Here is a 144,179-nt window from a genome sequence, read left to right as displayed (position 1 = left end):
GTTGTTGTCCCCGTATTCTGTTTCTTGTTGGCTGGGTTGTGCTTGCCTTTCTTAAATTTGAAACCCTGCCTTTTTCCATGCCATTCAGTTGTTGGTGTTTCAGATTGTTTCACTGCTGCAATGTTTGACTCGGCCATCAATGCCCGGTCGAGAACACCCACAAAAGTTGGTAGTTTCAAAACATTTATCCGGTCAAGTATTGCCACATTAAGGCCACCTTCAAATTTTCTGGCCTTCTTATATTCAGTATCCACCATGTGCGGTGCATAACGGGCAAGTTCAGTAAATTTCGTCTCGTATTCTGCAACGGACATTGTGCCCTGCTTCAGTTGTTCAAACTCAGTTACTTTCCTATCCCTAACACACTGAGGGAAGTACTTTTCAAAGAAGGACTCCTTGAACTGAGCCCAAGTCATAACAATGTTTGTTTCGCGGATTAACATCCACCACCTTCTAGCCTCTTCTTGTAGGGTGAAGGTAGCTAACAGTACTTTGTTCGCTTCTGAGCACGGAAACACTTCAAATAATTTCTCTGTTTCCAGAACCCAAGCTTCAGCTTTTAGCGGTTCAAGGCCTCCCTGAAAGGATGGCGGTTTCATTTTGCTGAACTTCTGGGTAAGAGCAATAATATCCCCATCATCCGCATTCGCATTAAGTTCCGGCTGTACCGGAGGAGGAGGAGGTTGTTGGTTCTGTTGTTGTTCAAGTCTAGCAGTTATCAGTTCTATCATTCTTTCCATTCTTTCCATTCTTGCCTCAGTAGATGAGGACTCAGGTTCATTTGCATTGTCCATTTCACTATACGCAGTTATAACAGTTTTAAACATAAGCAGTCATTTGTTTAACAGACATAAACAGTCATTTGTTTAACAGTTTACCACATTAGCATGCATTCAGTCATAACATAACCACACACTTATCATGCTCATGAGATGCCCTAATCACTTTTCTAGGACACCCTATAGCTCATTTGGACACGTGTGTGCGGTATAACTCGTGGTAAGTATCGCTCTGATACCACTCTGTCACGACCCAAACCCGGCCCTATGGGTTTAGCACCGTAACCGGCCAGTAATCCGAGATTACCGAAGGCCTGCTGAACAGTAATACAGTAAAACAGAGTACAGGGCCTGGCGGAAGCCAATACAGTAATTAAATAGTGTCCATTGAGCTGTGACAGTCTGTATGCAAAAAGGCTTTTCATACATTCACACATAAACAGTACAGAACAGTATGTACAATATCGTCATTCATTCAATCTAGGGACTCAACCCTAGATAGCGGTACAGGAAACATTCCGTCTGTACAAAACAGTACGGTCTATACAAAGTTTACAGTCACACAGTACAGGGACCTAATCCCTTGGTAACAGTACGGTAAACAGTCAGGCTATACAGAACAGTTAGACAGTACAGAAGACAGGCGGGGGAAAACCAACAAAACACCCCCAAGCCATAGCATGGCAACTCGGAACCTCGCAGTGAGGCACAAAGGCTGGCTTGACAAAACTGGAGTAACCCTGACGCCTCTAGCTGCGGTCTGGTGCCTGTACACCTACATATATATATGAGCAGTGAGCTAAAGCCCAGTGAATAACATAAAGCGTAAAGGGGTTTAGAATGAATGTCCTTACAGTAATAAAAACAGTTCAAATCAATCAGTATTTCGGTCATTCAGTACAGTAAACAGTCATATGTGGTACATCCATCAGCATAACAGTAACAGTGGGTCTTGAAAGACCGAACAGTAATGATGGCCATCAGTCAGTAAACAGTAGTGGTTCCACGAGGGAACCGACAGAGATCTCTGTAACAGTAACAGTAACAGTAAACAGTAGGTGCTAAGGATGCCACAGTACAGTTCAGAAATAAAGGACATACATTCATTCAGTTAACAGTAATCAGTTCAGAAAACAGTACAGTTCAGTTGTTCAGAAAATAATCATTTGTGAACATATCTTTACACAATCGTTACTCACAGAGTTCTGGGCTACAGTATGCTAGAGCGTGTCTCCCCAGTTGCCAACCCTACACAGTTCACAGGTTGAACACACTAAGCTACACAGTTGGGAAATTTCATAACTTAATCCCTAATTTGCCTTGGTGTGTTCTACAATGATATCCTCATCAAGATGCCTTAAACTAGGCCTAAGAATGCCTAGGATGGGATGAGGATGCAGAAATACACTTAGAAAATATTTTGCAGGGTTTGCTGAAAATAAGAGCCTCGCTCGAGCGAGACTTTCTACGCTCGAGCGTATGTCCAAAATCAAAGGCTTCGCTCGAGCGAGGAATCCTTCGCTCGAGCGGTCTGCAAAACAGTAAAAGTACTGGATGCTGAAATTTTACGCGCGATCGTCGCTCGATGGTCGCTCGAGCGGAGCCCTGGACAAAGGTGCTCGCTCGAGCGGGGAATCCTTCGCTCGAGCGAGGAAGCCAAATCTGGAATTTCCAGATTTGCCTCCCAAGCTCAAACCAAGCATTCAACCACTCCAAACTCGACCTCTTGGGCCCAAATTCTGGAAAACATCATTGAATTCAATGTATAACAAGTTTCAAAGCTCAATTTGTGAATTCAAGCCCCAAATGTGAGTCAATTAAAACCACATTCAAACCCATTTTCAAAAATATGAAGAACATGCAAACATGCATGGATTTAGACCAAATCAAAACTTCAAAGCTTGTTCAAATGAGCTCAATTCTTTTCAAATCAGTTGGAAACATGGTCTATAACAACAATATGAGCATGCATGTACCAATGTCCATGTAATCAACCTCAAAACGCGACAATACCAACATGCATGCAAGAAATGATCTTCAATCCATCATTTATGGACCAAATCATGACTTAGCTCTACAAATTAACATGAATCATGCAAGAATGAACTCAAGAACAGCAACAAGAAGATAGATGTCCTACCTTAGTCTTGTAGAATTAGGAGTGAGGGAGCTCAAATGTGCAAATACACTTCAATTCTCAAACAATTTCAAGCAATTTTCAAGGTAGAACTCAATTTCTCTCCCTCTCCCTCTCTTAGTCGGTTAAGGACAAGAAAATGGCTGAGCAAATGTGTTTTGATTCAAGTATAAGGCTCAAGTGTGTGTATATGAGATAGTGGCAAAATGGTAAATATGGCAAACTCTTTAATTGGCTTGTTTTAATCTAATTTAATCATACCTAATCAGTTTTGAGATAAATATACCATAAAATCACATTAATTATGAGGGTCACGGAACATCAATCGGTTTCTAATTCGGCCGCCGATAAGGCCTTCAATTAGCAGTTTAAACATGTAAACATGAACAGATAATCAGACAATCAAACAGATAGAATGCAATTAACTAACATATACTCAGTTAATTCAGATTCCAATTTCAAATTTTCAGTCAGTCGTTTCAGTACTTTAGTCAGTTCATTTATCAGTCAGTTATCAGTCATTATCAGTTCCGTTTAACAGTAATCGGTGATTAACGGTAATCAATCAGTAAACAGTATGAGGGTTGTTACAGTCTCCCCTCCTTATAAAGAGTTTAGTCCTCTAAACTCGAGTTACCTTCATTCTGGAAGAAAACAGGATTCAGTGGAAACAGTTCAGGATATCGTTTAGCCATGTCATCTTCCCTTTCCCAAGTGGCATACACGCCACCGTGGTTCTGCCAGTCAACTTTCACTAGCGGGATCTCTTTGTTCCTCAGTTTCTTGATCCGTCGGTTTACAATCTGTATAGGCCGTTCCTCGTAAGTGTAGTCATCACTCAACACCACGTGGGTAGGCTCTATTACATGGAAGGGATCCCGGAGATAATCTCTTAACATAGAAATGTGGAAAACATTATGCATGTGTTCCATTTCAGGAGGGAGCGCAACTTGATACGCCACCGGATTGATTTTCTCAATAATCTCATATGGTCCGACGTATCTTGGCGCTAACTTGCCTTTGACTCCAAAACGAGTCTGGCCTTTCATTGGTGTCACTTTCACAAAAACGTGATCACCCACTTCATACTCTCTGTCCCGTCTTCTGACATCTGCATAACTTTTCTGTCTACTCTGTGCAGTTTTCAGTCTTTGCTGTATCAGTTTCACTTTCTCAGTTGTTTCATACACAATCTCGGGCCCAAGCAAAGGCCCATCTCCAACTTCTGCCCAGCAAATTGGAGACCTACATTTCCTGCCATACAATGCCTCGAAAGGCGCCATACCTATACTCGAATGGTAGCTGTTGTTGTAGGCGAATTCAGCTAATGGCAGATGACTTTCCCAGTCTCCCTGAAAATCGAGGACACACATTCTCAGTAAATCCTCCAGAGTTTGGATGGTCCTTTCTGATTGGCCATCTGTCTGAGGATGATAGGCACTACTCAGTCTCAGTTCAGTACCCAGTGCAGTTTGTAGGCTTTGCCAAAACCTCGATGTAAACTTCGAATCCCTGTCAGAAACAATAGACACAGGCACTCCATGCAGTCTAACAATTTCATCAATATAGATGACAGCCAATTTGTCCGCATTATAGATTGTCTTGACAGGTAAGAAGTGAGCAGATTTGGTTAGTCTATCAACAATAACCCAAATTGAATCCATACCTTTTCTGGAGCGAGGTAAACCAACGACAAAATCCATCGTGATATGCTCCCATTTCCACTCTGGTATGGGTAAGGGTTGCAATAGTCCGGCAGGTCGTTGATGTTCAGCTTTGACCTGTTGGCAATGAAGACATTTGGATACAAAATCAGCAATCTCTTTCTTCATTCCCGGCCACCAGAAATTCTGTTTCAGATCTTGGTACATTTTCGCATTCCCCGGATGGATAGACAATTTCGAATTGTGGCCTTCTTGCAGAACTCTTCTTTTCAGTTCAGTATCATTTGGTACACACAGTCTTTCTTGAAATTTCAGTACATTATTCTCAAATTTGAATCCCGGTCTCGGTTTAGATTCTCTTTCTTCGATGATCTTCTTCAAGAAGTCATCCAGTTGCTGCTTCTCTTTAATTTCCTCAATCAGTGCCGGTTGAGCAGAAATAGCAGCTAAGGTTCCACCTTGTTCCCGTAAAACAATTTCAATTTCAGATTTTTCAAGGTCACAAAGCAACTCTTTCTGTCCTGTAAGCAAACATGCTAAGTTTCCAATCGATTTCCGGCTCAATGCATCGGCAACGGTATTGGCTTTTCCTGGGTGGTACAAGATCTGTAGGTCGTAATCCTTTATCAGTTCCAGCCATCTCCGCTGTCTCATATTCAGTTCTTTCTGTGTGAAGAAATACTTCAAGCTCTTGTGGTCGGTATATACTTCACATGTTACCCCGTACAGGTAGTGACGCCAAATTTTCAGTGCAAATACTACTGCAGCAAGTTCCAGATCATGGGTCGGGTAATTCTTTTCATGTGGTCTCAGTTGTCGGGAAGCATAAGCTATAACCTTCCCATTCTGCATTAAAACACATCCCAAACCCTTATGAGAAGCATCACTAAATACAGTATAACCATCCGTACCTGAAGGTAAAGTCAAAACTGGTGCAGTCACAAGTCGAGTTTTCAACTCCTGGAAAGCGGATTCTCTTTGGTCGGTCCAGTCAAATGATGTCCCCTTTTGAGTTAACTGAGTCAATGGTAGGGCAATTTTGGAGAAATCTTTGACAAATCTTCTGTAATATCCAGCCAGTCCCAAAAAGCTTCGGACTTCAGTCACATTTGTTGGTCTAGGCCAGTTCACTACAGCTTCAATTTTCTGCGGATCAACAGAAATTCCATTTTTGCTAACAACATGCCCCAAAACATAACATGGTCAAGCCAAAATTCACATTTAGACAGTTTAGCATACAGTTTCTGTTCTCTTAAGGTTTGTAGGGCAAGTCTCAGATGATGTTCATGCTGTTCTATGCTTTTGGAGTAAATCAATATGTCATCGATAAATACAACAATAAAGTCATCAAGGTATGGTTTAAAAATTCTGTTCATGAGGTCCATAAAAGCAGCTGGTGCGTTCGTGACCCCAAAAGGCATAACTAGAAATTCATAATGTCCATACCTTGTTCTAAAAGCAGTTTTATCGATGTCTTCCGGTTTAACCTTCAGTTGATGATACCCCGATCTGAGATCGATTTTGGAAAATACTTGTGCACCCTGTAACTGGTCAAATAAATCATCAATACGCGGTAATGGGTATTTATTCTTTACAGTTACCTTGTTCAGCTCACGGTAGTCTATACACAGTCTCAGTGAGCCATCTTTCTTCTTGACGAACAAAACAGGAGCACCCCATGGCGAAGTGCTAGGTCTGATAAACTTCTTATCCAGCAGTTCCTGCAGTTGTACTTTCAATTCTTTCAGTTCAGTTGGGGCCATTCTGTAAGGAGCTTTCGAAACTGGCTGTGTTCCGGGGATCACATCCACGGTGAATTCGATCTCCCTGTCAATCAAATCCCCTGGCAAATTTTCCGGAAAAACGTCTGGGAATTCTCTGACTATAGGAATACAATCCACATTAGTATTATCATCAATAGGCACAGTCAGTACAGAACACAGATATCCTTTACACCCCTTTCTAATTAATTTAACAGCTTTCACTGACGAAATCAAATACGGAGGAGGTACTACTCCACTCCCATTAAACACAAATTCAGGCAAATCAGGTGGACGGAAAACAACTTGCTTGGTCACACAATCAATAATGGCATGATATTTTTGTAACCAATCCATCCCCAATATTACGTCAAAATGATCAATGTTCAATGGCAGTAAATCAATAAACAGATGCATATCCCCAACAATAATTTCACATGCGGGGTACATATAGGCACATGTCATGGATCCCCCTATGGGTGATGATACGGCTAGCAGATAGTTCATGGGTTCTAAGGGTCTATCCAATTTTCGTGAAAAGGCATGCGATACATATGAATGCGTAGACCCCGAATCAATCAGTACATATGCATTTTGAGTACAGATAGAGAGAATACCTGACACAACGGTCTCGGTATTCTGCACATCTCCCGGTACTAGTGCGAACACTCGGCCTTGCCTCACAGGCTCTTTCCCCGTAACTCTGGGGTTCGGCTTTGGTGGAGCATTTGATGCTGCTGCGCTTGGTGCAGCTTTACCACTGGCTTGTGGAGCAGAGGGGCAGTCTTTAACCATGTGGCCCACCTTGCCACACCTGTAACAGGCTCCAGATATTCTGTAGCAGACTCCCTTGTGCTTCTTGCCACACTCAGGACAGGGTGGTATGAATCCACTCCCTTGACTGAGGCTAGTTGTTGTCCCCGTATTCTGTTTCTTGTTGGCTGGGTTGTGCTTGCCTTTCTTAAATTTGAAACCCTGCCTTTTTCCATGCCATTCAGTTGTTGGTGTTTCAGATTGTTTCACTGCTGCAATGTTTGACTCGGCCATCAATGCCCGGTCGAGAACACCCACAAAAGTTGGTAGTTTCAAAACATTTATCCGGTCAAGTATTGCCACATTAAGGCCACCTTCAAATTTTCTGGCCTTCTTATATTCAGTATCCACCATGTGCGGTGCATAACGGGCAAGTTCAGTAAATTTCGTCTCGTATTCTGCAACGGACATTGTGCCCTGCTTCAGTTGTTCAAACTCAGTTACTTTCCTATCCCTAACACACTGAGGGAAGTACTTTTCAAAGAAGGACTCCTTGAACTGAGCCCAAGTCATAACAATGTTTGTTTCGCGGATTAACATCCACCACCTTCTAGCCTCTTCTTGTAGGGTGAAGGTAGCTAACAGTACTTTGTTCGCTTCTGAGCACGGAAACACTTCAAATAATTTCTCTGTTTCCAGAACCCAAGCTTCAGCTTTTAGCGGTTCAAGGCCTCCCTGAAAGGATGGCGGTTTCATTTTGCTGAACTTCTGGGTAAGAGCAATAATATCCCCATCATCCGCATTCGCATTAAGTTCCGGCTGTACCGGAGGAGGAGGAGGTTGTTGGTTCTGTTGTTGTTCAAGTCTAGCAGTTATCAGTTCTATCATTCTTTCCATTCTTTCCATTCTTGCCTCAGTAGATGAGGACTCAGGTTCATTTGCATTGTCCATTTCACTATACGCAGTTATAACAGTTTTAAACATAAGCAGTCATTTGTTTAACAGACATAAACAGTCATTTGTTTAACAGTTTACCACATTAGCATGCATTCAGTCATAACATAACCACACACTTATCATGCTCATGAGATGCCCTAATCACTTTTCTAGGACACCCTATAGCTCATTTGGACACGTGTGTGCGGTATAACTCGTGGTAAGTATCGCTCTGATACCACTCTGTCACGACCCAAACCCGGCCCTATGGGTTTAGCACCGTAACCGGCCAGTAATCCGAGATTACCGAAGGCCTGCTGAACAGTAATACAGTAAAACAGAGTACAGGGCCTGGCGGAAGCCAATACAGTAATTAAATAGTGTCCATTGAGCTGTGACAGTCTGTATGCAAAAAGGCTTTTCATACATTCACACATAAACAGTACAGAACAGTATGTACAATATCGTCATTCATTCAATCTAGGGACTCAACCCTAGATAGCGGTACAGGAAACATTCCGTCTGTACAAAACAGTACGGTCTATACAAAGTTTACAGTCACACAGTACAGGGACCTAATCCCTTGGTAACAGTACGGTAAACAGTCAGGCTATACAGAACAGTTAGACAGTACAGAAGACAGGCGGGGGAAAACCAACAAAACACCCCCAAGCCATAGCATGGCAACTCGGAACCTCGCAGTGAGGCACAAAGGCTGGCTTGACAAAACTGGAGTAACCCTGACGCCTCTAGCTGCGGTCTGGTGCCTGTACACCTACATATATATATGAGCAGTGAGCTAAAGCCCAGTGAATAACATAAAGCGTAAAGGGGTTTAGAATGAATGTCCTTACAGTAATAAAAACAGTTCAAATCAATCAGTATTTCGGTCATTCAGTACAGTAAACAGTCATATGTGGTACATCCATCAGCATAACAGTAACAGTGGGTCTTGAAAGACCGAACAGTAATGATGGCCATCAGTCAGTAAACAGTAGTGGTTCCACGAGGGAACCGACAGAGATCTCTGTAACAGTAACAGTAACAGTAAACAGTAGGTGCTAAGGATGCCACAGTACAGTTCAGAAATAAAGGACATACATTCATTCAGTTAACAGTAATCAGTTCAGAAAACAGTACAGTTCAGTTGTTCAGAAAATAATCATTTGTGAACATATCTTTACACAATCGTTACTCACAGAGTTCTGGGCTACAGTATGCTAGAGCGTGTCTCCCCAGTTGCCAACCCTACACAGTTCACAGGTTGAACACACTAAGCTACACAGTTGGGAAATTTCATAACTTAATCCCTAATTTGCCTTGGTGTGTTCTACAATGATATCCTCATCAAGATGCCTTAAACTAGGCCTAAGAATGCCTAGGATGGGATGAGGATGCAGAAATACACTTAGAAAATATTTTGCAGGGTTTGCTGAAAATAAGAGCCTCGCTCGAGCGAGACTTTCTACGCTCGAGCGTATGTCCAAAATCAAAGGCTTCGCTCGAGCGAGGAATCCTTCGCTCGAGCGGTCTGCAAAACAGTAAAAGTACTGGATGCTGAAATTTTACGCGCGATCGTCGCTCGATGGTCGCTCGAGCGGAGCCCTGGACAAAGGTGCTCGCTCGAGCGGGGAATCCTTCGCTCGAGCGAGGAAGCCAAATCTGGAATTTCCAGATTTGCCTCCCAAGCTCAAACCAAGCATTCAACCACTCCAAACTCGACCTCTTGGGCCCAAATTCTGGAAAACATCATTGAATTCAATGTATAACAAGTTTCAAAGCTCAATTTGTGAATTCAAGCCCCAAATGTGAGTCAATTAAAACCACATTCAAACCCATTTTCAAAAATATGAAGAACATGCAAACATGCATGGATTTAGACCAAATCAAAACTTCAAAGCTTGTTCAAATGAGCTCAATTCTTTTCAAATCAGTTGGAAACATGGTCTATAACAACAATATGAGCATGCATGTACCAATGTCCATGTAATCAACCTCAAAACGCGACAATACCAACATGCATGCAAGAAATGATCTTCAATCCATCATTTATGGACCAAATCATGACTTAGCTCTACAAATTAACATGAATCATGCAAGAATGAACTCAAGAACAGCAACAAGAAGATAGATGTCCTACCTTAGTCTTGTAGAATTAGGAGTGAGGGAGCTCAAATGTGCAAATACACTTCAATTCTCAAACAATTTCAAGCAATTTTCAAGGTAGAACTCAATTTCTCTCCCTCTCCCTCTCTTAGTCGGTTAAGGACAAGAAAATGGCTGAGCAAATGTGTTTTGATTCAAGTATAAGGCTCAAGTGTGTGTATATGAGATAGTGGCAAAATGGTAAATATGGCAAACTCTTTAATTGGCTTGTTTTAATCTAATTTAATCATACCTAATCAGTTTTGAGATAAATATACCATAAAATCACATTAATTATGAGGGTCACGGAACATCAATCGGTTTCTAATTCGGCCGCCGATAAGGCCTTCAATTAGCAGTTTAAACATGTAAACATGAACAGATAATCAGACAATCAAACAGATAGAATGCAATTAACTAACATATACTCAGTTAATTCAGATTCCAATTTCAAATTTTCAGTCAGTCGTTTCAGTACTTTAGTCAGTTCATTTATCAGTCAGTTATCAGTCATTATCAGTTCCGTTTAACAGTAATCGGTGATTAACGGTAATCAATCAGTAAACAGTATGAGGGTTGTTACAACTAGTAACAATAAAAGATCTCATGATGCTATTACTAGTTAAGATCAAGAACATGATCAAGAACAAGAGCAAGAGTTAGACTAAAATGAGGAAGAAAAACCTAGGCGTAGTAAACGTGCTAGAACCTCAAAATCTTTTGGTCCAGATTTTCTAGCATATTTGTTAGAAAATGAGCCTTTAACTTTTAAAGAGGCTATGTCCAGTCCTGAAGCTTCTTTATGGAAAGAAGCTGTCAACAGTGAAGTTGAATCCATCTTGCAAAATCACACTTGGGAATTAGTGGACTTGCCACCAGGTTGTAAACCTCTTGGTTACAAGTGGATTTTCAAAAAGAAAATGAAAGCAATGGATCAATTGACAAATACAATGAAAAACTTGTAGTTAACGGATTTAGACAAAGAGAAGGTCTTGATTACTTTGACACATACTCACCGGTTACTAGAGTAACATCTATTAGAATGCTAATTGCCATTGCATCTCTATACGATCTAGAAATTCATCAAAAGGATGTGAAAATCGCTTTCTTAAATGGTGAGTTAAATGAAAAAATTTACATGGAACAACCAGAAGGGTTTTCTGTTCCAGGGAAAGAAAAGAAAGTATGTAAATTGGTTAAATCATTATATGGTTTAAAACAAGCGCCAAAGCAATGGCATGAGAAATTTAACAAAGCAATGATGTCAAATGGATTTAAAATTAATGAGTGTGACAAATGTGTTTATATTAAAAACATAGACAAAGGTTATGTCATTGTATGTCTTTATGTAGATGATATGCTCATCATAGGTAGTAATAATGATATAATTAAAACTACCAAGAAAATGTTGAATAAACATTTTGACATGAAGGACATGGGCATTGCTGATGTAATTCTTTGTATGAAAATTATCAAAACATCAGAAGGTTATGCTTTGTCACAATCTCATTACATTGAGAAAATACTTGACAAATTCTGCAAAGATGATGATCATCTTGCTAAAACACCTGTAGATATTAATTTGTATATTTCTAAGAATGTACAGGAAAATATTTCTCAATTAGAGTATGCCCAAATTATTGGAAGCTTAATGTACTTGATGAACTGCACTCGCCCGGATATAGCTTGTGCAGTAAGTAAATTAAGTAGATTTACGAGTAACCCGGGAGTAGAACACTAGAAAGCAATTATAAGGGTTCTAAGATATCTCTGATTTACTCGTAACATTGAGCTTAATTATACTAGATATCCAGCAGTACTTGAAGGATACTGTGATGCAAATTGCATATCGGATACTAAAGACTCGAAGTCCACCAGTGGGAATGTCTTTACTCTTGGTGGGTCGGTTGTATCTTGGAAATCTTCCAAATAGACTTGCATTGCTAGGTCTACTATGGAATCAGAATTCATAGCATTAGACAAAGCTGGGGAAGAAGTAGAATGGCTTCGCCACTTCCTTGAAGATATTCCAATATGGCCAAAACTGGTGTCTGCTATATGCATACATTGTGATAGTCAATCTGCAATAGGTAGAGCATAGAGTCATATGTATAACGGTAAGTCTCGACATATTCGTCGTCGACATAACACCGTAAGACAACTACTCTCTAATGGAATTATTTCCATAGAATATGTTAAGTCTAAAGACAACATAGCGGATCCACTAACCAAAGGGTTAGCAAGAGAGTTAGTTGAGAATTCATCGAGGGGAATGAGACTTAAGCCTATTTAATAAGAGTTACCACAACGGCAACCCAACCTAGTTGATTGGAAATCTCAAGATCTAGGTTCAAAGGGACAACTGAGTTGTGAATGACTCAAAAGGATCGCTGGGGAGTTAAACTCCTACCCATTTCTATGATGAAATAGTGATGACTGCAGAGTTTTTAGGTTAAGTAATACTTTTAATGATTCTTATATCTAGGTACACCTAGTGGAGTATGGCAGGATACTCTTCATAAGAATCACCTATGTGAGTGTGAACTGGGCCGGTTCTATAAGTTTGTGAAGGGCTACAAGTCTTTAGAGCACTCATGAATGACCAGGTTGTTCAGGGCCAAAATGAACACAATAGTGAGAACTAAACTGTGTCTGGGGATATACTGTGTGAGTTCTATTGTCTGGGTTACTCAAACGGCTGAACAGTTCAAGACATCATGTTCACTAGTTAACTAGTAAATTCGATAGTGTCTCACAAGGAAAGGTTCAAAGCCAAAAACTACCTATCCTTTGCACAATATTTTCAATTTCTGTACTCTCTGTAATTAGATCATGTTGTTGCATTTTCTCTCTGCCAAATTCCATTCATGTGGGGGATTGTTGGAAAAATGGTTAATATAGGCATATTTTGGGCCGACTCTGAGCCCAAAATTGAGTAGGCCCCGTTCGTTTTTTGGGGTAGGTTTGAAGAGGTGAAGTGTTCCTTGCCGCGTGGCAAGTCACACGGTGAAGACGAAACGTCAAAACCATTTATGAGTGAATGGAAAGTTGACGTCGTTTTCGGGTCTAACATTAATTTTTTAGATAAAATTCATTTGAATTTTTTCAATAAAAATTATTGTGGGAATTTAATTTAATTCTAAATTCTAATTTTGAGTTCCTAAGTGGTTTCCTAAAGTTTGTAATTGTAGGAATTTAATTTAATTCTAAATTCTAATTTTGGGTTCCTAAGTGGTTTTCTAAAGTTTGTACCCCTTCCTTTATTTATTAAACTATTCAAATAGTTATATATATATATATATTCCAAATAGTTTAATTAATAAAGTTCCAACAGGTTTGAAAAACTGCACCAACCAACCAACGGATCTTTTTGTTTGAAAATTTGTTCAATGCAACGAACAGATTCAATTTTCAAACAGAACCTATTCAAAACAATGTCACATCTGTTCAGCAGTTTATGCACCTGTTGGGACAGATTTTTGGTCACTTTTTGTGCCTATATATAGATTCATTTCCTGCAGTCCAAAGTATCCGAAAAATCAGTCTGCATCTTATATATTGCTGTCCAAAATTTTTCTCTTAGGCATTATTCTTCATTTTAGTTTTAGAATAAATATTCAGAGAGTTAGAACACATGTTTGGTTTGCTGAACAATTTGTTTTGGAGTGCTACTACAAATTGGTTAAGATCATTGTATCCTGAGAGATAGACGCCACTCAACCGTAAGCACCGTAGTGGGGCGAATCTATCTTAAGGACAGAGTGTCACACACTCGACTTGATCTTTGAATTTTCTTCTAATTCGGTTCAATAAATAAATTTGGTACGTTATTCATTTATTTTATTTACATAGAAGATTGTTCCAACAGTTCTCAAGTAGTTGTTGTTGTAAATCTTTTCAAGACTGGGTCATTTCATTGTAAGTTCTTATTCATTCAATGAAATTCAATTTCTATATTGTTTTGTACTTGTTATTTCTTATAAATTTTTCCTAAAACAAACCACCAGTAAAAGTCATCTTCATCGAGGCTGAAATAATTTCGACACAATCGTCTAATAATTGGTTGGCAATTATAAATTCTGTAAAGACTCATTGATCCTTACTGGCACGCTTAAAATTACACAATTAACTTTCGAAAGCCAAAAAGAGTCAACACTTAGCAAATAATGAAGGTTGAATCAAACTATTCAAGAATCAGTAATGTTTTGCTTTTCAATGATTATTTAATCATACCAACACTTATTATGATTTTTCGGCACATCTCATGAGCAATGTTATTACCTCAGATGCAGAACTTGCATATGGTTCTGCTCTTACAAATCTCACTGGAGTTGTTGGATCCTGGCTTGCCATATGATGCTGGAGAGGCTGGTTATGCGAGACTGCTCTGTGCTGAAGGCTATGACAATAGAACTTTATAGATTGCAATTGGCGACACCAGAGCTTGTAGTACTGATTAGAGCCATCTTATGTTGGCATTTATTGATTTTCATGTGGTTTTCTATTTATGCTTGATGTATGTCCCCGCCCTTAGACATGTTATATATAAATATCCAAGTTCTTTATATGTATTTTATTTTATCAATCGCTCCAAAGTCAGAAATTTCAACGAATCAAAGTGAAATATAAGTTGAATTAATTAACCTATTCATACCAATGGACATTTCAAATTCTTAACACGCACACAAACAATTATATTTATAGTTTATATAATATTATTGAATAATAAGTTCACCACTGAAGTGGACGTGCCGGAGTGGTTATCGGGCATGACTAGAAATCATGTGGGCTCTGCCCGCGCAGGTTCGAATCCTGCCGTCCACGTCTTTTTTGGTTTTCAAAATAATATTCATTTTAATACTGTGTATTTTTTGGTTTTCAAAATAATATTCATTTTAATACTGTGTTTGGTTTTTTTTAATATTTGTTTTAATACTGTATTTGGTTGAACGGATTTGAAGATGAATTTAAAAAAGAAAATGAAAAAAATAAGATTATTTCAGATTTTGATTTTTTATATTTGTTTTAATACTGTATTTGATTGACGGATTCAAGATGAATTTAAAAAGGAAAATGAAAAAAATAGGATTATTTCATATTTTTATGTTAACTTAAATGACTAACATAAATAACTTTTTCATTTTAATACCGTGTTTAGTTGAGAGATTTGAAAATAGATTTAAAAAAGAAAATGAAAAAAATAGGATTATTTCAGATTTTGATGTTGACTTAAATAACTAACATAGATAACTTTTTCATTTTAATACTGTGTTTGGTTGAGGAATTTGAAAATGGATTTAAAAAAGAAAATGAAAAAAATAGGATTATTTCAGATTTTGATGTTGACTTAAATAACTAACATAGATAACTTTTTCATTTTAACACTGTGTTTGGTTGAGGAATTTGAGGATAGATTTGGAAATGAAAAGAGAAAATATGTGTGAAATTAAGTCACATTTTACCTATTTTTTTCATTTTTCTTTCCAAATCTATCATCAAATTCGTCAACCAAAATATTATATTTTTATCTACTTTTATTTCTGATTCTGATTTTGACTTAAATAACTAACATAAATCACTTTTTCATTTTAAATAGTAGTAGAATTATGCCTACTTAGGCTAATTTAATTAAAAATAAAAAAATTTACTAAAAAAAAAGTCAGAAAATTATACAAAAAGGTCAAAAAAAAATTGTTGTTATCCTCTCTAATTTTTGTAATTTTTTTTTCCGTGAAACATCAAAAAATTATTATTTTTAGTTAAAAAAACTAAGAAGTCATTCCCCCTTTTTATTTTAGTTAAAAAACTAAAATATTATTTCTCAAATAAACTCTAAGAACCGCATTCTCATTCTCTCCTACGATTTTTACAATCCAAATCGAACCATATAATAGAATTTTTTCCCCCTTATCTATGAAGCATAGAATTTTAGAAAAGTGTTTTATCTATCAATCTATGGATTCGTTTAAGATGTGAGTTGGCTTTTTTACTATTTTAGCTTGAGGTTAAACAATTTCATTTGTGATAGATTTTTTTGACTTTTGTAAGAGAAAAATAAAATAATTATAGTTTGAATGTGATATTTTTAGCCTGGGCTAAAAAACCTATTTTATCTAACTATTTTAACCTCAACCCAACCCAAACTAACTTCCCAAACGAGTGCTACATCTATTTTTTGTTTTGGTCATATATTGTTTATGAAGTGTCCAATAACAAGAGATTTTGTATTTATATGATAAAAAAAAAATAAAAATAAATAAATAATAAAATATTGTTGATTAGGTATACAACCATGTATCATTTATAATTTTTTTATCATGCAATGGAGATTCTCGAACTCAGATATTAAATTAAGTAAGAAAGTGCCTCATCTTTAGTCACTAAAAAATAAAAATATATTTACACAGATTATATATTTTTTTTGTAGAATCCTTTTCAACTGTCAATAAAGCATAACAAGAATTTTATTTTAGATAAACTTGAAGGTGAATCTTATTAAAATGTTGGAGCAAAGAACCACAAGGAAGCATACATTAAATTAATTTAAAAGAGAAACAAGATTAGGAAGAATATATATTATCTATATATGGGAAGGATATAATTCAAACAAGAAGATAAGAAGGGGAATATGTATATTCCAATTTGTATACTGGTTTGTGACATTGACTATTCCATCTCTCTATAATATATTAGGTCGGTATGCGGGTATCTTAATAGTATCTATTTTATTTTCATATTCAGAATCGAAAAAGTGAGAGTGAGCATATCCGAATAAAGGTTTGAGTGAAGTACTTGAGTTGAGTGGGCCAATAATCTTATCTACTTCGTCTTCTTGTCGGATCAAAATAAATTTTTTTTTTTTTAATTTTTTTTTTAAAAAAATTTAAGATAGGGTTGGACAAACACTTTCGAAGTATATGGCCCTAAAGGGAGAAATTATTTGGTAGTGGTATCCAATGCTTCTTGAATTGAAGCCACGTGATTATTTGGGGGTTTGTTTATTTTTTAATTTATTTTTTTTAGGATATTTTTTTTTTTTTTTGGGTGAGTAGGACATTCGGTTCATAAATTCAAATTTAAATTTAAATTTTGTTTGGTAAATAGTTCAGGAGTTGAAATTGTTTATCCAAAGAAACAAATTCAAGTAAAATGACCAAAATATCCTTACTTATATATATTTCCCAACCTAATAGTCTCACACCAATACACACTATTTCTCTCTCTCTCTCCTTTGCCCGTGACGATGCCGATGCCGTCGCCTCCTCCTCCGCCACCGTGACCACCACTATCACCTCTTCTCTCTCTCTCTCTCTCTCTCTCTCTCTCTCTTCACAGACCGATTGAGGCGACATCGTGACCCTTTGATGACGATGCTACGACTTCGACCTTCCCGTCGACAACTCTTTATCCACCGCAGTCACACCTCATCTGCCGCCATCAACGACGATGCACCGCCGCCTATTAACCACATAAACGACTTTAATGCTGCAACCATAGATCACAACCTATATTAGTTTGAAGAATACATACTTATGTTTTGTATGTATTCTTCGTTTTCAACGACTATCACTTTAAGTTTTTGTTAATCGAAGACTCTTTTGTCTGAAAATCATGCCTTCTTCTCCAATTTGTTGTAAGTTGACTTTATAATCTCACATTTTTTCTATTTCTATGTCTATTTCTTTGTTTAAATGTTTCAATTTCAGTGTTTTCACTAAAACAATGTATTGCTGTTATTGTTAATTTTCCATTTTTGTCAATTTCAGGACGATTCGTATGTAGATACTTACATTAGCACTATTTCTCTAGTTGTGTGTACGTGTCTAGCTCCAAATTTCCACTATCTATTTCTTTCTCTTTCTCTTTATCTGATTTTTTGTCGCAATAAACAAATAGTGGCTCTGTCCTTTTTATCTAAAATTGAACATATAATTTTTAGTTATAGCTATGTGTGGGGATATATTTTCTGTATACCAACACGTGGCATGGTGACGCCGACGTGTCAGCCGAGGTGCCACGTGCCCTGGTAGTTAAGCCAAGGTAATCTCGGAGAAGCCGAGGTCATCTCCGAAGATATCGGAATCCGAGATATGGGGCAAGAGTCCTAAGGCACAAAGGGGACTGAATTAAGATAAGGATAAAACTTTCAAGGAGTTTATCTGTATCACTTAAAAGAGTCCAGAGTAAACAGTGAACTAGAATTCATAGAAGTCATACTTCTAGTGGGACTTGGATTGAGTATATTATAAAAGAGAGGCACCCCCATGGGTCTAAGGTATGTAACTTATACTTTGAGTATTCAATTTAGTACTTGATTATCTTTGAGAGATATACTGACTTGATCGTCGGAGTGCCCCCGGATGGAAGAACCACCGCCGGAGCTTTTTCTTTCTGTTTCAGGTTACTTTAGCCATCTATTCCGCTTGTGCTCTCCAGCTGATCACTAAACGGGCAGTGTGGTCAGATTTTCACCCACACAATTTGGCGCCGTCTGTGGGAACGAAGGAAGAATAGATGGCCAGTAACGGACAGCAAAATATTGGGGATGACGCTCCCACTGGGAGTGACAGCCCAATTGATCTTGATATCGAAGGAGATAGCCGCAATGCAGAAACCCGTGACCAGGGTCACAGAGAGAACGACGTCATCCCAGAAGGCGACACGTCAAAAAGAGCTAACCAAGGAAAATACTACAATGAAGATAACCTCCAGGTATGGAGGGACAGGTGCCTACGGAGGGATGAGGAAGTAAAAGAACTAGCAAACAAGTTGGCGGACCTCCAGTCAGTCGTCAACTTCATGATGCAGAATAATGTTATGCAGCCACCATACCCGCTGCAAGATACGCCGATGCCGGCGAACAACACCCAGAAGGACGGAAGAAAAACAATCCCCGAGGTCCCTCAGCATACCAGAAGCGGAAGGCATTCTCACCGGCCTTCCAGGGAAGTCGGACGGGAAAACCCGAGGCAAGAAGAGTCCCGAAGGACACACCACATGAAGAATCCAGACCCCAAAGAACATCGACATGTTCAGGGGCAAGTACTCCATTTTGACACAACCCATGAAGAAAGATCCAAACGACCCCACCACGAGGCCGAAAGCAGTGTACCAAAAAGACTAAAATCCAAAGACAGCCGAGCTCCAGGGAGGAGCAAAGAAGACTTAAGGAACTACCTCAAGAGGAGGAAGCAGAATGCAGAAGCCGAGGTAAATTCCCCAGTGAAACCGAGGACAGCCTTCTCGGTGGAACTGGACAAATTCGTCCACCCAGAGGGTAAGACATTTACAGCATATCTACCAAGTCGGGGAAAAGAGACATCGGCCAGAAGAATGCCAAAGGCCAATGATAGCCTTTACTGAAGCCGACCTAGACCTGGTCCAACATCCGCATAATGATGCCTTGGTAGTATCCCTCCAGGTTGGGGAGTGCCAAGTAAAACGCATCCTAATAGACCAAGGCAGCTCCTGTGACATCATGTACGTCAGATGTTACAAAGAGCTAGGCCTTCACCCCGATGACCTAGAACAATCCAGCGGCTCGATGGTCGGCTTTAATGGAACGCCGACATGGCCACTGGGCGCAACAAGCTTGGAGGTACAAGCCGGCACTAAGAAGATCAGGACGGAATTCCTGGTAATTGACACACCCTCACCATACAACATCATCCTGGGAAGACCGTGGTTGCATGCAATGGGGGCAGTTCCCTCGACATTACATCAACTACTCCGGTTCCCAACAGAGCATGGGATTGAAGAAGTCAGAGGGGATCAACTACAAGCCAAAAATTGCTCCATGGCAGCAATAAAGTCCACCTGTAGTATACGAGAGCCAAAGAAAGCAGAAGTTGAAGATGAGGACATGGAAGTCCTAGAAGACGTCGGGAAAGAACCAGCCGAGAAAAGCGAAGAGGCGCTAAAGAAAATCCTCGTCCAGGAGGGCGACGAAGAACGATTTTTTCTTCTCGGCTCAGGCTTAGCTAGAGAAGAAGAAAAAGAACTAGAAGATTTTTTAAGGGCAAACATAGAGGCGTTCGCCTGGACACCTTATGAAATGCCTGGCATTGACCCCGAGGTCACTTGCCACAGTCTGAATGTCAACAGATCGGCAAAACCTGTGATTCAACGAGCCAGAAGGCCGACGTTAATGCACGTCGAAGCAGTCGAGGAAGAGGTAGACAGACTCCTTGAAGCCAGGGCCATCCGAGAAGTCCAGTACCCAACGTGGCTGTCCAACACAGTAGTAGTAAAAAAGAAGAATGGCAAGTGGAGAGTGTGTGTAGACTTCACCAGCCTCAACAAAGCTTGCCCGAAAGACAGCTTTCCTCTGCCCAAAATCGACCAACTGGTAGACGCCACCTCGGGACATGAAAGGATGAGTTTTTTAGATGCATACAGAGGGTACCACCAGATTGCTATGTACCCTCCAGATGAGGAGAAGACCGCGTTCATCACCCCGAAAGGCCTGTACTGTTACAGGGTAATGCCTTTTGGGCTGAAAAACGCAGGAGCAACCTATCAGAGGTTAGTGACAAAGATGTTTAGACACCTGATTGGCAAAACGGTAGAAGTTTACATCGATGATATGGTCGTAAAGACCAAGGAATCAAAAGGTCATCTTGCCGACCTAAAAGAGGTCTTTGACATACTCAAAACATATCGGCTCCGACTCAACGCCTCAAAGTGCGCATTCGGAGTTGGGTCAGGTAAATTCCTAGGATATCTGGTAACAAGAAAGGGCATTGAAGCCAGCCCAGACCAAATCAAGGCCATCCTGGAACTACAGAGTCCAACATCGGCAAAGCAAGTTCAAGTGCTCACTGGAAGGGCCGCAGCCCTAAACCGATTCATCAGCAGAAGCTCAGACAAGTGCAGACCCTTCTTTAACCTGGTGAAAAAAGCCACAGACTTCCTATGGACGGAAGAATGCGAAGCTGCCTTAGCCGACCTAAAAAAGTACTTGACCACGACCCCGGTCCTTTCTAACCCAATCCCAGGGGAGGAATTGTTTTTGTACTTAGCAGTCTCTGAACACGCAGTCAGTGCAGTGCTAATCCGAGAGGAAAAAGGGGAGCAAAAGGCTGTCTATTACGTAAGCAAAACTCTGACTAACGCGGAAACAAGGTACCTACCACTGGAAAAATTGATGCTAGCCTTGGTAATGTCCTCAAAGAAATTGAGCCATTACTTTCAGGCACACAAGATTGTAGTTCTAACAGAGCACCCACTGAAATCCTTATTACATCAAGGAGACTTAACAGGAAGAATAGCAAAATGGGCAGTAATACTAGGCCAGTTTGACCTAGAATTTAGACCAAGAGCAGCAATAAAGGGCCAAGTGTTGGCCGACTTCGTCGCAGAACTCACACCGGAAGCCATCACACCTCAGGCTCCGTCGAGCCAAGATAAGCATCGGCCCGACAAGGAAAAAGAATTCCAGTCAAAGACAAAAAAGCAAGAGAAAGAAAAGCTCAGACCATGCAGCATCTACATCGGCGATTCATTCAGACTATTCGTCGATGGAAGTTCAAACCGCCAGGGAGCAGGAGCAGGAGTACTGCTGATATCTCCAGATGGAGAAATTGTAGAACAGTCCATCCGTCTGGGGTTCAAAGCCTCCAATAACGAAGCAGAATATGAAGCATTAATTGCAGGGCTAAAACTAGCAGCGGCAGCAGAGGCAGACGAGGTAATTGTTTTTTGTGATTCACAATTAATTGTTAACTAGTCAACAGGAGAATTTGCAGCCAGAGACGAAAGAATGTCGGCATATGCAAAGGAAGTCATCCGACTGGCAGCCCTATTCCAGAACTGCAGATTACTCCAAGTAAGCCGAGACGACAACGCCCACGCCGACGCGTTAGCAAACTTGGCCAGCTTAATTCAAACTGGAAAAACAAGGACAATTATGATCGACTACATGTCGGCCCCGAGCATAGATAAACAGAGCATTGAGCAAGAAGCAATGTGCGTGGGCCTTGGACCAAGTTGGATGGATGCAATCATTGCATTCCTAAAAGAGGGGAAGCTGCTAGAAGACCATAAAGAAGCACATAAAATTAGGCTGAAACCGGCCAGATTCAGTCTAACAGCGGAAGGCCATCTCTACAGGAGGTCCTTCACTGGACCACTTTTAAGGTGCGTACATCCTTTGCAGGTTGAAGATTTCCTTTACGAGATTCATGAAGGAATTTGTGGAAGCCACGCAGGGGGCAGATCGTTAGCCCACAGGGCCATTACCCAGGGGTATTGGTGGCCCTACATGCAAAAGGATGCCGAAGCTTATGTAAAGAAGTGTGAACAATGTCAAAAGTTTGCACCTTTGATACATCAGCCAGCTGCCGACCTAAACCCAGTATCCAGCCCCTGGCCGTTTGCCCAATGGGGCATGGATCTGGTTGGACAACTTTCCCAGGCAACTGGGCAGAGAAAATACTTGCTGGTAGCAACAGACTACTTCACAAAATGGATAGAGGCAGAACCTCTTGCCAAAATCCGAGATATGGATGTCAAGAATTTTATTTGGAGAAACATAATCACCAGATTTGGGATTCCAAGAGCTATAGTTGCCGACAACGGAACACAATTCGACAGCAAACTTATCAAAAACTTTTGTGCAAAATTCAAGATCAAGAATTATTTCTCAACACCAAGTTTTCCTCAAAGCAATGGGCAAGCAGAGGCATCCAACAAAGTAATTCTGGATGGAATAAAGAAGAGGCTCCAGGTAGCAAAAGGAAAGTGGGTGGACGAATTGCCCAACGTACTTTGGGCATATCGGACTACGCCGAGAAGATCAACAGGAGAATCCCCATTCGCCATGGCATATGGCACAGAAGCAGTCATCCCATTGGAGATCGGCATCCCAGGGATCAGAACCCAGGGAGTAGAGAATGGCACCAATGACATACTCTTAGCCCGAGACCTGGATTTATTGGAAGAACGAAGAGAGAAGGCTGCAATTCAGCTCGCAGTATACCAACAACAGCTTGCCAGAGCTTACAACAAGAGAGTTAATCCAAGAGATTTTCAAGTTGGCGACTTAGTCCTAAGAAAAGTCGTCGGGAACAAGAAGGATCCCAGGGAGGGCAAGCTTGGCCCAAACTGGGAAGGACCCTACAGAGTTACTTCAGTACTTGGGAATGGAGCATATCGGCTTGAGGACAATGAGGGCAAAGCATTGCCCAGACCTTGGAATACTTGTAATTTGAAATTTTTCTATCATTAGATAAACATCATTGTTTGGCCGATATTTTCAATAAAGTCTTTTCAAGAATCCTTTCAACATAATCGATTGATAAAGTTATGCATGGATGTTTTTGAAGACATATCAAACTCAAAGCTAAGCCGATGTTATTCCTTAATCCACTTGTTGAAATTTGTAGCAATTTACAAGTTGGAATTAAGCTGATTCCTTATCTTCACTTGTTGAAATTTGTAGCAATTTACAAGTTGAAGTTAAGCCGATGTTATTCCTTAATCCACTTGTTGAAATTTGTAGCAATTTACAAGTTGGAATTAAGCTGATTCCTTATCTTCACTTATTGAAATTTGTAGCAATTTACAAGTTGAAGTTAAGCCGATGTTATTCCTTAATCCACTTGTTGAAATTTGTAGCAATTTACAAGTTGGAATTAAGCTGATTCCTTATCTTCACTTGTTGAAATTTGTAGCAATTTACAAGTTGAAGTTAAGCCGATGTTATTCCTTAATCCACTTGTTGAAATTTGTAGCAATTTACAAGTTGGAATTAAGCTGATTCCTTATCTTCACTTGTTGAAATTTGTAGCAATTTACAAGCTGAAGATAGGCCGAGGTTATTGCTTAAAGTTCTCATAGCAATATGTGGGTTGTTTAAACCCAAGGGAAGATGCTTAGCACTTGTTGAAATTTGTAGCAATTTACAAGTTTATGTTAAGCCGACATATGATCACCCGCCGAGGTATACAGTAAGTTACAGGTTAAAATAAAGGCTAAGTATATTGTTCATTACTTGTTAAAATTTGTAGCAATTTACAAGTAGGTAGGACTAAGATTACCATTTAATACTTGTTGAAATCTATGAAAAGATTGCAGGACAGTATCTTGCCGAAGTAAAAGTCTCATGGTTATACCCGAGGTATATAACCCCGAGAAGATTGCACAAAGGAAGCAACATGCAAAAGATTAAGCAGTCAACAGAATATCACAAGATCAAAACATCCAAAAGAAAGAACTGTTGCAGTTACATGTTGAAGAAACCACGTCGGCCAAAAGAAAGAGTTTTGCATTACCCAGAAAGTACAAAGTGCAAAGTACAGAAAAAAGAAGGAAAAAAGTACAAAAAACATTTTCAAGATTCTTCAGTATCAGCCACTGCAGGAACGGGGACCTCGGACGATTCAGGTGGAATCTCCTCGGCCACCTTCTCCGCTTGTATTTCGGCATCTATCTCTGCCAATGTTGTGTCAAGACTTCTTTCAGTCAGAAGGAGGTCAGATGATAGATACCCTAGAACAGACTCCCTGGGCACTTCCTCAGCATCATCACCCCCCTCATCTTGAGTTAAGTCCATAACCTGCTCAGCAGGAGGAGGGGACTTGACTTCAGCAGCATTCTTGGGTTTTCTCACCAAGGCCTCACCATCATCTTTTTCTTCATCTTCCTCCACGGCCTCGGCCTCAGACTCTGATTCACCTTCAGGAGGAGGTGGAGGAAATGGTAACGGAATAACGTCGGCCTGACGCAATGGCGAGTCAGCAGGAAGGTCAAGCTTCTTTATCAAGGACATCCAACCAAGGGAAAATCCCCTGTTGCATGCCTGCCTGACCTGAAGCTTGTAGTCTTCTGCGACGTCGGCCATACCTTGAGCATAGGCCTTTTCATCGGCCTCTTTGATTTCGGCCTCTTTGGTGGCCAAAGCTTGCTGTAGTTCTTTCTCCGCTTGGGCCTTCTGAACCTCGGCCTCTCTTTTCTCGGCCTCAGCAACCTTTTTAACGGCCTCAGCAGCTTCGGCCTTCTCAAGAGCTAAGGTTTGAACCTTAGTTGCAGCCTCGGCTTGATCCTCCAATTTTTTCATTTTTGCTTCAAGAGACCTGATCTCTCTCTTCATAGAAGATGCTTCCCTCTTCATATCAACCAACCTTTGACGATTTTCAAAGGCTTGCATGGAAAATGAGTGGGCATGCTGAATGGCCTGCAAAAAGAACAGAAATGTGAGACAGTACTCTCAGTGAAGAACGGAAGAAAGAATCACAAGTACAGACAGAAATACTTACTTGAGCAGAGTGTTGGAGCATCAGAGCGTAATTTTCATACTCACTAAACTTGGCATTTCGCTCCAAATCATTTGGTAGAAGAAGAGCAGTGCTAAGGGCGACAGCAACGTTGATATCATCAGCACTTTCACTAGCCATGATGGGCCTATCCTCCAGGGATAGATCAGGGGCCCAGGGGACGTCGGGCTTCTTCGAAGCCGAGGTCGTCGCAGACGATGACCTTGGCCGCTTTGACTGTGTAGACCCTGAGGGTTGGCCCTCAGCAGATCTCTTTGTTGAAGTAGAAGCTGATTTTTTGCTTTCAGCTAGCTTCGAAATCGGCATAGCATCCTCAGCCTCGGCATCTGTAGCCTTGGCCTTAGGCTGAACCTTTTTAATTCTCTTTGGTTTGGGTGGAAGCATTGATTGCGTTGGTGCGGCTTCGGCGTCAGTTGGGAGATCGGCAAGAAGGTCTTGGACAACAGGCCTTTGACGAACCATTTCGGCAGTCTTTACGAGCTTTCGTCGGCGTTTACGTTCAGGAATTGGTATTAAGTAGGGGGCCGAAGTTGATGGAAGATTGGCTGGGTCAGATGTGGACTCTTGATCTGTTCGGGATGTAGAATCAGTTAAGGTTGTGGCTGTGGGTGGAGAAAGACTCTTCTTCCTTTTTCTAGGGATGTCGGGTAAGGTGGATTTGTATGTAGGGATGAAGTTTAGTAATACTGGGGCTTTTCGTTTATGGATTGGAAGGCCAAGAAGTGTTTTCAGATCTGTTCCTGGGAAGAAGGATTGGCGAAAATTTTTCGGTGGCTGATGAAGATCTGCAGAGAGACAGACGTCAGAAACAAAAAATATTAAAATCTTAAATAAAAACAACTAAGTGTTGACTCAGGGCTCTTACTCTTGCCCTCTGTAAGTGTTCGAGGAAGAGGGTAGAGGTGGACATCTTCATCTGGGCCAAATTCCCAATTTCCAGAAGCAATGAGAAAATCATCTCCAGCCCCCTTGTTGGAGTCTGGGAGGTCGGCTATAATTTTGTACTGAGTAGATTCGGCTTAAGGTAATAGACAAAACCCCTATCCTTCAGATCAAGAGGGCACATGGTATAACAATATTGAAGGTCGGCTAGGGTGATTCTAAGGTTTTCTTGCCTAGCTAAGGCAATAATACCGTTAATTACCCTATAGGAATTGATAGTAAGTTGCATAGGGTTCAGCTTATAGAAATGGAGAACTTGACGAAAAAGGGGATCAAGTGGAAGCCGAAGTCCACATTCGGTAAAAGCAACTATTGGAAAAGGCATTGTGTGGTCTGTGGGCACGATGGTATCATTATCCCCAGCCAGCTTAAGATGAACATCGGCTGGGATAGAGAATTCTTGCCTAAAGTATTCAAGTTTTGTCGGGGTATTCACCCTATGCCTCCACATACCCATTATGTTGGCTTAAATTAAGAGGAATATGTTTCAGAAGGTGGGCGTTTTTCAGGTTTCCCTAAAGATTAAGGGTTCTACAAACAAATCCCAAATCTATAAGGTATGAAGATAAAAATCGAGGGCACAGATCTGGGGCAGATACAAAAAAGAGAAAACAAAGATGAAGTTTCAGATTCAAGAACAGAGGTATAGTTCTCAGAAACAATAGAAATACAGAAAAAATCAAGGACAACGGCAAAGAGAATGATGAAAAAGCATAGAAGTTCAAGGTAAAAGCCACAAATTCAAGATACAAATAAATCCAAGACCTCGAACAAGATCAGTAATGGCAACAGACAGACAAAAGCACATAAAGAGAATGGAAAAATTAAAGAAGAAGATCTTACCAGGACAAATGAAGCCAAGGCAGTGCTCGCCGAACTCCGAAATTGATTGCAACAGCAAAGAGGGCTTTTGCAAGAATGAGGGATTAAGAGCAGTTCCAGAAGAAAGAATGAGGCAATGGCAGATTCGAAGAAGAATGAGCTTTTCAGAGAGAGAAAACAAGAAGACGGAATGAAAAAGTGAAGAAAAGATAGAGGCAAAAGAAAGTTTTGTCAAAAATATGAAACGGCGGCAAAATTAGGGCAATCATTACGCCTAGGGTAACGCACGCGTCAGACGGCGCAGACGAAATGAACAGACAGCTTCAGGCGCGTCACTGACACGCTCCAATAAAGACGAAACACGTAAAAGAAATAGTTAGATATGCATGACAGCTCATGCGCATGGGAGAATACGATCGAAGCCTTGTTCTCCGAAGAGAACACGTCGGCTGAAAGTAGATAAACTTGGCTAAATAATTTTTGAGCCATTACTCAGGAAAGAGGCGACAAAATTTCGGAATAGGTTCCATCACCTCAGAATGCCGAGGTAATAGAACCTAGGGGGCAGTTGTGGGGATATATTTTCTGTATACCAACACGTGGCATGGTGACGCCGACGTGTCAGCCGAGGTGCCACGTGCCCTGGTAGTTAAGCCAAGGTAATCTCGGAGAAGCCGAGGTCATCTCCGAAGATATCGGAATCCGAGATATGGGGCAAGAGTCCTAAGGCACAAAGGGGACTGAATTAAGATAAGGATAAAACTTTCAAGGAGTTTATCTGTATCACTTAAAAGAGTCCAGAGTAAACAGTGAACTAGAATTCATAGAAGTCATACTTCTAGTGGGACTTGGATTGAGTATATTATAAAAGAGAGGCACCCCCATGGGTCTAAGGTATGTAACTTATACTTTGAGTATTCAATTTAGTACTTGATTATCTTTGAGAGATATACTGACTTGATCGTCGGAGTGCCCCCGGGTGGAAGAACCACCGCCGGAGCTTTTTCTTTCTGTTTCAGGTTACTTTAGCCATCTATTCCGCTTGTGCTCTCCAGCTGATCACTAAACGGGCAGTGTGGTCAGATTTTCACCCACACACTATGATATTTATATATATATATATATATATTTGTTGTGTTTTGGACAGAAAAGGTTGTGTTTGATCTAAAACAGAACATTGAACAGGTAAAAAAAACTAAATAGATAAAATATTTGAATAGATAGATTCAAATAGATAAGTTGAAATTTAAGCAGATAAAAAATTTGAAATTTGAATAGTTGATAAAAAATTTGAACACATAAGAATTTGAACATATAAAAAATTTGAACAGATAAAAAAAACTTGAACATATAGAAATTTTAACAGATAAAAATAATTTCAACAGATAGTCAACGAAAAGTAAAACAGATAAAAAAAAGTTGAGGGATATAATTGAAAACAAAATGTTCTCTAAGACTTCTTACCAAACTATTTTACAAAACATAGACCTCTAATCAACAAAAAAATTTCTCTTAGACCTAATGTCTTCTACCTTTATATTGAATTTATGACCAATTAACCTTTTTTTAAAAATTTATTTTCAGCTTTAAACTTTTTTTAAAAAAATTCAAAATCGATAAGACGAACCGGTAATTATAATTTTTTAAAAAATTCAAAAAAGACAAAAATAAGAAGAATTTTTTTTTTTTTCAAAAAAAAAATATACTTTTTAGATTTATCTCGGAAAGATAGATCAAAAAAATAAAAAAATGTTGACATAATTTTAAAAGAAATCACCAAAGATAAAAAAATCCAAAAAATAGATGACTTTTTTTTTTAAAGTTGCCAAAAGATGCCAAGCTGCCTTGAATGTAGTAATTCATGAATTGAAAAATGCTTCGGACCCCACTGGGGGTCGACCCCCAGTGAGGTGGCGCGCTGTGGTTGGGTCAAAAAAAAACTGTTTTTTTTTTTTTTTTTTTTAAGTTTCAGCCAATGGGAGCTCGCCACCTCACTAAGGGTGCGACCCCCACTGGGGGTATGCAGCAAGATTGTTCATGAATTTATGTGAAGTAATTATCGTTTATTCTCTCAATCTATCTATTTATATATTATGTAAAAAAAATGAGTTTTTTAACTCCCAAATTTTGTGAGAGCTGTAATATTTCAATCTTAATTTTTTAAGTTTTTGATTTAAAAAAAAAATCTCAGTATTTATTGACTTTTCCTAACCCACAAGCCTTTTGACTTTTTTCATAATTATTGCAGCACATTTTTCAACTTCTTCTATACACTATGATTAGTGATAGAATTATTAAATTATTTTAATAAAAAAAATTTAAAAAAATAATTTGTATATTAAAAAATGATTTTTAACCCACAAGCCTGGTGGAAATTCCAATATCCCAATCTTAGTTTTCTAATTTTTTTATTTAAAAAAAAATACTCATCATTTATTTACTTCTCCCAACTCACAAGCCTTTTTGACTTCTCTTATAGTTACTGCAATACCTTTTTCAACTTCTCTCATACACTATGATTAGTGGTGAGATTGTTAAATTATTTTTATAAAAAAATCTTTAAAAAATAATTTGTATATTAAAAAAATATCTAAAACAAATATAATATCTATATCTAGATATTATATAAGGAAAATAGGGTTTCTAATGAGAAGTCTCCTAAAAGCTCCAAACACTTATTCTAAAATTATTGATTTTTCAATTTATAAAATAGATTAAAAAAACCTATTGGCTGATTTATTTATTTAATTATTTTAGAAATAATAATTATTCCTTAATTTATGGATTTCAAATGGGAAGATAACAAAAATATTTTATAATCTCTTCATCATAATTTCTCTCACAAATTTTCAAAAAAAATAAATAAATAATTAAAACTTGTGTTCATTTTCTCTCATCCAAAAAATCAGATAATATTTTTCATGAAAGTTGTGAGTATCTATCTATATTTTATATAGATAACAAAAAAAAAGTAATAAATTTAAAAATATTGTAACATACCCAAAAAATAAATAAAATTAAATCAGATACATAAACAGATAAAATTAATAAATTTAATTTTTATTTATAGTTAAAAATTTCTTTTGTCTCTCAATATCCAATTTTTAATTTTAAAAATCTATAAAGTCTATCTAAACAAATCTGATTTGAAAATATCTTCTACTTTCATACTGTAAATCAATAAAACTCACATATCTATCACATATTTAACTTGCATCATAACTTACCTAAATAATAATAAATAAAAACAAATAGAAACCATAAATAAATTAAATTTAAAAAAAATAGAAGCCCACAACTCCATCTAAAATAAATTATAAATAAATAAATAAATAGAAACCACACAAAAATAAAGAAGATAATAATTTAGATATGGATCTCAAAAAGATATAATAATATCCAAATTTGAATTATGGTTTAGTAATATAATTATCTATTTTTTTTTGATGTATATATATTAAAATTTTAAATCACTTAATGGGACAAATTAATTAATTTTTTAAAATTATTGATTTTTCAATTTATAAAATAGATTAAAAAAAACTATTGACTGATTTATTTATTCAATTATTTCAGAAATAATAATTATTCTTAATTTATGGCTTTCAAATGGGAAAATAACAAAATATTTCATAATCTCTCCATCCTAATTTCTCTCACCGATTTCCAAAAAAAAATTAAAATTTGCCTTCCTTCTCTCTTCCGCAAAAAATCAGTAATATTTTTCATGAAAGTTGTGAATATCCATCTATATCTTATATATTATATTATAACATAACAAAAAATAAAATAAAATTAAAATCAGATATACAAACAGATAAAATCAATAAATTTAATTTTATTTATTCAGTTAAAATCTTTCTTTTTTATATCAATATCCAATTTTAAATTTTATAAATCTTTAAAGTTTATCTAAACCAATCTAATTTAAAAATATCTCTCACCATCATATTTTAAATTAATAAAACTTACACGTCTGTCACATATCTAACTCACATCATAACTTACCTAAATAATAATAATAATAAAACAAATAGATACCACAAATAAATCAAATTAAAAAAATAGAAACCCACAATTCCATCTTAAATAAATTGAAAAAAAAATAAAAACCACACAAAAAAAAAAGATAAGAATTTAGATATGAATCTCACAAAAATATGACAATATTTAAATTTGAATTATGATTTAGTAATATAATTATCTATTTTTCTGATGTATATCAATCAAAATTTTAAATCACTTAATTGGACAAATTAATCAATTTTATAGTCTTATTTAAAGAATAATCTGATTAGTTATCTTAACTCCTAGACTTCGCGGGCATTGGCAGAGGAGCTAACGGATTAGGTTAGGTGAGATCTGAGTTGTTTGAGGTAACATTCTCTCACTCCATAAATTTATTTTTTTTTTAATTTTATTTTTTTGTCTGTGTGATTCTCTTTCTTTACTGTTGGTTTGGTTTGATTTGGTTTTGGTTTTGGTTTTGGTTTCGGTTTCGGTTTTAGTGAGGTTTATGTGTTTATGTTACAGGTTTGCATGGTAAAGAAGAATTATTGGTGATTATGGTTGCAATCGAAGTATCCATGTTCGTTCTGTGCCAAGGTTTTGATCGGATTTTGTTTTCTTCAATGAAGACCATAAAATTGAAGTAAAGAAAAATGAGTATCACATTGTTTATTTTTTTACTGTCATTTTATTTTATAGAAAATATGAAAATTTATTGAGAATTCAAGGCTCCGTTTGGTGGAGTTTTCAAAATCTAGTTCCACACTCACTTTTGAGTGTGGTGTTTATTTAGGGTTTTCAAATCATAATTCTACACTCATTTCTCAAAACTCAATTCAAAACATAATCATTACTTTTTAAAACTCATAACCAAACACATAATTCAAAACTCTTTTCAAAACTCCATTCAAATCAATATTTTAAAAATATTTTAATTTTGTTAAGATTTTAAATATTTTAATATTTAAATATATTACGATTTTTTTTAATTTTTTAATTTTTTATATTTTTTGAATATTTTTAAATATTACGATTTTAATTTTTTAAATTTTAAAATATTTTATAAAAATAAATTCAAACTCTATTTTATAAAAATATTTTTAAATATTTTAATTTTTTTGTTATGTATTTGGTTACGATTTGAGTGTAGAGTTGTGAAAGTAGTATGAAGTTTCGAGTTATGTGTTTGGTTATGAGTTTTAAAAATAATTTTTTAATTGAGTTTTGTTTTATATGTTTGGTTACGATTTGAGTGTAGAGTTGTTTTTAAATTTAAAATATTAAATTATTAAATTATTTTAATTTTTACGATTTAAAATTTTTGAATATTTATTTTAATTTTTTACTTACTAAATTTTTTAGATTATTTAAATTATTTAAATATTTATGATTTAATTTTCTTGAATATTTATTTTGAAAAAAATTATTTCCTTTGTAGTATTTTCAATTAAAAAATTGATTAATGTTATTTTTTGTTAATAATAAATTTTTTTAATTGAATTTTAAAAAGAGTTTGGTTATGAGTGTTGATCAAAATTTTCAATAATGTGAAAGTAATGTATTTTGTTATAAGTTATAACAATTTGAATTGAGTTTTGAAAAATTTTCAAAACTCATAACCAAACAAATTTTCTTACTTCACATGTCAAATCAAACTTTCAAAACTCAATTCTACACTCAATTCAACACTTTATTCAAAAATCATAACCAAACAAATTTTCTACACTCAAATCATAATTCTAAAACACACAAACTTAAAATACAACTCATATTCTCAAATCATAGTTACAAAGCTCTACCAAACAGAGCCCAAAATTTTACTATAACATTAGATTTTTGTATAACTAGGTAAATTTAAAACTTTTGAATGTCATTTTGTTCTTTATTTTTATCTTCTTTCTATCCGATTATTCCATTATTACTATTTGTTAATTTGTTAATTATAATTCAATTAATTGAAAATGAAAGGTTAATATAACTTATAATGATATATTATAGTTGTTATAGCTATAGTTGTATATAATAGCATAATATATAGGGATAATCTCTAAATATAATTTATATTTTTTTTATGTGATAAAAATAATTCATCTTAAATAGTATATAGAAGAGTTTGTTGGCTTCTTTTATCTCTAAAAAACCCAATTTATTTATTTTTTTACTTTTTAATTTTTTACATAAAATATCAATTATTTATGTCTATAAAACAAAATTAATAAACACATATCTAAAAATTATATTTTTTTATTTTCTTTTTTTAATATGTAAAATATTTATAAATGAAAATTGTTTGACACTGCAAAATTTTTTTCCATAACCCCACTTATAATGATGTAGTCAGGGGCGGAGGGATGTGGGGGACGGGGTCATGTGCCCCTGACTTTTGAATTTTTTTTAAGATTTGTCTGTGCCGATATACACTTACATAGCAGCCCAGTACATAGCAGCCCAGCCCACTTTGACTGAAAAAAACTGACACGCACACAAGGTCACAATTTCTTGACAACACACCCAAACACACTGACACAACCTTAATCTGATTATTTATTTATTTATTTTTAATCATGAAAAACGGCAGCAAGGTTTTTTTTTCTCCCTTTATCTCTTTTTGTTGTTTTTGTAATTAAGTAATGCTAGAGACCCCAAATATTCTACAAAAAGTTTTATCAAATATCTCACATGGGTGTGGGACCTACACAATGTGGGTCCCATACCTATGTGAGACATTTGGTAAAACTTTTGGTAGAATTTTTGGAGCCTCTATCATTTTTGTTTGTAATTTATCAACTCATGATTTATCATATTAGAATCACATAACATAAATTTGGGATCACACTATAATTTTAGTATCTTCTTTTTATTATTTATAAGTAACTTTATTTATAATTTTTTTTAAATAAAAATTATGAGTATCAATTTATAGTTATTTGCTAAGTTTTGATTTGGAAAGTTTTTTTATTTGTTATTATTTACGTTAAAATAAGAGATTTTGATATGCTAAAATTATTAGTCTTAATTGGTGGTGATTTATATTAAAAGTAGACATTTTGGTTTGTTGTTATTTGTGCTGAAATTAGGGATTTAATTTGTGCTACAACTAAAAATATTAATTTATAGTATTTGTTATTTAAATTAGGGATTTTCATTTGTTATAATATAGGTATATTAGAAATTTTATTTGTTGTGATTTGTACTAAATTTAAATTTTTTGATTTGTATTAAAATTGAAAATTTTGATTTGTGGGGATTTGTGATTTTGATTATGAATTTTTATTTCGATTTTTATTTTTTAAAACAGTCATTGAGAAATATTTCAAAAGAAAATTAAAATTAGAATCATCTCTTCATCAAGAAGAAGATAATAATTATTGTTCTGCAAAACAAATTGATACATATATTATCGACATGCTCTCCAGTAGTGACTTATCAAGGTTGAATGGGATTGCCGATTTTGCTAAGAAAATGATGGAGACTGGAAGAGACAAATTATATCCATTGGTGTATTTGCTCTTGACTTTAGCATTAGACCTCGTTTGGGAATAGACTAATTTAGTAACTTTTTGGCTATTTAGCTAAAATATGAGCTAAAAAAAACTAGTATGTTTGGGATGACTTTTTGACTTTTTACGAAAAGATGTGTAAAAAGTAGAGATAAAAGAAAATCTTTGACTTTTTTGTATGGGTTGTTGGCTTTTTGGCTAGTAACTTTTTGGCTAAAAATAAGGGTTCCCAAACGAGGCCTTAATCTTGCCTATTGCAACTGCTACTATTGACAGGGTATTTTTAGCTATGAATATTGTGAAGAATCGGTTGCGGAACCGAATGGATGATGAATGGATGAATGATAGCTTGGTTGTCTACATTGAGAGAGATTTTTTATGGCATTGACAATGATACTATTATGGAAAGATTTCAAAAGATGAAAACTCGTCGGGCTCAATTGTAAAAGTTTAAAATTAAAATTTTTTTTAATGAATATTAATTTTTAATATTTATTATTAGCTTGAAAAATTATTATTATATTATTGTTATTGATTGGGAAGAAAAAATTTGAGATTATAATTAATAAGTGTCCCCCCTACATTAAATTCCTGGCTCCGCCACTGGATGTAGTCATAAATGTCAATTTTTATACAAATATGAGAAGAGAATTAATTAAATTATACATTTCAAAGAACTACATACTCAAAAATTGAATGAAAAAGTTAAAATAATTCATATCAAATCAAAAAAATTATTCAAATTTAAAATCAAATTAGATAAAAAAAAATTAAAAGAAAATGATGAAAGTTTAAAAATATTTTGAAACCTTCTTATACTTAAATACTAGAAATCCGTGTGTATTATATTCATATTGTATTTTTAATCATGAAATTGAGATCAAAAGAAATGTAATTTAAATTATTGGATTAATAATAGAAACATCATATTAATTATTGTTAAATATCATTTCACTTCACATTTAATAATAAAATTTATATATTTGTCTTAATTATAACTTTTAAATTTGTATATTTCCATAACACGAAGAGATATGCCATAACTCATTTAATCTCATTTAATCAGGTTTAACTTTTTTTAGGGGTGGTTTGGGGTGATCTAAATAAGTATACTTTTTGACTTTTTATGAAATATGGATTGGGTATGGGTTGAGTTTGAAATGACGTGGTAGAGAGGTGATGTGACTTAATTACCCGTTTGTTTTGGGAGATAGAATAGAGGGGATTGATAGTGAGGGGATTAATAGTGAGGGGATTATTAATGAGGGGATTGATAGTGAGGGGATTAGTAGTGAGGGGATTGATAGTGAGGGGATTAGTAGTGAGGAATTGTTAAATTATTTTTATATAAAATAATAAAACAAATAAAAAATATAAAAAATTAAAAATTATATTTTAAAAAAAATTTCCCATATATAAAAAATAAAAAAAATAAAAAAATTTCTAATCCCCTCACTATTTTTCTAATACCATCTCTACCTCCTCCTTACCAATCCCCTCTCCAAGGGTATTAGCAATACCAAGGGACTAATAGTCCCAAGGCCTTCTCCCAAAACAAACAAGGCTATTACTAATACCTTGGTATTAGCAATCCCAATACCCTCTCTTTCACCCAAAACAAACGATGATGTGACTTAAATAAGATAGCGACTCTTTGATTTTTTTAGGTTATGACAAACAATGATTTAATACAAATTATCAAAATTACACTAAAAATATATATATTTTAATTTTTTTAAACTAATAATTTATAAAGTTATAAACATAAAAATTAAATTATAAATTTCATATGTACCACAAGATAAAATATTAAATTACTTTAAGATAATTATAATAATTTTTTTTTAATTTATAAAGTGCCGTGCATAACACAAGTTACCACTACAAAAAGTAATAAAAAATAATTAAATATTTTTAATTAGACACAATCACATAATGTTGCATACACTCATGTGATAATTTTTGTTTGTCTCAGGCATAAGAAATTGGTCAAACAATAATTCTAAGTATTTAAAATTTATTTTAAAAAATAATATGAAATGTGGAGATACCGAATAAAAATTAAATCTAAATTATATATGTTGAGTTGAATTTGAATCATTATTATTTTACTAAAATTATTCTTATTTTTTTTTTGTTAATATATACTTTTAAAGAAACATGTTAAGCAAAAATTAAAGAAACATGTTAAATTTTTTTTAAAAATATACAGGTCAAGGAATTAAAAACAGTTGGAACACTTGGCATGAAAGTATTTACAATCAGAATGTAAATACCCAAAATCTAGAGCAGGTTTGAAAAGATTTTACATTTTTGAGTGCATTCACTTTCATACATAATCTATAAATTTAAATAAATACATTAATGATTTTTTTAATATATATCTTAAATGCACACATTAAATAACATTAAAATTTTACGGAAATGCTGGAGACCCCAACCTCCAAAGCACCCCGGCACCTCTTCCCTCCTCTCACCTTCACGTGGGAGACTGTCAATGACTGAAAATAACAAAAAAAATAAAAAAAATAAATAATTTTTTGAACCAATCACAAAGGAACTCGACACCTCGGCACCTCACTTGCGTCTCAAGCTTTATTCAAAATTTTAATGTACCAAATATTTTTTTTCCCTAAAAAGGGTGCACCAAGTCAGACTGAGCCCACGGGTCACATACAACGAAGTTTCGTAGAATAAGATGATATGATTCTCTCTCTCTCTCTATGCAGAGAATAGAACGTGCAAGAGAGAGAAAATAAGATTTAGGGGAGAGAGAGAGAGAGAGAATTTGGAAACCCAAATCCATGACAAAAGTGGAAAAGAAATCTAATCCTACAAATATGGGTAAGGAAAAAACACAGTAAAGAAGTACACTTTTTTTTTTGACCAAGTAGGCGCACTTGGGCGGCACGGCATGTGAAAGTGGTTATTAAGGGGTTCTGCATTCCTTAAATTGAGAGGCTGGTTTTGATTTCTCATCATCTTTGATCTTCGAATTGCTCTGTTTTCTGATTTTTTTTATCCGTGTTTGTTAAGTGTTTTTTTGTTGTTTTGTTTTGGGTTTGTGACTGATTGTGTCCACTTTGAGACAGTTCTGTAACTGTTTGTTGAATTGACCAAGAAAGGAAAAAACCAAAAAAAAAAAAGCAAAGCCGAAGTAATGGAAAACAAGAAGCAAGTGGGTTCTTCTTCTTCTTCTCCTTCTTCATCATTCACTGCTGATGTTTTTGGTTCCAAGGAATCGACACCGCCGTCAGCATCCACCGGATTTTTTGCGTCAGTGTTTCCTCCACCATCACCGGTATGATTTATGATTTATTTTTTATTTTTTTTGTGTGGTTAATTTTGTTGTTCTGTTCATTAGGATTTCATTTAATTTCTTCAATGCCATTGTTTTGGTTAATTTGAATAGTTAATTGTATGGGGATTGCTATGCAAGTCCAAAATTACATTCAATTTTCAAGCCCGAATCAATTAGGATATCAGGCAATGCTTTTTTGTATATTCTCTAATTATCAACCAATCATATCACTCACGCTTTCGTCATTTGGTCTAAAAAATGGAATTAAACTTTTATATCATTTTCAAAATTGTATAATTTTCGTGAGTTTCTGCAATGACTTTTTCAGTATTCAATGAAAAGGAAAATTGAATTCTAATATACACACCCTTTTCAAGGTACCATATGCACCCGAGTTATACTATTTTTTTTATAAAAATTACGGTAGTATCACATGCATGCATCAATTAGTGTATATCATTAGTTATGATATTATTATTAACTCCACTCATTATATAAATTATAAATATAAAGACCTTTTGCATTATGTCACATCATCAATTGGTATACTAGTTAGTACATTAATTAGTGCATATAGCATTATTCTAAAAATTATGACCAGATTTCTTTTATAATATTATTTTAGCTATGACTAGTGAGATTTTAATTATATCTCATATTATATTTAGTTATGAATTCATTTTTTTTTTGACCAAAAAATTATGAAATTATAGTATTTTTTTCTTTAATTATAACCGTACACATGTTTCTCCAATGAAAAAGGTTTTTGTTTTGGACTTGGATTCTTTCTCTACAATTATTTTGCTATGATTTTTATTACCAAGAATGCTTTGACCATGACATATCTATCCAGATTTTTTTGGTTGGTAGAGTGATGTAGGGCGAAGATTGAATTAATGTAGTGGGGGGTCTCCATCTAAAATGAATTTGGCTATTGATGTGAAATTTTGGACTTTTATGTATGGATCTGTAGCATTATTGTTTTTATTACAGCTAGAGATAGGGATGATCACGTCAGCAAAATTGAATTTAATTGTTCAATTTAAAAATTATAATTCTTCAAAAAAATTAAAATTAAAGTAGTAACTTTTATTTTAAACAACATTCACAAAATGATGTCGTTTTGCTTCAACTTTAAACTTAGACTGTTGAATTAACATCATTACAGAGAAAAAAATGACAGAGGATCTGCTCACGTTTTGGTTATGTCTAAACTTTTGGAAGTTATTGTGAAGACTGCATGTTGTGGTTTTGTGTAATAAGAAAATCAAAATTAGAATCCTTAAATTGAAGCTTATGAGTCCATTATTATAATGAGTTTTGCTTAAGTGTGTGCTTGGTTTTAGGTTTTTTAGAAACAAAACACTAAAGCTTTATAAATAAATCAATCCAGTTTTGCTAATGTAATCCCAAACATTGCTCAAACATTAAGACGTCAAATCCAAACCAAATCATACACTTAACTTCAGCAGAGATAGATCATAGATGGCAATGGTATATTGTACCTCTCTGCAATCATTACAGTGTCCTAGTTGTGCTCTTTGACTGATTTCATCGTACAACCCTGTCCGGAAGAGTGGAAAATGTATCATAGATACTTCGGTAGCAATTGCCAACCATATTTTTAACTAGGATGCTTCATTAGATTGTCTGTAACACCCCCACCCACACGTGCACATGCACATGCACGAAAAGAAAGGCAAAAGAGGAAAGAGAAGAGCGAAAAGAGAAGAAAGAATTGAATCAAATACAGGTATTCTATAGCCAACTATAGATAATTGGGATAGGATAAAGTGGCCAAATTGGTGTCATCATTCATTTAGATGAAAATATGACGTACTTTATCATAGGTTTTAGTTCCAAGTTTGGTCACATATGCATTCTTCTATTTTTGATTTCAGGCTGCAGGTGGGGACTCATCATGCTCAGAGCTAATGGGATACATGCAAAAACAGTTGTCGGGGAATCATGTGTGGAGGAGCACCAATCAAGGAACTGCAGGTCTGCACTTCAACTCTCTCTTTTTTCTTCTACTCCGTCTTTTACCTCAGTTTCTAATTCTAAGAAACATTAAAAGTGAATATATTTCTGAAGGTATTAGATCATATTCAATCATTTATTTGTATTTCTAAAGGAAAAACTTTAAATGTCCAAATAATAAATCAAACTCTGATTAGAAGAAATGAATTCACACTATATTATGCTAAATTAAACTCTTTTGCAAATTTGTTTGCTTTAGCTTCAAATTTTATTTTATTTTTATATGAATATTACTACTTTTTTCAGCTTTTCCCCACTATATGAGATCATTATGCTGAATTTTTATTCCTATTTTCTCTAGTTATGCGGAATTGCTAAACCCTTTTTGGTACCTCTATTACCATAGATAGGATTATACTTTATATTTGTTCGACAGGCAAAAATAAATGTCCCAAGACTACTTCTGTGGAGATCTTAAGCTAGATTTATTTTTACTATTCTCCGAAACATCATGTCATGTAATTTCTCAATATCTCTTAATTGTACAAAAGAAATCATCGGGATAGTAATGCTTCATTTAGGAGAAGCGTGTTGAAGGTAATGTTTTCTCTGCATTCTTTTGCAGACTTTATAGCCAAGAAAAGTGAAGGTGCAGGCAATAGCATAGCCAACAAGGAAAGGACTTCAGTTGTCCAGGAAAGTGTAGAACATTGTCCTCTAAGTTCATCTCTCTATTATGGTGGGCAAGAAGACATGTATATCCGTTCTTCGAGTACTCAGACCTCCAGCTCCTACCCCATTGTGAGTCTTGATTGAAGAAACATTTGTGCACATGAGGTGACTTTGTTATCATGATTATTTGATAAAATGGAACTCATAGTTTCAATGATTTTGTGAATGTGTTAGTTCAAGAAAAATGCAGTGGAAGATGATCCCAATGGAAACAATTCACAGGGCGCTTCTAGAGGGAACTGGTGGCAAGGTAAAGTTGCTGCAAACATAGATACAAGAATTTGAATTTTATTGAAGTAACAGTTTTAGACGTATTAACATCTCTGAATTCCTGCAGGGTCACTTTATTATTAAGACTTTGTCCAGCCGAGGATGTGTATTATGGATCTATTTACCAAGGTAAGGTAATAAGATCTATGCCATGAAAGGTTGATGGAACTCATCTTTTTGTTCGATCCCTCTGCTTTTTCAGTATGTGCAACCAAAAGTCTGAATTTTATTTTATTTGATTTTGATTTTTAATTTGCTCCTTTTTGCATATACTCCCATATAATAATCTAGTGTTAAGTTTTAAAAGTTTGAACTTTAGGTTCTTTCAAGGGCATTGATTGCTTTTGAAATCGCAAGTGTTTTGGTTTTACCAGAAAGCTTTTGAAATCATGAAGTTAATTGCTTTAAGTTTTCATTTTTGCCTTCTATTTTGGTGGTGGTGTTTATTATGGTGTCTGGTGGTTGGGGGTGAAGAGAAGCTAGGGTTAAAATGTGGCAAGTCATGGAAAACATGGAAGGTTAATCTTAATTAGTTTGACTGAAGTGATAAACACGTCTTCTGCGTTTATGCAATCCCATGAAAACGCTCTTGTTTGTTACTTAAGTATCCATTCTTGACAAGGGAGTTCTGAGGTGAATTATCCAAAGTACCTCATTTTGGGCACTTGATGATATCTTTTTACGTGTGATATGCTTATTTTCCTTCGCTTCGTTGTGCTAATCGATAATATCTTCGAATCATTTGTTCAATATGATGTTTCTTTCTTGTATCAAATTTTGCAGGAATTCACAAAACCTCCGCAAGAGTTTGATTTGGCTTTTATTATATGGAAGATATGCGGTATTTTAACAAAGCTTTATTGGACAGAACTTACAAGGAGATTCATATGGAGCTCCCAAGGTTATATAGTGGGAAACCCTTGTCAATTTTTTTTCTTTTTAGAACAAGATTTTCCCAGAAATTCTACTAGGATTACCCTGTATAGTTGAACAATATTGCTTTGGTTTTCATATAGCAGTAATGAATGAGGACAGTATGATAATTCCGATTTGCTCTTTTATGTATCAAAAAAGATGTTCAAAGGTTTATTTCAGATTGTGTGCTAGCTAAAACAGCTTACTGTTTACTATGAAATGCAATGTAATTGAACAATTAGCATTGGAAAGTCCATAGTTTTGCAGCAAAAGTGACTCGATATCTTAACAAAATACAATTTCACGAGTTCAGATGTCTGAATTTGACACTGAAGATATCAGCATTTGTTAAAATCCACCTACTCTCCACCTACTTCACTCACTTAAACCTACTCCACTAAACCTAACCCACTACACCACTACCACCTCACCTACTCCACTAAACCTAACCCACTACACCACTACCACCTCCACTTCACCTACTCCTTACCTACTACACACTCACCCTCTTCTATATATAGGAATCATGAATCATTGTAATATATATCAACATTAAATCAATCAATAATACAATTCTCTATTTCTCTTTATATATTAAATTTTACATGGTATCAGAGCAAGGTTAAGAAGCTAGTAATTTTGCTTCACCGGCGGGCGGCAGTCTAGCCTTGGCCGCCCGCCGGACCTCAACACATACCTCCTCTCCAATCACCGCCAATAACCACTGCAGCAACTCAAACCACTGCTAGCTCGAATTGACGCCAACTCTTCCAGTAACTCCAAGAACCGAGTAGAGGCCCCTCCAATCTGCATCTTCTCCATAATTATGTTGCGAGTTGCGGATAACAGATTTTCCCTTCTCATCCTTTCACTTGCAGAGACCCCAGTTGTAATGAGATCCATACCAATGGTTCCAGTGGAGTGATCTGTTGCAGACTGTTGCAATGCAACTTCCAGAAGACGAAAAGCCTCCATCACATCTTTCTTCTCCACCAATTCTGAGAAGCGAATCCGAGCCAATGCTTCACTGAGACGTATCAGACTCTCAATTTGCCTAGGTGTTGCTGTTATCACCTTTTTGCTGCTGCCTGGGAAGTTTCCTCTTCTTCTCATCTCAACATAACCTCGTGTCAACTGTTCTGCAGCTTCATCAGATAACTGTGGGTGTATATGATTTCTGGCATAGCTCACATATGCAGTTAATGTCGGAAGGTCTAAGGCATCCTCTTGTGAGGTCTCAGGATTCTCAAAGTGTAATGCAACAATATGTTTTGCAAGGCGCCTGTCTGTCTGTTCATCAGCCTTGTCGAGAATTAAGTAAATCAAATCAAACCTGGACAACAATGTAGGAGGAAGGTGTATATTGTCAATTACTGACAAGCGGGGATTGTATCGTGAGCCACTTGGATTTGCACAAGCCAATACTGATGTTCTAGCATCAAGTGAAGCAATTATACCTGCTTTTGCTATTGAAACAGTTTGTTGTTCCATCACCTCATGTAACATGCTCCTTGCACTGTCAGACATTTTGCAAATTCGTCAATACAGCAAATGCCTCTATCACTCAGAACCAGGGCTCCACTCTCCAAAACAGTCTCTCCACTCTCGGGATCTTTAGTAACATCAGCAGTCAACCCAACAGCAGAGCTTCCTCTCTCATCTTTCCACTTTCAAACCCACAATCCTTTTTTTAATCAACCCACTCAACTTTCTTTTATTTTAATATATATCTATATATATCTATGTTTATTCTAATAGATTGCACCGACTCTGTCTACTTTTGCACAAACCCATTTTCTTTTCTTCTTTTCTTTCTTTTTTATTTCTTTCTTTTCATTCCTTTATTACATCTATACCCATATCCATCATCACACTCTTTCTTTATTTATTTCTTTTAATCACCTTTTGCACCTCCCTCACCGACTCCCTCACCACAAAATAGAATTTTTATTTATTTCTCTTATCTTTTTTGTGTTCCCTTTTTCACAATACAAAAAAAAAAAAAACAAAAAAAACAAAATCAACAAAAGCAAAAATATAAAAAATATATATAGCTTTGCACACCAAACCATATTTTATTCATTTCAGGGATCAACCCCGATCACCATTTTACACAACAAAAAAAAAAAAAAAAAACCAAAACACAACACCCACAGATTTGTTTCCTTTTCTGCAAACGGCCACCCACAGACCTCACTTCCACTTCTTCGCCTATTCCGCCGGTCTTTTCTTCTTGCCTCCGTCCTGGGCGGCCCTTGACAGTGTTGCCTCCGTGTTTCCCACTCCACTGGGCACGATCACTATTCCCTGCTCCTCCACTGCAGCATATGGCGGACCTCCAAATCGGAACATCACGGTGGCCTTCCGCTTCAGCTCCTTGTTTTCTGCCTTTAGCACACTTATCTCTGCTCGCGCATCCTTATACATGCGTTGGAGCAGAGCCAGCTGGGAGTTTAACTGTTGCACCTCATTTGTCTTGCTCTGCAGCCGGTGCGACAAGTTTGTGACCGCAGTCATGGTTTCCACACATGACTTCAGAGTATACTGATTGGCCTCAATATCAGTTTGCACCGCCAATTTTTGCTCCACCGACCGCATCGGAAAGTTCAACGGAGCAAACACAGAGGTGTTAGGTTGAGGTTCACTGGCCACCGCACCAGTTCTCTCTCTTGTTGACTCATTGAGGTCGGGAAAGAGAGTGAGCAGCCCACGGGAAGACGAAGCCATTTTATGGGCAACAGAGTGTTACAGCGTATTACAGAGTTTCTCTCTCAGCAAAGGAAGAATTTTTCAGAGGTTTCTCTCAGTTTTTCTGTCTCAGCTTCTGCCTCAGCCTCAGCCTCCGTCTTGGTTAAATAGCCGAGGCAGCCACGCGTATCGTGCGCCACTTGACGCCAGACGACAAACGGGCGCGCCAGCCAAGGCACTCACGTGCCTCGCCATCATATCTGGCACGCCTTTTTATGGATTGGGCACGCCTTTTGATGGCACGCCTTTTGAAAGATTGGGCACACCTTTTGAGGGTGCGACTTTTTAAGGGTCCGACAAGACTCTGTAAACTGTCCCGACATTGATTCCGGTTAGCTCCTTCATGGGTCCGACAAGACTCTGTAAACTGTCCCGACATTGATTCCGGTTAGTTTCTACAAGGGTCCAGCAAGACTCTGTAAACTGTCACAACAACTGTCACAACATTGTCTGCTACAACGGTCCGACATGACCCCATAAACTGTCTTCTACATCGGTCTGACACCGCCATCCAGTGTCCTCTACACCGTTATGACACCACCATACAGTGTCCTCTACATGGTTATGACACCCCCATACAGTGTCCTCTACATGGTTATGACACCCCCATACAGTGTCCTCTACAACGTTATGACACCACCATCCAGTGTCTTCACCAATGGTCTGACACGATCATACAGTGTCTCTTATCCTCTTTTATTTTTATGTCTTTTCTTGTTTTGTTACTCTCTCCAAACTCAAGTTGGTTAGTTCCTATTCCCCTTGAGTTTGCGGGGGGCTGTTAAAATCCACCTACTCTCAACCTACTTCACTCACTTAAACCTACTCCACTAAACCTAACCCACTACACCACTACCACCTCACCTACTCCACTAAACCTAACCCACTACACTACTACCACCTCCACTTCACCTACTCCTTACCTACTACACACTCACCCTCTTCTATATATAGGAATCATGAATCATTGTAATATATATCAACATTAAATCAATCAATAATACAATTCTCTATTTCTCTTTATATATTAAATTTTACAGCATTCAATCAATACCTTTATCTAGATGAAACACAATGTTCAGTAAAAGAACCTAATTGTCATAAAAATTGATGTTATTACATTTTATTCAGATGCCAACAAAAGAGATTACATGTAAATCAGCTTGTGTTGGCTACTAATGTAAGTACCATCTTGGTTTAGCTTGTGTTGGCTACTAATGTAAGTACCATCTTGGTTTAGGATTTAGGGTTTAGGGTTTTAGGTGCGAATACATGTGTTGGCTTGACTAGGTTATAATGTAAGTACCGTCTCAGTGGTTATGGCTGAGAATATGTTCATATATCACGGAGGCATGTAAGAGCTGAGAAATCTGGAAATGGAAAAAGGATAATTCAAGAGACCTACAAAAAAATTTAAGTGAGATCCCACCTCCAGACAGGTACACCAAGTGTGATCATGAAGGCTACAGCACATACAGATCATCAAAACATTGGCAATTTGAGTTCTTTTTCCCAGTTTCTTTAACTAAATGCTTGGGTTACAGCAACTTCATTTTTTTCTCACCTGCAGGTGATGGTTAAGCATAAGCCACTCCCACTCTGGAACAGGTTCTCTCCAAGCCCCACCATCAACCCAGTCAAGGATTGTAACCTCACAACCAGAAAAAGCAGATGCATTGTTTATAAGCTATATTGAAGTCTTTCTATTTTGCCACCAGGATTCATGACTTGCCGGGTTGCCTCTGCTCCTTGCTCATACCAAAGGTTAATATTGAAAATAGAGCTCAAAATATGCTTTCCAACTGACTCCATAAAACCCTAATGCGAGTTCAGACCAAGGATGACCCATGAGGCTTACCCCCATTTCTAAAGGAGCTATTACCGTGATCCAAACGCTGTGCCACCCTAATCTGGCCATTTTAGGCATTTGGAGGGTGGTATGTACAATAGTCATAGCTGCTTTCCCCATTATATGAAATGCAAAGGAACAACCTTTCATAGGCAGTTGCCATCTTGGTGGCAGCGAACAACTTCAAGCCTCTCTCCCTAGATGCCTGACCTTTCATCTCAAGATTTCCTCTTCCATCTTCCCAAACCTGATAAAGGACCTTTTTCAGTGAATCTATTGTGGGTGAAAATGTATAACCCATCTCAGGGCCGGCAATAACGGACCCTGTAATGCTGGCAAGCCTCGTTGCCATTACTGGCTTACCAGTAAGTATTGCTTCTAACAAAGTATGATCCAATCCCTGAGCTCTGAGTGTTGGGTTCACAAAAACATCTATTGCATTGTAAAACCCTGCCAGTTGAGCCTGCTCCAATGGCCCCAAAACCAGTAAATTGGCCCCGAGATCTTTGTATCTTGTGCTCCATGGACCATCCCCTGCAACCAAGACCACGACACTCTCGCGAAATCTAGAATTTTCCGTGAAAATCTGCTTCAGAGCTTCAAACATTAATGGGTGTCCTTTATCTTTAACCAACCTTCCAGCCATTCCAAAGATCAATGACTTAGATTGTGGAATCCCAAATTTCTGCTTGAAATCCTTACCCTTGGTTACATCTGGCTTGAAAATCTCCTCATCTACACCATTGAGAATGATGTGAACTCGTTCTTCTGGGATCATGTAAATCCTTTTCAGGACATCCCCAGCATGATTGCTGGTAGCAACATGGTGAGCGTAATTTTGAAAAAATTTCACCTCGTCAACGACCTTCGTTGCTCTCTCGGTCAATGCATATGCCCGATGCTCTTCAGGAGTTCGCAGAAGTTCCTGAATGATGTCAGTGTGCATCGCTTCATACGCAATCCCATGCCAGGTAACAGCTAGATTAGGCAGACCCCGTGACCTGGTATGCAAAAGTCCTACACTTTCAGTGTGGATCACATCAAAAGGTTTGCCGGTTGAGTTCTGGGCTTGGAATTGCCTCCAGGCTATAGCTTGGTCCAAATAACCAGCATTTGTTGGTTTTGACTGGTGAAAATGTAAATTGCTAATTGGGTATTTGGGAAAGGTGGTGTTTGGGGAAGAGGCGGTGAAGATGTGGAGCTCATGGCCTCGTTTGGCTAGCGTGAGGTGGAGAGTCAAGGCGTGGCGCTCAAGCCCGCCTGCTTGAAATCTGTGAGGCCATTTCTTGACAAAGAGAGCAATCTTGAGGAGATTGGAAGGTGGTTCTAAAGGGAAGGAAAGACGGTTCCAAGCAGAAGGAAAGGAAAGGAGGTTAATGGGTTGATTTTGTTTCTGCTCTGCTGTTTGGACACTGGAATAGCAGCGTCCAGAGCAGTGAGACCAGTAGAGGAATGAGATGGATGAGAAGGCAGAAAGAACAAGAAGGATGTAGCAGGAATAGCGGAATGCGAAGACCTTGACTTGTTGATCCTTTGCCATGAAAGTGCAGAAAGCAATAGATGAAGATTACAATATGTCAAGAACAAACAGATGCTAAGTGAAGATGTCACTCAATCAAGATTGAAGAACTTGTTGGGAATTTGAACAAGAGGCAACTTTTCAAGTTCTAACAGTGATTTTTTTTTCTTCCCCTGTTTTGGATCTAAAACATGACTATTTTAAGTGATTTGCTTACAAATTAATACTAGTTTGCTTGGGCAATGACAAAATCATTTGACTTTGAAGATTAAAATAAGCTGCTCACAGTCTAACCTTCCCTTATTATAAAGGGACAATAGATAAGTTTTAGGTCATCATCACAGGCCAATGCCAAAATAATACTAAACAATAGAAGAGGGTGAGTAAGCAAAGCCAACCATTCCCAATTTCCCATTATCAGTCAAATTTAATATATGGGACTGCACAGCCTCCCACTTTAATGTATTTAACCCAAACATTAATTTTCTCAAATTGTCAAATTTAAGAAACGAGAAAGTGAATTCAGATGAGAGAACTACTTGAATTTCCAAACAACCAAGAAGAAAAATATTAATCTCCACCCAACCCAAATCAACACAATCCACTGTCAGAAGTAATCAAAATAATTTACCTCTAACCATAATCAACCTAGCTGATGCCAAAAATAAATAAATAAATAAAATTGCATATGATCAAGATTAGATTACCTTCAATCACTACAAAGGTGATTAGTTTTTTTATTTTATTTTTATTTTATATATATTAAAAAAAAAAAAAACATATAAACATGAATGGATCTAGCAGTTTGGTCGCAAGAGGCCCAAAGTATGAAAAAAACTCATATTGTAGAATTTTATATAGAAAGACATGTTTGTTCATGGTTCATTCATTTAAAGTTGAAGAACCCATTATTGTTGTTAACATATATTATATTATACATTATAGTGCCTTTTGTATATATTATACTATGCATTGTAGTGCCTTTGTAGGCTGTAATTGTAGTGCCTTTGTAGGCTGTAAAGAGTTCACCCACTACCACCTTCAGACGCCTTTGCATTATCTTAATGTATATTTGTATGCTTTCGGTGAGCCAGTATTCCAACTGTCTCCTTCTCCTCTCTATAAAGAGAGCGAACTTATTCTCTTGTAAAAATACAATATAACATCAATCAATATATACACAATTTATTCTTTCTCTATCTCTATCAATTTATCTTACATGGTATCAGAGCTAAGTTAAGAACTTAATATTTTTCGCTTCACCGGCGGGCGGCAACCTCGCCTTGACCGCCCGCCGGACCTCAACCTAATCCGCTGCCATCTCTAACAATACATATAGCTTTCCGTTAGCCGCCACCCGAGGCAACTTCTCTCCATACCAAGATCAAAGCAGCGGGTGATTGGTTCCAAAAGCTCAGTTTCCAAAAAAAAAAAAAAAAAAAAAAAAAAAAAAAAAAAAAACGCTTAAATCTCAGATGCGCTGTGATCTCGTCCGAATGATCAGACGGCTGTGAAGGACCCATCCATCACGTTGGGCGCAGAAGTATCATCTCCTGTGAAGGACCCATCCACCATTCCACTGGCGCTACCCAGAATTGGACGACAGAGACTTACAAATCCGAGGCCGTACCCTCTTCTCCATCGTGGTCCTCGTTGCCTTCATCCTCCTCATCACACTCCTCTTCATCTACGCCCGATGGGTCTGCCGCCTCCGCCTCCTCCGACCTCCTCACGCGCCGCTGGTGGCCTTGGGAGAAACAATGCATCGCGTCCTGTCGCCGGCAGAAGCCTCAGAACGCCGCCGTGGAGCGGCCGATTTGGGCGAAATCTTGTCGCCGGAGAGATGCGACGAGGCACAGGACAGCCTCTGAGACGGCGTCGCACGGAGGTTTGCTCTCTCGCCGGCGAGGCTGGCAGTGCTATGCGGCACCTTCAATGCTCCGATCGCCGCCATTGTCCTCCGCACACCCCACTCTCGAGCTCCCTCTCTCTGCCAACCCATGAAGTGCAACATGAAATGAACACAACCAAAAAAAAAAAAAAAAAAAAAAAAAAAAAAAAAAAAAAAAAAAAAAAAAAAAAACCACACAGAGACACAGCGATATCTCTTCTCTCTCTCTCTCTAGCCGAGACCATCAACTCACATACCCAGCATCAACAACTCACGGCAGTCCAGCAACCTGGCCAATCATGGCCATCTCTCTCTCTCTCTAGAGACCCATGCACACAGCACACCCACACACTCCACACAGACACACGACTGCTACACAGGTTAACACACCCACACACCTACACACACCATTAACACTGATCTCTCTCTCTATCTGTGTTCCACCAAACACACCACAATTCTAAAATATTATCCCCACTCATCCATGTCTGTGTTCCACCAAACACACCACAATTCTAAAATATTATCCCCACTTAAAATATTATTTCCACTCATCCACACCCCACTTTCGTTTGCTTTATTTTATTTTATTTTTCGTCATCAACCACCCCACACCAGCACTCACTTCCCTCTTTTATTTATCTCTTTTATTTATTTGTTTTCCACCATTTTCCACGGAACGTGAGCCAGCTCTTTTCACTTACTTTTCCCTTACATTTTTTATTTTCCACCCATTTAAAAAAAAAAAAAAAAAAAAAAAAAAAACATTTCAAATTTGCACAACAACCCATATTTTATTCATATCAGGATCGCCTCGAGCATAATTTTACAAAAAAAAAAAAAAAAAAAAAAAAAAAAACAACCATCAACCAACCAAAACAGTAGCATTTTTTTCTTCTCTACTCTGCTGCCGGTCTTTTCTTCTTGCCTTCGTCCTGGACGGCCCTTGACCGTGCTGCCTCTGTGCTTTCTCCTCCACTGGGCATGATCACTACTCCCTGCTCCTCCACTGCAGCATATGGCGGCCCTCCAAATCGGAACATCACGGTGGCCTTCCGCTTCAGCTCCTTGTTTTCTGCCCTTAGCACGCTTATTTCTGCTCGCGCATCCTTATACATGCGTTGGAGCAGAGCCAGCTGGGAGTTTAACTGGTGCACCTCATTTGTCCTACTCTGTAGCCGGTGCGACAGATTTGTGACCGCCGTCATGGACTCCACACATGCCTTCAACGTATACTGATTGGCCTCCACATCCGACTGCACCGCCATTTTTTGCTCCACAGACCGCATCGGAAAGTTCAGCGGAGCAAACCCAGCAGTGTTTGGTTGAGGTTCACTGGCCACCGCACCAGTTCTCTCTCCTGTAGATTCGTTGAGGTCGGGAAAGAGGGTAAGCAGCCCGCGGGAAGACGAAGCCATTTTTTCTGGGCAACAGAGTGTTATAGAGAGTGTTACAGAGTATCTTCTCAGCAAAACCTTCTCAGCAAAACGAAGAGTTTTTCAGAGGATTTTCGCCAATTGTTTGTCTTCGCCTCTGCCTCAGCTCTGTCTTGGTTAAATAGCCGAGGCAGCCACGCGCATCGCGCGCCTCTTCTCGCCGACAAACTGGCACGCCTTTTCATGGCACGCCTTTTGATGCATTCGGGCACGCCTTTTGATGACACGCCTTTTGAGGGTGCGGGCACACCTTTTGAGGGCACGTCTTTTGAGGGCTCGATATCTACATCCATGTATATCTTTTGGGCAGCCTATATACACACTCATACAGTGTCTTCTACACCGGTCAGCTTTCTCAATCCCTTTGTTTCAACCTCAAATAGGTTTCTCTCTTCACACCTATTTGAGTTTGAGGGGGGGTTATACACAGTATCATGTATAAGTTGCTCATGGCGCACTCCCTAAGTCGCCCCCTTGGTGCACCACAATTTTCTACAACGGTCCGACATGACCCCATAAACTGTTATCTACAACGGTCTGACATGACCACACAGTGTCTGCTTCAACGGTCCGACATGACCCCGTAAACTGTCTGCTACATCGGTCCGACATGACCCCGTAAACTGTCCTGCTACATCGGTCCGACATGACCCCGTAAACTGTCTTCTACAACGGTCCGACATGACCCCGTAAACTGTCTGCTACATCGGTCCGACATGACCCCATAAACTGTCTGCTACAACGGTCCGACATGACCCCGTAAACTGTCTTCTACATCGGTCTGACACGACCACACAGTGTCTGCTACAACGGTCCGACATGACCCCATAAACTGTCTGCTACATCGGTCTGACACGACCATACCGTGTCTCCTATCCTGTTTTATTTATCAGTTTATTTTTCTGTTTTGTTACTCTCTCCAAACTCAAGTTGGTTAGTTCCTACCCTCCTTGAGTTTGCGGGGGGCTGTTAACATATATTATATTATACATTATAGTGCCTTTTGTATATATTATACTATGCATTGTAGTGCCTTTGTAGGCTGTAATTGTAGTGCCTTTGTAGGCTGTAAAGAGTTCACCCACTACCACCTTCAGACGCCTTTGCATTATCTTAATGTATATTTGTATGCTTTCGGTGAGCCAGTATTCCAACTGTCTCCTTCTCCTCTCTATAAAGAGAGCGAACTTATTCTCTTGTAAAAATACAATATAACATCAATCAATATATACACAATTTATTCTTTCTCTATCTCTATCAATTTATCTTACAATTGTAACACATAATTACAAAGAAAATATAGAGACCCTGAATTTCTGCTCAAAAATTCATTCCTGAATAGATTTTATGGTCCAAATTCAACTCTTGTTTGATGGATTTCACATGTAAAATCAATTTTAACCACACATTAACTTTTCTAAGCAATTTTCTGGACAAAATTCCAAGACCATAGCATAGCTGTGGCAAGAATGTCATTATGACATCATTCTAAATATGTTTTGGGAGAGGCTTTTCTCCAGTTCACATCGTAGACTGAAGCGCACTGTTGAGTTCGTGAAACTTGCCACGGATCCTTTTTCGATGATCTGATCCGTTCAATGTGTAAAATTCGTCAAGTACTTTATGCATGTAAAATATCAAGTTGATCAAATATCGGTATCTCCTTGATCGGAACACATTTTTGTCAATATATAGTAAATATGATTTTAAAAATATATTGTTAACAAAAATGTATTCCGATCAAGGGTCTACCATTATCCGATCAACTTGATTTTTTGTAAGCATAAAGTATTCGACGAGCCCTACGCATTAAACAGTTCGGATCATCGAAATGAGACTTTTATGGTCCCCACAGGCCTAACAGTACGCTTTAGTTCACTATGAGCTCGTTTGGGATATGGGTTGACTTTTTGATTATTTTAGCCTAAAGCTAAAAAGTCTAGTTTGGGATACGTTTTTTTGACTTTTTTTACTTTTGTAAGAAAAAAAATAAAATAATTATAAGTTGAATGTGACATTTTGTCCTAATTGGCTAAAATAACATATTTTATCTTATAGGGCTACTTTTTCCCCCAACCGTGCTGGAGACCCCTAGTCTCCAAGCACCCCCACCACCCCACACACACGTGGGGGTTGGTCATTGATTAAAAATATAATAATAATAATAATAGACCAATCACACTCCACTAGGGGCTGGGGGTCACCCCCATTTTGGATCTGGGCCAATTTCCTTTTCCCCCAATCGAGCATCCCAAACAAGCTCTATGTAAATTGGAGAGAAACCATCTTCATATATCTGGGATATAAAAAAATTTGTTTGTAAATCATGTTCCTGTTCAAAATATATTAATTGAACCCTAAGTATTATCTTGAAAATTTAATTTCATATTCTTAATTCACATTTACATTTCAAAATCTTCAACCTCTATTCGTTCCCCTCCCAAAACTACCTATTCAATGTAACAACAACATCATAGAATTTTTTTTTTGAGTATAACTCGTACAAATTGTTATCAACATCATAGACATTCAATCTTAACACACAAAGGCATGTAAAACTATACATATATATATGATAAGTGCAAAAGGTACTAATATCACCAGTGGAGCAATGGCAGCCAAGCTATACCAGCTCCAACAAGCCAAACTCCCAAGCTTTATCTGAACCAAATCAACCAGCGCCAGCGTCAAAAACACGCAGCCGGAAGCTGACCCAGCCGCCGACGCCAGAATCCCGGCTCGCAGCATCTTTAAATTAACGTGGTGCGCCATCTCAACGCCGCCGCCGCCCACCACCACCACATCGCCGCCGTCGTCGTCGTCCTTGGCGGTCCTGATGGCCTGTTTGAGGGCGGAGGCGATGAGGCTGGAGAAGAGGAAGGAGCTGAAGGAGTAGACGTGGAAGGCCACGAGGTGTTCGCCGACGGCGGAGGAGGCGGCGCAGGCGGTGGTGGGGATGAGGGTGTAGTTTGGGTCGGAGGGGTTGAGGGCGAGGCCAAGGAAGACGGCTAGGGTGAAGAGAGAGTTGACGTTGACTATGCTGTCTAAGGCCATTATGTGGATGCTCGTGGTGGTTAGGCTCCGGCGTGGGGTGTTGTTCATTGATTTGTGTGGTGGTGGTGGGGACTGAGAATGTGGTGGACTCAGCACCAACTTTTCCATTTTCTTTCTGATTTTCTTTTCTTTTCTTTTCAGGCAATCAGGAGTGGCGTTAAAGTGAGAAAATGGGATGGAATCGCGTGATAACGTCCTGTCTCTTCTCCGGCAAGCCAAGAGTCTGTTGGAAAGAGGAAGAGGGGGACAAAATTAAAAAAAATGTAACGCCGTTGCCGGGGATCGAACCCGGGTCACCCGCGTGACAGGCGGGAATACTCACCACTATACTACAACGACTTGACGTCTAAGTCTGCACAAATTATTTAATTTATATCTATATATTTTAAATTTTTATTTTTATTATTTTTGAGGAAACACATTGATAGGTTTTTATTGGTCTCAAATAGTTAACTGTTTAAGTTTGGTCTGTTAAATTTTTTAAATGATTTCAAATGAATTTTTTTGTTGAGCCGAGCTTAAGTAATTTGATATTTTTGTATTATTTTAGATTTATCGAACCGAGCTGAACAAGAAATCAATTGTTCAAGTTTTATTTAAAAATTTTAATGTGCTCTAAAATGTGTTGAAACTTGACTTGTTTACTTAACGAATTTAGCTTGAACGAGCCAAACACAATTTAAACTTGAACTGTTTGGTTTATTTATCATAGCCACAAAGGTACAAAATGACTGTTAAGGAAAGAAATTTTGTGATTCTTTCAAATAAATATAAAAAATCAAAGTAACTTTTCAATTAAAGAATTACTAGCTTGCATTTTGATTTATCAGTCTTGTTTGGAAAATTTTATTCTTAAAATATTTTTTATGCAAAATTGTTGATCAGAGAACAATGTGATAGTAAAGTTGGGAGGTTTGCCAATGCCTATATATTGATTGTTGTGCTCTAAGCCCTGGGAGCTGAGTGCTCTGTTCCTGAAAAATTGCGATTTCTTAATCAAAGTTTTAAAAAGTTATGGAAGTCATAGGACACTCGTGTAATCTTCTGAAAATCACGAGTTAAGTAGCACCATGGAAATGAAAAGTCAGTCATTAATTTGCTTTTACTTTTCGTGAGACTATCACCAAGTGGCAATCGTTTCAACTGAACAATCTTTTAAAGTTGGATACATTGGGGCGTTTGGGAACCTAAGTGTAAGGTTCAAATACTAAAAAATTCAAAATAGTTTCAAATTTTTTCTTAAACCAATGATTTATATTTAAAAAAAGAAAAAGAAAAAGAAAAATCAGCTGACAGTGAGGTAATCTACACTTAAAAAGAAAAAGCAGCCGAGAGTGAGGTAGCGTACACCTTCACGTTGGCAGTGTAAGCACAGTATAGTGACAGTCTAGTTTCACAAGCTAAAATGACAAAATATCTAAAAAGCCTAAAAAATAACAATTTTCCAAACATTCACATTATATGATCTATCAGGTAGTATTTCGTAATTTCCTATTGCATACTTTTTCTTCATATTTTTTTTGAAAAAAAAAAAAAAAATTGGATAGAAATTTGTGGATTAAAAAAAAATCAAGGAAATGCATATGAAATATAAGAACTTTTGTACAATTTTTTTTTGGGCTTGGCTTCTGTCCAGTCCTTAATCGGACTGGACCGTGCTGTTGAGCCCGTGGAAGTCCATCACGGGTCCCGTTTTGATAATCTGAACCGTTCAATGTGTAGAACTCGTCGAGTATTATAAGCCTGTAAAAAATCAAGTTAATCGGATATCGGTAGCTATGTGATCAAATCAGTTTTGTATTAAAAAAAATGGACGGTGAATAAATTAACGGTTGACAAAAATCTGATTTGATTACATAGCTACCGATATCCGAATAATGTGATTTTTTACAGACTTATAGTACTCGACGAGTTCTACGTATTGAACGGTTCAGATTATCAAAACGGGACCCGTGGTGGGCCCCCACGGCCCAATAGCACGGTCCAATCCGATTAAGGAGTGGACAGAAGCCAACGCCTTTTTTTTTCTCCCCTATAAATCTATTCTTAAATTTGAGATCTACTAGCATTTCACCCGTGCTATGCACGAGACAAAATAATATATTATTTAAATAATTATTTTAAGTTTTTATATTTTATCTCTCGTAAATGAAATTTTATATATAACTTTAAGAGTTTTGTTTTAAATATTCTTTTTCTATAATATATAGTATAGATAAATTAAAATTGTTGTATTGACAATTAACAATAAAAATTATGCTTTGTTATAAAAAAAAAAATGACATAGTTCTAATATTTCACTAGTTTAGAATAAAAATAAATGAATTTTAAAAAATTGTTATATTAGTTTTTGAAAGGGAAATAATTAAAGAAGTTTTAAAAATTTAATGAGTAAGAAAGAATTATCATAACATGTAACTTAAAATATCAACAAAAAAAAGTTAAAAATTGAATAAAGACTTTAAAAAGATGCGATTACAATTAAAACTAATGTCACATTTGTTAATAAGTATAATTTTATTTGGATATTTATTTATACTTTAACATGCTTATTTAAAACAAAAATAAAAATAAATAAAAATATTAATAATTTTGAGTTTTAAAATATGATTTTGTAGACTTGCCATCATTGAACAAATCTTATAAGATTTAAAATAAAATTTATAATAGAAAGAAATTAATGATATTGCAACATATGCATTTTAACAATTTTAAATTTTCAACAAAAATAGATTAGGAATTTGAATTTCAATTATCGTACAACATTTTTATTTATATAATAATATAAATAAGGATAGGTAATAGATTGATTAAAATTAATTATAAATATAGCTATATTTAAAAGGATATGATTTTGTATAACTATATTTTAAATTCTAAAATTTATTTCGTAATTATATGATCTATTAGGTGTAGTATTTCGTAATTTCCTATTGCATACTTTTTTTTCATTTTTTTTTTTTTGGAAAAAAAAAAGGATAGAAATTTGTGGATTAAAAAAAATCAAGGAAATGTGTATGAAATATAAAAACTTTTATACAACTTTTTTTTTTTCTCCCCTACCCATCTATTTTTAAATTTGAGATCTATACGCAACATAGCCATGAAAGATTGGCTTGAATTTACTATTCAGTGGTAATATGACAAAAGTTATCCACTTACATGGTTAAGTTTAGATGTTAAACTTCTTGAGGAGGGAAAAAATTGCAACTTTTATGTGTGTGTGTGTGTGTGTGTGTGAGAATTTTCGATTACATTGTCAACTCAGTATTCAGTTGGAGAGCACTGGCAGAATAGATGACGCCTGATTGACCTGCAGAAAGAAAAGATTCCGGCGGTGGTTCATCCACCCGGGGGCACTCCGACGATCAAGTCAGTTATCTTTCAACGATAAATCAAGTGCTTAACTCACAATTCAGAATATAAATTGCGTAAAACCCATGGGAGTGCCTTTCTTTTATAATTAACTCAATCCTAGTCCCAATAGAAGCCTTGCCTCAATGGACTTCTAGCTTAGTGCTTATCATGGACTCTTCAATAAATAAAGATAAATTTCCTAAGAGTTTTATCCTTATCCAGACTGAAATCCTTTCTCATTCTAGGACTTTTGTCCCTTATCCGCTTATTCCGGATTCTGATATCTTCGGAGATAACCTCGGCCTAGCCGAGATCACCTCGGCGTCGTGACCATGATACGTGGCACTTCGGTTGACACGTCGGCGTCACAATAGCCACGTGTTGGTACTTAGAAAATATATCCCCACAACTACCCCTAGGTTCTATTACCTCGACAATCTGAGGTAATAGAACCTATATCAGAACTTCCTTCCAGTACGTCGATTTAAAATTTCTTTAGCCGAGATCATCATACAGGCCGACATGTTTTTTTAAGGAACAAGAATTCTAAGAGCTCCTTTACGCGTAGGAGCTATCATGCATAATAACTTAACCATTTTAGCCACGCGTCTTCCTTTTACTGGATCGTACTTGATACACGCCTGTAAGTTGTTTCGCGCCTGCATGCGCCGTCTGACGCATACGTCGCTTTAGGCGCATTAATTGTCTTTTTGCCGCCGTTTCAGATTTTTGACAAAACTTCCTTCTTCTTTCGTCTTTTCACTTTACATCGTTTGTTTTTCTCAAGCTCTCAACTCTCTCTCCCTCTAGCTTCCTTCTTCAAAATACACCATTGTTGCTCCCGCGAAACTTTCTGCAACTACTTCTGTTCACTCCCTTCTGGCGAGGGTTTTTGCTAATCTTTTCCGTTGCTGCTGTTAGTCTGACTTCGGCGATCTCAACACCGGCTTCACTTTTTCTGGTAAGCCACTGTTCTTCCTGGTTTTATCTCTTGTTGCTCTTCAAGAAGTTCCGCTTTATTACTTGTTGCCATTGTTGTTTTGCTCAAGTATTCAATTATGAATCATGTATCTAAGTGTGTTTATTGCATGACTTTGCTTTTGTCCATGTCTTGAATACACACACTGCTCACAATTTTCTTAAACTTTTGCAATTGTTCTTGGCCTTATGCCCTTGCACTAACTCTGGCACAATGTTCTTTGATAGTTCATCACTGTTCTTAATTTTGAAACACATTTTTACTTTTCTGTTTTCTGTGATTTTTCCAGATTCGTGCCTTCAATCTTCGTTTCCATAGATCTAGGTTTGAGATTTGTTTGTAAAACCCACGAATCTTAGGAAAAACTGAAACGATTCCCCATAGATTCTGTATATTTTTGGGTTTTAGCCGAGGTCCGTTAAACCCTCCAAAACACTCTCATCTGAAATCCAACTCCTCTAGCTAAGCCTATCATGGGTATGTGGAAGAATATGGTAGACACCCCAGCCAAATTAGAGCACTTTAGGCGAGAGTTTGACATCCCGGCCGACGTTCATCTAAGGTTGGCTGGGGTGGATAATTCTATCATGCCCACAGCTGATTCTATGCCTTTTCCTATTGTGGCCTTTATTGAGTGTGGTCTTAGGCTCCCACTCAACATCCTTTTTCGAGAAGTCCTCCACTACTATAAGTTGAATCCGATGCAGCTCGCCATCAATTCCTACCGAGTCATCAATGGCATAATAGCCTTAGCCCAACAAGAGAATGCTAGGGTTACCTTAGTCGACATCCAGTACTGTTATACTATGTGCGACCTTTCACTGAAAGAAAAAGGTTATATCTATTACCTCAAGCTGAGGTCCACAGAGTATAAAATCATGGCCGACCTCCCAAACTCCAACAAAGGAGCTGGGGATGATTACTTCATTAACTCGGAGAACTAGGAGTTCGCTCCAGACGAAGACCTCCACCTCTATCCTCTTCCTCGAACAGTTTTGGTAGAGGGTAATGGTAAGAGCCCAGTGTTTACACTTACTTGTTTTTTAAAGTCTCAAACACTTTGATCTAATGTCTGCGCTATTGTTTTTTTGTAGTTCTTCCTCAGCCGCTGAAGGGCTTCCGCCAGTCTTTCTTTTCCAGCAAAGACTTGAAGAAACTATTGGATCTACCAGTCCACAAGAGAAGAGCCCCTTTGGTACTCAATTTTATTCCTACGTACAAGTCTGTTTTTTTCGACGTTCCAAAGAAGAAGAAGAAGAAGAGTCTGTCTCCTCCTTTCGCCATAACTCCTTAAGTTGCCTCCACATCTTGGCCAGATCAAGGATCGACTTTTGATCCAGCGGAGCAGCCGTCAACTTCGGCTCCATATCTGATCCCAATATCCCAGCGCCAACGCCGGCGACGAACTGTTTTTGCTACCGAGATGGGCCGCCAGAAAGCAATTGCTAGAGATCTTTTAGCCAATATTCCATCCACTATAGATGCTCAACCTGCGCCTTCTCAGCCAAAATCGAAAAAAATGATCAAGAAGGCTCAGCCAAAGGCAACGGTAACTCAGATTGACACTGAGGATACCTTGCCAATTTCGAAATTGGCTTCGAGCGAGAAAACCGCTTCCGTCCCCGAGAAGAGGTCTACCGAGGCCCAACCTTCTGAGTCTACCAGATCAAAGAAGCCGAGGTCATCCTCTGCAGCCACCTCGGGGTCTCTAAAGCATGATTCCCCCTAGGCCCCCCAAATAACACTAGAAGACAAGCCAGTGATGGCTGGCGATAGTGCCGACGATGTTAACATCGGCGTCGCTTTTAGTACCGCACTGCTGCTTCCTGGCGATCTCGACCGAAACGTCAAGATGAGCGAGTATGAAAATTTTGCTCTAATGCTCTAACGCTCTGTTCAAGTAAGTCTCCACACTTGGTGTCTTTTTTTCTTTTTTTTTTTATACTTAGAAAATTTTTCTAACAACTTTTGTTTTGTCTATTTTCTTCAGGCAATCCAGCACGCCCACTCCTTCTCAATGCAATCTTTTAAGACAAGGAAGGCGCTTGCCGACAAGACTAGGGAGGCCGCTGGTCCGCAAAAGACCAACAAAAACTTGCAATAAAAAATGAAAAGTCTAGCAGATCAGGCTGAGGCTGCCGTCAAAGCCAAAGACGTGGCCGAGGAAAAGGCAGAGGCTGTTGATGCCATAAAGAAGGTTCTTGAGGCCCAGAGAAAAGAGGCCGAGGAAAAGACGGTCGAGGCCCAGAAAAAGCTGCAAGATGCCTTGGCCACGAAGGACGCTGAGCTTAAGGCCACCGATCAAAAAGGATACAATGAGGGGGTGGCCGATGTCACGGCGGATTATGAGAAACAGGAAAAGCAGGCATGCAACAAGGGTTTCACCCTTGGTTGGATGACCTTGCTAAAAAAGCTTGAAATCCTCGATGACTCCCCCCTCAGGAACACCGACATCTTTCCTCTGCCATTCTCCCCAACTCCAAGCCAATCTGAAGACGATTCTGAGTTTAAGGAGGAGGCTTTGGTGAGGAAGTCAAAGGAAGCTGCTGGGGCCAAGTCCCCTACTCCAATTGAGCAAGTCCTGGACTTGACTCAAGATGAAGAGGGTGAGGAGGTTCCCAAGGAGGTTACTCCTGAGATGGCATCATCCGACGTGCCTCTTGCCGACAAGAGCCTCGATCAAACCCTTAATGAAATAGATGCTGAGCTCGCAGCTGAGAAGGTTGCCGAGATGTCTTCCCAGCAGTCTTCTGAACTTCAAACCCAACCTCCTCAAGACGCAGAAGAGTCTTAGTTTGGATGTTTTTCTTTTGCTTCTGTACTTTGCACTTTGGTTTGCTTTTGAAACAATGTAAGCTCTTCACATGGCCGATGTGCCTTCTTATAAATGCAACTTCTTTGTTTTGTTTGCATATTTGTCTTCCCTTTAATGCTCTTGTATGATTCCATACTTAGAATATTTTGCATATCTTCAATACACACTTTATCTGTGTAATTTTCTCGGGGTGAAACACTTCGGCCATACCCAATAACGGTTTACTTCGACAAATACATAAGTACTCAGTTCACCATAACCTTGGCCGTAATTTGTAAATTTTTCACAAATTTCAACAAATGTTGGACATAACCTCAGTTTAACTTTAACTTATAAATTTTTCACAAATTTCAACAAGTGTTAAACATGATCTCGACCTAACTTCAACTTATAAATTTTTAACAAATTTCAACAAGTGTTAGACATAACCTCAGTTTAACTTCAACTTGTAAATTTTTTACAAATTTCAACAAGTGTTAAACATGATCTCGGCCTAACTTTAACTTGTAAATTTTTTACAAATTTCAATAAGTGTTAGACATAACCTCAGTTTAATTTCAACTTATAAATTTTTCACAAATTTCAACAAATGTTAAACATGATCTTGGCCTAATTTCAACTTGTAAATTTTTCACAAATTTCAACAAATGTTAGATATAACCTTAGTTTAACTTCAACTTATAAATTTTTTACAAATTTCAACAAGTGTTAAACATGATCTCGGCCTAACTTCAACTTGTAAATTTTTCACAAATTTCAACAAGTGTTAGACATAACCTCAGTTTAATTTCAACTTGTAAATTTTTCACAAATTTCAACAAGTGTTAGACATAACCTCAGTTTAACTTCAACTTGTAAATTTTTCACAAATTTCAACAAGTGTTAAACATAATCTTAGCCTAACTTCAACTTGTAAATTTTTCACAAATTTTAACAAGTGTCAGACTAATTTTAGCTTGTATATTCTATCTTTCCAGGAACCATTTTCCAACTCTTTGCCCTCTAATGTGAACTTAAGTTCCACTTGGGTTCTCATTATTCATGCATTCCAGGAACATCGGCAAGTATAGTATAATTGTAAGAAGTCAAGCTAAAACTTTATTTATTTACTTTGGCAAATAACAAAGAACAAAAAGGTCTAATGATAGAAAAATTTCAAATTGCAAGTATTTCAAGGTCTTGGCAACTCTTTGCCTTCATTATCTTCAAGCCGATATGTCCCATTGCCCAATACTGAAGTGATTCTATAGGGTCCCTCCCAATTTGGGCCAAGCTTATCCTCTCTGGGATTCTTTTTGTTGACGACGACTTTTCTCAAGACCAGGTCGCCGACTTGGAACTCCATTGGGTTAACCTTTTTATTATAAGCCCTGGCAAGCTGCTGCTGGTATGCTGCCAGCTGAATTACAGCTCTCTCCATTCTTTCTTCTACTAGATCCAGATCACTGGCTAATAATACATCATTGGTCTCATTCTCTACTCCTTGGGTTCTGATCCCTGGGATGCCGACTTCCAGAGGAATGACTGCTTCTGTGCCATAAGCCATGGCAAATGGGGATTCCCTAGTTGATCTTCTAGGCGTAGTTCGATATGCCCAGAGTACACTTGGCAGTTCATCCACCCACTTTCCTTTTGCTGCCTGCAGCCTCTTCTTTATCCCATCTAGGATAACTTTGTTGGATGCTTTTGCTTGTCCATTGCTTTGAGGAAAGCTTGGGATTGAAAAATAATTCTTGATCTTAAATTTTGCACAGAAGCTCTTGATTAGCTTAATGTCAAATTGTGTTCCATTGTTGGCAACTATTGCTCTTGTGATCCCAAATCTTGTGATTATGTTCTTCCATAGGAAGCTTTTTACATCTACATCTTGGATCTTGGCTAGGGACTCAACTTCTATCCATTCGGTGAAGTAATCTGTTACTACCAACAGGTACTTCCTTTGCCTAGTTGCTTAGGGTAGTTTTCCAACAAGGTCCATGCCCCATTGGGCAAACGGCCAAGGACTGGGTTCAGGTTTGCTGCTGGTTGGTGTATCAGTGACGCAAACCTTTGGTACTTTTCACACTTCTTAACATAGGCCTCTGCATCCTTCTGCATGTAGGGCCACCAATACCTCTGGGTGATGGCCCCATGAGCTAGTGATCTGCCCCCAGCATGGCTTCCACAAATTCCTTCATGTATTTCATATAAAAAATCTTCAACTTGTGAAGAATGTACACACCTCAAAAGGGGTCCAGTGAAGGATCTTCTGTAGAGATGTCCTTCCGCTGTCAGACTGAATCTTGCCGACTTCAATCTGATCCTGTGTACCTCTTTGTGATTATCTGGCAGTTTTCCTTCTTTCAGGAATGCTACTATTGCATTCATTCAACTTGGTCCCATGTCTACACACATTGCTTCATGCTCTGTGGTCAGTGGTTCGATGCTTGGGCCCGACAAGTAGTCAACCATTATTGTCCTTGCTTTTTCAGGTTGTATTACACTACCCAGGTTGGCCAGTGCATCGGCGTGACTGTTATCATCTCGACTAACCTAATGTAGTCGGCAATTCTGAAAACAAGGCCACCAACCTGTTGACCTCTTTTGCGTAGGCCGACATTCTCTCGTCTCTGGCTGCAAACTCGCTTGTCGTCTGGTTGACTATGAGCTGGGAGTCGCAGAAGACTATTACCTCATCTGCTTCTGACGCTACTGTCAACTTCAATCCTGCAATCAATGCTTTATGCTCTGTTTCATTGTTTGAGGCCTTGAACCCCAGATGAATGGACTATTCCAATATCTGTCCATCTGGAGATACTAGTACTACTCCTGCCCCCGCTCCTTGTTGGTTCGAACTTCCATCGACAAACAGTCAGAAGGATTCGCCGATGTAGATGCTGCAGGGTCTGAGTTTTTCTTCTTTCCTTTGTTCTGTTGCCTTCGGCTGGGCTTCTCCTTGCTTGCTATGACATCGTTCACCTTGGCTCAGCGGAGCTCGATGTATGATGGATTCTAGTGTGAACTTAGCCACGAAGTTGGCCAAAACTTGGCCTTTGATTGCTGTTCTGAGTCTGAACTCCAGGTCATACTGGCCGAAGGTCACTGCCCATCTGGCTATTCTCCCTGTCAGGTCTCTTTACTGCAGCAGGGACTTTAATGGATGTTCAGTGAGCACCACAATTTTATGGGCTTGAAAGTAATGGTTCAGCTTCTTTGAAGCCATTACTAAGGCCAGCGCCAACTTCTCTAGGGATAAATACCTAGTCTCTACATCAGCCAGGGTTTTGCTTACATAGTAAACGGCCCTTTGTTCTCATTTTTCTTCTCGGATTACCACTGCACTTACCGCATGTTCTGAAACTGCCAAGTACAGGAACAACCCCTCTCCGAGCTCTGGATTTGAAAGAACTAAAACTGTGGTCAGATACTTCTTTAAGTCGGCCAAGGCGGCTTCGCACTCCTCGGTTCATAAGAAGTCTGTGGCTTTCTTTACTAAGTTGAAGAAAGGTTTGCACTTATCTGAGCTTCTGCTTATGAACTTATTTAGGGCTGCGGCCCCTTCCAGTCAGTATTTGTACATGTTTTGCCGACGTCAGGCTCTTTAACTCTAGGATGGCCTTGATTTGATCTGGGCTGGTCACCAGGTATCCCAAGAACTTACCAGATCCAACTCCAAATGCACACTTCGATGCATTGAGTCAGAGCCGATATGTTTTAAGGATTTCAAATACTGCTTTTAGGTCGGCCAGATGACCTTCAGGTTCCTTGGTCTTCACGACCATGTCGTCGATGTAAACTTCCACCGTTCGGCCAATCAGGTGTCTGAACATCTTGGTTACCAATCTTTGGTAAGTTGCTCCTGCGTTTTTCAACCCAAAAGGCATCACTTTGTAGCAATACAGCCCTTTTGGGGTGATAAACGCAGTCTTCTCTTCATCTGGGGGGTACATAGCTATCTGGTGGTACCCCCTGTAGGCATCTAGGAAGCTCATCATTCCATGCCCTGATGTGGTATCCACCAGCTGGTCAATCTTGGGTAGAAGAAAACTGTCTTTGGAACAGGCCTTGTTTAGGCTGGTAAAGTCCACGCAGACCCTCCATTTTCCATTCTTTTTTTTCACCACTACTGTGTTTGATAGCCATGTCGAGTAGTTTATCTCTCAAATGGCCCTGGCCTCCAGAAGTCTGTCTACTTCTTCCTCCACTACTTCAACGTGTATCAACGTTGGTCTTCTTGCTCATTGGATTACAGGTTTGGCCGACCTGTCAACGTTCAATTTATGGCAAGTGACCTCGGGGTCAATACCAGGCATTTCGTAAGGTGTGCAGGAAAAACACTTCAATGTTTGCTCTCAAGAAAGCCTCCAACTCTTTTTCATCTTCTTTGGCTAAGCCCGAGCTGAGAAGGAAGTAGCGTTCTTCATCCCCCTTCTGGATGAGGATTTTTTTCAGTGTTTCTTCACTTTTCTCGGCTGGCTCCTTGCTGACATCCTCTAGGACTTCCACATCTTCGTCTTCGATTTCTGCCCTCTCTGGTTCTCGTATGCTGCAGGTGGATTTCATTGCTGCCATGGAGCAATTCTTTGCCTGCAGGTGATCTCTTTTGACTTCTTCTATCCCATGTTCTGTTGGGAACCGCAATAGTTGATGCAATGTTGAGGGAACAGCCCTCATTGCATGTAACCATGGCCTTCCCAGGATAGCATTGTAAGGGGAGGGCGTGTCGATTACGGTGAACTCTGTCTTTATCTTCCTGGTGCCAGCCTGCGCCTCCTAGCTCGTTGTTCCCAGTGGCCACGTCGGTATTCTATTGAACCCGACCATTAGGTCATTGGATTGCTCCATATCGTCTGGGTGAGCCAAGCTCCTTGTAACACCTGACGTACATGATGTCACAAGAGCTGCCTTGGTCGATTAAGATGTGCTTCACTTGGCACTCCTCGACCTGGAGGGATACTACCAAGGCATCATTGTGGGGATGTTGGACCATCTCAAGGTCGACTTCAGTAAAGGACACTGCTGGTCCTTGGTACACCTCGGCCCGATGTCATTTTTTTCCGACCTGGTACACGTGCTGTAAGTGTTTTACTCTCTGGGTCTCCCCCCTTATTTCATTTTCGTTGACCTTCGAGTGAATTACATTAATTACCCAAGGTCCTCCTGCTTGTGGTTGCTGTGTTGGGGGAGGTGGAGCTGCTGGTGCCTGAGGCAGTCTTGCTTGTTCTTCCCTTGTCCTAGCCTCATCTACAAGACCCCTCAAATGGCCTTGCCTTACCAGGTCTTCTAGGTGTGCTTTTGTCACGACCTAAACCCGCCCTTATGGGTTTAGCACCGTAACCGGCCAGTAATCCAAGATTACCGAAGGCCTGCTTAACAGTAATACAGTAATACAGAGTACAGGGGCTGGCGGAAGCCAATACGGTAAATAAACAATGTCCAATGAGCTGTGACAATCTGTATGCAAAAAGACTTTCATTCAAATATATACAGTCAGACAAAACAGTATGTACATATATACAATCGTTTAGTTCAGGGACCTAATCCCTATTAAACAGTACCGTAAAAGTCTATACAGTCGTACAAAATAAATACAGAGACAGACGGGGAAATTAAAAACACCCCTAGGCCGTAGCTTGACAGGCTTGGAACCTCGCATTGAGGCACATAGGTTGGCTCGACAAAACTGGAGTTTACCCCGACGCTTCTAGCTGCGGTCTGGTGCCTGTACACCTATATATATATATGAGCAGTGTGCTAAAGCCCAGTGAATAACACAATGCGTAAAGGGGTTGAGAATGAATGTCCTTACAGTAATGAAAATAGTTTATTAATTCAGTATATCAGTCATTCAGTCATATGTGGTACATCCATTAGCAAAACAGTACAGTAAACAGTAGGTCTTAAAAGACCGAACAGTAAATGATGGCTATTAGTCAGTAACAGTAGGGGTTCCAACGAGGGAACCGACAGAGATCTCTGTAAGAGTAACAGTAAACAGTAGTTGCAAAGGATGCCACAATACAGTTCAGAATATAGGACATACATTCATTCAATTAACAGTATTAGTTCAGAAAGCAGTACAGTTCAATTGTTCAGAAAATAATCATTTTGAACATATCTTTACACAGTTGTTACTCATAGAGTTCTGGGCTACAGTAAAGCTAGAGCGCGTCCCTAGTCGCCAACCCTACACAGTTTACAGATTGAACACACACTAAGCTACACAGTTGGAAAAATAATAACTTAATCCCTAATTTGCCTCGGTGTGATTCTACATCTATATCCTCATTAAGATGCCTTAAACTAGGCCTAATAATGCCTAGGATGAGATGAGGATGTAAAAATCCACTTTAGAAGCATTTTCAGAATTTTCAGAAAACAGGGGTCACGCTCGAGCGTAGGTTACTCCGCTCGAGCGGACATGAAGACAAAGGTTTTCCGCTCGAGTGTAGACTTACCCGCTGGAGCGTTCTGCAAAACAGTCAAAAGTGCTGGATAGGTGAAAATCACGCTCGATTGGGCACTCGACACCCGCTCGAGCATGAGACATAATGTCCCGCTCGAGCGTCAATTCTTCCGCTCGAGCGGACTTCAAAACAGAACAAAAATGCTGGGAGCACGATTTCCACGCTCGAGCGCCAGTCACCCCGCTCGAGCGTGAGTCCAAATTTTGGAAATTCCAGATTTGAACCTCAAGCTCAAAACCAAGGTTTAAACCATAAATTTCGATCCCCTTGGGCCAATTTTCCAGAAAACACATCAAAACTCATACTTTAACATGATTCAAAACTCAATTTGTAAAATCAAGGCCCAAGAGTGTTTCAAACAACTCAATTTGAAACCAATTTTCATGAATATGAAGAACATGCAAACATGCATGAATTTAAACCATTTCAAAGCTTTAAATACAAGCTCAAATGAGCTAACTCTTACAAAAACAAGATGAAAACATGGACTTAACATAACCATGAGCATGCATGTGACAATTCTCCATGGAGTCAACTCAAAATTCAACAATTCAAACATGCATGCATGAATTAAGCTATAATTCAACAATTAAGAGCCATAACTTGGCTCTAGACTTCAACTTGCTCAAAACCATGCAAGAATTAATTCAAAACATACACAAGAAGCAATGAATCTACCTTAAGTCTTGTAGTTCAAGATGTATAAGCTCAATTTTGCAAAGAACTCTTCAATTTACTTCAATTACCAAGCAAAACTCAAGATGAAATCAAGCTTCTCCTTACTCTCCCTCTCTCTCGGTTATGTTTTGAGGAAGTGGGTGAAATGATCTCACAATTAAGTCCAAATAACAATGTAGGAAATGGCCACTCAATGGCATTTTGGCAAATAACCCAAGTTGATACATTTTAACTCATATTAATCCAATTTAATCATACCAAATCAATTTTCAGATAAATATGCTCTAAATTCACATTAATTCTAATGATCATAGAACATCAATCAATTTTAGATTCGGCCGCCGATAAGGCCTTCAATTCACAATTTAAACACAAAGGCATGAACAGATAATCACACAGTCAACAGATAGACATACAATTAAACAGATATACTTAATCAATTCAGTTCCAGATTTCAGTCAGTCAGCTCAGTACTTCAATCAATTTAGTTACCAATCTCAGTTTAGCAGTAATCGGTAGTTTAACGGTAAACAGTGGTGAGGATTGTTACAGCTTTCAGGGCTCTACAACCCTGAGTCATATGCTCATCTTCATTATGGTAAGCACAATGCTTACCAAGGCTTCTTCCCATAAATTCTCCTGGCACCCTAGCTGGTGCTCTAAAATAGGGTTAGGATCGAATTTTGTCCAAGACTTTGTGGATTGGGATTCGGAACACAGTTGTGACTGCCTGTGCAGCCCTCAGTCTTACCTCTTACTTGGTGGACCCGTTGTTACCTCGGTCTCGCTTCGGTGAGCGATTACCTTTTTCTTGCTTTGTTTCCTTAGCTCCTGACGTGTCTTCCTCGGCTCTGGCATACTTCTCGATTCTAGCCATGAGCTCTTCCATGCTTTTTGGCATTGTCTTTGCCAAAGACTTTCGTAGTGGACAGTCGTCTTTTAGGCCGTTCTTGAAAGATACAACTGCCACCTCTTGGTTGCACTCGGGTATTCTGTTAAACACGTCATGGTACCTTTTTGCATAGGCCCTAAGGCGTTCATTCTTACTGATTCTCAAAGTCATCAATGCGTCCACCCTTAATGGCTGTAGCTTGTTTGTCACGAATCTGGCCAGAAACATTTCAGCTAGGCCTTCCCAAGTCTTCACAGTTCCCTTTGGCAGTTTGTGAAACTAATCTGATGCAATCTCCCCGAAGGATAAGGGGAACACCTTGCAGAGCAGCGTCTCGTTCCCACTATGTAATGCCATCGAGTTCAGGTATAATCCAACGTGAAAGTTGGGGTCTGACTTATCATTGTATATTTGGAACCTCGGCATACTGAATCTCTTTAGAGCCTCAAACTTGTCCAATTCCACCGAGAATGGTGTTCTCGGTTTAATAGGAGAAGTTACCTCGGTATCGGCATTCTGTTGTTTCCTATTGAGGTAATCTCTCAAGTCTTCTTTGCTCCGTCCAAGAGCTCGGCTATCTCCCGACTTCAATCTTTTTGGCATACTACTCTCAGCTTCGTTGTGGGCCCTTTTCGACCTTTCTTCATGAGTTGTGTCGAAGCACAGCTCTTGCCTTTGAACATACCGATGTTCTTTAGGGTCTACCTCCTTGGTGTGATGTGTCCTTCGAGACTCTTCCCTCATCGACTCTCCTCGCCCGACCTCTCTTGAAGGCCGGTGAGAGTGTCTTTCACTCCTGGTATGCTGGGGGGCTATAGGGAGTGTTTTCTACCCTCCCTTCTGGGCATTAGCCGCTGGAATCGGTGTGTCCTGCAATGGGAACGATGGCTGCATGACGTTGTTTTGCATCATAAAATTGACGATCGATTGCAGGTCTGCCAATTTGTTTGCCATCTCTTTCACCTCTTCGTCCCTCCACAGGCATCTATCCTTCAATACCTGGAGGTCGTCCTCGTTGTAGTACCCGCTTCGATCTGATTTCTTTGGCACATCGCCATCCTGACCGACGTCTTTCTTGCCGTGATTCTAGTTCTGAGTCTCCTCGTTGCGACCATCTTCCTCTATATTAGGATCAATGTGCTTACCGTTCCCAGCAGGGGTTTCGTTCCCAACCTTATCCTTCTGTCGGTCGTTGGCCATCTATTCTCATTTCTTTCCCACAGACGGCGCCAAATTGTATGTGTCAATTTCCGACCATACTGCCAACTCAATATTCAACTAGAGAGCAGTGGTAGAATAGATGGCGCCTGATTGACCTGCAACGGAAAGAGAAGATTCCGGCGGTGGTTCGTCCACCTGGGGGCACTCCGACGATCAATTCAATTATCTCTCAACAATAAATCAAGTACTTAACTCACTATTCAGAATACAAATTGTGTACCTTAGACCCATGGGGGTGCCTTTATTTTATAGTTAACTCAATCCTAATCCTAATAGAAGTCTTGCTTCAATGGACTTCTAGCTTAGTGCTTATCATGGACTCTTCCCTAAGAGTTTTATCTTTATCCAGACTAAAGTCCTTTCTCATTCTAGGACTCTTGTCCCTTATTCGCTTATCCCGGATTCCGATATATTCGGAGATAATCTCGACCTAGCCGAGATCACCTCGGCGTCGTGACCAGAACACGTGGCACCTCGGTTGACACGTCGGCGTCACAATGGCCACGTGTTGATACTCAGAAAATATATCCCCACATTATGTATTCAAAATAAACTTTGAATACATACAATCACGTATCAACTAAGAATTCTTGACAATTAGATTACTCGTAATATAATTCCATTCCTAAAGGCAAGTGCTGCCTACAACAAAGTGGTGTGAGTTCACTCCCCCAAGTAACTAAACCCTTTTGTTCAATTAAAATAAGAAAGAGAAAATATTAGACTTTTTGTTGTATGATATGATTATTGTTTTTTTTGGTTACACGAATGATATGATTTTTAATTTCTTGCTACCATTCAAATTCAAAGGCATTTGTCCTATTAAATCAAAACCAATCTCATCCTTACTCAAATTTTAATTGGTCTGGAAGTTGTGTTGAAAACTACTGTGCTTAAACAGTATAAATGAAAAACACAAACATTGTTTTAACATATAACAAATCGAATCAAATCAAACCGAAGTCTTACACGGACAGCCCACAGGAAATTATTACACATTAAAAATTGCAAACTACCAAAGTTGTACAAGTATATGAGAGGCCATGTACCAAAGTAGTCTCGGATCCCAGAACTCAGAAGCCACGACTGTTCTCATCCTTGACCACGGTCACCGGACAATTTGCGTTCACTAAGACATGGCCGGTCACGCTCCCCAGCAGAACCCTTTAAATGATCCGTCAGTTCAAGAAAAAAAAAAAAAAACACAATCAGGTTGTTGCAAATCCAATGATTTGAGTTTTTGATTTTCTTTCCTGAGAAACAAGCAAATATTGAATAAAATGATAACAGCGGATCTACTTGCATAGAATCCGAAAAGATAACAGAGCAGACCCATCTCCATCTCTGTTCTGTGATCCTTTTTGTGAACGGATTCTGTAAGTAGATTTTCGATAAATACCTTTGGATAGTACCAAGTCCTCTGCTTCCCATGATCAAACAATCCAGCTTCAGCCCTGCAACAGCCTCACATAGTTTATCTCTAGCATCTCCCCAGTAAATCTTTCCAACAACAGTGATCTGTACTCAGAATTCAATTAACATGTAAATAACATACATAAGAGTATGTATGTAAATAACATATATAGATTAGATATAGAATCAGGATAAACCTCTTTTTGCCTGCAAGTAGTGCCAAGAATCCCAAGAACCTCAGGATCAAACTTGACACCATACGTCTGTGATACCTCCTGATCACCGAGCTCCGCCAATGGAATCAGAGCTGCAACAAACATCTACTTATCAGATCAAATCAAATTTAAAAAAAAAAAAAAAAAAAAAAAAATTCATGACGAACAAAGAAAAATTAGTAGATTATTGAGATTAGTACAGACGTGAACCCGTGGTGGACCAGAGGAGATTGCGAGATTCATCCCCTTCATAGGGCATGACATGGATTATGAAAAGGGTGTCTTGTTTGTCAAGCAGATTATCAACAGCCCATTTTAGAGCTAACTTACTTCCCTTTGAGAAGTCCATGGCCACACCTATCTTTCTGTCTTTGGTCATTTCCCTTTTTGGGGATCTTCTTCGGTGTTCAATTCCAGAAACAAGAACAATAATAACACTGCAAGACCAAAGACTTGCAGTTTGAAGCTAAAATTTCACTCAGATGGGAAGTTATAGATGATGATAGTGTGGTGGTGGTTTGAAATTCTGGTTTTAAGGTAAAGTTTGACTATCCTAAATAAGTACACATTTTTTATCTTTTTATCTTTTTTTCATCACATCATCTCTTTACTTTTCTGCACATCTTTTCGTAAAAAAACAAAAAGTGCACTTATTTAGGTCATCCCAAACAACCTCTTAATTTAGGCTTTTTTTTAGTAGTTTTTAAATTTTATTGGCTAAAATATGATGTAAAAAAAAGAATAATGCTATGGATCATGAAAAAAATATTATGAAATGTATCATGAAAATTTTTCATCATTTGATTAGTTTATGGTGTTTTATAAGATGTATACTCCAAAGGTGAAAAATCTTTCATAATTATCTCCATGATATTTTTTTCATAATTCCTAACATTATTAAAAAAAACCTAATATGTTTGAAATGATTTTTTAATTTTTTACGAAAAGATGTGCAAAAAATAGAGAGAATAAAATCTTTGACTTCTTGGTATTGTTGACTTTTTATTTTTTTTAAGTGACTTTATGACTTTTAGGCTAAAAAGTGATATTGTTAAATGAGACCTTAGTGAAGTTCTTAAAGTGAGGGAGTCAAATGTCACATGTCGGTGTAAGATTTTTGTGCCAAATTTTATGTATCTTGTCTCAATTTACTCTAAATATTAGATTATGTCTTGAAATTCTCGTATCTTAAAATTTTCATATGATCTTATAATAAAAAATGCATTAGGACAAGAGACAAAAAAAATTCTGATCAATCATATGTCATTTTGCTAGAGTACAATAATTATTTTTCAAGTGTGATGGCTCAATTTTTTTTTCAAACAATGCCTCTTAAAATGATTGTAAATCAGGGAGTCGTGAGCGTTAACTTGAATGAAAAGTCACTCTAGTTTTATTTGGAAAATTTTCAATTTAAGTCTTAATATTTTACTTCACCCGATATGTGAGACTAACAAGTAGTCGTGTGCATCCTGAGTTGTATTCCTTAATAGTGTGTTTGGTTAGGGGATTTGGAGAGAGATTTGGAAAGGGAAAGAAAAAAGGTGTGTGAAATTATGTGAAATATAGGCATGATTTATTCACATTTCACCTACCTTTTCCATTTCCCTTTCCAAATCCCTCTCCAAACCCCCCAACCAAACACAACATAAATGACTCCAAAAATTCCCATCCAAGATTGATTTTTGGTTTTAAAAGAAGGGTTGTAATCAGAAGCTTAATTATCAAACAAAGAAAAATTTTATTTATTTATTATCAAAGAAATCATCTAAAAGTGGGAGTGGGATGGGACCTGTGAATGGTGGGATTTGAGGTAGTATTGACAAAAACAGAGGTAGAAAAATGGAGGAGAGAAAGCCCAGTATGTGTGCGTGATCAATGCTGGTATTATTTGGATGAAGAAGCTGAACAACAGGTTCCACCTAACAACCAGTCTACTCAACCACCAATCATAGACATCATTGAGTTTGTTTGTTGGATGTGAGTAACAAACCTTTGAATCCAGTGACTCTGCAAAGTCAACCATTTACTAATTTTTTTAGTTACATCAACAATTTTGTTAGGTTACAATAAAAAAATCGATTTTTTTTTTTTTAAAAAAAATTCGAGGTTAAATGTAGGTGGTAGGCATCCCGTGAGCGAGGCTTGCACTATCTAATTATGTGTTTGTTCAAACTCGGCCCAACTTGAACATTGGGCCTATACAGCCAGCCCAAGCTCAACCTTAGAGTGAATACAAACAAACTAGTTTATATGAAAAATCCTTTAAAAACCAATCAATCCAACATTCCAAAATACATTAAAAATATTATTTCAAGAATTTAAAAAGATCCATAGACATAGACCAAAGTTCAAATACTCCATCAAGCAGTTACTGAAATAAAAAAAAACAGTCACTAAAGAATTGAAACTAAGTTAAATCTTAAAAAATATATGTATTTCTTTAATATATTACACAAATAATAAAACACAAAAACAACTGGGTCGGGTGGAGCTACAAACTTGAATCCCAAGCCCATCTAAAAAATAAATGAGCTTAAAATATTAATCCAGCCCAACTATGGCCCATGGGTATCCAAGTTGGGTTGGGTTGGGTTGGATGGGCCAGGGGCTCATGTAGTTACCTAATTAATTAAGGGTGTATTTGTTTGGACGGACTAGATAATGGGGGATTATAATCCATCGGACTATTAATCCTGGGATACATTGTCCCTGGGCTATTTGGTTAGACTGGATTTATATCTTATGTTTGTTTAGTCATGGGATTAGATGTCTAGATTGGACTATTTTTAGTTATCCAATGTTTGTTTGGGATATTATGGAGAAGGATAAATGCTCAAATGATTATTTTATCCTTTTCAATTATTTACGAAGTAATAGCAATATTAAACATAGCTTTAATATTTTAATTATTTTTAGCTAGATTAAATAAAAATTTATTTTATTTTATTTTTTGCACAATTAAATAAATTTATTTTAAAAAAATTAAATATCAATAAAAATATATGTTATTTTTTTAATTAAAATTTTAAATAAATTTATTTTAAATTATAATAATAATTACATAATGAAATAAAATAAAAACATCTATTAAAATTTAAATAATGAAATTAAATAAAAAATAAACAAAATTTTAAAATAAAACATCAATAAAATATCTATAAAAAATTAAATAAATAAAATAAAAATAAAAATTAAATAAAATTATTGTATTTTTAAATTGAAACATTTAAATTTTATTGAATTTTACTAAATATAATACATAATTAAATGTCAGAAGGCAAAAATGTAATTTTAGTAGCTAATCCCATGGGATGAGTTATCCCATGGTTTCTATTCCACCCCCCATGAGATAGCATAGTCCCACAAATATGGGACTAATAGTCTGGGAGATTATTAGTCCGAACTAAAAAATTCATACCAAACAACGAACTATTAGTCCATCCGGACTAATAGTCCAATCACATGGTGTTATCCTTCAAAACAAGCATGCTCTAAGGGTGTGTTTGATTGGACGGACTGAATAAGGGGGGATTAGAATCCATCGGACTTGAGTCTTGGGACTGTGAATCCCCCAGACTATTTGATTGGATTGGATATGTATCCTGTGTTTGTTTTTTCATGGGATTAGATGTCTGAAAATGACTATTTTTAGTGAATCCAACGTTTGATTGGACGGACTAAATAAGATAAATGAACAAAAAACTATTTTACCATTTTTTAATTATTTATTAAGTAATAGCAATATAAAACATATCTTTAATATTTTAATTATTTTTAGCTAGATTAAATAAAAATTTATTTTATTTTATTTTTTACACAATTAAATAAATTTATTTTTTAAAATAAAATAAAATAAATAAATAAATCAATAAAAATATATGTTATTTTTTAATTAAAATTTTAAATAAATTTGTTTTTAAAAATAATAATAATTAAACAATGAAATTAAATAAAACATCTATTAACATTTAAATATTAAAATTAAATAAAATATAAAAAAAAATTAAAATAAAACATCAATAAAAAATTATTTTAAAAAATTAAATAAATAAAACATCTATAAAAATTTAAATAAAATTATTTTATTTTTAAATTGAGACATTTAAATTTTATTAAATTTTAGTAAATATAATACATAATTAAATAGTACTGGGTCAAAACGGTCATTTTACCTCCTAATCCCAACAGTAAACAATTCCCCCAAAACTACCTCTGGGATAGTATAATCTCCCATATGGGGGATAAGGAGTCCGGCCGGACTCCATATCCGGCGAACTAAAAAAAAAAAAAAACAATGGATTATTCACTCCTTCGGATAAACAATCCGAATAGTGAATAGTCTCCCCCTAATCCTCCAATCAAACACTAGTCTTATGTGATGTACACTTTTTTAATGCACCAATAAATTCTAAAATATTTATTTTATTCCAATACTTTTTAGGAATATTGGCAGACGAAAAAAAGAACTGGATTTATGAGTAACAACAATGATTCATCCCCCCTTTTCCTCCCACCCCCTTTGACCCCCTCTCTCTCTCATTGGTTACATTTTCTTTTTCTTTTTCTTTTTTTTCTTGCTCCTCCAATCACCACCAGCCACATGGCAAAGGGGGTGAGGGGTGACCCCCAAAGGGGGTCCCAAGCATTATTCAATAAATAAGACAGACCCTAAAGTACCTCATTAAGGCTCTGCTTGGGATACACATTTGGGCTAAAATAATCATATAGAACGAAATTGACTATTTTAGGCAAATAGGACAGAATATCACATCCGATCCATAATTATTTCATTTTTTCTTTCACAAAAATCAAAATAGTTAAAAAACCTATTTCACATGAGACTTTTTAATCCAAGACTAAAATAACTAAAAAGTCAAAAAACTAAAAAATCAATTCGCATCCCAAATAGACTCTAATTAATTTACCATCTAACTAATGTTTTTGGTGTAATGGTAATATAAGAACTATTGTGAAGCAGAGTAATGATTTGAATCTCCTCGCCGATTGAAAAAATACTTAATTAAGTGACCATCCAAAAAATTAAAGACAAATGAAAGCAGTCAATTCCGCGTAAAATCTTCAAATTTGACAAAATAAAAGTCGGTTCTGGATCGTTTAGATGAAGGCCCATCCTTCCCAAACTTAGGCCATGTCTGCTTCAATATCTTTCTTCTCCTTTCTTTCTACTTTTTCTTTCCATTTGTTTGTTGTACAAAAAAATTAATTTCTCCAAACAACAATCAAGAAAGTCAATGTCAAGTGTTTCATTTGAATACGTATCTAATTGATATACCCATCAAAACTGAGCCTATACATTTCTTCAATTAGAAGAGACTTAGATGTACCTCAAGGCCCACATTTACTGACTTTAGACTGGGCCTGGTTTTCTTAGGCCTACATTTAGTGTGGGGTTGGTATTGAGAAATTGTTATCTATACCAACCAGCCCACAAACCGAGTGCAAAAATTGATTTCCAACTCTTAATAGGGGTGAGCAGCGGATATATTGATATGTCAAAACTGACCGAATCGAACCGATCCGCCGCATTTTGGACGGATGCGTGATGACAGCAGACGGTTACGGATTGATTTTCTCCAATCCGCCAATCTGGCGGACGGATGGCGGATTTGAGATTCCTATAGCCGCAACCGAACCGCCAAACCGCGAACACCTCTATTAATTTATAAGACTTTGTGTTTTCAGTTTGTTTAAATATTCTGTTTACATTTTCAATTAAAAAAGAGTTTAAATATTCTGTTAAAAAAAAAATTTCAACTTGAATATCTTTTTTGAATTGAAAAAAATAAACGTATTATTTATCGATATTTTTTGGTTTTTAAATCTATCTCTAAAAATAATAAATAAAAAATAAGATATATGCTGGTTGGTTTTTGTTTTCAAAAACAGATATAGATATAACAATATAGAGAAATACAGTCTTTACTACTGCTCTGTTCGTGGTTTTTGTGGTTTGAATTATTTTTATATTTTAAGAACCACAGATTGTAATACTTTATGTGGATGAGGCATGCTGTGATTGTAGTATGTGAATGAGGCATGCAGTGATTGTGATATTCTAAAGTTTCATACTTTCTTACTTTGGATAAGGCATGCAGTGATTGTAATTATTTTTTTAAGTCATTAACTGTAATACTTTCTTTTTTTTCTTTTTTTTTTTTGAGGAAATGCACAAGTTGAATTATGTTGAAAATTTATAAAATTTTAAACCGCCAAACCGATTCGCATTCAGCCGCCAAACCGCCAATCTGCTCAATCCACATCCGCCGAATTGGCGGACGGATGCGGATTGATTTTCTCCAATCCGTCAATATAACAGACGGATGGCGAATTGGAGGTTCCGTGGCTGCAACCGACCCGCGCCCACCCCTAACTCTTAAGACAGCCGAAACAAAATTAATAATCGAAAAGCAAAAATTAGAGGCAATTTTTCTCCTGCTCCTTAATAATTAATGTTTTTCCCTGTCATTTCTATTTTATAAGTTGTAAATAGAAATTACATCAAACACTAACACGTACTTTCAAAACAAAAATCTTAAGAATCATGAATCATTATTCGAAAATTTACCAGAAAGTAAAAGTTTTTCCCTGTCATTTCGATTTTATAAGTTGTAAATAGAAATTACATCAAACACTGACATGTACTTTCAAAACAAAAATCCTAAGAATCATGAATCATTATCCGAAAATTTACCAGAAAGTAAAAGTAAAGCGTATGGTGTAGATTTGAAGTTAGTCAAATGTGGGTCATTCCTACATGAATGTAATCCATTGATTTCTAGGTAAATTTTTTAGGTATATAATGCTGTTTTTAAAATAAAGGGTAAAGAATCATGAATCATTATCCGAAAATTTACTAGAAAGTAAAGTGTATGGTGTAGATTTGAAGTTAGTCAAATGTGGGTCATTCCTACGTGAATGTAATCCATTGATTTCTAGGTAAATTTTCTAGGTATATAATGTTGTTTTTAAATAAAGGGTAAAGAATCATGAATCATTATTCAAAAATGAATAATGATTTGTAGCTCGAAAGTTTTTCCCCCCTAATCCCCCGAATGCTCAAAACGACGTCGTTTTGGGCATTCTATTTTTTTTTTAATTTTTTTTTCTGTAACAGAAGGAGAGAGAGGGAGAATCAGAGGGAGCGGGAGAGAAGAGAGGAGGGGAAGAGGGAATGGAGGGGGAACGGAGAGAGAGAGAGAGGCCCCTCGATCGTCGTCCCGCCGATCGTCGCAGCTCACTCCGGTCGTCACAGCTCAACTCCGATTGTCGTAGGCCCCTCGATCGTCGTCTCGCCGATCGTCGTAGCTCACTCCGGTCGTCACAGCTCAGCTCCGATCGTTGCAGATCGCCCCGCTTCTGCCTCCGCCCCGCCCCGCACTGGTTGATGGCCCCTCCAGTCCTTCTCTTCTTCTTCTTCTTCTTCTTCTTCTTCTTTTCTGATTTTCTTCTTCCTCTGAAAAAAAAAAAAAAATGAAAACGACGAAAACGGCGTCGTTTTCGTTTCGGGGGGGATTCGAGGGAGCTCTTTCGAGCTACCAATCACTACCGATTCAAAAATTTACTAGAAAGTAAAGTGTATGATGTAGATTTGAAGTTAGTCAAATGTGGGTCATTCCTACATGAATGTAATCCATTTATTCCCAGGTAAATTTTCTAGGTATATAATGTTGTTGTTTTTAAAATAAAGGGTAAATTACACTGACATCCCCTGAGATTTCTGTTTAATATAGATTTCTCTTCATATTTAAAAAATTATACTTACCCCATGTCAGATTAAAATAATATATTTGCCCATTAACCTTTATATATATAAAATAATAAAATAATTCTGATATTTTATTCATGTCATTTCAAGATAAATAATAATTATCTTCTTTGGTTTAACTCACACAAGAAAAAAAAATGAATTTTTTTTTATTAATTTTTTTTTAATATTTTAAGCAATTTTTTTATTTTTATTTTTTAGATACACTTAATTTAGATATACTTAAGAAGTATAATATTTTGTGATTTTTTTTTCAAATTCACCAAATACAAAAAAATATAAAAATTCAGTAATACTATAATAAATGTGAATGGCGGTATTTGGTAATACTATAATAAATGTGGGTGAATAGGCGAGACAGAAAAATGATGGTAAAAATAAAAATAAAAAATTCAATTCATATATAAAAAATTATACAAAAAATATCATAAAAATGTTGTGATAGTGATATTGTTGTAAATATAAATCACGTTTATGGTGTGTTTTGTTTTAAAGTGAAAAATTACCATTAAGTTATATCATTGCGTTTGAAAATTTTATATAAAATTTATGTTTGTATATCATCACTCAATAAGAATATGTTCAGATAGAATTTAATAATAAAAAGTTATAGAATGTAGTCATGATGATACGAAGAACAAATGGTAGAAAAAAGATAAAATGGTTATTTAGAAAATTTTAAGACATAATATCAATAATTCAAAGAATAATTTGTAATAAGATTACAAGCCTCATGGTGGAAATTATAATTTTTTAAACGTGAGAGAAAAATCTATATTAAATAAAAATCTCAGGAGGAGTACCCTAAAATAAAAAATAATAAACGATCTAATAAGTTACACTAAATATGGCACATATTTTTAAATTAAAAAATTATAAGTATTTCATAAGTCGTACTAAACATGGAAATAAAAGAAAACATAGTGGTCATAAAAATATCGAGAAAATAAATTTTAGGATGAAATTTGGTTCATTTGGTTTTTGAACAATGACCTATTTATTAGTCCATGTATTCAAAGTAAACATTTTTAGGCTGTAGGATAAGAATCCTCCTAGGGCTAAAAAGCAAATGCATTGTAGGATAAAAATCCTCAAAATAAAAGTTAATAGAGTTAAAAATTATCAGATCAACGCAATTTTTTTAAATAATAATATACATAAAATATTTTATAAAATAAATTATTTAAATTATCAAAACAAGATTCTCGGTAAGTCTACATACCGTAACATAACAGTTAAGTTCACATGCTATTTTTAAGTCCACAAAACATTCGAAGATAGGTCTCATGGTTTTTTCTATTTTTTAGAGTAATCTTACGGAAAAAATATCTAGAAAAAAAAATATATTATTTAAATTCATTTAAGATATGGAGTCCATTATATGAGAGTTATATCTAAAACAGATTTGAATAAATAAATAAAATAAAAAACATACATTCAGTATTTTTAGTTTGAATTTTTTAGATTAAGTTTTTGATAATTAAGTTTTTTAATTTTTTGTGTTTTTTTATTTTTAGTGAATATTTTTAAAATTTTAAACTTTTTTTTTTACTTTTTTAGATGCACCTTATTTAAATGTATCTAAAAAATAAAAAAATTATAAAAAAATATTTTTAAAAATTAATAAATACAAAAAATGTACTGAATTCTCATTTTTTTGTATTTTTTGTATTTAGTGAATTTTTAAAAGATTTTTCACAATTTTTTTACTGTTTAAGTATATTTATGTTAGATATGTCTAAAAATTAAAAAACAAATTGCTTAAAATATTAAAAAAATTCAATAAAAAAAAAAAAAAACACGAAAAACAAGAAAGTAGAATTTTCTGAAAAGTATTTTTGGAAAACTCTAACCAAGAAAAGTTATTTTTCTGAATATATTTTGAAAGGAAAATGTTTGAGATTTTTATAAATTTTTACAATTTAACCCATAATTATGTAATTTGACAAGTGTCAATTTTCAATTTGTTAAACACGCAATAATATGGGATTACCGCCTTTATAATATCATTATGGATGTATTTGTGGATGCAAAATATGAATTTTTAACATTATTCAGTGTGTTTGGTTTGAGTTTTCTGGATTAAATTTTTTGAAAATTGAATTTTTTAATTTTTTAATTTTCGTGTTTTTTTGTTTTTAGTAAATATGTTTAAAATTTTAAACATTTTTTTTACTTTTTTAGATGTACTTTACTTAGATGTATCTAAAAAGTAAAAAAATATGAAAAAATATTTTTAAAAATTAAGAAATACATAAAAATATAAAAAATGTACTGAATTTTTGTATTTTTTTTATATTTTTGGTATTTAGTGAATTTTTAAAAGATTTTTTTTTATAATTTTTTTACTTTTTAGGTGTATTTATGTTAGGTGTGTCTAAAAAGTAAAAAATTTGCATAAAATATTAAAAAAATTCAGTAAAAACAAAAAAAAAACACGGAAAATAAGAAAGTAAAATTTTCTGAAAACTGTTTTTAGAAAATAAAACCAAACATTGTGATTCATTTTGGAAAATGAAATCGGTACACATTTTTACTTTATTTATTTATTTAAATACATCTTAATTCAAATCTCACTCTAAACACGGTTCTAGCACAAGTTTACTCTTTTATTGAATACTTAGCTGCTGTTTGGTAGCACTTACGTTTTCAATTTTCTATTTATATTTATAAAAATTTTAAAAATTCAAATAAAAATTTGTTTGGTAAAATTTTTGATTTATAAATCAGTGGTCTCAGTTTATAAATTTTTGCCAAAAAATGAAAACACAAAAAATGTGTTTCCATTTTGAGTTTTCAGTTTTTTTTTTTTTTACCACCCAACAATAGCCACCACCTGCCACCATTTTCCACCACCGTCTTCACCACCACCACCCACCACCTGCCACCACCACCCACCTGCCACCCACTCGCCACCACCACTCACACCTTGCCGCCACCACCACCGCCACCACCACCACCCACCACCCACCTGCCATCCACCCGCCACCACCTACCACCCGCCACTACTATCCACCGACCGCCACCTACTTGCCACCACCACTCACTACCCACCTGCCACTACCATCCACCACCACCCACCCGCCACCACCACCCACCACCACCACCACCACCCACCACCCACCTGCCACTACCACCCATCACCACCACTACCACCACCACCCACTCGTTACCACTTACCACAAGCCACCGTCACCCATCCACCCACCACCACCACCTGCCACCTACCCGCCACCACCAGTCACCAGCCACCCACCTGCCACCACCACCACCCACTCGCTACCACCTACCACCCGCCACCGTCACCCATCATCACCACCCACCACCCACCCGTCACCACCCACCACCACCAGCCATCCGCCATCCACCTGCCACCACCACCCACCACCCACTCGCTACCAGCCACCACTTGCCACCGTCACCCATCCACCCACAACCACCACCACTCGCCACCTAACCACCACCACCACTCACCCGTCACCACCCGCTATCCGCCACCCACTTGCCACCACCCGCCACCACCCACTCGCTACCACCCACCACCCGCTACCGTCATCCACCCACCCATCCACCACCACCACCCACCACCCGCCACCATCACCACCACTACCACCTACTCGCTATCAGTCACCACCTACCACCGTCACCCACCTACCCACAACCACCACCACTCACCCGCCGCCACCGGCTATCCGCCACCCACCTGCCACCACCACCACCCACCACCTGCCACCACCACCACCCATCCACTTGCTACCACCCACCACCCGCCACTGTCATCTACCCACCCACCCACCGCCACCACCCACATCCACCCGCCACCACCTACTACCACCAGCTACCCACCACCCACCGTCACCACTGTTTTCCGCCGCCACTTGCCATTTCTCACTCTTTTTTATATTTTTAAATATTTTGTCAATTACTAAACGCGTTTGTAGTTTATATTTTTCTAAAAATAAACAAAAAATAAATAAAAATTAATTTATAAAATTTTTATAAATATAAACTGAAAGCATAAACGTTACTAAATACACCCTTCGGTGATGATGTTGATTCTCTAGCCCGTATGAAATTTTCTACACTGATATCTCCACCAGAGATGACGGATGAGACAGGCCAAATCGGTCAACTATATTGGTAGAACTGTTAAGAACAAACCATAACCACCGGAACAAACCATTTGTAGCTAGCTACGTTAAGTGGAAAATTTAAGGCCAAATGGTGCTTTTGTTGATACTTTTGTTTGTTGTTTGATTAAATTATTTATTTATTTATATGGCTAATAAATAACAAATGGCGAGTAAAGTTGAGTAGCTGGACAAACCGTATGGTCCAACTACTAAACCCCAACCACGAGTGAGCTCACCGACTCAACTCACCCACTTTGCCTTGTCTTATTTTAAGGCTATCTATTTAGATTTAAAAAAAAAAATATAAATTATTCAAATTTATCTTGAATTTTGCTTTTAAAATGAGTGTCTAATACAAATTTAAAATCAATCACTCTGCTTCGTTTCTATTTTTAGAATTTACTTTTCAAAAAAATTTATTTTTCCGCTTTTTGTATTTTTTTATTTTTACTAATTTTTTTTAATATTTTAAGTATTTCTTTTTTAATTTTTAAACGCACATAATATAAATACACTTAAAAGTATAATATTTATGAATTTGTTTTAAAAAATTCACTAAATACCAAAAGTACAAAAAAAAAATCAATATATATATTTTTATATTTTTGTGTATTTATTAATTTTTTAAACTATTTTTTCGCAAATATTTTACTATTAGATATGTTTAAGTAAGAGACATCTAAGTAAGGTACATCTCAAAAAATAAAAAAAAAATTGCTTAAAATTTTAAAAATATTCACTAAAAAAAATATGAAAAATGAAAAATTCAATTTTCAAAAAATTGAAACTAAACACACAGAATAATTTCAAAATTTAATTTTTATAATAGAATAATTTTTTTATTTTATTAATTTAAATTTTAAAATTTAGATTTATTTTTAATTTAAATCATTTATCTATTTATATTAAGTAAAACTAATAAAAAATTAATATTTTAGACATTTTATACACACTAATATTAAATTTAATTATTAAAATATTTTTTAAAATTAAAATCAAACTAAATAAAATTACAATAATCAAAATAATATTCTTTACCGTCGAAAAACAAATTCAGTATGATAGCCCACTTTTTTTTTCTTTTGTTTTTTGAACTAGCATGATAGCCCACTTTACTTTTGGTATTTTGTGACGTGGTAGGACAGTATTGGCTATCCGAAAATTTTACTTTCACGGCACCGACCTTAATACCTTATTGGGGGGGGGGGTTTTAAATTACAATTTGCACCCACTACATTTTGTACGGAATTTCATTTTGATTTTTATACATAAAATTGTAACAGTTAATTTCTTTTATTTTTTTTTTTTATCAAATCCCACTTTAATTTCTATAACATTTTTTTATCAAATGTTAACTTGTCACTTTTATTACTCTATTATTTAAGTTTTTAACAGAAATAAGGACAAGAGAAAAAAATCGTTCTTATTTTTCATCAATATACACTTTATTTTATGTAATAAGTATGTGAGATTTATATAATATATATGTGTGTATGTGTGTTCATATACTGAAAATTAGAATGAATAGGTAAGAAAATAAAGCTTTTGAAATAAAAAAATATAGTAGAGAAATCGAAGATTTTATTACTTTGGAAAACATAATTTCACTATTCTAATTTTTGCAAAACCCTAATTCATCTCCTTAATCATTCACAATTTACATTTTGTTTTAGCTTAATACAATCAAAATTTGATATAAATTTTGGAATGAAATATGTATAGATGGAAAATTTGTTTGATTTTCTTCTTTTACTCTTATTTTGTAGTCATATGCTTATCACATTACTGATTTCTGTTAAAGACTTATACGATGGAGTAACAAAAGGGAAACATCGACACTTGACTAGAAGTGTAAGCAGTTGATTATCATGATTTCATAAGTGCAGATAATTAACTATCAAGATTTCATGTGTAAAGACCAAAGTGAGATTTGACCAAAAAAAATAGAGATTGATTGTCACGATTTCATGTGTAGAAATTAAAGTGTGATTTGATACAAATTGTACGGGTGCTAAATGTAATTTATCCAAACTTATGGCCATAATCAAACAAAAATACTTGGGACCCCAAAGTTGGGGATCCTCATAACTCCCAAAATGATGTGAATCAATAATGTGTTTTTGTTTTTTATTTTTTTTCTTTCCTTCCTAAACCAATCATAAGTGAGTGAGGTTGTATTTTTTGGAGTCTATATATTAATAGTCTTTATATTTGATTATCAACAATGCTACAAACCCCCCAAAACACGGTGCAAGGATCCTTTTGTCCTCAAATAACCCTATCTTCTTGTCTCAATTCACTTATTGTCATTGGATCATATGAGAATATCAAGATGTAAAAATCTCAAGACATATCTAATGGTTATAAGTGAATTGGGATAGATGACAAGATTATTTAGGAACAGAGGATCCTTACACCAAAAAACACAACCTTCAAAATCCCCACTCAATAATAATTGATCCAAAAAAAAAATAAAAAAAATCAATAATTAATTCACATCATTTTAAATGCCATAAAAATCCCCAACTTTGATGTCCCAAATATTTTTGTTTTGTTTTTCCAACCATATGTATACGACTCTTTGAATCAAAAAAAAAAATATATATATATATATGTATACGACTCTCTCTCTCTCCCCCCTACTCCTTTTAAGCATTAGAATTATTTGTCTTCTTCAACGAGATTGGGACACAAAAAAAAAAAAAAACTGGCCACCTGTGTTTTCCTCAACCTTATGTAGATAACCTCTTCTTTTCATCAGTTGGGAAGTTGGTAGTTATGGCTGTTGAGTTCCATGGGAGACAGAGGTTGCTTCTTTCAAAGCTTCTCAACGACGATGATATTCTCTCGGAGGACCGGCGTACCACCCAGACCGGTTCACCTTTTGGCTCCTCTTCCTCCGGTTTGAGCTCACCATTCGGGTCGGACCTCTGCTCCACCGAAACAGAGAGCAGCGACGATGACAACAACAGCGATTTCATTGCTGAGTTGACTCGCCAGATGGCTGATTACATGCTTGAAGAAGACGATGAAAGATTGGGCTCCAAAGACCAACATGGTGAGAGAATTCATAGCACACCCAAACTCAATAAACCCACATCGATCCCTGCTTTTTGTGATGATCAAACACGACCTGTTCATGTAAGATTAACAATCTCTACTCTTTTGTTTTTTCGTTTTCGTTTTTTTGTTTTTTGATTTTGATACTATGAATTACTTAGCTTTTTGAGGGATTTGAATTTTGTTTGTAGTTGTATAAGTTGGAGAATCAACCGTCGATTGCAAGTTGGGGAAGACGAGTGAAGAGGACCGAGTTGACTCACCAACTTGAGCAAAAGCAACAAGTTCATCATCAAAAACCGCACCACATGCAAAGCAGAGGAAGAAGAACTGATGCTGAAGGCGGTGGTGGTGGTGGCTTTGGATCACCGGCGGCTACGGCGGCTCCACCGCTGCAGCAGCGTCGGCGGCAAGTTGGTTCGGGTTCGGGCATGAGAGCAGTTTTCCTTGGCGGGCCCGGTTCAAGAAGTGGGTCTTCGGGTACGGGCGTGTTCCTTCCACGTGGAACCGGCAACCCATTGGACGTCACTGTCAGCAAGAAGAAATCAGGTATTTATTTACGGTTGGGATAAATTTGCCGGTAATTTTATCATCGTCAGTTAAATAAAAATAATAAAATAAATTAGATGGTCTTTTTTTTCCTCTTCTTTCTACTCTCTCTCTCATTAATTTTGGGAGGGGGGGTTTGGAAGTGTGATTTGGACTAAAATAATCAATAAAAATAAAATAAAATAAAATAATAAATAAAATAAAATATTATATTTAAAATATTATTATTTTATTTTTTTTCATAATTATCAAATCAACTATTAAAAAAAATTCAATTATCATTTTAAACATAACTTTTTTAATCAGATTAAAATAGTTAACAATCAACTAAAATAACATATTCTCAAACAGGACCTTAATCATGTAATATTTATCATTAATTATTTATTATTAATTAATAATATCACTATATATGTATCATTATTATAGTATATAAACCTTTTTTCTTTAATTTATTTTTTACTTAAATCACGTCATTTTAATGGTGGATTCATCAAAAGTGAAAAAAATCAAATTTATTTAATTAATACATATCAACAAATAATTGTGTTTTTCAGTTTAATATAAAATTTGAATAATGTTATACTTTGATTAAAAAATATTTTTTTATAATAATTTTTTTTTTCTCATATACTTGGTTTATATTGGTAATAGGTGGGAAACTTTATTAATTTTAAGGGGGATTTATAAATCAGTGGTACTTTTATAAAATAATTATTAAATTAATAAACAAAAATTATAATTTTAATTATTAAAGTGTATAAAGTTTATCATGAATTTGTAATTATTTTTTAAAATAAAAACTAATTTGTTATTTTTCCTAATTTTAATGTCTGTGCTCAAATGTTTTTAGATTTTTTATGAAGGAAAAAAATGAAAGTTGGTTGTTTGTTCTAAGAAAAAAAAAGGTAAAAGTTTTCACATTTTTTAATAATGATTTCACTGAGTTAGCAAGAGTCGTTAACGTTGTTGTTTGTTGTTGTTGTTGTTGTTGTTCTGGTTGTTTTTCTAATTCAAAGTCATTATGTAATTAATTACTCACACCAAAATTATTTTTGGTTTCAATGGTGAAAAATTATTTTCAAATAAAATTTTCATAGAAGAAAAATGCACACCAGAAAATTTTGATTATTTGAAATAATGGCTTTGTTTGGTAGTTGACTATTTTAAATGGCTATTTGACTTTTTTGTTATCTTAGCCTAACTAAAAAAGTTATGTTTGAAAAGTTGGTTGAAATTTTTTTTTGTAGTTGATTTGAAAATTGTAAAAGAAAAGATAAAATGATTATGCGTTGGATATAACATTTTGTCTTAATATTTGTTTTAGACTATTTTATTTTTTAGTAAATTATTTCAGCCCAATTCTCTTTCTAAATAAGTAATTTAGACAAGTCTTTTGACTCGAAATCTGTCACAATTTTTATATGATTTTTCTATTTATATATTAAAAAATGATGATGTGTGATCTAATGTTTTAAAAATTGGACCCGTTAGCGAACCGGAAAAGAGATCGGGTGGACGGGTCACCAGTTCAACCGTCGGGTCAAAGCGTTCGAACCGTGACATCATAATTAATATTATATAATTAAAAAAATATAATTATAAATTATAAATAAATAAAAACATATATAAATACTCAAATAAAAATAAAAATTGTTGCATAGCATTTATTAATAATATTTAATAAAGTCATAATTGATAATTGAATGCTAGATTTAATTTTGGAGGGAAATGAAATTTTCAACTCTCCATCCAATCAATATGATTCAAATAATTTGATTGAATCCCACATAGAATTTTGTAGGTTCTCTTTGAAAAATCTTTTCTTATAAATAGCAATAGACTTTTATAATCTCCTCAAGCTTCCAATGAAACTCCTTCTTATGAGAGGAGATTCATGAAGTAAGAATTTTTAGTCAAAATTTTAAAAAAATATATATATATATAAGAAAGAAAGAAAGAAATAAAAAAAAAAGAGACAAAAAGTTAAAGACAAATTTTTTTTTTAAAAAAAAGAAGTATATATAACAGAACTGATCGGGTCTCAAAACTTGGTTTAGGTCGCTGATTTTGGTGGTTTGACCACCAGGTCAACCAGTTTTTCAATTTTACACCTGTTTTGCCCTTAATTTGGGTCTAGAGGATTTTTCGGACCGAAACAAAACCCGATTCCTAGTCCAACCGGTTCGACTGGCCGATCCGATCCTGGTTTGGGTTTTTAAACAATATTGTGATCTACTAGAATTTGCAACTTATCACCCTATTTAGGCTTGGTCTGGGAGGTGAGTTGATTTTATGATTTTTTTACTATAGTGTAGGCTAAAAAGTTTTGTTTGGGTTAGATTTTTTGAATTTTTTTTTTACTTTTGTGAGAGAAAAAAGTGATATAATTGTGATTTGGATGTGACATTTTATCTTATTAATTTTTTAATTTATTTTATTTTTTTATAACTATTTTAGCCTTTTAACTTCCTAACCCAGCATGCCAAACGACGGTTTATAATTGAGAAATGGCAAATAAATAAAATTTTTGCCTCAAAAATTTTATTTGAAATAATATGGTACTGACATTTTTAAAAATTTGAATCATGAAAATTATATTATTTTATATCCAAAATTTCATATAAAAACTTATTTATTACCGCATTACTTATTTGAGTTTCATTATTTACACTTAGATCTTTTTTTGAGAAGTGGCCTTATACACCAGTTTATTGATTTTTTATTTTATTTTGATCAAATTATCTTTTTATTTTTTTTTACGTCATTTCATAATAATTATGTTTATTTAGCACTTAATTATGATTTTATTGAAAAGTAATTTTACACATAATTTTGTTTACCTACTTTTGTATGAAATAATATGAGATCATTATCATTATGTTTGTTGATATTTTTCACTGTAGAATATTCAGCTGTTTATGTTTGGTAACTATTGGCCAATCAAATAAGTCCAACCAAGAATCTTACGTCAAAATAAAGAAAACAAAGCTGGAATCTTCCTCTCCGGGCCCACTTTAATGTTTCATAAATAGAAAGCAACAAAAACAAAACTGAACAAAATAGTCTAATGCTCATAAAGAATTATATGTTACAATAATTACTAGTGTTGTTATTAGTTATTCATAAATTATTTTGGACCTCTTAATTTTTATTTATTTTTATTATAATAATAATCTCAAATAAAATTATTAAAAATGATATCATTAATTTTGAGACACCTCATCTCACAATTAAATCAACACACTATTACATAATGAATTAAAATTTATGAGAGCACTCACCTCTATCACCACCCATCTATCTTTCCCAAATCTCACCTTCAAAACTTACTCACCTCAAAACCTTGAAAACTCTTTGGCGGTAATATTCCGATGATAACGGTAGCAACCATTTGATTATTCACACTTCTTTGGCAATCATAATGAGTGAAATTTTTTTCGACAACCACAATTTCATGAGACGAGAGGAGTATAACAATAAAAGTTCAAAAGAAATTCATAGCTTTTATTGTGTTCTTAGTTCAGAGGAGATTGATCTTATAAGAGTAAGTTTCTTAAAAAAAATGATAAAAATAATAAAATCTGTTCGTCATTTTTTCGGGATTGAACTCCCGAACATATGACCGAAATTTAAAAACACAGGCCCGGACATTATTTATTTGTTCGAAAACCAGTAACTGAACATTTATTATTTGTTCGGGAACTAGTAACCGAACATTAATCACCGAAGAAAAGAATGAAGCGGCAGAGAGAGAGAGAGAGAAAGAGAGCAGAGATAGTAATCACACTTGACTCTTCTTCTTCGTGGGTTTGGTTAGGGTTTTTGAAAGAGAGGTTTTTTTTTTTTAGTGTAGGGAGTGTGCATTCAATTGAATTGGTAAAATGTTTTCACAAGGATAATTTTAATATTATTTGAGAAGAGAAAATAAATTTTAAGAATTTCAAAACTTATAAGTGAAGGTTGAAATAAATGGAGGGTTCAAAATAATAGATTGGGGGCTAATAACACCACTCATAAATGTGCATTAGGTTTTATTTTAATTTCATGTTTCCTTGATAGATTAAGTCTCCGTTTGGGAAGTGGGTTGGCTTTTTGACTTTTTGACTTTTTTAACTATTTTAGCCTGGGCTAAAAAGCTTGGTTTGGGAAGGACTTTTTGGCTTTTTAACTTTTTTGACTTTTTTTGTGAGAGAATAGTGTAATGATTATGGATTGGATGTAATGTTTTATTTTTTGTGGCTAAAATAGCCTATTTTGTTTTTTGTGGTTAAAATAGCCAAAAAAGCCCCAAACTCTTCTTGCCAAACGAACCCTAGAATGAATAATGAAATTTATTAAATTAATATAATAATAACACAAAAAATATGATATATATATATATATATATATATAAATAATCACATTAACATTGTTATACGATAAAAACTTCTTTCTTGATATTTGATCAATCAAATTATGTTGTGTGGTTTGATCAGGTTGTTCGACGGTTCTTATTCCTGCAAGAGTAATGCTAGCCCTCCAACTCCACTTCAAAGAAATGAAAACTCAGCGTAGTGGGTCACAATTGAATACTTGTGTAGGCTTTAATAGTCCCCCAGTTCAACACGGTATTTGCTCTTACAAATTTCTTTTTTTATAGAAAAAATTACACAAAATGAAAAACATAGATGTAAGACGTAATATTCGTAACTATATTTTAGCAAATAAAATATTTTCATATATAATTACAAATATTTTATCTCATATTTATACATTCTAATTCTTTTTATTCAAGTGTTGACTTTTTCATTCTCCCAGTCTCTGTTAAAAAACACACATTAAAATTTCAAGTAGCTTTGACTTACAAGGTAAATAAGGTCTTATTCGGCAATTTTCAGTATTAGTTAAAAAATTATTATAAATTATCATATCATTTTTTTTGTATATTTTTTTTATAAAATTAAAAAATAAAAAAATTATTAAAATAACATATTCTCAAACGAGTTAAATTTAAACATATTTTAAAATTCTTGTTAAAAAAAAACATATTTTAAAATTTATTAAAATTTTAAATTAAACTTAAATAATATATTACTTACCACTTGTTTATGGTCCCGTTTGGTAGAGCTGCGAGAAAGTGATTATAACTTATAGTTTAACAGCTTACAGCTTATAGCTTATAACTGTGAACATAAGCTGATTTTTGATTTATAAATTAAGCTTCTTCTCCCTCACTCAAAGAATAAGTCGATTTTTAACTTACAAAAAGTTATAAGTTGTATTGTTAAACTGAACCAAACACATCAAAATAATTTAAATTAAACTAAAAACTGAAATAAAGTAAAAATAAGTCTTACCAAACCGGCCTATAACCCTATTCCAAAGTCCTTCACCATCCCATGATCAAGTAAAAAAAAAAAATTATTTTATGGTAAAAAAATAATTCAGTACATAAAAGAATAGAGAGAATCTGGGCAGAAGAATCTATTGAAACTAGCGTTTAATCTAATTATTGTTGTGCAGATGTTGAGAGGTTAGAAAGGAGTGACTTGCACTCAGAGCAAAAGGGAGTGGCGAACCATCAGGAGATAGGTCTCCCTCATGAATGGACTTATTGACTTCACCAACCATGCCATGCCTTGATTGGACAAAGAATAAACAGTCACTCAGACATACAAAAATATTCAAAAATAAAATAAATTAATATAGTTCAGATTCAACATTTCGCACTTGAAATGAATCTAAATTATATTTGTTTACGTTTTTGGATCTGAATCTCTGATAGGTAGCATTACTGAAGACAATAAGGAGAAGGGGATTGTCTCCATCTAATCGTGGAATCTTTAGGAGAACAATAATTGATGTGGAAAAAACATAAAAGTCAAATTAAAAGATGATTATGGTTGGAGGGATTGATATTAAAATCCTTTGTAATAAATTATTAAGCTGTCAGCAACGTGAGTTGCTTGTGCTAATGGAAATCTATGTTTGCCCATTTTGGTGAGCTTTCTATTTTTTGATTAATTTTATTTTTTTAAAAATTAGCTAATTTGATTGATATTGAATGGATAAGACTCATTTATTAGATAATTTTATGTAGTTGACAATCATGGTTTTGTCATATATTGTAGTAATTATTAATAATTTTTATAAAATGAATTAGCATCTAAATCTAAATCCTTCTTTTAAACGTTTAATAAGTCATCATCTTGTCGAGAATATTTCAACATTCAAACACAAAAAATCTAACCACGTAAAATAAATTCTATAGCCTAATAAACATCTCACTAGGAGGTCAAGTTGGACTTCTCAACTTGTGGGAGCTTTTTTATTTTTTATTTTATATATATATATATATATATGTATATATATTTGTTTAAAGTCTAATTATTCCATTTTAAGAGTTTATTTAATACTATTATGTTTGTATTTTTTAAAATTTATTATACTTTATTTTACTAAGATATATTGTAATATATATAAATTATTATTTTTTTTTTCAAACGTTAAAAGTTATAGTTTAATTTATCTTTCTTTTTTTTTTTCTTTTTCCCAAGCCCCTTCATAAGTTGAACCAAATTAGTTGGTCCCTAGTAGCATTTGGCACTTGTCTACTTCCGATGTCGACATTGTTCATGTGACGCAAGTATTAAATTAATTTTGTACTTTTCGTTGGAAAAAAATTTAATTATTTGTACTTGATTCAATCAATCAATATGAAAAAATTATTAGATACTTATAGATCTGAGATTATTTACAAAATACTTTCGATTATTGAAAAATTACAATACATACTAAATGAGTTATCATTTTCTTTTAATTATTTACCAAAAGTGAATCAATATGTCTTGTTTTTAAAATTTTGTACTAGACAATTTTACGTAATGCTATAATACCGTTAAATAATTAATCCAAATCGGCGGTCTCTAAGAAACTCACGAGAATTCAAATTCCTTATTTTTAAGGACTTGTTTGGTCAATCACTGTTCATTTTTTTAATCTTTCACTTAGCAGAAATCAGTTATTACAATAAGTTCTAAAGAAAGAGGTGTGTAAAGTTTTTATTTCTTTTTTATTTTCCAGATTCTACATAACAATTAAAAACGATAAAAGGACCTGAAGAAGATTCAAATAGATACCATCCCCATCGTTGGTATTCATTTGGACAACTTTCACTAGAAACCAACCTTATAATGATGAGTTGCAATAATGCATGTGTCATCAATTATTAGACAAATTCAACATGGCATTGGAAAATATAATTAATATACCATAGTTTATTCATTTGTTATTATCTATTCTATTTGGGAAAAATAAAAAAGTTGCAATTTTTTTCGTATCTTTTTTATCATTGGTGAATTTTTTAAAATTTGACAATTTTTTTTAAACTTTTCTGTAGTCTAGAATTTTCAACCTAGATTAGATTTTAAAAGAGCAAGTTAGGAGAGAAAATTCAAAAAATTGTAGAGCAACTTCAACTCCAAAATTAAATGTAAACTCAATATATTTTCAACAATTAATCGATCTAGTTCAGTTAGACACTTTTGAATAATATGATATAGGTAGAATGGTAAATTAAATATGGCATTAAGTGCAATTGATTTATGATTAACTTCAAGGATACGTTATTGAGGTTTCTTATAATAAAGTTGGAAAATGCTATAGACCCCAAATAATTTATCAAATTTTCTGTGATGACCGGATTCATAATTCACCTCGTCCTCTTTGAGTTATGTTGAGTTTACTCTTATTGGAGTGTTGGGTTTTAATGTGAGGTCTTGTCGACCGTTGGGTTCGTTGTTTTTGAAAACTTTTTTCAAGATTCTCATTCTTATTTGTTTCAATTCCGAGTTTCACTTGTTTCAGAAGGTGCGAGGTTAGATTTGGGGTGTCACAGGTCGAGCTGGAAAATTTTATGGCTAGGTGGCAGAACCGCACGTGCGGGGGCTTGCGCTACACGTGCGGAGAGGGGGTCGCATGTACTAGAGGTGAGGCTGCACGTGTGGAGAGGAGGTGTAGGAGAGAGTGCCGCACGTGCGGAGATGAGAGCCACACATGCAAATGGGGGTGCCACACGTGCAGGATAAAGCAAAATCTACTTTTTCCTTCTTTTTGGACCGAGTGTATATCACTTTTTGTATATATCTCTCTCTCTCTCTAAAAACCCATTTCTCTACTTTTTGTATATATACCTCACAAATTCCTTGATTTCTCCAAATCCATTAACATTTTGACCCTAGTTCCTTCATCAAAATTGGAGAACTCGTCGAGGGTTATGTTGTGTGCGGTGGAGATCGCGTTTCGACACCTTTGATTTTGGGGTTTTCTTCTCTTTTTCCTACAAGAACTTGAGGTAGGGATTTTCTTTGAGTCATATATGTATATTTATATATATATTTTTACTAGTTATGTTGTTGTTGGAACTTCTCCTTGTTGTGTTGAACTTGATTTTTGACTCAGGAGTTGTGGATGATTTTAAATGTGGGTTTCCAAAATGTTTTATAGAAACCCTTGAGATTTTGAGCCATATTGTTATGGAGAAGTGTTATCTTGAAATAATTGCTTTCAAAATAAAGAGGAAATCTTATTTATGGAAACCTTAAAAATTTGGGAATTTTTTTGAGGAAATGTGGTGATGTTATGAAATTGATATTTGATCAATATTATGATAAATGTTGAAATGAGGAATTTCATGGTATAAGAGAATTAGTTGATTGGAAGTTTGTTGTTGAAAATGTGATATAGTCATGAAATGACTAATTTGTTGAGAATACATGAAGTGTGGAAATGTTGCTAGTCTTGATGGATTTAAATGAATATATGGTTATCTTGTGAAATTGCATTGGAAAGAGAAATGGGGATTGTGATCACAATGGAAAAGTTGTGTGGAAGAATTAAAAATGGAAGAACATTATATTGCATAGACAATTGTTGCATTGGCATTTTGATTCATTTGGTTGTTACAAATTTTTAATTGAGATTTGAAACCTTTGCCTTGAGAAAAGAATGTTTGTGTGGCTCTCATGGATTTGTTTATGGGGTAAATATTTTGGTAAGTCCGGATAGGGGGTATAGATGGAATTGATTAAATTGGCCTGAGTGTCCAAGGTGAAAGACCGAAAACACGCGCGGAGGAGGTAGTGCCTTCCGGTTAGCTACCGGTAAAGTGGGGGTTTTGGTAGTGTTCGTTATGCCTAGTTACAGACACGAACTTAGGGATTACCTAAATCGTATTTACTGCTCCTTTTAACTTGATTTAAAATTGTAGAATTTTGTTGAAATTTTAATATTTCATTGTGCATGGTGGTTTTTTTCAAAAGATGAAGATGCTACTTTCTTTTTGAAAGGCATGGCATAACATGTGTATTCCATTTCATGAGACTTATATAAAATGTATATACTTTGTTAAAAATTTCTTATTGGGTTTTGTGCTTATCCTATGAGATTTTAGTGCAGAAAAAGATGTGGTGATTCCGCCAAACTAAGGGCGTGGATATGTATGTTGAAAGCACAAGACTCTTGTTTTATAGTAATTGTATTTTTGCAAGCCAAAGACTATATTTGTATGGTTTCGAGCAACCATTTTGTGTAACCGGCCTTAAGTCTTGGACTTTGTAGCCCATGAGGGCATTTGTTTACTTTTGACTGATTATTTTACATGCTATAGATTCATGTACTAAGGTTGATGAATGTATATTCGCATATGAAAACTTTTTAAAATCTCTCTTGATTATATATATGCAAATGTTGGAGATTTGGATCAGACATGTTTATTGGAAATTTATTATTATTATTATTATATTATTTTTTGGGGGCGTTACATTTTCTGTCAAACTTCTCACATAGGTGTGGGATCCACACAAATCCAAATGTGTGTGGGTCCCACACCCATGTGAGAGGTTTGATAAAAAATTTAGTAGATTACTTAGGATCCCTAGCATAACCCAATAAAGTTGACAGATTAGATACAATAATATTTGATTGGGTTTGGATTATTTCAAGTTGGTCATCTCAACTTGAGAGAGCGTTTGGGCTTGAAGAATCTATTTTGGAGCCGATATCGGTGATGCAAACTGCTCACTTTTTAGGACTAGTTGATTAGAATATTCATGCAAAAAAATTAACATGATAGGATGTAGGTACCTATATATTTGAATCACATTTGTATTATAAAAAATGGATGATTATTCTTAAAATTATAATTATTATTTTTTTTTTATAAAACAAATATGATTCAAACATATAGTTACCAATATTCAATTATTTTAATTTTTTACATAAATATTCTATTGAACGAATCTTCAAATGTAAACGGCTCACATCGCCGATGTTGGTCCCAAATGAATCCAACATCTCCAAGCATTTCTCTTATTAGATAACCAACAACTTGAGAGCATCCAATTCTTGCAACAACACATACAACTCCCTCTACCTGCTTAAATATAATTTGATGATTAGAAAATGTCAAATATAATTCATATTTGTTTTTCTTATGGGCAGGGGTTGCTTGCAAGTCTTTTTATGAGCTCATGACTCGTCACAAGTGATATTTCGATAGTTTGGCTCCTGATATCTAAATTATTTTTAAAAACTAAATTAATCCGGTAATATCCATTCAACTTAAGCAAACGATGTAATTGGCATATTTTATATTTTTTATTTTTTATTTTTCCAGCAGGTATGCTTGGATGGCTACTACTTACTAGAGGGAACAAAGACCTAGTCATTTATGGTGTTCCAAAATGTTCTAATGATGTATGACATTTCACTTACTGTCTTTGACGTGAATATTTTTATTTTTTATTTTTTTAATTCAAAATTGAACAATTAAGGTAAGAATAATTTATTTCTTATTTTATATTAATGTGTGGTTTACAATTATATATATATATATATATATATTTTAATAAGAATAATTGCTAATTATAATTTTACTTAAACGTAAAATACTACCTGAACTACAATCATGATTCAACATAGAATGGAAAATAAATTTGTATGTGCACTAACTTGTTTATTTTGAATTAAAAAATATATATACATATATGATCAGTTCAAAGAGTTTTTCACTTTATTTAAGTTTTTCTTTATAGGAGTAGTTTAGGTATTATAATTTTTTATAATGGGTAATTTTGGTTTCTCACAAAATCTCATCACTTTTAGTAAAAAAATAAAAATTATGTTGGAGTAATTTATCTTTCTCACCATTTCTCTTTTTCATTTTTTTATTATTATTATTTTTTTATCATTACTTACCTTATTAATCATTCAAACAAATGATGATAAATATATATATATATTTTTCCTTTTTTCATAAAATCCTTCCATCCAAACGGAGTGTTAATGTTTAATGCAAAGCAAGGAAGGAAGATGATCAATCAGGACCTTTCAAAAATTTAGGCTGGGGTTCACAATTAATGGGCTTAAATTGATAGCTACGTAAGATTATATGGGCTTCTAATCGCGCAGTCTCCCCGACAAACGATATCAGCATGTAAAAAACCATGGGCCACCGGTAACGGGTACGGCTTACAAAGCCCTTTTTAAGATACTCACTATTTTAGTATAAAAATTAAAAAATTATTAAAAAAATTAACAACTTATATCAAAAAAATTAAAGACATTTTTTTCTCTGTACTTTTTTTATATTTTTTTCATAAAAAATCAAAAAATTATTCTAAATATACTAATTTTTTTACCTCATATTTTAACTAAAAAATTAAAAAATTATTAAAATAAAATGTTCTCTAAACGAGACCTAGGTATGCACATAAACACTAAAAAATTATTTTTTCGATTTTTTTTGGGCATTCAGGCCATAAATTTAATTTGAAAATTTTTTTTTCCTGTAAATTTAGACGTTGAAACACTTTCTTCGTAAGAATAAATTTATATAAAATGACTAAAATATCCATATATATATATATATATATATATTATACGGCAGGACGGATTTTGAATTTGTCCTAAACACATTTGTCCTACTAAGACATTTGAATGGTTATAATTCACTTTTGTTTGGGATAAACGGTGGAGATGAGACTCTTCTCTTTCACTCTACTTCAACTTCCCGGCCATCCATCCTTCCTCTTTTCTCTCTCAAGTCTCACTTCACTTTCCTAGATTTCAAATTTTAAAACACGCTTATTCACTCTCTACCCCCAAGAAGAAAGACCACGCTCATCTCACTCTCTCTATAAACTCTCATCTCTTCGTCTCTTAGCCTCACTTCCTAATTTTCAAATTTCAAAACAACCCCATCTCTCTTTCTTTTGTTTCTCAGCCTCACTTCTTATACCACACCACCGATACATCTCTTTCTAACGACTCTCTCGTGACTTAGCCAAGTTGCTGCTCATCACCTCCTCCAGTCATCGCCACCGCTCAATGCCACTTTCTCCAATCATCGCCACCAATGTTGCTCATCACCACCACCACTGCTCATCATTGTCGTCACTATGCCATAGCAATTCTGCGATTGTCCGCCACCATTCAAAAGAAAGATCGAACAAAGGAGATAAGGGTTTGTTGTTTGATCTAAGAGAGGATGAGAGAGAGAGAGAGAGACCAAGTTTCTGGAGAGATGAGAGAGAGTAGGGAATATGTATCTCATAGATAGAGAGAGAATGAGTGGGAGAAGATGGAGAAATAATAGGTAGAGAGAGAATGAGTGGTGGAAGATGGAGAGAATTGTGAGACCAATTCTTTGATTTCTCAGATTTTGATTTCTTAGCTTTTGATTTTTGTGTGTTTATTTATGTTTTTATTGCAATTTGTTATAAGCTTTAAAGAGTGGAAAAAATGAGATTAAAAAGAAACTAAAAAAATTGTAGAGATTGGATTTGGTTTTCTGATTCCATAAATAGAATAAAAAATTTCACAAATTTGTTGTATTAAAAAATACAAAGAGATTAGGAGGAAAGAGACATTGACTCGCCAGAGAAAGAGAGAGAGACATTGACTTGCCGGAGAAAGAGAGACTGTCGCCAGAAAGGGAGAGCTGGACCTGCTCTCTCTAGAAGTTAGAGAGAGAGAGAGGTGTGGGGGAGAATGACAGAAAAAATACGAAAAGAAATAAGGGCGGTGATTGAGGGCCCGAAAGCCGTGCCCCGAATTGCCCGAAATTTCCATTTCAGGTAAAAAAAAAAAAAAAAAAAAAGGAAAAAAGAAAGAAAAAAAGAGAACAGTTTCCAAAACTGGAAATTAGGGGTATTAGGGCCAATTTTTTTAGGGCCACCAATCATTTTCTAAGAAATAATACTACTACTACTACTACTAATAATAATAATAATAATAGTAAATGAGTCAACTGGGGAATTGATGGGCAACCCCATATGGGTTCTGTCCTACGTTGATCACTCGGCGCATCACCCTACCAAAAAAAATATTTATATATTTTATATATGTACATATACTTTTTTTTTTTGGGACACATTCATCCATGCATACATATATCTATATATATATATATATACATACATAAATAATATCACACAGGATTAGACAATTTTTTCAGTTCATCTATCTTATTGGAAAAATAGTTTTTGAAAAAAAAAAAAAGGGTAGAGAGAATAATTTTTTTAAAAAAAATACTATCAAATAGTCTAGTAGGACAATAATATCTAATATTTTATGTTTGGGGGAGAAAATAATATAGTGTGTTTGGTTTCAATTTTCCGAATTCAGTTTTTAGAAAATTGAGTTTTTTATTTTTCGTATTTTTTTTGTTTTTAGTGAATATTTTTAAAAATTTCAACAATTTTTTTTAGGTTTTTAGATGTATCTAAATAGTAAATTATATGTGAAAAAATATTTTAAAAAATTAATAAATACATAAAAATATATACTGAATTTTTATATTTTTGGTATTTAGTGATTTTTTTAAAAAAAATTTCACAAATATTATACTTTCTAATTGTATTTATGTTAGATGTATCTAAAATTTTTTTTAAAAAATGCTTAAAATATTAAAAAATTTAGCAAAAACAAAAAAATATAAAAAATAAAAAAGTAGAATTTTTTGAAAAGTGAATTCTAAAAACTGAAAACAAATAGAGTGATAATTGTTTTGGGAAGTGAATTAAAAGTCATTTTTTGAATTTTTTTTAAAAAATGTATAAAAAAAAGTAGAGATGTGATGTGAGTTAAAAAAAGTTAAAAAGTCAAAAAAAAGAAAAAAAAAAGAAAAAAGGAGGTGACTTTTAGCCGAATTGCCAAAAGAAGCTTAAATGTAGATAAGTGAAGTATTTTAAAAATGGAATTGTGAATAAGATTATGTTAAAGAATGTTTATGAAAAATATAAATAAATAAGGTTGTTTATTAAGAAATGTAACATTAAAAAAAATTTATTAAGAAATGTGACATTAAAAAAAAAAAGAAAAAAATGGTGGGTTTAAATTAGGGCTGAGTAAGGAATCCGTAAAATCCGTAATCCTATCCGGTCCAGTCCAGTCCAGTCCAGTCCAATTCGATAGGTTTGGATTAATTTTTTGAATCTGTGGCTCGGTTTCGGATTAGAAATTTCAAAATTCGTAGGCCACGCATCAATTCCGGATTAAACCTCATGGTTCTAGATTGGAACCGATTCGGATCGTTTAGAAATAATCTATATTTATACCATATACAATGTATGTTTTTTCTTTGATTTCTGCTATAGTGTTATTCATTGTGTTAAGGAAGTATGACAAAAAGTAGAAGACTTAGTCTGCATGTTACCAATTAAAGTACATCCATAAAGATTGAAAGTTGGGCTCATTCCCGAAGTAACTTGAGAATAATAAATAAAAATATATTGCAATAACTTAACCATATACTATGTATATATGTATTTTATATTGACAAAAGCATTGATCACACTAAAACCATCCATTGATGAGCCATCTAACTTATTCAGTAGCAAACTGATTTATCAGCAATATTACCTAATTTGGTAGAAAACAAATACATCACCAAAGAATTATGCATGATCTTATCAATTCCTAACATCAGAATGGTAGTTCAGTTATAACTTAACAGTAACACACAAATAGACCCACACAAAGGATGTTGTTTGCTTTAAATGTTATATATATTTTTTTGTTATTTAATTATGTGAATTCATGTCCTAAACCGATCCAATCCGTGTTTAAACGAATTGGTTCGGATTGGTTCTACTATTTAAACGGATTGAATTGGTTCTAATTTTTTAGGAACAGTAGATAACGGATTAGTCCTGGTTTTCTTCCAATTCGAACCATGCTCATCCCTAGTTTAAATGTTGTTTTTTTAAAACTCACTTTTTTTTTTTTAAAATGTTGGGTTTTTTTTTGGTAAACAAATTTGAATTTAAAATTTAAATTGGGTTTAACTTAAGTTCTGTTATAAAAAAATGTGATAAAAGTGGTTTATATTTTATTACTATGGAATCTTTTCACGAGACAAGTGAGAAGGAGAGGCAGAAGAGAGATAATGAGAATGGTGTGATTTTACCTATCTTGATGACAAAACCTACGACACACAAACACCATGAACATTTATGTCTGAATAATTTTATAAAATTCATTTGAAAGTCAAAATCAATCAGACTTGTATTATATTTAACCCTCAAATTTGTAGCAACTAATTTAATAAAATACATTTTAATCTAATAATTTTATATTTAATTATATTTTTATACACTGTATACACTCCTTTGGCATAACTCTCACAGCCCTCTCTCTCTCTCTCTCAAACTTCATAGGTCAACGAGGTTTTTGAAATTTGAAAAAGTAAAAATAGAATTAGTGTGTTTGGTAATGTTTAGATTTTCAATTTATATTTATAAAAATTTTATAAATTAATTTTTGTTTATTTTTTGTTTATTTTTAAAAAAACATAAATTACAAACGCGTTTGATAATTGACAAAATGTTTAAAAAATTTTAAAAATATAAAAAAGAGTGAGAAATGGCAAGTTACGGCGGAAGACGGTGGTAGAAAGTGGTGACGGTGAGTGGTGGGTAGCTGGTGGTGGTGGTGGGTGGGTGGGTGACGGTGGCGGGTGGTAGCGAGTGAGTGATGGTAGTGGTGGTAGTGGGTGGTGGCAGATGGGTGGCGGATGGCGGGTAGTGGTGGGTAGTGGCGGGTGAGTGGTGGTGGCGGGTGGTGGTGGTGGGTGGGTGAGTGACAGTGGCAAATGGTAGCAAGTGGGTGGTGGTGGGTAGCGGGTGGGTGGTGATGGTGGGTGGGTGGGTGGGTGGGTGACAGTGGAGGGTGATGGGTGGTAGCGAGTGGGTGGTGGTGGTGGTGGTGGCAGGTGGGTGGCGGATGGCGGGTGGTGGCGACGGTGGCGGGTGGTAGGTGGTAGTGAGTGGGTGGTGGGTGGTGATGGTAGGTGGGTGGCGGGTGATGGTGGTGGTGGTGGTGATGGGCGGCGGGTGGTGGCGGCGAGTGGGTGGCAAGTGGCTAGTGGTGGTGGGTGGCTGGTGGTGGCAAGTGGTGGATGGTGGTGGTAGGTGGGTGGTGAGTGGTGAGTGGTGGTGGCAAGTAGGTGGCGGGTGGTGGTGGCGAGTGGTTGATGGTAATGGTGGGTGACGAGTGGTGGATGGTAATGGCGGGTGGCGGGTGGATGGCAAGTGGGTGATGGGTGGTGGTGGCGGCGAGGGGTGGGTGGTGGTGGCGAGTGGGTGGGTAGTGGGTGGTGGTGGCGGGTGGGTGGTGGGTAGTGGGTGGTGAGTGGTGGTGGCAGGTGGTGGTGGAAGGTGGGTAGTGCGTGGTGGTGGTGGAAGATGGTAGTGGAAAATGGTGGCAGGTAGTGGCTAGTGTTGGGTGGTTAAAAAAAAAAAACTTAAAACTCAAAACGAAAACACATTTTTTGTGTTTTTATTTTTTGGCCAAATTTATAAACTGAGACCACTGATTTATAAATCAAAAATTTTACCAAATAAGTTTTTATTTGAGTTTTTTAAATTTTTGTAAATATAAACAGAAAACTGAAAACGTAAGTGTTACCAAACAGTACAAAATTTAAAAATACTAATTTCTCATATATATATATATATATATATATATTTAAAATTGTATATAATTAATTAGAATTTTGTGAAATTTGAGAGTCTCGTCCCCTCTGTGCTATCAAAATTGTATCCAACTGTACGGGAAAGAAATAAACCTTCTCGTATAATCCTGTTGATCAAGTCTGCGCTCCTCCGTACGACGTCGCTTTGCTCCCTGAAAACACAAACGTGAGCTAGTCGGCGGGTGTGTGCCGGATACCTCTTTGATGCCTAAGTTAACAAAATAGACAAATAGACAAAAAGCTCTGTGTATTCGGGAATCAAAGTTGTGTTACCTCTCCATAGGTGATGTTATGAGCTTTTATAGGTTTCGTGTGGCACAATCCTAGGAGGACTCTTATTCCTTCATGTAAAGTCCTCCTAGGAATCACATTCTTGAAAGATAATGCTTATCCTTCAACACCCCCCTCACTGCTTAAACCAAGTGAGATGGTTTTATCATGGTTGGATGTCAATACGACCGAGATAACATGGCCATGCAAAAACCGCAGACTAGACCGAGCTCCCACTAGCTCGGTACTTCCTTTCACTGCGTGTACCTCAGTTTGGCATATTCCAACTGGGTTGTCTGAGACCGTGCTATCCACAATGAGCTTGGACCGAGCTAACCAATAGCAAGGTTTTGAGGAAAGCTCAACATACTTTGGCCCAACATAGTATGACCAAGCTAACTGTTACCGGGCCAACCGTGGTGACCGAGCTAACCACCAAGCTCCTTCGGACCGGACTAATTACAAGGCCCTTTTATTCAGCCCTTCTTACCGTGGCCCACAGAATGGCCCATTATCTAGCTCGGCCCAATTTATATATAAATTACCCTCTCAATTGCCCCTTAATTCCATCTGCCCAGCATAATAGGGATTACCGGCTACCAGTCGAGCTAAGAAAATCTTCAGCCTTCCAACCGAGCTAAACCCATACTGTACTATCAATCAGTTTGGTCAAAATGTTTTTTCAGCTGCTGTTACTGAATCGGTTTATATTCCCTGGACACGTGGCAAACTCTTATTGGTTCATCATAGCTGTCACGTCGCTCTCATACCTCGTGAATTTTGAACAGTCCCGTCTTTTTTCCTTCCATTTTTAGAAAACAAATCCTTATACTACAAACCGTTTCACTTGCTCCATTCATCTTCTCTTTTTCTTGCTCGAACCTCCATTGCTGCCACTCTTGCACCTACGAAGCTTGCATTTTCAACATCTCCTTCGCGGTTTCAGACCTACATCCTTCCTTCTTCAATCTGTAAGTAACTTAATCCCTTTTTGCTTTTCGTTTGAATAGTTTACATGTACTAAATGTGCTTTCCCACAACACTTTTTTGAAAATAGTTTTTATCCGAAACGAGTAAGAACAACTTGAATGATACCCATCACTACTGATTTTGCGAGAAAACTGAACTGTGACGTCTTAGATCTGAAATCATACTCCAACCGAACTAGGATATAGTTTGTAATAGGTGCGAGCCTTAGCAAAACTGAACAGCCGAACTAAGATTTCATGAACACTTGCTGTTTCAAGTAGGTCTAAGAACCTTTTACTTTACTTAGCCGAGCTAGCGAATTAGATTAGGTTTGCACAATGCCGCACTAGAAAGCCTCAACCATCGACTGAGCTAAATCTTGGGGCTAAACCAGCTCCCTTAGTTCAAACCGAACTAGGATTGCTGCCCCAATGGCTTGACCGGGCTAAAGCCCTTTGCTTAAACCGAGCTAAGACCATGTAACCGAGCTAGGACTTAATTTATCTTGCCTATATTTCTTATAGCACGGTCCCACGATCTGTGCTTAACACCGTTCTTTTTTACTTTGCAGACTCTGACTAGGTTGGCCAAGCACTCCTCTGATTGCTCAACTGAGCTACTAGGCACCTTTTCTTGACCGAGCTAATCCTTTGGCTAATTTATTAATAATTAAACAATCAATGGGTAAATATAGGTTTTTAGTAAACTCACCAGGGGCCATAGCCGAATTCTGTAAGGACTACCAAATTCCGGATGATGTCCACCTTTCACTAGCCGAACTAGACACTATCCCCTGGGGAAAACAAGGCTTCGACCCTTTTAATGTTATTTCCATCGTAGAGTACGGTCTGCGATTCCCTGTACAACCCCTTCTTTGTGAATTTCTTAGACAAACCAAGCTCTGCCCTACCCAACTTTCCACCAATTCTTATCGCATAATAAACGGCATTGCCGAGCTAAACCGCCGGGCTGGCCTTAATCTCGGTCTAGCCGAGCTTTTCCATCAATACTCCATAGGATCGGCCGAAGATGGCTGGGTTTACTATTTAAGAATAAGGCGCCGGCGTGAAAAAATAATAAAGGATACCCCGGATAAGGACATGAATGATGATGATTTCTTCTGCATACGTGGGAACTTTGAGGACCGTCAAGCCCAGATCCCTGACCACAGAATAAATTGGAACAAGGGTGTAGTAGGTAGGGTTACCTCGGCTCAATTCCACGATTTTCTCTACTTCAATTTTCTGATCTTTGAACCGCACTAATTGTATTCTCCTTACTTCATGCAGATTTGAATTTCCTTAAGTCTCAGTACAACTACCCAAACTTAAACGTACTTCGCGCTGCACTCCGATATCCAAACAGAGGCTGGGCCGAGCTACTGAATTTCGAACCGACCTACCGATATAGTAGCTGCCGGAAGACCAGAGTAACCGATTTCCTTCTTGAACCTTCGCCAGAGCCAGATCCATCATTGCCTCAAATCAATCTCATCCCACTGACTGTCGAACAAGAAATGGCCAAGAAAGGAGCAGTGAGGGCCCTTCTAACCGAAACAAACCAAGCCGAGGTACCACCAGCAAGCCAACCACAAGAGACCGTGGTGGCCTTACCAACCCATTAACCCTCATCATCTCGTCCAAACAAGCGTGCTCGGACTTCCACAACCGAGCCACTCCTTGCTGATGAAGAAGATACCATCCCTCCACCAAGGCCTCCACGGAGCCCACAACCGGAGCGCTCTGACCGAGCTAGCTCTTCCAAGTGGGCTCCAAAGATCACTTTTCAGAACCGTGCTATACGGGATACTGATTCAGTGGTCGCTGAAAAAGACCACCTAATGGCATTTAATTTGGCCAAAAGCGTTTGCCTTCTATCTGACATGGAGCACCATGACCACCTAATCATGCTGAAGGCCCTTCGCTCGTCCACAAAATCCATGGTGCTGGTAAGTAGCTCCTTTGCTTGTCTTTCAAATTCTTATGACTTTTTGCTCGGTTGTACTTAAAAAGTTTCTTTTCACCTTTTTGCAGGCCATACAGAAAAACCACATCGTTCACAAGGGAGTGTTGGAACTTCGAAAAACCACTAGGCAGGCCATGGCAGAAGTCAATGCCAAAAACACCGAGCTAGAGGAGTCAAAGAAGCATATAGCCGAGCTACAAACTGAGATGGCACGTCTGAACGGTCTTGTCAGCTCGGCCGAAGCAGATAAACGAAAGGCCGTGGCCGTGGTTAAAGACAAGTACCTGCGCGAGTTGGCCAAGCTTGAGGGGAAAAAGGATGCCGAGATAACAAAGCTCGAGAAGAAGCTGGAGGATGCGGAGGACCATGGTTTCAAAGAAGGCGAAGCCTTGTACATTAAGCAGTGTGAAGTTGCGAAGGACTTGTTCTTTAAATGCAGGTGGAGGGGGGCTGTGGCGCAGCTCGGTCATGGACCTGAGACCGAGGTCTTCAATCCTCCTCAATATTTCATACTGGGCTCACTGGCGGAGTATGCTGCTACCGTTCAGCAACAATTTCTAGAGGAGGAGGATGAAGATGAAGCTGTAGGGGACAACACTCAATCTGGTGGCCAGTCTACCCCCCAACCCCAGAGGTCTCCATCTCACCTTTACCAACTGTGTCCGATGTTGTGCTTCCAACCGAGCTTAACCAGAGCGCGGTTGCCACAACCGAGATACCTCTGGGTGAAGACCGGGTGGTTTTAGATACTGACTTAGATGACCTGTTTGCTTGACTTATGTATTTTCTTCTTTGTTTTTCTATTTTGGAAAGAAGTTGTAACCGGGCTGGGGCCCCTCCTTTTGTACTTGATTTGAATCTTCAATGAAATTTTCTTTTGTTGGAACTGTTGTTTCAGTTTACTCTTATGCTTGCCTTTACTTTTCAAAAGTATTCTGAATGTAGTATAACATTTTCCAGCCGAGGTAAATATCTCGGTTTTAGCTTTGCAATCTGACTGGCCATGCCTGCCAACCTCTTTAGCCTTAATCCTTATCTCGGCTAAAGAACAATAAGCGTTGATTTTTCCAGCAAACCACTCTTCAGCCTAGAACCTTACTTCGGCTGAAGAGTACTAAGTGTTGGTTTTTCCAGCCAATTTCTTCAGCCTAGATCCATATCTCGGCTGAAGAACAATAAATGTTGGTTTTTCCAGCTAACCACTCTTCAGCCTAGATCCTTACTTCAGCTGAAGAGTACTAAGTGTTAGTTTTTCCAGCAAACCACTCTGCAGCCTAGATCCTTACTTCGGCTGAAGAGTACTGAGTGTTGGTTTTTCTAGCCAACCTGTAAGTTGGTTTTTCCTGCCAACCTAGAGTGAAGTGTTTGGTTATTCCGACTAAACGTCCGGCAGCCTGGATCATTATCCTGGGCTTAGGAGGGGTGTTGGTTTTTCCAGCCAATCTCTAAGTTGGTTATTCCTGCCAACCTAGAGTAAAGTGTTTGGTTATTCCGTCCAAACGTCTTGCAGCCTGGATCCTTATCCTGGGCTTAGGGGGGGTGTTGGTTTTTGTAGCCAACCTCTAAGTTGGTTTATTCCTGCCAACCTAGAGTAAAGTGTTTGGTTATTCCGACCAAACGTCTGGCAGCCTGGATCCTTATCCTGGGCTTAGGAGGGGTGTTGGTTTTTCCAGCCAACCTCTTCAGTACTGATCCTAATCTTAGCTGAAGAGAATGCAAAGTTGGTTATTCCGGCCAACTATGCTTACAGTGCTCCTAACTCACTAAAACAATCTTTTACAGAAGGAAACAACTATACTTAAAAGAAACTACTTGTTTTATTGAGAAAGAAAAAATTACAGATACTTGAAATAAAAGCTAAAAATAAAATAGTTTGAGATTGGCAGTGTTCCATGGCCTGGGAATGGCTTTGCCGTCCTTATCTTCTAAGTGGTATGCCCCTTTTCCTACTAATCTAACAACTTTGTAAGGTCCTTCATAATTGGGCCCTAACTTGCCATATCCGGGTACCAAGGTGTTTCCCATCACTTTGCGCAGTACCCAATCTCCGATTTTGAATTGTCTTGGATGTACTGTTTTGTTATACTTTCTGGACAACTCTTGCTGGAACGAGGGAATGTGAACCAGTGCTCTTTCTCTTCTTTCTTCCGCAAGATCGAGCTCCAGTGCGATGGCTTCTCTATTTAAGTTTGGATCAAAATTTTTACTTCTAATTGTGGGGAGGCCAACTTCCAGTGGGATTACTGCTTCCATGACATAGGCCAAGGAAAAGGGGGTTTCGCTAGTAGACTGCCGATGTGTGGTACGGTAAGCCCATAAAACGTGGGGAAGCTCCTCAGCCCACTTGTCCTTTGCTTTCTCTAACCTTTTCTTTAATCCATCAAAGACGACCTTATTTGATGCTTCCGCCTGGCCATTTGCTTGGGGGTATGCTGGTGTAGAGTTGTAGAATTCTATCTTGTACTCTTTACAAAAGCCTCTAAAGATTTTGCCGTCAAACTGAGTGTCGTTGTCCGATATTAAAGCTTTTGGTATGCCGAACCGAGTGATGATATTCTGCCAAACGAACTTTTTCACATCCTTCTCCTTGATTGATGCAAATGTTTCTGCTTCCACCCACTTTGTGAAGTAGTCTGTTGCTGCAAGGAAGAACTTTCTGTTACCGGGTGCCGTTTGGAGTGGTCTTACTATGTCCAAGCCCCACATTGCAAAGGGCCATGGGCTCGTCAATGGTAGGAGTTCTCTGGCTGGCTGATGTATTTGGTGTGCGAACTTCTGACATTTCTCGCACTTCTTGACATACTTCTCTGAATCTGCTTGCATGTATGGCCACCAATATCCTTGCGAAATTGCTCTGTAGGCCAATGATCTTCCTCCTTGATAGCTCCCGCATACGCTTTTGTGAATTTCGAACAGGAATGCTTCGACCTTGCTGGGATGGACACACTTCAGGTATGGTTCTGTGAAGGATTTTTTATACAAGGCCATTGATGGGGAGAGCCAAAATCGTTACGACTTTGCTCTTATTTTGTTGGCCTCTTTCTTCTCTTCCGGTAGGACGCTGTCTATTAAGAACATTATGATGGGATCCATCCATGAAGGGCCTAGTTCGGCGCAGCATACCTCTTCTACTTCGGGTTCTTCAATGCTTGGTCTTGGTAGGTAGTCAATCAGTAACGGATGAGGGATGGATGTATCTGCCATTGAAGCAAAGCCTGCCAGTTCGTCTGCTCTGCTGTTTTCTTTCCGGCCGATCTACTCTATCCGCACTACTTCAAATTTCTTGATCTCTTTTCTTACTAACTCTTGGTACTTAGCCATCCTGTCATTTTTTGCCTCGTAGTCACCTGAAATTTGGTTTACCATAAGCTGTGAGTCACTGTAAACCATTAGCTCGGTGGCCTTCATGTAGGATGCTGATTTTAAGCCTGCCAGAAGCGCTTCATATTCCGCTTCATTGTTTGATGCTGGGAAGCCAAGGTTGACTGCTTGCTCCATCACTAGGCCATCTAGTGAGATGAGGACTATGCCTAGTCCTGCATCGTGCCTGTTGGACGCTCCATCCACGAAGAGCTTCCACATCTCTCCAACAAACAGTTTCCAGCAAATGGAGGGATCAGATGATGCCTTGGGATCAAGAGTGTTGCTGGTATTTTCTCCAAGGTCCATGTTTGCTTTTTGCTCCTCGCTATCTGATTGTACCAAGTCTTTATTTGTTGGTGAGTCTTGACTTGGTGTAACATGGTTTGCTTCTTCCTCCCTTACTTTACTCTGGTCTACCTTGAGGTCTGACTCGGTATCCTGCACCAGGGGTTGCGCTATTCCGGCGTCAACTTCCAACCCTAGTTCAGTTGTATTAGTCAGGTCGACTGGGCAGATATGATGACTTCCTAGGGTGAATTCTGCGACAAATTCTGCCAAGGCTTGGGTTTTTATCGCGGTTCTGGGTTGAAACTTGATGTCAAGCTGTCCCAACTCGACTGCCCACTTTAAGACTCGTCTAGAAAAGTTCGCCCTCTCAAATAAAGCTTTTAATAGAAAAGCTGTGAGGACGGTTATTGTGTGGGCGTGGAAGTAATGCGACAATTTCCTTGATGCCATCATCAAGGCTAAGGCCAATTTTTCCAATGGTAAGTACCTGGTTTCTGCGCCCAACAATGTCTTGCTGACATAAAAGATGGGCAGATGTTGGATTCCTTCTGCTCGGACCAATACTGCATTGATTGCGTGCTGTGACACGGCTAGGTACATGAATAGTTCTTCTCCAGGTATTGGGGTCACTAGCAACGGCGGAGAAGACATGTATTCTTTCAAACTTTCTAGGGCGCGGTCGTATTCTTCATCCTATTCAAACTTGGCCTTTAATGCTTGAAAATATGGTCGACATCTGTCTGACGACCGACTTATGAACCGGTTTAGCGCGGTTGCCATACCGGTGAGATGCTGCACTTTTTTTACTGAGTTGGGCCTCTCTAGATCTTGAATTACTTTGATCTGAGAAGGGTCTGCCTCTATACCTCGGTTAGTCACCAGGAAGCCTAGGAACTTGCCAGATCCTACGCCGAACGCGCACTTGGATGCATTAAGGCGTAGCTTGTGTTTCTACAGGATCTGAAACATCTCACCTAGGTCCCTGAGATGGTCATTCTTATCCTTGCTCTTGACCATCATGTCGTCGATGTAAGCTTCCATTGTTCTGCCTAACAATGGTTCGCACATCTTGGTGACCATCCGTTGGAATGTTGCCCCAGCGTTCTTAAGGCCAAAGGGCATGACTTTGTAACAATATAGTCCTCTTGGCGTTGTAAAAAATGTAATCTCCTAGTCTGGCTCATACATGGCGATCTGATGGTACCCTCTGTACGCATCAAGAAAGCTAAGACGGTTGTGTCCTGCCGTCAGATCTACCAGTTGGTCTATCCGTGGAAGAGGAAAGCTGTCTTTTGGGCATGCCTTGTTGACCGTTTTGTAGTCCACACAGACACGCCATTTTCTATTCTTCTTCGGCACCACTACTGTGTTGGATATCCACTTGGGATAGTGCACCTCTCTGATAGCTCCTGCCTCTAGAAGGTTTTCCACTTCTTCTGCTACTATCTCGGCGTGGTGGAGTGTTGATCTGTGAGTGCACTGTATGATTGGTCTTGCAGTTGGATGGACATTCAATTGGTGACAGATGAAGTTTGGGTCGATGCCAGGCATGTCATACGGCGTCCAGGCAAACACTTCGATGTTAGAGGTCAAGAATTTCATGACCTCTATTCTCTCGGTGCTGGACATAGATGAGCCAAGCAAAAAGAACCTTTCCAGGTCATTTTCATCTATTCTTACCTGTACCAAGTCTTCCACTGCTTTCTGTTCAGTGGCTTTGCCAACATCCGCAAACAATTCATTGCTCTCAGGTTCTTCCACTATCTGAACAAACCCTTTGGCAGCTCGGCTGCCATTTACTGTGACGAAGCACTGCTTAGACATAATTTGGTCTCCATAGACCTCTTCAATTACTCCAGCTTCGTTGGGGAACCGCATTACTTGATGGTAGGTTGACGCTACCGATCTCATGGCGTGCAGCCATGTCCTCTCCAAGCTTATGTTGTAAGTGGAAGGGACTTTTAATACTCAGAATTCCACTTGTTTCGTCATGCTTCCTGCTCTGACTGGGAGGATACTCTTGCCAATTGGCCAATCTGGCATTGAGTTGAATCCGATCAGAGGAGATACGGTAGGTGCCAAGTCTTTGTCTTTCAGTTTTAATTGTTTGAAGGTTTCGTAATACATTATCTCACATGAGCTCCCTTGGTCGATCAAGATTCGTTTGACGTCGTAATCCTTGATACGGAGAGTGACGACCAGTGCATCATTGTGAGGGCAATATATCCTTGTCAAGTCTTTGTCTGAAAAAGACATGACGTTCGTGGCCTCTGTTTTCCCCTTTTTAATGGTAGGCTGCTGTAGACACCCTATTTTTGACTGACCTTAAGACTCAGACGTCACCAACTGAGCGCTTGGTGATGTTGCATATTGTGCTCGTTCTGAGGTTGCAAAGTCTCGGCTGAGAGCCTTGCCTCCGGGCTTCGGAACCCTTTCGTGCCTTGCCTCGAAACCAGCTCTTGTTTTCTCTATTTTCTCTTCCTGAAGGGAGGGAGAGGTCTCATAGACCAGCTCTCAGTGGCCGTAGGCTACGTTTCGTGGTCGTAGGCCCTTTTTTCCGTTTGGAGACCAGTTTCCGATTTTCGGAGCCGTCAGTCGTGTGCCTCGGTTCGGGACCGCTTAACTACCTCCGTTTTCTCCAGCTTTTGGCACACACCTTGTTTCCTCTCCTTAGAGGGACACTGTTGCCCGGGAGACCACCTTCGTGATCGCACGCCATTTTCGACGCTTAGTAGTCAGTTTTCGGGGCCCCCCACTGCGCGTTTTGGCCCCCGAACCCTCGTTTTGCATTGGTTAGGGTTCATTTTTGGCATGGACCCTAGTTTCATTGTTAGAAAGGTGGTAGTATGGTGGGAGACCACCTTTTCTTCTTGGAGACCACTTTTCTTTTCACCCGCCCGATTTTCTTGTTAGAGAGGTAGTCTCCCTCACTTTTGGGCCATAATTTCTGGTCTCCCACGCCACCATTGTGTTGCATTCATCTGAGAGGCCACCTATTTGGTATGGCCGACCACCTTTGGTGCTTGACCCTTTTGACCCCTTGGTCTCCATCACTTTTGAGCCACATTTTCTGGTCTCCCATACCACCACTGTGTTGCATTCACCTAGGAGGCCACCTTTTTGGCATGACCGACCACCTTTTCTTGTTGACCCTTTTGACCCTTGGTCGGATGACCAGGGGAAGTGGTCGGCTGACCACTTGAACTAGTCGGCCAGCCATCTCCTTTTTGGCCTTCCTGAGTTGCATATAGCTGTGCCAGCTGGGAGGCATTTGCCCCATCCTCCGAGATTTAACCCTTTTGTTTGTCTTTTTAAGGAAGCTTTGGCCCTTTTTGCTTAGCTTCTAAGAGAAGCTTGACCTTTTGTCAAGCTTCTTGGGGAAGCTTGGCCCCTTTGGTCTAGCTTCCTCAAGAAGCTTGACCTTTTTGGTTTAGCTTCTTTTAGAAGCTTGGTCCCTTTGCTTGAGGCTTCTCCAAGAAGCCTTAGACCTCTTCTTCTATAAGAGAGGTTCTCCTCTCCATTTGCAAAGGTTGAACACTTTGGCTAAGTCATACATACACTCTCCTCCATATCCCTCTATTCCAAGCTTCAAACTCCATAGTTCTTGACCCCTTTGCCTACCACCTCACAACCACACCTCCCCATCATCCATCTAAACATCTTGGAGCTTGTTTTCAGAGGCTAAGGAGTCACATTGTTGGTCCAGAGCTGCTGGAGTTGCTGTGCTACAAGGGTAACACATTTCTTCCCTTTCAAGCACTCTTTTTGCTTCATATCTTAACTCTATTTGCAAACATCTTTGGGTTTTGTCATAAACTGAAAAAGTTTTTTTTTGAGCTTATAAACATGTTTGTTTAAGGTCATTTTTCTATTGGGGTCATCTACCCCCTTACATGCTTCATTTCCTCATGTTTTGAGCTATGCATTAGAGCATTTGTGTTGGCCTTGGTTTGGTCTTTTAGCCACTAAAATCCAGCGGATTTTTAGTGGTTAACATGTGTCTTTGAGCCTCAAAATCAGATAGGGGTGACCCTCTCACCCCTTGATTTGTTTACTAGCTTTGTTGGCCTTCCAAAGGGGCTCCTATTTTCATGTTTCAAAGCCATATTTCAGGCCCTATTTGGTGAGTTTTAAGGTCTGCATAGGCTCTTTCCAAAGCTCATTTTGCCATATAAAGTGTCTATTATGCATGTGTAGAACAATCCTATTAAAGGCCTTTCAAAGGCGCTTTCACTTGCATGCTTCCTAGACTAATTTCAGGACCTTTTTGGTGGGTTTTAGGACCCTTATAACCTCTTTTCAAAGGTTGTTTTGCTATTTTGTATGTCCATCATACATGTGTAGAATAACCCCTTGCATGGCCTTCCAAAGGAGCCTATCATTCTTGCATGCATTGACTGAGTTTCAGTGGGTTTTTGGGCATATTTTGGCATGACATACTTCTATTCTTGGCTTGTTTGGTGAGCTCTCATATGCTTCATATAGTTATAGTACAACTCATGGTTCACTAGCTTTCTTTGCATGCTTTGTTGACCCTTGATTTTAGCACTTTTTGGCCATGCCTTAAACTTATTTTGTGTATATTTTGGACTGCCCTAGCTCTGTTTTTGGGTCTCATGGTCGAATGATGCTTGTTTTGCATACTTGTAGTTCAATGTCCATGCTTAGCTTTGAGTTTTGAGGTCTATCATATGCATGTGCTGAGGTATTTTCATGTTTTAGGGTCATTTTGCATCATATTTCAGAGCCTATATGAATGCCATATCCTCATGTTTTCTACTCTTTAAGTGTGCTTGAGAGTTGTCCATAAATGCCTTGTTTTCGGACCATTGAATGAGCTTTATTTCTATGCATTCCGAGCCATCATTTTAGACCAATTTCCCACTGTCTTGGACCTGCCTAGGGTCTGTTTGGGATTGGTTTTTCCATTTGTGCATTGCTTCATGTACCTCTGGTGTAACGCACTTCACTAGTTTCGGTATTCGGGCCATCTAGCATGCATCGTGTGAAGTGTTTGCATGATTCGAGACCATTGTGCATCATATTTCAGAGCTGGTTCATGTGTCATTCTATGCCATATTTCATCCTTTGCCATGCTTTGTTAGAGTTGCATGTTGTGCCTTAGGATCGAGCCTTTGCATTCGTGCATGTTTGCATGTATTTCGGTTGTCTCATTTTCATCATATGGCCACTGATTTGGGCGCGGCTGAGGCCTCTCCATTTTGGTATAAGTCCATCGTGCATTGTGTATGCCATGTTACAATGTGTTGTGCATGTTATGTTGTTTTAGGCATTGTGTATGCCATCCCATTTCCTTGCATTGCGTATGCTAGGTTGTTAGTCGCATTGTGTATGCCATATGGTTCATAGCATTGTGTATGCTGCTAGCATGTTTGCATCTCATCCTTGCATGTTTGCATGATTAGGTCGCATTGCATTAGGATTGCATGCTAGTTACATTTGTGCATGTCATGCCATCCTTATTTATTGCATTGTGTTTGGAGTAGGGTTTAGTCCAAACACGGGAAACGAGGGACGTTTCGTACTCCAAGTGATGAAACGTGCCTCGATTTTCAGTCGCCGATACTCTTGATTGTCCATGATAGATTTGTTGGCTTTACTTGCTTATATGTGCATTCATTTCATATTGAGTCGTACAATTCGACTCCTCGGCCATCATGCATCGAGATGCGTGATTAGTGGCACGAGGATCGAAGGTTACACTCCCTAGAGCCTATGCTATGATGGGGAGAGTGGTCAAGCACAGATTTGTTGAAAATACCTTGCCATGCTTCCCTATTGCCTTTGTTGCAAAAAAACCAGAATCCAGGGGCAGAAAGTGGTCGGCCGACCAGGTTTTCTAGCAGGCCGACCACCTTTTTTGGTTTCCACCACAAAGGGTGGGCGGCAGGCGTCTCCCAAGCCAATATCTGGTCGGCAGCCTTCCCAGGGTGGAGTTTCAGCCTCTTGGAGCCTTGTGCAAATTTCTAAAATCAGTTGCAAACAAAGATGAGACGAGACATCGCGATGGAATTTCCCGACGAGGAGACTCGAGCATGCATGCATCCATCGTCACCCAAAATAGAGCCGAGGCAGTCACATTCATGTAGTTTACATGCTTACGTAGCTAGTTTGTTAATTAGTTAATGTTGTGTAATAATTAGCTGTAGCTGTTATTTAATCGGACTGTATTATTTATTCGGACCCCTCGAGGGGGGCAATGTTGAATAAGTGTGCGTGTATGTGATGTATGTCTTCCAACCCCACGTCTTTCTCTTTTTTATTTATCAGCTTATGATGGTTAGATTAGGGCATGTTTCAATTAGCATACTTATGCTCGCATGTTTGCATTCATTCATCTGTCTTGCATGCACCGGGCTTGGCGCATCATACTAACTGCATTGTATTTCAATTTCGAGTTGAATACTTGTTAGTTGTAGCATTTCACATGCCATCTTTAGAATAGCCGAGCCTATTGTAGTTGCATTCCTGCATGTGTTGCATTAGGCATTTCAGCATAGTTAGGATCATGCATGGATTTCTAACATAGCTTCTGTTTTGGCTTGGAGTACTCGTTAAGTGTTTATGCTTTAGCATCCTTGCATGTATGTGAGTGACTGCCATGATAGCATGCTTACCATGAGGCTATGCGCTTATGTGATATACCTGCCTGAATGCCTGTGGGTGAAGGTTGGATTATCTGAATTGGAATAATGCATTGACTGTGAGTTTTAAGCCCACTTAAGAGTGGCAAACCATTACGTTTTCTAAGCCCACCCGAGGGTGACAAATCCACGTCTTAGCCTACTTGCGGGTAACACCATCAAACCATTTTCAAAATAAACAAACATGAGATGTGTTGTTCCAATTCAGGCGATCTAGTCTATATTTGTATGCTGTGCGCATCACATAGTAAATCTAGGCTAATAACCGGAATAAGAATGCATAATGTTTTCAAAATCCAATATCATGGTTAGTAGAGGCCGATCTTTGATCGGGCGAGCGGGGGTGCTCACGAAGTGACCTTCTCCAATCGTATCTAAATTCCCAAGCTGAGGCAACTTTGGTGATGACGGACACGTGGCCTTAGGCAAATGAGTCAGGGTTTCCTAAATTTCCCAAAATAAAATATTTAGATGGCGATTATGTATCTGGCAAAACAGTCCATGTTTGACATTTCTTTCAAAAAAATCTGTTTTCAAAAACGATTTGTCGGATTTGGACTCTTTGATGATTCATCGGTCTTGCATTGCACTCTGCGAGATTAGATACAAGACTGTGACATTTGAGTCCTGAACTGTAGTGAACCCAAATGAACAAAACGGGATTTCCCTTCCGTGACGTTTGGGGACGTCTACAGCTGCGCACTTAATACCTCCCTTAAGTGCTCAGCCTTCTTTATCATTTCTCTAAGCTCACATACTCGCTCAGGCTCGAATACCCCATGTATTACTTTTATCACGCCTTGAGGTGGGGCGTCAGTCGGTGTTCCGTCTGGGTGATCGTGGTTTTGGGGGGCTAGCTGCATCCCTCCTTCTATGTACCCGTCCAGGTGATCAGCTGCCACTAACTCCTCCAGATGCTGTTTCAACGGCGTGCAGTTTTCAGTACGGTGCCCCTTTTCTTTATGGAAGGTGCACCGAGATCTTTCGTCATATTCCTTTTGTGCCTCTCCTAATTTAGTTGGCCATCTGATGAAAGGTTCATCGCGTATCTCGCTGAGAATTCAATAGATTGGTTTCTTGAATACCGTGGTAATGGCAGTGCGGACTCTCAACCATCTTTTATCTCGGTCCTCTTCGTTGTCTCGCCTGCCTCGTCCATTCTTGCTTGGACGTTCTACCGTGTTGCTTTTGCCGTAGTCTTCTTATCTGGTGTTGCTGTTGCGCCAGATTTTGCCCTGGGACGGGCGCTATCCTCCTCCACCCGAATATGTTGGTGCACTCTCTCCATCAAGGCTTCCATCGTGAGGGGTGGAGTCATAGTAATCGAATCCCTCAATCTATTTCCGACTGGAAGTCCTCTTTTGTATTGTGCGATGGCGAGATTGGTGGGGCAGTCCCCTATCTGGTTGAACGTCTCCCAGTAGCGACTGTTGTAGGATCTCAATGTTTCCTTGTCGCCCATGTCAATGGAGAGTAGCTGATCGATCTCCACTTGCGTCTTGGTGTTCATTCTAAAACTTGTTATGACTGCCTTCGCTAATTGCGCCCAGGAGGCTATGCTGCCTTCTGGTAGCCTTTCGAGCCAGGTTAAACCTAGGTCGCCAAGGCTGGATAGAAATAGGATGCACGTCAAAGCCTCGTTCCGCCTGTATACTGCCATGACCTGGCGAAAGTGGCTTAGGTGCATGTAAGGGTCTGTCTTCCCCTTGTAAGTCATAAATTTAGGCTGGATGAAGCCTGAAGGTAAGGGTGCGTTCTCAATCGCCGGAACGAACGGCGAGCTATGTAGCCTTACCAATGCTTTATCCGTTGGTTCGTAGGCAAGGTGCGATATTGGCATTCCTACCTCGACGCTTCCGTGCGTCCGAGGAGCCAACCGCTGAAGGGCTAAAATTCTGTGCGAGTCACGTGCCCTGGCATCCTCCTTCCGTCATGTCCTTTCTTCAAGCACAGTCCGTAAGTCGGACGATCTAGGTAACTCCATTTGCCTGGATGATGTCTGGTGCGTATGTGAGGGCCGATGGGTACTTCCCTCAGTGTAAAACCTCAATGATCTCGTTCTCTCAGACCTAGAGTAACGAGTTCTGGAAGTCCTTGATTGAGTGTCGCCTGTCCTGAGGCTTTTTCTCTCTGCTTGCGATGGCGTGGTATGCCTACCACAATCTTCAGAGTGGCGAGGGGGCGTATTGCTTTTGCGCCCTTCTCCTGTCGCCACCCCTTTCCTTTTTATCTGGTGCTTCATCAATTCCATGTCCGCTGCCATCTTTCTGATTAACTCGTCATGCTCCTTCACCCGATCCTCCAAAACTTGAGGGTCGATCCTCCGCCTTTGTCTATCGGGACTTGATGAGCGATGGGGGTAGTTACCTTGCCTTTCCCTTGCATCCCTTCGGGGATTCTATCGCTGGGGCTCCAGATCTGCCATAGGAGGGATGGAAGGCAAGCCTTCGCGCCTCCCACCTCCCTCCGGGGTTTTCCCGTCAATAGCGGACTGCGGCAAATCCTCATTGTGCGCCATTGTGTCTAATTTAGCGAGGAAAGCTTTGATCAAGAGGTATTGTTCTTTCTGTGATTCCCACAGACGACGCCAATTGTACGGGAAAGAAATAATTATTCTCGTATAATCCTGTTGATCAAGTCTGCGCTCCTCCGTACGACGTCGCTTTACTTCCTGAAAACACAAATGTGAGCTACCCGGCGGGTGTGTGCCGGATACCTCTCCGATGCCTAAGTTAACAAAATAGACAAATAGACAAAAAGTTCTATGTATTCGGGAATCAAAGTTATATTACCTCTCCATAGGTGATGCTATGAGCTTTTATAGGTTCCGTGTGGCACAATCCTAGTAGGACTCTTACTCCTCCATGTAAAGTCCTCCTAGGAATCACATTCCTGAAAGATAATGCTTATCATTCAACACACTCCTCACTGCTTAAACCAAGTGAGATGGTTTTATCATGGTTGGATGTCCATACGACCGAGATAACATGGCCATGCTAAAACTACAGACTAAACCGAGCTCCCACTAGCTCAGTTCTTCCTTTCACTGCGTGTACCTCGGTTTGACATATTCCAACTGGGTTGTCCGAGACCGTGCTATCTACAATGAGCTTGGACCGAGCTAACCAATAGCAAGGTTCTGATGAAAGTTCAACATACTTTGGCCTAACATAATATGACCGAGCTAACTGTTACCGGGCCAACCGTGGTGACCGAGCTAACCACCAAGCTCCTTCGGACCGGACTAATTACAAGGCCATTTTACTCATCCATTTTTACCGTGGCCCACAGAATGACCCATTATCTAGCTCGGCCCAATTTATATATAAATTACCCTCTCACCAACAAATTTTTTTTGCTTAATATATATTAAAATAAAGCATCATAAATTATAATTATAATAAAAATTAGATATAATATACAATTAGTATAAATAAATTTTCAAAAAGGGTAAAAAAACTGGATAAGCAAAATATGTATATTTATTAACGTACAAGAGATTGGTCCTTCCATGTAAAAAAAAAAAAAATTCTGTGATGTAATTCCCCCAATCTTAAATTAGAGACAGAAACCTGACTGGTGGACATTTCATTACCAGTAGTAGCGGTGTTCGCGGTTTGATTACGGTTATAAAATTTTTAATATGTTGTCAGATTGACGGATTGAAAAAAATCAATCCACATTCATCTATCAGATTGACAGATCATGATTGGCGAATGGATGTCAATCTGTTTAACGGTTTAAACTTTCACAAATTTTGAAAATAATATAAATTGTCATCATTTTTTTTTGAATAACAATCTAACTCAATACAACCTAAAGATTATCAAACAAATTATCAAATACCAATAATAAATATATATAAGAAAATCATATATTACCAAAACTATTTTATTACTTTTTTTATTTAAAAATTATTTAATTTCATTTTTAAAAAATAACAAAATTAAGTCTTATATTTTCTACACAAAAATACTAAATATCAATACTCGTCATTTGACAAAAGGATTTCTAAATTAAAAACAAATTGAAAACACAATAGAATATCTAAATTCTTTTTCAATTGAAAATACAAATAGAATAGTTAAACAAATTGAAAACACAAGTTTTCCAAATTACTAGAGGTGCTCGGATTTTGACAATTTGGTTGTAGGAACTTCAAATCTCTCATCTGTCCAAACCTAAACAGATTAAAAAAAAATTAATCTACAAACGTCGGCTTATCGTCAAATGTGAGAAATTAGATTGGTTCAATCTGATTGGACGAATCAAAATATCATTGCTGACTCCTAAATAATAGTTACTTTCAATGCACTGGTGGACGGACGTCAATAAACAGCGAAAATCAACTGTATATTGTCCTCGTGATGGACGGACGATTTGAAGGATTGTATTCAGTTGCAGGTTGTTCCGAATGCACAGTAACAAAAACTTATTTCGTAGTCCAAAACACCCCGCTGAGTTTGTTTTTACCAATCATAATTCACCATTTTTTCATCTTATTCTCCAATCACCTTCTTTAGCAATTATAGACATACGATGTCCAGAACCACCCAATAACTTCTTGAGAGCAATTTCATATTTTTGTACTACAAAAAACGATATTAAACTGTACTGCACGACACCAGTAGTAGTAGTAAATGGTATTAGTAATAGTAGAAGTAGCAACTGACCGATACGAATCAATCAAACCCAAACAAACCAGACCCCCCCACACAAAACACACACTTCCTAGAGAGAGAGAGATGGAGGGAATGAGTTCAGCGGCGGCGAACGGAACGGGAACGGCCAGCGAGCACAGGGCTCACAAGATGATGATGCACATGACATTCTTCTGGGGAAAGAACGCATTGATTCTGTTCCCGGGTTGGCCCGGAACCGATTCCCGAATGTACGCCCTGGCTTTGGTTTGCGTCTTCCTCTTCTCCGTCCTCGTCGAGTGGTTATCTTACTGCAATCTTGGCAGAGAGGGCGGGTCGAACCGAGTCGCGTCCGGGCTGACCATGACAGCAGTGCACGCGGTGCGGGTGGGGTTGGCGAACATGGTGATGTTGGCCCTGATGTCCTTCAATGTGGGAGTGTTCTTGGTGGCAGTTGCCGGGCATGCCTTGGGCTTCTTCTTCTTCGGGAGTAGGATTTTCGGGAAGCTTCCACCGCCTTCTTCCGATGTTCGTCCCATGAGTTGCTGATGATGATTCTCAGATGACAAGGTCTCATCATTGGGTATGCAGGTCGTAATGTTTGGAATAATTTTTGTTTTGGATCGAATGTTTGGGATGGAAAGGGGCTGTTTGGAAATAAATTGTTTTAATAATTTTTTATTTTTTATGAAAAAATGTGTAATGTGATAAAAAAAATTATGTGACCCCGATAAAAAGAAAATAAGTATATTTTTTTAGGTGGCTGCTAAACAACTCATTACTAAAATGGGATAATTAGCAGCAGGTAATGTATTTATACTTAAGTTCTGAGTAAATTTTTATTTTGATAATGATAAAATTTTGAAAGTATTTAAATTTGTTTTGTATTTGTGAAATGATTAGCAAGAAAATAATGGGGAATAGTTTAATTTTTAATTATTTATTTTAATATATATTGAAATATGACGTGAAAAGTGTAAACGGTTTTGAGGACTGGGGATACAATTATTTTGGTTACATATGATATAAATTAGATAGAATAATGCTATGGATCATTTTTTTTTTTTTTTTTGATAGGCTGTTTCAATTTGATTTAAAGAGGGGTTACGCATAATCAAAATATTTTATTTTGTTTTTTCATTTTGTATATGATTTTTATCATGCATACTCGTAATTTTTATTGTAAATTATATATGTGTGTGTAATATGAATATATAAGAAAGAATAATGCTATATAGTGTACACATTAGTGTATCAATAGATGATATGATACAATTTTAGAGATTTTAAGTATTTATAATTTGTATAATAAATAAGGTCATTAATGATATCATAACACTTGTTGGTACATTAGTTGTATATTAATTGAGACATGTAACACTACTATATAAGAAATTAATAGCAAAATAAATTTGATAATAAATACTAGTTATAAAAAATTCTTCGTTTAAAAAGTAGGTTGACTTTTTAATTTTTTAATTATTTTAATTTGTAATTAAAAAATCTCGTTTAAAAAGAATTTTTTAATTTTTTTAATTTTTTATGAAAAAAAATATAATAATTATAAATTAAATATAATATTTTATTTTTTTAAATTAAAAAACTTATTTTATATTTTTTAAAACTAAAATAGCCCCCAAATCCATTTTTCCGAAACGAAGCCTTATAGATTGAGTAGAAATAAAAGAGTGGACACCTTATATGGTTCATGTATTTATTGTTGTTGGGATGAGATACCTAAACTCTACCTCGGAATAGGAATGGTTTATGCATTTATTATTGTTGTTACGAGATACCTAAACTCTGAACGGTCGTATTATATGTAATAATAAAGGGTATTAACTAGTATATTAATATTAGTTATAATATTATTATTAATTTCACTTATTATTCACACTATAAATATTAATTTTTTAAAATTATATCATATCATCCATTGATATATTAATTAATACATATAACATTATTCCCTTCCTAGATATCTAAACTCTACCTTGGAATATGGATGGTTCATGCATTTGGGTCCGTTGGGAAGAGCTATTCTAGGTTTTTTTAGCTATTTTAGTCACAAAAGACAAAATAGGCTATTTTAACTACAAAAAATAAAACATCACATCAAATCCATAATCATTACACTATTTTCTCACAAAAAATTTTAAAAAAGTCAAAAAGTCTTTCCCAAACTAAACTTTTTAGCCCTGACTAAAATAACAAAAAAAATTAAAAAATCAAAAAACCAATTCACTTTCCAAACGGAGCCTTGACGTTGTTGCGATGAGATACCTAAACTCTACCTTGGAACATGGAACTTGTTTAGAATAGGGATGGTTTATGCATTTAGTGTTGTGCTGAGATACCTAAACTGTACCTGGGAATATGGATGGTTCATGCATTTAGGGTGTGTTTGTTTTTGAATGATTAGGGTGTAAGATTAGATTATTAGTCTTATTGAATTAATAGTTTATTGTTTATTTGAAAATTTTTGCTCAGGATTAATAGTTTTTCCGGATTATTAGTCTCATAAATATGAGACTATCCTATCTCATGGAGGTGGGTGAGATTATTTTCATGATATTGGTATCCCATGGGATTAGGCACTGAAATGTCCATTTTGCTCTCATGCTATTACTTAGCAAATAATTAGAAAATGGTAAAATAGTATTTTGAATATTTATAAATTATTTTTTTAGTGTTGTTAATTTAAAATTATATATTAAATAAAAAATTATAAATTATAAATTATGACCTTATAAATTAATTTTTTTTAGTGTTTTTGAAAATTTAATTTATATATTAAATAAAATTATTTTTTATTGTCGTTAATTTAAAATTATATATTGAATAAAAAATAAAAAATATAAATTATAAATTTAATTTAATTGAAAATAATAAATTAAAAATTATGACCTTATAAATTAAATTTTTTTAGTGTTGTTAAATTATAAATTATAGATTACAAATTTGAAATTATATATTAAATAAAAATTATAAATTACAAGGGTAAAATAATCTTTTGAACATTTATCTTTATCTAGTCCGTTTAACAAAATATTGGATTCATTAAAAATAATCTAATCCAGACATTTAATCCCATGACTAAATAAACATAGGATATAAATTTATTCCAACCAAATAATCCAAAAATAATTCCGATAAATTACGATCTCCCGCTATATAATCCGTCCAAATACACGTAGCTTTACTGTTGTTGTGATGAGATAACTCTACCTTGGAATATGGAGCTTGTTTGACGGATAATCTCAACACATTTTCCAATGCATTTACTGTTGTTGTGAGGAGCTTGTTTGGCTTTTGCTACCAGCTTAAAAATGTGGCTAAAAGTCAAATTTCTAAAACACCCCAATATTACTGTTTGGTACAATTTTGAGAATCCACTTTGGTTGGTTAGAATTTTTCAAAAATATTTTTTTAAAAATTTTATTTTCTTATTTTCTATATTTTCTTATTTTTATTGAATTTTTAAAAATATTTTAAATAATTTTTTTAATTTTTAGACATACCTAAACATAAATATATTTAAAAAATAAAAAAATTGTAATTTTTTTTTTAAAAATTCACTAAATACCAAAAAATATAAAAAAATACAAGAATTCAGTACATTTTTTATATTTTTATCTATTTATTAATTTTTTAGTTTATTTTTTTACTTTTTAGATACATCTAAGTAAGGTGCATCTAAAAAAATAAAAAAAATGTTAAAATTTTAAAAATATTCACTAAAAATAAAAAAATACGAAAATCAAAAAAATTAATTTTTAAAATACTTGATCCAAAAAACTCAAACTAAACATACTGATAAAACTTATTTTAATTTCAGGGTTTGTATGAAATTATTTAGTATAATTTTTATTTATAATTTATTAAGCAGAAATAATTTAAATAAATTTAAAAAATTAATTATTTGAAAGTTGAAGAAGTGGTGTTTTTAATTTTTACTTTTTGATTATCTACTTTTAGCTTAAGAAAAGTTTTACCAAACATGGTCAATATGTATTACATGCACCATATAACTATAAAATAAAATTATATAATTTTATACTTTTTGAGTCATAATTAGGGGTTGTTTAGGGTGTTCTAAATAAGTGTACTTTTTGTCTTTTTGGACTAAAAAATTGAGGTTAAAAATATGGATGTTTGGGTTAATTTTTTGACTTTTTATGGAAAAATATATAATAAAAAATTATAAAAATTGATTTGTAGGGAAAAATTCGAATTGAGAATTGTGCAGCCGTAATTATTGACTTTTGGTGAATAGTGTTAACCTTTTAACTTTTTGAGTAATTTTTTGACTTTTTGACTTTTTTACAAGTTCTCAAACTTGACCTTAATAAAAAAATATAATTAAATACAAAAAAATTCATAACTAAAAATCTTAAAATAATATTATAATTAAAAAAAGAAAGTTAGCCACTATGAAATAAAACTTTGACTTAACTAAGGGTGCATGCGTAGAGAATGTGAATAATAGGATTCTCCATAGAAAAATGAGAAATAACAATTCATTGTGATATTTGAAAAGTTAATTATAAATTAGTGATAAAATTTATTAATATTAATATAATTAGGATAAATTATAAATACATTCTTTGAGATTTTTTTAAAATAAATATTGTCCTTTGTGATTTGTAAAATTACGAATATCCCTTTGTCATAATTTTTTATTTAACAGAATTAACTGAAAAAATAAAATTCATAATTACTTTCCTATACAATAATAAAATTACCTAAATTATTAATTAAAACATATTTCTAATATCATTAAAATTCTTAATTGACTTAATAATTTATTTATAAAACGGGCGATTTGTTATGAAATTAGAAACCTCAGGAGGTGGAATGTAATTTTTAGAACCACAAGAGGCAATTTGTATTTTAATAAAATGTTAGGGGTGTATTTGTAATTTATCCTAATAATTAAAATCTTAAGTTTTTCCATGAGTTTGAAAAAAAATTGTGAAATTACCATTGTGTAGTAGGGGTGAGTAGCGGATATTCCGATTCGTCCAAACTGACTGAACTGAGTTGATCCATCCCATTTTAGATGAATGCGTGATGACGAGTGGATGACTGTGGATTGATTTTTTTTAAAGGGATGGCTTCTTTCCAGTTCGTGATCGGATTGGAGAGTACTGTTGGGCCCGTGTGGGCCTACCGCGGGTCCGGTTTCAATAATCCGAACCGTCAATGTGTAGAATTCATCGAGTACTATATGCCTATAAAAAATCACGTTGATCAGATATCAATAGCTATGTGATCAAATTAGATTTTTGTAAACCATTTATTTTTCACAGTCCTTTTTTTCTGTATAAAACTGATTTGATCACATAGCTATCGATATCCGATCAACGTGATGTTTTATAGACATATAGTACTTGACGAGTTCTACACATTGACGGTTTGGATTATCGAAACGGGACTCGTGGTGGCCCCCATGGGTCAAACAGTACCCTCCAATTCGTGATTGGACTGGAGGGAAGCTATTCCCTTTTTTTAATCCGTCTATTTTTGGACGGATGGTGAATTTGAGGTTCCTTTAATAGTAACTGAATTGCCAAAACGCGAGCACCCCTAGTAATTTGTAAGATTTTGTGTTTTTAATTTGTTTAGATTCAAACTTCTATTCTGCAATTGACTTTGATGTACATGGTCGCATACGAAACTTCTTTTAGGAGGATGCAAGGAGTAGGGCGGCTTATAAAGCATTTGGGGATGTTGTTTTATTTGACACCACCTATCTCACAAACAAATATGATATGCCGTTTGCTCCGTTTGTAGGAGTTAATCACCATGGATAGTCAATCTTGTTTGATTGTGGGCTATTATGTAATGAGAACATTGAGACATTTATTTGGCTATTCAAAGAATGGTTAAATTGCATGTTAGCCACTCCTCCAAAAGCTATTATAACCGACCAGTGCTGAGCCATGCAAAATGTCATAGAAATTGTCTTCCCACAGGCTCGACATTGTTGGTGTTTATGGCATATAATGAAGAAAATTCTCAAGAAATTGAGAGGATATTCCCAATATGAAGCCATCAAATTTGCTTTACAAAATACAATGTATGATTCTTTCAGGAAAAATGAATTTAATAAGGAATGGCAAATGATGATTGAAAAGTTTAGCTTGTATGAGAATGAGTGGTTGGGGGTATTATATAGTGAGCGACGTAGGTGGATTCTTGCCTATGTGAAAGATATTTTTTAGGCTGGCATGTTAACTACACAATGAGGTGAGAGCATGAATGCATTTTTTGATGGATATGTAAACTCAAAGACTACTTTAAATCAATTTAGTAAAACAATACGACAATGCATTGACAAGTAAGGTCGAGAAGGAGACCAAAGCAGATTTCAAATCCCGAAACAAATTGTATGATTACTTAACGGTGTATGAGTTTGAGAAGCAATTTCGTGCAGCCTACTGTAGACACCCCATTTTGACTAGTCCTAAGACTTGGGCGCTTTCTGTTGATTACCTGATGATGACAATCATAATGTGTTCCCCAGCAGTCCTCAACAAGAAAAATGGAATTTGAGTTTTAATCCCAACCTTCACACATTTTTGGTCAAACTATTTTAGACCTTAAAACCTTCTTTTCAAAATATTTTTCCAAACGTTTCTACGATATTCCGAGGCTTCCATTTCAATTAAAATGTTTCACTTTTCAGTAAAACGAGTAAGGATAAAGTGGAAATAAATGGAAGGGAGGTGAACTCTTTGAAAAAATATTTTAAAATATCTTGTTTATAGGTTTGGATATGTTTGGATTTGAAGGAAACAGGAGGAAATGAACAACCTTTACTAAATTAGGCATATCTCCTTGTACACTTGGAATTTAGATGAAGCTATCATCATTGGAAATTAGACTTCTGGGTCTTCAATTTAGACCAAAGAACCACCTAAAACCAAGTTCGAATAAGGGAAATATGCCCATTTAAAGTTGGGCTTAAGAGTAGATTTTGTTGACCTGGCCCGAGAGAAATGAACAGCCTTCACTAAATTAGGCATATCTCTTTGTATACTTGGAATTTAGATATGAGGACATCACCATCGGAAATTAGATTTCTGGGGCTTCAGTTTAGACCCAAGAACCACCTAAAACCAAGTCTGGATAAGGGAGATATGCCCATTTGAATTTCGGCTTAGGAGTAGATTTTGTTGACCTGGCCCGAGGGAAATGAACAACCTTCACTAAATTAGGCATATTTATTTGTATACTTGGAATTTAGATGTGAGGCCACCACCATTAGAAAGTAGACTTCCGGAGCTTCAATGTAGATCCAAGAACCACCTAAAACCAAGTCCATATTAGGGAGATGTGCCCGTTTGAAGTTGGGCTTAATAGCAGATTTTGTTGACTCGGCCCAAAACACCAACAGGCCATTTTTCTTTGGTTTTGGCTCGGTAGGAACACTCTATTGAGCCATTTCTGATCCATTCAAGTGTACCCACTCATCCTCCATTATCTCCACTCACCCCACATTATCAAAACGAAGTTTTGTTTGCATCAATAAAGGAGTATCCCATGCAACCACCTTGAAAATTTGCCATCCTATTACATTCTTGTCTCCTACCTTCTTTTTGACCTTCACTTTCCCTCATTGCCTATATAGAATGATCATATTGTAAGAGAAAGAGAGGACCATGAAATTGAAGAGAAAAGAGTGAGAAAATGGTGAAAAAAAGAATGAAAAATTGAGTTTTTGAGTAAAAAATACTCCTATCTTCTATGTACACCCCATACCTTCCATAGCTATTGAAATTCCATTTTTCCTACACCAAAAGCTCCTCCAAAAATTCTGAAATAGCTAAATTTCAGTAGTGATTGATCAAAGGAAAGAGTGATGCCTCGTTTGGAAACAGGCTAATTTAGTAACTTTTTGGCTATTTGGCTAAAATATGAGCTAAAAAAAACTAGTATGCTTGGGATGACTTTTTGACTTTTTACGAAAAGATGTACAAAAAGTAAAGAGAAAAGAGAATTTTTAACTTTTTGGTATGAGTTGTTGACTTTTTGGCTAATTTAGCAACTTTTTGACTTTTTGGCTAAAAATGAGGGTTCCCAAACGAGGCCTAAGTGTTGTTGAAAGTGAAAAAAAAATAAGAGAGTTAGCCACTTTTTCCACCATACATACCCAAAGTTCCATTCTAGTTTCAAATTGAGGATTGAGAACACACTTCCTAAACTTGAGGGTGATCAAGAGGAAGTTTGGAAATCAAGAAACTCAATCTTTCTCTGGAAGGTGAATTTCTAGTCTTTCATTTTCTTATATTTTCTATCTCATATTTATTTTTTTGCTTCTTATTTCATAGTGTTTTGTTGTAATCCATGTGGTTTGTTTATCTCATATTTATTTTCTTAACTTATATTTCATAGTGTGTTGTTGTAATCTAACTGGTTTGTTTAGGTCATAATTAATTATTTATTTATTTTTATTTGCTTGCTTTAATTTCATATTAGTTTTGTTGTAATCTTACATGTTCTATTTTATATTTGCTTTCTTATTTTAGGTTCATGTTAGTTTTGTTATAAGTTCGTACTTTTTTATTTTATTTTATTTTTTCTTTCTTATTTTTAATCTAACCGGTAGTGGTTAGTTGAGCCACCTACATATTTCTTGTTTGTTTCTTTTCTTGGTTTCGTAATAAGAAAGGTTTTGCAAGGCCTAGTTGGCCGGCCAAGGCCGACCTATTTGGCCGGTCAGTTAGCTTCTTTCGGACAAGATGGCATAATCTCCCAATGTTGACCAATTTCCGCCGACAATTCCAAGGAACATGAAGCTTTTATTTTATTTACTTTTATTTTGAGTGTTTTGTGAGGTTTTATTTTGATGTAATATTCTCCTTATCCCTCTCTAATTTGGTTTGTAATTATTATTTCAAGTGTTGTAATAATTCCTCATTCCCACTTCTTATCTATCCCATTCTTTAATCGCTTTCTATAACTGTGCATATGTATATATCTTACATGCCATCCATGCTTTTATATACATGATTCGTGCCTAGATCCGGCTAAATTTGTATCTTTGTGCTTTAATTGATTATTACATGATTTTGTGCGCTATCGCATGTTTTGCAATGTTTCACATGTCATATTTTAGAAGCATTCTTGCGTATGTATTGCATTAAGATTTTGTATATAAGATCATGCATATTTTACTAACTTTATTTTGTAACTGTTCGCGAGACGTCGGTAAATATGTAAGTTGTTGTGCTTTAGCATCCTGCTTGTATATAATTTTTTTATTATGTTTAGTATCTTACCATGTGGCTATTTGCTTATGTAATATAATTGTATGAATGCCAGTGGATGGAGGTTGTGTCACTTATTGATTTTCATGTTTGTAAACTCAATTTATTTGGATTGTACATCTTCAAACCTTTTTGAAAACTACAAGAAATCATGTTGTTTCAAAGTGGGTGACATAGTCTATACTTGTATGCTTCACATAGTAAATTTTAGGATTTATTAATAATCAGAACATGAACATATAAAGAAAATAAAATTCATATCATGGTTAATAAAGGCCGATCTTTTTATCGGGTGAGCAGGGGTGCTCAATTAATGACCTTCCCCTCTCATATCTAAGGTTTCGAACCGAGACAACTTTGGTTATGACGAACAGTGGCCTTGGCACGAGTCATGGGTTTCCTAATTTCCCAAAATATTAGGTGGCGACTCTGAGATCTGATGACGCAGTCCATTTGTAGCAATAACTTTGTAATAAAATGAATTTTCAATAAAGTTGCCAAATTTGGACTCTCATCTATGTTTCACATTGCACTTGTGAGACTAGATCAAAGAGATCTCGAGAGTCCGAACTGTTTAACGTGCGTGGGTCCCCCCAGGGATGTTACAGTTTCTGACGACTCTGCTAGGGATTTTATGAAACCTTGACTCGAACTGCATGATATGACTTTTGTTTTTAATTATATGTTTATTGCTTTGCATGCATTAGTTCACTTAAAGTCCCTGTGTTGCCTAGATACTGGTGGGAGCACAAGCACACTCTTTGTGACACTACACTTATCTCTACGTTATTTTGGAGGCCTTGTGTTATAACCTCTTAAGATCTAAAGGTTCTTAGACTTTGAAGAGAAGCTATATTGACTCTTCTGATTTTTTAAGATCTTCATTGGTTATGACCCAAAGGACTCTTTGGTAACGTCACCTTGACTTCAACCCCTAGAGTAGAGCCAACCTTGTGCATATAATGAGCTATAGTACCTTCCAAAATTAGGACAGGATGCTCTCCCATTTCTAGGATGTATCATGCTGCTTGTTTGAATAGTGAAACCCTAGATCATTTCAAAGCTAGGATAGGGTAACCCTAGCCCCCATAGGAGTGTTTGTTCTCTTTCCTGCTATGTGTTATGTGCAATGTATTAGATCTATACAGGGGTTCTCAAATTTGAATGAGTGGTTTGGACATTTCTGTTTATGAGGTTGAGTTTAGCTTTTCGATGATTTATACAGTGGTCAGTTTTGTGAATTGGACTGAAGTGCTGCCAGAATTCTGATTAGAGGTTCTATTTTTGTTTTTACAAGTTTATTATCCTCCAAGTTCTATAAGACTCACATCGGTAGACTGTTCAAAGTACCCTTCCTTCGCCAACTAGATCATCCCTAATCACCTCCCTAGAATCAGCAATGGCTCAAATTCCAGAGAATATAGCAAACATGTTTTTAGCCCTCTAAAGAAGCATATTTGTTATTGCCAATACGATTGCCACTCACAGTGATGCTCTTGCTAAATTGCAACACCAATCTAGGATGTCCATTGTCCAACCACCTCTAGTGACTCATCTCGATCCACCTCTACCTGCTAATGCCAACTCCGCAAAAATCAACACAGTCGTTGCCATCACTACCACCATTGCCAATCCTTTTGGCAATATTGGCCCACAAACAGTCGAGTCAACCCGACTCCCAAATAAACCCTTTCATCCACTTTACATGTCTCCAACTCGTGCCATGGAAATCCTCGTAGAAAAGGGGCACCTCATGCTCCTTGATTCCCAACCTCTCCTTGATATTCTACTAGTCAGACATGACCCCAAGTATCATGACCAATAACATGGTCATGATACTGATCGTTGTTTTCGCTTACGCCATGAGATTCAAGATCTCATCAACAGTAAAGCCATAGCTCCACCTCAACCCCAAAGACCCAAGGTTATTACCCTACCCGAAAAAGCCACAAAATCTACCGATGATGGGTCAATAAACTTAGGGGATAATGCGACTAGCTCTGTGATAGGGGGATGAACCACATGCTGATTGCACACATTTCATTCTAGACGTGGCGGATGACATGCATTGTTTTAGCAATTTGATTCATTTTACTTTCTGAATTGAGTGTTAAGTCTGAGTTTGATTCCACCCAGTCTGTAGATTTGGGATTTCGAGTCATTTTAGTAAGTCTAAATCTGTTGATTTCGGGAATGCTAACTTAGACATCTCTGTTTCGTCTAGGTCTTCTTTGTCATTTTCTTTTACGTTTGTTGTCATCGCTGAGTCGTAGTTTCTTTTCAATAAAGGTGCCATAGATTCTGCCTACTTCTCTAGGCCTTTAATTCATTGCATTGACCAAAATTACAAAAAAAATTTCCAAAACTTTGATAAAAATCAAGAGGAAGAAATTTCTCGGGATTTACAAATTTTGATCGATTGAGAGGAAGAGAGGTGTGCTAAGCCCTTGATGAATGAGATCATATCTGTTAATGTAGGTACTGAGAAGGATCCTGGTTTGGTCCAGATTGGTTCTATATTGTCTTCATAAGAGCACGAACGATTAGTCACTTTGTGAAAAGATTTCAAAAAATGTTTTTGCGTTATCTTATGAAGACATTGATCTTGAGATTGTACAGCATAAGATCCCTATCAACTTGAGATCTAACCTCCTTAGCTTTCAAACCTTGATTCAGAATGTTCAGTAGTCAACCAAAGTATAAGGCTTGCATAACCGGAATGAAGGCAGCCTTAGAACTAGGGGTAATAAGGTCGGATGTAATTCAAATTGGAAGTAGCCCTTGAATTAGGGGCAATAAGGTCGAATGTGACAAAGATTCAAACTGGATCATTTCTCAAGCAAATGAAGACCGAAAAAGAAGTCCAATCCCGAAATATGAGAGAATGTGTTTTATTACTAAAAGTTAATCAAGTTCCTATCCACTATACTAGGGGCAAATTTAAACCCAATTAGCCTAGTCCCTACATCATCGTGTCTATCTAGTCTAGTGTAGCAGTCATTCTTATAGATTTAGATGGCTTAGAGATCTCACAACTAATCAACATGGACAAGCTAAAATGAAAGTATCGCTCTTGAGAGGCTTGCTTGGCTGAAAACTTGGAAGGGCGACGTAGGCAAAAGTTAGAGCAAAAAAAAAAAAAAAGAATGAAAATAATATAAAATAAAAAAATGACAAAAAAATGAAAAAAAAAAGAAATAGAAAAATGAAAAAATGAAAAGCTCGCAAGGTTAAAAACTTGAAAGGGCGGCTTTGGCAAAAGTTAGAGCACAAAAGGAAAATGTTAATACTTGAGTGAACCTTAGCAGGAACTACGTAAAGCTTGATTCCTATCTTTGGGATACGTAGGTAGCTTCATCTTGAAGTTCGGCCATAGCCATTTTCAATTCACTCATCCCGACCATATTGTCTGATGTATCTTTAGTCAATTTGGCTGTCCTATCCACGTTTGCTTGGCTTGTCTCCGTTCAGCTCGGTTCAGTTTGGTTCGATTCAACTTGGCTCCGTTCGGTTCAATTCGGTTTAGTTCAGTTCGGTCCAGTTCTGCTCAGCTTCGTTCGGATCAGGTCGGATCAGATTGGTTCGGTTATCACCATTGCTACAATAGAAGCAATTAAGGATTATCTGGCTCAGGATTATCTGGCTTGGGACTATGCACCCCCAATGGTTGATTCCATGTTGATCGGGTAGTGGCCATTTGCAAAAACAGGTTTTGATTATTTTGAATAAAGTTGACTAATTTTTTTCGAAAATTATTTCATTTTTGCAAAACCAAACCATTCATTGGACTTAAAAAAGGGGAAAAAATTTAGTGCTCACAACTTGACTTATATGATTTCAAAATAGAAAATGGAATAAGTATGCTAATCTAGCTCTCATGTTGATCAAAACATTTTTACAAAAAATCAAGAGAAAAAAGTCAAGGCAATGAATTAGGGGCATAGTCGAGTCAGAGATTCTATTGTCTCCTCGCTCGAGTCAACTATTCACTGCTGAAAGTTACCATTCATCCAGCGAGGTTCGATTCCATGCGTGTTGCTTCATCTTTCAGCTGGTGCGACAACTCTTTGGCCAGTTTATCAATTTGTTGGTCAACTTTTTGACCGACACGGCAACTCTTTGGCTAGTTCATCAGTTCGTCAGCCAACTTTTTGGTCGGCCCACCAATTTTGATTTCAATCCATAAAGACAAAATTACAAAATTGCGTAGGCTCAATGGTTGTGTTTCAGAGTCACATTTTTTAGTTCCTTTCATACCAATCAGTGCACATAAGTGTGTTTGGATCATTTTGCTTCGTTTTTCTTTCGTTAAGTCATTCTTTGATTTTGGTCAGTATGGAATCAGTGTCCAATTCATAGTTCAAAATTCAATCATTCTCAAATTCAATCAAACAAATTATTTTCAAGCTCAAAGTGATGTGCCAGTCACGCCATTGATGTTCAAAAACAAAACTCATTTTATTGAAGTCAGGGGATGAAATCCCCGATTGCAGAGACAAAAAAAACAAAAAAAAAACAAAAAAACAAAAAAAAAATACAGAAGAGGTAACTTTTTTTTTTCCTCAGTTTTCTGGCAGTAGTTCGGCGACGAAGATTACAATCGGCTTCATTTGCACTCAGCTCATTGCCCGACTTTACCATCAGCTGCCTTGGTTCATCTTTACTCCTTCGAAACTCTTGAAGACTCTGCCTCGGCCTTGGCAGAGCTTCCGAAGGAGATTATTCCTCACCAGCCATCAAATTGGTTATGCGAAGGAACTTTAAATCGGGCTGCAGAGGTGGCCTGTCGTTTTAGTTCTTTGTTTTGCTTTTTCAGTGCACCAATTTCTACTCAAGAGTCCTTGTACATACGTTGGAGCAGGGAGAGTTGTGCAGTTAACTGATGTACATCAAAGGTCCTGTTCTGCAGTCGACGGGACAAGTTGGAGACCGTAGTCACGGTCTCCACACATGATCTCAGCATATACGAGTTAGCTTCGATATCAGGCTGTGCCGCCATTATTTGCTCAACTGACATCGCTGGAAAATTGAAAACGGGAGAAGGAGGAGGAGCCCATGGTTAAGGTTCAAGGAAGTCAGAATCGGTCATCTCTATCGTAGACTCGTTCAGGTCTGGAAAAAGAGTGAGAGAACCATGTGAAGAGGCCATGGCAGAGGAGAGTAATGCAAAAGAAAGAGGTTGCAGAGTGGTGGCAGAGAAAGTTTGCAGGCTTTTGCTCTGCCTTTCTCTCGCTGGCCTCAACTTAAAAAGAGAGCGAAGAAGAAGAAGAAGAAGAAGAAGAAGAAGAAGAAGACAAAGAGGAGAAACATTAGGATAAGGCGTTGAAGAATTGGGGCAGCCTATCGGTCAGGCACCGTGATTGTTAAAATCGCGCGCCAGACACGACGCTCGAAGAAGATGAAGGAAGAGAGAGTGAGACAAAAACAAGGGAGGCGGGAAAGATATAAATATGTATATATACTGTGTCTGTATGCATATATCTTGTATATATATTATTTGTATATATGCTTTTTTTTTGTCAAAAGAATTGGTTTGGCTAAGGGGTTAGGGATTGGTCGAATAAGCCCGAGGTTAGGGGTTCGAACCCTCATAGCAGTAGAATTGTATTTTTGTTTTATTTTTGTGTGGTGACGCTAGTTTGACGCACTGCTAACATCAGAAAATGGAATATCCTCGATAGTAATGGAATATTCCTTGTATGTGTATATTGTATATATATATATATATGTGTGTGTGTGCGTGTGTGTGTGTGTGTGTCTGTATATGTATAGAATTTGCCAATGTACGCTTGTATACATATTTGTATTACGTATATGGTATTTATACCAAAAAAAAAGGAATTTAAAAAAATAAAAAATAAAAATCATTCTACTGTACCTTCTTCCACTCATGTGAGACGCGTTTGGACTTCGAATTTACCTTTTCTCTTTCCATGTGAAATGCGTTAGGATCTCAGGTTTATTCGGTTAAAACCTTTACCCTATTCATATGAAATACGGTTAGGTACGTTTGTTGGTTACACCACCTTTGCTCCTTTCACGTGAAACGTGTTAGGATTTGATGTTTACCAGGTTAAAACCTCTCACTCTCCGTATAAGATACGGATAGGTACGTTTGTTGGTTACACCACATTTTATTCTCTCACGTGAGACGCGTTTGGATTTGTTCACTATTTCTCTTCTCGCGTGAGACATATTTGGATTTGTTCACTATTTCTCCTCTAGCGTGAGACGTGTTTGGATTCATTCACTATTTTTCCTCTCACGTGAGACGTGTTTAGATTTGTTCACCATTTTCTCCTTTCGCGTGAGACGTGTTAGGTTGTTGATTCACTTGGTTAGAAACATTAGGTGCGCCTGGTGTTCACACCATCTTTTCTCCTTTCGCGTGAGACGCGTTAGGTTGTTGATTTACTCGGTTAAAAATATTAGGTACGCCTAGTGTTCACACAATCTTTTCTCCTTTCATGTGAGACGCGTTAGGCTATTGATTCACTTGGTTAAAAATATTAGGTGCACCTAATGTTCACACCATCTTTTCTCCTTTCGCATGAGACGCGTTAAGTTGTTGATTTATTTGATTAAAAACATCAGGTGCGCTTGGTGTTCACACCATCTTTCATCTTTTTGCGTGAGACACGTTAGGTTATTGATTTACTTGGTTAAAAACATTAGATGTGCCTGGCATTTACACCATCTTTCCTCCTCTCGCATGAGACGTGTTTGGATTTGAAGTTCATCATTTGTGTTGTGGCACATTTGTATGCGATGCACCCCTCTTTCATTTGTGCAGTATGCAAATTTGTATGTGATGCACCCCTTCTTTTATTTGTGCGATATGCACATTTGTATGCGATGCACCCTTCTTTCATTTGTGCAATATGTATATTTTGTATGCGATGCACCCCTCTTTCATTTGTGCGGTATGCACATTTGTATGCGATGCACCCCTCTTTCATTTATGCGGTATGCTCATTTGTATGCGATGCACCCCTTCTTTCATTTGTGCGGTATGCACATTTGTATGCGATGCACTCCCTCTTTCATTTTTGCGGTATGCATATTTGTATGCGATTCACCCCCTTCTTTTATTTTTACAGTATGCACATTTGTATGTAATGCACCACCCTCTTTCATTTGTGCAGTATACACATTTGTATGCGATGCACCACTTCCTTCATTTGTGCGGTATGAATATTTGTATGCAATGCACCCCATTCTTTCATTTGTGTGGTATGCACATTTGTATGCGATGCACCCTCTTTTATTTCATATCATTTGCATGAGGCTTGCCTCGCTATGCATTTCATCTTGCATTGTACACATCATGCGTTTCCAAAATAAAATAAGAAAAACAAAAAAATCGACTTTCACTTGCGTTAGTATATTATTTGCATAGTTACATGTTGCATCACTTGGCTACAATCTATTCACATCACCATTTGACACAGTTTATGCCGGCTCCCACTTTTTGGGTTGTAAAAATCACTTGTTTGTACTGGCTCTTTTTCAGGATGACGAAACTATCCATTTCTTGGGTTGGCATTCCAAACCATTATTGGTTAATATCTTCCTTTTCTTGGGTTGTTGGTTAAGACAATCCCTTGGTTAATACCTTCCTCGTTTTGGGACCATTCATCGGTTACATTTCGTCCTCTTACGTGGATATATTCAGATTGTATCCCTTGTTATGCTTCATATTACTTGTTGTATTGCATTAGTCATGCACTTTTTCAAAAAAGACAAAAAAAAAAAAAAAAAAAAATGAGTTCAATTTTCAATTGCATATCATTTGCATTTTGTCCTTGAACTATGGTGGTTTGATTCCTTGCAAAGGGATACGTAGGCAACCTTCTGGTTCAATCACTTGCATTGCATCTTGTTTGTTTGCCCAAGTCTTATGGCCTTGTCAAAATGGTTATCTTTGGGTTTTGACATTCACTCACGTCATGAAATGATTTTGAGCTCTGTCAAAGAGGGGCAACTGTAGACACCCCATTTTGACCAGTCCTAAGACTTGGGCGCTTTTTATTGATTACCTGATGATGACAATCAGAATGTGTTTCCCAGTAGTCCTCAACAAGAAAAATGAAATTTGAGCTTTAATCCCAACCTTCACTCATTTTTGGCCAAACTATTTTAGACCTTAAAACTCTCTTTTCAAAATATTTTTCCAAATGTTTTTACGATGTTCTGAGGCTTCCATTTTAATTAAAATATTGCACTTTTCAGTAAACCGAGTAAGGACAAAGTGGAAATAAATGGAAGGGATGTGAACTCTATGAAAAAGTATTTAAAAACATCTTCTTTATGGGTTTGGATAGGTTTGGATTTGAAGGAAACATGAGGGAATAGAAGAAAACTGGTTTAGGAAAAGAATGAGCATCAAATCATTAGGAAGGAAATGGACAACCTTTACTAAATTAGACATATGTCCTTGTACACTTTGAATTTAAATGTGATGCTGTCACCATTGAAAATTAGACTTCTGGTTCTTCAATTTAGGCCCAAGAACCACCTAAAACCAAGTCTGGATAAGGGAGATATACCCATTTGAAGTTGGGTTTAAGAGCAGATTTTGTTGACCTGTCCCGAGGAAAATAAACAGCCTTCACTAAATTAGGCATATCTCTTTTTACACTTGGAATTTAGATGTGAGGCCACCATCATCGGAAATTAGACTTCTCGGGCTTCAATTTAGACCCAAGAACCACCTAAAACCAAGTTCGGATAAGGGAGATATGCCCATTTGAATTTGGGTTTAAGAGCAGATTTTGTTGACCTAGCCCGAGGGAAATGAACAACATTCACTAAATTAGGCATATCTTTTTGTATACTTGGAATTTAGATGTGAGGCCACCATCATTGGAAAGTAGACTTCTGGAGTCTCAATTTAGACTTAAGAACCACCTAAAATAAAGTCCATATAATGGAGATATACCAGATTAAAGTTGGGCTTAATTGTAGATTTTGTTGACTCGGCCCAAAACAGCAACATGCCCTTTTTCTTTGGTTTTGGCTCGGTAGGAACACCCCACTGAGCCATTTTCTGATCCATTCAAGTGTTCCCACTCATCCTCCATTATCTCCACTCACCCCCCATTGTTAAAAAGAAGTTTTGTTTGCATCAATAAAGGAGTATCCCATGCAACCACCTTGAAAATTTGTCCTCCTATTACATTATTGTCTCCCATCTTGTCTCCCACCTTCTTTTTGACCTTCACTCTCCCTCACTGCCTATATAGAATGGTCATATTGTAAGAGAAAGAGAGGACCGCGAAATTGAAGAGAAAAAAGTGAGAAAATGATGAAAAAAAGAATGAAAAATTGAGTTTTTGAGTAAAAAATACTCCTATCTTCCATGTACACCCCATACCTTCCATAGCTACTGAAATTCCATTTTTCCTACACCAAAAGCTCCTCCAAAAATTCTGGAATAGCTAAATTTCAGTAGTGATTGATCAAAGAAAAGAGTGAGTGTTGTTGAAAGTGAGAAAAAATAAGAGAGATAGCCACTTTTTCCACCATACATACCCAATGTTCCATTCTAGTTTCAAATTGAGGATTGAGAATACACTTCCTAAACTTGAGGGTGATCAAGAGGAAGTTTAGAAATCAAGAAGTTCAATCTTTCTTTGGAAGGTGAATTTCTAGTCTTTCATTTTCTTATATTTTCTATCTCATATTTATTTTCTTACTTCTTATTTCATAGTGTTTTGTTATAATCCAAGTGGTTTGTTTATCTCATATTTATTTTCTTACTTTATATTTCGTAGTGTGTTGTTGTAATCTAAGTGGTTTGTTTAGCTCATAATTAATTATTTATTTATTTTTATTTGCTTGCTTTAATGTCATATTAGTTTTGTTGTAATCTTACATGTTCTATTTTATATTTGCTTTCTTGTTTTAGGTTCATGTTAGTTTTGTTATAAGTTTGTACTTTTTTATTTTATTTTATTTTTTCTTTCTTATTTTTAATCTAACCGGTAGTGGTTAGTTGAGCCACCAACATATTTCTTATTTGTTCCTTTTCTTGGTTTTGTAATAAGACAGGTTTTGCTAGGCCTAGTTAGCTGGTCGGCCGGCTTATTTGGCCAGTCGGTTAGATTCTTTCGGATAAGATGACGTAATCTTCCAATGTTGACCAATTTCCACCGACGATTCCAAGGAACATGAAGCTTTTATTTTATTTATTTTTATTTTGAGTGTTTTGCGAGATTTTTATTTTGATGTAATATTCTCCTTATCCCTCTCTAATTTGGTTTGTAATTATTATTTTAAGTGTTGTAATAATTCCTTATTCCCACTTCTTATCTATCCCATTCTTTAATTGCTTTTCATAACTGTGTATATGTATATATCTTACATGTCATCCATGCTTTTATATACATGATTCATGCTTAGATCCGGCTAAATCTTCATCTTTGTGCTTTAATTGATTATTACATAATTTTGTGCACTATCGCATGTTTTGTAATGTTTCACATGTCATGTTTTAGAAGCCGGATCTTTAGAAGCATTCTTGTGTATGTATTGCATTAGGCTTTTGTATATAAGATCATACATATTTTACTAACTTTGTTTTGTAGCTATTCGCAAGATGTCGGTAAATATATAAGTTGTTATACTTTAGCATCCCATTTGTACATAATTTTTTTTATTATGTTTAGCATCTTACCATGTGGCTATTTGCTTATGTGATATAATTGTATGAATGCCAGTGAATGGAGGTTGTGTCACTTAATTTGTAATGATGTTGATTTTCATGTTTGTAAACTCAATTTATTTGGATTCAAAACTCTTTCAAAACTACATGAAATCAAGTTATTCCAAAGTGGGTGACATAGTCTATACTTGTGTGCTTCACATAGTAAATTTTAGGATTTATTAAATAATCAGAACATGAACATATAAAGAAAATAAAATTCATATCATGGTTAGTAAAAGCCGATCTTTTGATCGGGTGAACGGGGGTGCTCAATTAATGACCTTTCCCTCTCATACCTAAGGTTCCGAACTGTAACAACTTTGGTTGTGACGAACAGTGGCCTTGGCACGAGTCATGGGTTTCCTAATTTCCCAAAATATTAGGTGGCGACTCTAAGATCTGATGACGCAGTTCATTTGTAGCAATAATTTTGTAATAAAATGAATTTTCTATAAAGTTGCCAAATCTGGACTCTCATCTATGTTTCATATTGCACTCGTGAGACTAGATCAAAGAGATCTCGGGAGTTTGAACTGTTTAACGCTTGCGGGTCCCCCCGGGCCTGTTATACCTACACTAATGCGAAATTTAAAGAAGTTCAAGTAGAATTGAAGCACCTACTATACTATCATGCAACTCTTGTGAAAGATGAGGAATTAATTTGTACTTATCATTGAATGAGGCTATTTTAGTTGGTGAGAAAATGAAAAAGGTTGAATTTGTTGTCTACTTTAATTCAACTGAATGTGAAATGCAATGCATGTGTCAGTGGTTTGAGTTTAGGGGGATCATGTGTGCCGATTCATTTAGCGTGCTCATTGAGAGGTGCATATATGAGGTTCTAGATAAGTACATTATGCCGAGATGGAGAAAAGATTTGGAAATAAGGTACACATGCATTCCAACCATACACAAAATCCGAGGCTACTCTAAATGCAAACGTATATGATAACTTCCATAAGACATTGGATGAAATTATAGAAATTGCTTCCAACGATGATGGTAAACACAATGCCATTCAACTTGGGTTGAGAGAAATGAAGGATAAAGTCAAAA

At 36.6% G+C, this 144,179-nt stretch overlaps 5 protein-coding genes, 1 long non-coding RNA gene, 3 other non-coding genes and 1 pseudogene across 14 annotated transcripts; 4 read left to right on the top strand and 6 right to left on the bottom strand.

The window, feature by feature from the left end:
- Positions 1-14,916: 14,916 nt before the first annotated feature.
- On the top strand, positions 14,917-14,998 carry TRNAS-AGA (transfer RNA serine (anticodon AGA)). The gene has a single exon. It is a non-coding gene; the product is annotated as a tRNA-Ser (tRNA).
- Positions 14,999-37,387: 22,389 nt separating this feature from the next.
- Positions 37,388-42,098, top strand: LOC114276278 (uncharacterized). Of its 3 annotated transcripts, XM_028218063.2 has the most exons (7): positions 37,388-37,565; positions 37,814-38,022; positions 39,924-40,023; positions 40,628-40,803; positions 40,909-40,984; positions 41,072-41,133; positions 41,788-42,098. In XM_028218063.2, exons 2-6 carry the CDS (start codon positions 37,882-37,884, stop codon positions 41,086-41,088), a joined length of 510 nt encoding a protein of 169 aa, XP_028073864.1. In that variant the 5' UTR covers positions 37,388-37,565; positions 37,814-37,881; the 3' UTR covers positions 41,089-41,133; positions 41,788-42,098. The 3 variants fall into 3 exon arrangements, 2 of the variants coding, with proteins under 2 accessions (XP_028073864.1, XP_082762327.1); XR_003634145.2 differs by lacking the exon at positions 37,388-37,565 and having other exon boundaries at positions 37,677-38,022; positions 41,072-41,138; XM_082906201.1 differs by lacking the exon at positions 37,388-37,565 and having other exon boundaries at positions 37,677-38,022.
- Positions 42,099-42,462: 364 nt separating this feature from the next.
- On the bottom strand, positions 42,463-46,531 carry LOC145807046 (DNA replication licensing factor MCM4 pseudogene; annotated as a pseudogene). The gene is made up of 3 exons (XR_014350287.1): positions 46,526-46,531; positions 46,232-46,318; positions 42,463-43,586 (listed from the first exon to the last, which is right to left on the bottom strand). The product of XR_014350287.1 is annotated as a DNA replication licensing factor MCM4 pseudogene (transcript).
- On the bottom strand, positions 45,751-48,384 carry LOC114276284 (UDP-Glycosyltransferase superfamily protein). The gene has a single exon (XM_028218069.2). The coding sequence runs from the start codon at positions 48,054-48,056 to the stop codon at positions 46,587-46,589; it is 1,470 nt and encodes a 489-aa protein (XP_028073870.2). The 5' UTR covers positions 48,057-48,384; the 3' UTR covers positions 45,751-46,586.
- A 1,118-nt stretch (positions 48,385-49,502) lies between these two features.
- On the bottom strand, positions 49,503-49,588 carry LOC145812558 (small nucleolar RNA snoR114). The gene has a single exon (XR_014355998.1). It is a non-coding gene; the product is annotated as a small nucleolar RNA snoR114 (small nucleolar RNA).
- Positions 49,589-53,815: 4,227 nt separating this feature from the next.
- On the bottom strand, positions 53,816-54,937 carry LOC114276277 (uncharacterized). Its single transcript, XM_028218062.2, has one exon. The coding sequence runs from the start codon at positions 54,522-54,524 to the stop codon at positions 53,898-53,900; it is 627 nt and encodes a 208-aa protein (XP_028073863.2). The 5' UTR covers positions 54,525-54,937; the 3' UTR covers positions 53,816-53,897.
- TRNAD-GUC (transfer RNA aspartic acid (anticodon GUC)) lies at positions 54,684-54,755 on the bottom strand. Its single transcript has one exon. It is a non-coding gene; the product is annotated as a tRNA-Asp (tRNA).
- Positions 54,938-71,676: 16,739 nt separating the features above from the next.
- Positions 71,677-73,056, bottom strand: LOC114313169 (universal stress protein PHOS32). Its single transcript, XM_028259538.2, has 4 exons — positions 72,637-73,056; positions 72,415-72,524; positions 72,204-72,322; positions 71,677-71,968 (listed from the first exon to the last, which is right to left on the bottom strand). Exons 1-4 carry the CDS (start codon positions 72,809-72,811, stop codon positions 71,878-71,880), a joined length of 495 nt encoding a protein of 164 aa, XP_028115339.1. The 5' UTR covers positions 72,812-73,056; the 3' UTR covers positions 71,677-71,877.
- Positions 73,057-86,887: 13,831 nt separating this feature from the next.
- On the top strand, positions 86,888-93,940 carry LOC114273994 (uncharacterized). Of its 3 annotated transcripts, none has more exons than XM_082905898.1 (4): positions 86,888-87,495; positions 87,606-87,963; positions 92,442-92,573; positions 93,469-93,940. In XM_082905898.1, the coding sequence occupies exons 1-4, from the start codon at positions 87,133-87,135 to the stop codon at positions 93,561-93,563; spliced, it is 948 nt and encodes a 315-aa protein (XP_082762024.1). In that variant the 5' UTR covers positions 86,888-87,132; the 3' UTR covers positions 93,564-93,940. The 3 variants fall into 3 exon arrangements, with proteins under 3 accessions (XP_082762024.1, XP_082762025.1, XP_028071643.2); XM_082905899.1 differs by having other exon boundaries at positions 86,926-87,495; positions 93,731-93,940; XM_028215842.2 differs by lacking the exon at positions 92,442-92,573 and having other exon boundaries at positions 86,926-87,495.
- Positions 93,941-95,584: 1,644 nt separating this feature from the next.
- LOC145807525 (uncharacterized) lies at positions 95,585-97,708 on the top strand. Its single transcript, XR_014350665.1, has 2 exons — positions 95,585-96,298; positions 97,397-97,708. It is a non-coding gene; the product is annotated as an uncharacterized LOC145807525 (long non-coding RNA).
- The last annotated feature ends 46,471 nt before the right edge of the window (positions 97,709-144,179 follow it).

This window comes from Camellia sinensis, chromosome 14 (assembly GCF_055761805.1).
Source record: "Camellia sinensis isolate YWXY chromosome 14, ASM5576180v1, whole genome shotgun sequence".
NCBI lineage: Eukaryota > Viridiplantae > Streptophyta > Magnoliopsida > Ericales > Theaceae > Camellia > Camellia sinensis.
Note: the sequence above shows the minus strand (reverse complement) of the source record. Positions and strands in the feature narration are given on the sequence as shown.

Coding starts and splice junctions, on each gene's coding strand:
- LOC114276278 (XM_028218063.2), top strand. CDS start 37,882: ATGGAAAACAAGAAGCAAGTGGGTTCTTCTTCTTCTTCTCCTTCTTCA. Junction 38,023..39,923: donor TGTTTCCTCCACCATCACCG/GTATGATTTATG, acceptor TTTTGATTTCAG/GCTGCAGGTGGGGACTCATC. Junction 40,804..40,908: donor CCTCCAGCTCCTACCCCATT/GTGAGTCTTGAT, acceptor TGAATGTGTTAG/TTCAAGAAAAATGCAGTGGA.
- LOC114276284 (XM_028218069.2), bottom strand. CDS start 48,056: ATGGCAAAGGATCAACAAGTCAAGGTCTTCGCATTCCGCTATTCCTGC.
- LOC114276277 (XM_028218062.2), bottom strand. CDS start 54,524: ATGGAAAAGTTGGTGCTGAGTCCACCACATTCTCAGTCCCCACCACCA.
- LOC114313169 (XM_028259538.2), bottom strand. CDS start 72,811: ATGACCAAAGACAGAAAGATAGGTGTGGCCATGGACTTCTCAAAGGGA. Junction 72,525..72,636: donor CTGGTCCACCACGGGTTCAC/GTCTGTACTAAT, acceptor TGTTTGTTGCAG/CTCTGATTCCATTGGCGGAG. Junction 72,323..72,414: donor CTACTTGCAGGCAAAAAGAG/GTTTATCCTGAT, acceptor TTCTGAGTACAG/ATCACTGTTGTTGGAAAGAT.
- LOC114273994 (XM_082905898.1), top strand. CDS start 87,133: ATGGCTGTTGAGTTCCATGGGAGACAGAGGTTGCTTCTTTCAAAGCTT. Junction 87,964..92,441: donor TGTCAGCAAGAAGAAATCAG/GTATTTATTTAC, acceptor TGGTTTGATCAG/GTTGTTCGACGGTTCTTATT. Junction 92,574..93,468: donor TAGTCCCCCAGTTCAACACG/GTATTTGCTCTT, acceptor ATTGTTGTGCAG/ATGTTGAGAGGTTAGAAAGG.